A 144,179-nucleotide genomic window follows, 5' to 3' on the forward strand; every position below is an offset into this window, starting at 1 on the left:
CTGCTGCTGCGCGGAGCCCGACGTTCGCGCTGCAGGCGGGCGCCGACTCGGTGGGCCACGCCGCGTGTGTTCCCTCCACCCCACGCAGGAGGCCTCGCAGCCCCACGCCCGGGGGCCGCAGCGGCCCGGCCGGCCCCAGGTCCGCTCCCCGGCCCCTCGGAGCGCCCGGACTTACCGCGAGTGGCCGGAGCGGCCGGCCCAGCCGCGCGCGCGCGCGGCCCCGGGACTCCTCCCGGCGGCTCCCGCGGGATGGAAGCGGCGGCCGAGCGCGAGGAACTGGCGCTTCTGCGCTCGGTCTTCGCCGCGTGCGATGCCAACGGCTCGGGCCGGCTGGAGCGCGACGAGTTCGGCGCGCTGTGCGCGGAGCTGCGCGTGCGGCCGGCCGACGCGGACGCCGTGTTCCAGCGGCTGGACGCCGACCGCGACGGTGCCATCACCTTCCAGGAGTTCGCGCGCGGCTTCCGCGGCTCGCGGCGCGGGGGGCTGCGGCTCCGGACCGAGGGCGAGCGGGCCGCAGCGACCCCCGACGGCGCGGACGGCGAGGACGGCGCGGACGGCGAGGGCGGGTCGCAGGGGCTGCTGGCTCCGGAGGGCATCGCGAACCCCGGCCGCGCGTGGCAGGACTTCCAGAGCCGCCTCGGGGACGAGGCCCAGTTCATTCCCAGGTGGGTGCGTGCGTGTGGGCGTGCGGGCGTGCAGGGGGCTTCCCTGGGGGCGCACCCGATCCGCTGCGTGCCTCTGGCCCCTAGAGCGGCGTTTCTCCGCCGGACCATATGGCACCCACGGTCTAGTATAAGGGGCACAGGGGACAGTGGTATAAACGGGGTGGGGGTAGTCGGTAGGACAGGGGAGCCCAGGCCCGTCGGGGAAAGGTTGAGAAGTGGCTGCAGTGACAGCACGGCTGGCACCTGCTTTTTGTTGTTGTTGTTTGTGTTTTTTTTTAAATTTTTTTATTAGTGAAACACCATGAGATACAGTTATAGACTTATAAATTTTTGTGCTTGGGTTTCAGTTATACAATGATCAAGTACCCATCCCTCCACCAGGCACCTGCTTTTTTTGCGCGCGGGTTCCATCCCAGGCGTTTCATACAGTACTGGAGTCCCGCGGCAAGTGAGCCCGGAGCCCCGCACAGCTGAGAAACTCTTAGCGGCTAAGGAAAGGGAGCGAGGCACGCTCGGAGAGGGGCAAGTACCATCCAGGCTCCCCGAAATGCGTCTAGCCACATCCTCGGGATCCCGGTGAAGCTGCGCGCATCATGATGAGGGTAGGGCCACTGTGGGCTCCGGCTGTGCCGGGAGGGGAGGACCGTTTGCCAGTTTGGTGACCTGTGTTGGCACAGGCCTTAGATTTCTCTTGTTTTCTTGGGATAATGGTGAAACAGTTAGATCGCCCCGTACTAATAATATCAGATGTTCACTGCTTTCTGCTCCATGCCAGGCATTTTGCAGATTCGCCTGTTTATGTTCAGAACAACCCCTGGGAGGTAGATTTTTATGTCTCTGATGGATGGAGAAAGTTAGACTCACAAAGTTAGACCAAATGAGATTTAGAAACTTGCTCGCTTAAAAACAAGGGTCCCCGGGGGGGTAGATTTGAGCCCATATATTGTGAACTGAAAAAAAAAATCTCCCACTTCCATGAAACAGTAAAATGACAAATTCATACAAATTCTCTACTCCCATGCGCACACAGAGATGATGTCAGAGCATGTTCTTAGTTCCCAGGGGCAGCAGGAATGCAGGGTAAGGGGAAGGAGGGAACACTCTAAGCTCCATTCTGTTGGGATTCATTTGCGTCTGTCTTTGATGTTTTAGTAATGTCTCCGTATTCCCACATTTTCCTCTGAGTGCTGAAAAGTGTGTTTATACGTTTTATTTGGATTTTAGCTGACAATTGATGACAGTCTGGCACATTATTAAATTCGCGATGAAAGGCATCATTTTGGCTGGCAGTTCAACTACCAGAGACATAGGACTCAGACAGCTCTAGGGGTTGTAGGTGGTCTTTCAGGGTGGTTCACAGCTGAGGCTGCAGGGCTGTGTCCCCTCTTCCTTCTTCTCCACCCGATGTCTCCTTCCAGTTTGGATCTGGGCATGAAGTGACTCATTGCAGTGTAGGAGGGATTGTGTGTAGAGAAAGTAGGCGTGATACCCATATGTATAGACTTTATTTACTAGTGAGTTATCATGCAGTGGCTCCGCCAAGGGAGTAGGAACATTTAAACATCGCTTCCACTATATTCTTTGGATCATCTTTCTTCTCTACCTGTTTTTTATTCCAGTCGGTTAAAAAGGTACGACTCTGAGGAATAAAGGAAAAGAGGAGTCAGGATAGGCACAAACATACAAATAAACACTCTCCTCTTATTGACTCATAGCAGCAAATATTTTGACACTTGACCTTAAGGTGACTCAAATGACCTTACTAGGATTAGTAGGCAAGTCAGCACTTCATATTATTGATGACCTTGTTATCACACCACCTTCCCTAAAGCTCCAGAAGTTATTAAGTTTAAGGCTCACCAGTGTGACCTACTAGGTTTGTATTCTAAGCCCCACCCTGCTCTGATGCTAGATTAACAAGTACAATATTTGCCATCCTGTACTAACCCCAATGGAAAAGAACTAGACTGAACTGTTTCATCTGATTATCACCATGGCAGCCACTAACTATTTTGGTAAATTGGATGACTTCCATTCCACTTTTTCATACAGCTGTTGACCTTCCCTCCTCTCCAAATGTGGTTACAATCTTTTGTTACTGATAATACCAATGCCATCATTTCTGCCAACTTAATTCTGCAAACATCATTGAGAGCTAGTTTCATCTTAGAAATTTAGCTTGTCCTAAGTAAGTCCCTTCTAAGCAAAGACAAGGATGGAATGGGATTCCTGCCTTTAATGAAGTCCATAGTATGGCTGAAACAATTCTCAAAAGAGACTCAGATAGCATTCAAAGCATGAGAGTTATTTGCAGGAAACTCCACATAGCAACAGAGAACTGCAATGAGAAGCTTTCTTTGAAGTCTCAATTATTTATTTATTTTTTGTTCACACGTTGCAGCATCCAGGGATGAGTGTGTGCACAGGGATCACTCCTGGTGGAGCTTGGGGCACCTTATGGGGTGCTGGAGGTCGATCCTAGGTCAGCCGTGAGCACAGCAAATGTCCCATCTTCTGCACTATCCCTCTGGCCCTTGAAATTTTATCTTTTAAAAATCATGTGTTTTTTTCCCATTTTATTCTAGTCATATTTGGGATCATTTGAAATACAATGAACTAAAGGAAAGGAAAATAAAATTTGACTGTGACCAAGTTAGTGGTAACCAGAAACTAAGGAGGTGGAGCAATAGGGCAAAAGGGATCAATTTTATGAGACAGTGTGGATTTAAACTTTTAGTGGTGAACTTGATCCAGTATATGCATTATACTACATTTAGTATTACATCATATTACTTTTACAGTGACATATAGCTGAAATTTATGTGAGATGCTATGGTCTAGTTTTACTTCAATAAGTATTTTCCTGAAAAATAGAATAATACCTGGGAGATTACAATGATTAATGTTCTTATTGAGTAATTAGATCTATATCATTATCTGATGTCTTTTTCCCTGGGGAAAGGTATGTCTCTGGACTCACGTGATGTTTCATCTGGTATTCTTGCTTGTTTCCTGGCATTCCATATTCCTTCTGTGGCATCTTTTACCTTGCTTCTTTCCAGAAAGTATTATTGTTTAGTTTGATAACAGAGATCAGAGTAAACTTGTTTGGTTCCTGTAGAGGCAAAAATTGTGGAGTTTTTTTTTTCTTTTGGGCAACACTCTGCAGTCTTTAGGGCTGATTCCTAGCTCTGTGCTCAGGGATCACTCCTGTCAGGGCTCAAAGAACCATATAGGGTGCTGGGAATCGAACCTAGTTGGCTGCACGCATGGCAAGTACTCTACGCACTGTATAGCTCCAGCCCCCCGAATGTGGAGTGTTACAGAATTTCCATTTCATAGGTCACCTAAGTTCTTAGAAGAAAGCATTAGGCAGTTTTGGGTTAAACTTCCCAGTCATCAGTAGCACTGTAGCACTCTCTACCCATTGTTCATCAGTTTTGCTCGAGCGGGCACCAGTAACATCTCACAACAAATTGTGAGACTTGTTACTGTTTTTGTTATATCAAATACGTCACGGGTAGCTTGCCAGCCTTTGCCGTGTGGGTGAGATACTCTTGGTAGCTTGCCAGGCTCTCCGAGAGAAGTGGAGGAATCGAACCTGGATCGGCTGCGTGCAAGGCAAACGCCCTACCCACTGTGCTATTGCTCCAGCCCCCAGTCATCAGTAATTCTGGTATTTGAAAGTATTATTGTATTGTGAAAGATGCCAACACTTTAAAGTTTTTGTTCTTTTTTTTTCCTTAGAAAATTGAGGGCTCCTTCCCATGAAAGGCTGGGGAGGAGAGTGTTCTGGGCGGCCTAGTGACCTGTTAATCTGAACTGGACAGGTGGCTATAGACGCCCTGTGAGGTCAGAATTGGCTCTTACCACTTCCTGGTAAGCTGGGACTCAGCCAGCAGGTGAAACCAGAAAGGGCAGGGCAACATGGTTATGTAAGATGATTCAGAAGGAAAGTTGGACTAGACCAAGAAGATCCCAAGAAAGGCATTTGGTTTCTCAGGAGAGAGAGAACAGAACTGGAATAATAACAAATGGTGCAAAGGGCATATTTTGATGAAGGGGCGGGGGTTATACACACAGGGCACTCAAAAATGTACTAAAGAATAATTGACGACTGAACCAAGTAAGCCCATTTTTTGGTGACTTGGTTCACATACTGATAAGGCAGTTCATTCTCTGTGTGTGTGTGTGTGTGTGTGTGTGTGTGTGTGTGTGTGTGTGTGTGTGTGATTCATTTATTTTGTCAGTTTCCTCAGGTTTTACAAGTGTCTGAATTTCTCTGGTGTTCAGAGATGAGCAAGGAAAGAAGGAAAGTGCATGTGTGAATGCACACACTGCATTTGATAGAGAACTCTCTTGCATCTCCTCTGCTTAGAGTTGGAGCTTCTCCATTTTCCTCACAATAGTTTTGAGTGTTATTTGTGAATTGATTTATTTTGATAAATTCATTTAGAACCCCACATTCTCACAAATAGAAGCATGGGGCTTGGGGCCAGAACTATAACAGGTAAGGCGCTTGCCTTGCATGCAACTGAGCCTGGTTTGATCCCAGCACCCCATATGGTCCACCTGAGCTCACCAGGAGTAATCCCTGAGTGCACAGCCAGGAGTAAACCATGAGTACAGCTGGGTGTGACCCAAAAACAAAAATAAAAATGGGAGAAAGAAACATAGGGTTGTCCTGCACCATACTTAAGGCTTTGTGAGTCAGCACAGTTACCCCACAATGATCAGATCTGAGAAAGAGACACTGTGTGCTTGTGATTTTGCTAACCTCCTAGGCAGGATGAGGGGGAATTTGCTCAAATACCAAGTCTTCTTAATCCTTTATGACTTTCTACATGAGTAGCATCAACCCTAGGATTGTGTAAACCAAGTCTGGCAGTCCACACAGTTCAGTTAGGCCTGTCAATAAGGATGGTGACAAAAATTGAGGGGAACAGACTCAATAGATGAGCACCAGTTCCATGTAACTAGGAGAAAATTTAGAACCAAGAAACTACCACCCTGTAGTAGTAGGTACAGGGTGGGAGAAATCATTAAGGCTTTTGCCTTGGAAGCAGTCAGCCCAGGCTGAGCCTGGTTTAATCCCAGCACCCTGTATGGTTTCCTGAGCCCTGCCAGAAGTGACTCTTGAGTCAGGAATAAGGCATAGGCACTGCCGGCTGTGGCGCCCGCAATCCCCAAAGTAAAAAAGAACCCCCAAAACAAATAGACAGAAAAACAGTTTCAAAACATATCAAGACAATTTTTTTTCTTATTGCTAATGTTTATGGCTGGCTGGAGCGATAGCACAGTGGGTAGGGCGTTTGCTTTGTGTGCAGCCAGCCTGGCCAAGCCAGGTTTGATTCCTCCGCTCCTCTCAGAGAGCCCAGCAAGCTCCCGAGAGTATCTCGCCCACACGGCAAAGCCTGGCAAGCTACCCGTGACGTGTTCAATATGCCAAACACAGTAACAACAAGTCTCAAAATGGAGAAGTTACTGGGCCCGCTCAAGCAAATCGATGAACAACGGGAGGACAGTGACAGTGACAACGTTTATGGGTTTGGTATATAGTTACTACACTTCACTATCATCAGCTGCCCCAAGACGTTACATCAATGTTCTATGTTACTTCTACTTATCCTCCCTGTTTTCACCCCCCCAAACCCCCAATTTAGTAATCTAAGTTTTATAATCCAAGGACAAAGGTTTGTCATAAACAAGGACTTGTGATAGTGTCTATTCTCTAGTTGTATGCCACAGATGAATGAGTGTATGCAATATTTATACTTTTCCCTCTGACTTTGTATAATAGGACACCCTCCAGTTCTATTTAAGTTGCAGCAAATTATAAGATTTTATTTTTACTTAGACCTGCACAGTATTCTGTTGCACTTAGATATCACAGCTTCTTTATCCATTCATCTATTGGATGTTTTGGTTGCCTTCATATCTTGGCTGTTTACTAAGGGCTGCTGTGAGCATAATTATGTATGTTTTTCAAGCTAATGTTTTTATGTTTGGGGGCTAGATGCCATGAGGTGGAATTGTTGGGTCATCTAGGAGCTCTGTTCTTATTTTTCATGCTGAATGTCTTCCTCTGTAATAATGCAGTGCTTCCCTAAGTCCACTTATATGATTTGGTGCTGGTAAGATGGGTGAAATAGAGGCAGTGAAGCAGATAACTCTTAGAGAAGGTCTAGAGCGAAGGGGATGAGAAACAGGGGCCTGCAGATATGAGGAAAATCATTGGTTAATTAGATAATGCCTGAATTTTCACTCTTCACAGTAATAAGTAATAAATCTGATCCACCTTTGGATGGAGAGACAAATTAGCTCTTCATTCAGATTCAGCTCTAAGTATCTTCAGAATGTTAGTATGTTGGTGCTTTGAAGGGAGTTAACAGTGTTTATAGTTAAAAATATTTACTCATTTGGCTAATAACATCCTTATCCAAAGAGATAAATTTTTGTTGCAGCTTTCAGGCATGATATTCAGTTGAAGTCCACTCTTAGAAGAAGGTCAAGGTTGTTCTTGGCTCTGTATACTTTTCTGGTATTCTTAAAGTTCTGTGATTCAGAACTGGGAGTCTCTCTCACACCCCTAAAATATTTCTCCTTCATTGTTGCTGATTTATCACTTTTAAATTTTGTCTCTTTATAGCCCCCTTTTATAGTTAATCCAAGTCATCACCTTGCTTTGAGTGGGAGGAAGCTAAAACTGCCTAGAACCTTCCTGACTAGACTTTGGTTCCTTCCATGGCTTCCACTTGAAGCCACTTCTTCTTGCTAGTGGTGGTTCTTTCTGTTTCTGATCTCTGAACTTCATCTCAAGGTAGTACTTTTCATTGGTCCTCTTGACCCTAGAAGAAAAGTATTTTGGGTCTCTGGTTTTCATGGAACTTTCAGTTAGACAGTATGTTACTGGCCTGGTCCTCAGGTTTGCGTTTCCCAAAATAGAAGACAATGGCCCTCACTCTGCCTTCTTCCCCCCAACCCCCTGTTCTGTCCTGTCCCTTTCCTCACAGAGGTTCTGGAATGGTAGGGAGAGGGCTATAGTAGTCTTGAATGCTGTTGGGAAATATTTTCTGTTTGTTTGGTGAAGGGAGGTTTCCAGAAGTGCTTAGTATTTTTTCTTGAGGAAAGGGAGTCAGTTGGCAAAATAAGCTTGGGGGTCTTTGCTTAGGATGATGTTAGATTACAATGAATTTTGTAATGTCTATATTTTTTATTGTATGATAAACAATATACATTCTTGCTTCATGCATAACATGTTAAAGCTTGGGTAGCACTTGACTATTACATGTAGTTGGAAGGGACAAATTGGAAGAAATGATCAGATATTCAAGCTGTTTTTATTTGAGTATATTAATCTTATATCGTGTGATAAAATCAGCATGCAGAATTTCAGGACATTTCTATATGTTAACAAATACATGTGAGAAAAATTGAAAATTAAATCCCATTCAAAGTTACATCTCAAAGAAATAAGGTCCCTGCAGATCATCTTAACAAAAGAAGTAAAAGGCTTACTCAAATAAAACTTTCCGTCATTATTAGAATAAATAAAAGACACAAAGAAATGGAATATAGAGTAATACCACCACTGCCCCCAATAACCAAATCAATCCTAGGAAAAAGAAAATGGGAGACTTTTCAACCCCAACATTAAAATATCACTGTATCACTGTGTCACTGTCATTCCATTGTTCATTGATTTCCTTTAGTGGGCACCAGTAATGTTTCCATTCATCCTAGTCCTGAGATTTTAACAGCCCCTCTTTACTCATCCTTCCCAACAGTGCAGCATTGGAGGCTCTTTGAGGATAAGGGGAATGAGACCCATTATTGTTACTTTTTTTTGGCAGATCAGATATGCCATGGGAGCTTGCCAGGCTCTGCCGTGGAGGCAAGATACTCTTAGTAGCTTGTCAGGTTCTCCGAGGAAGAACTAGATTATAAGAGGTCGTGCGGCCACAAATGCCGGCTGCGTGCTTCAGGGAGCTTTGTTTTATAGTCTCTGGATCTTGGCTGTTGATGGGATTACATGGCGTGGAGATGGGGGGGGCTGTTTTTGGGTGTGACTATCTAGCTACTGGAAAATTGGGGATCTGGGTGGAGAAGGCCCAGTCCCGATCTGCACAGGCTTGGAGATATCAGTCCTGGGTCCCACACATCTGGGTTCCTCTGCCGGTTCCTTCTTGTGTGAGGCTCATTTGAGTATGTGGAGAGTGGCCTTGAGCATGGCTGTGGCTGGGTTCTGGAGGTCTTTGGCTGCTGGGGTTCTGCTTGGGGCGGGGAGGGAAACTCCACCAGCCCCCCTCCGAGGGGCCCTGGTGAAGACAGCCAGGTGCATGAGAATATAGCACTGGAATAAATAGACTGTCAGGGCAGTGTAATAGAATTGAGAGCCCAGAGACAGACCCTCAGCTAATCTTGACAAAAGAGCTAGTTGTATGAATTGGAGAAAGGAAAACCTCTCAAACAAATAGTGGTGGGAAAATCGATCAGTCACATGTGAAATAGAAGGAACTCAGACCCTGTCTCACATCTTACATAAAAGTCACAATGGATGAAAGAACTTAATATTAGATCTGAATTCATAAAGTATATCAAGGAAAACATAAGCATATTCGTTCATGACATGCACCTTCGAGGCATCATCAGTGACTCATTGTGCAAAGAAAGTAAAGATAAATTTGCATTTGTTTAAATGGAACTGCATCAAATCAAGCTTCTGTACCATAGAAACTGGGAGGAAATATTATCTTATCTCTCATCTCACAAAGGATTAATATTCAATAGATATTATATACCTGATACTTGTATATACACATATACACTGTAAGCCTTTATAATAACAACATAAACACAAGCAACCCTATCAAAAACTGGGGAAAATAGAAGACGCTTCCTTAAAGATGTAAAGATGGCCAATACAGATATGAAAAATACACTTCATCATTTATTATCAGGGAGCTGTGAATAAGAGCAACAATGAGAATCACTCCACACCAGTGAGATTGGTACATGTAAAGAAAAAGAAAAATTAGCAGTGCTGGCACAGATGTGGGGTTAAAGGAAGCCATATCCACTCTCGGAATATGTCCATTGGTTCAGCCTCTTTAGAAAACATTACGAACATGTGCATGAAAACTAAGAATCCAGCTTCCATATGACCCAGTCATTCCACATCTGGACATCAAACCCAAGAGTCTAAAAGAACTATTTTGTAAAGACTTTTATGGTTTTATGTTCATTGTAGCATTATTCACAATAGTGAAGGTCTGGGAACAACTTCTGTGCCCAAGACCAGATCACTAAATAATTTATGATTTATATACTATTCAGCTCAGAGCGATAGCACAGCGGTAGGGCATTTGCCTTGCACACAGCCAACATGGCCGACCTGAGTTCGATTCCTCCACCCCTCTCGGAGAGCCCGGCAAGCTACCGAGAGTATCTCGCCCACACGGCAGAGCCTGGCAAGCTCCCCATGACATATTCGATATGCCAAACACAGTAACAACAAAGTCTCCAATGGAGACGTTACTGGGCCTGCTCAAGCAAATTGATGATCAACGGGAGGGCCTTTACCTTATACTATTCAGCTATAAGCAATGATGAAATGATGCAGTTTGCCATGACATGGATGGAATTCACTCTGAGGGAAGTGAGATAGGAGAATGATAGATGCAGATCGTTCGCTACATTAAGGAGGAAGCTGAGTACGGAAACTTATTAAGATAATAACCAATAGCCAAATGTAATAGGACATGAGACATGGTCTGTAATGCTGAACTTCCTGAGAGAGGGTGTTGATGGCAGGAGAATTTTGGATATTGGTGGAGGAAAGCAGGCGCTGTGTTGGTGGGTGTAGTGTTGTAATAGTTTATGCATGGAATTCTGTCTTTGACAGTATTTTAAATCATGGTGCCTCTATAGGAATTTATAAAATTTGTATTAAGGTTTATGTGGAATCATAGAAAACTCTTTAATAGATGTGACACTCCTGAGGAAGGAAATAAAATCAGAGGTATCAGGAATAAAGCAACACCTTTATAAATATTTAATTTATGACAAGCGTTCTACTTTATAACTTTGTGCATACAATCAACAATAAAGTACACTTGAAATTTGTTGGTTTGCGTGTTACGTATCTCCTGGAGCGATAGCACAGCGGTAGGGCGTTTGCCTTGCACGTAGCCAGCCGACTGAGCCGGGTTCGATTCCTCCAGCCCTCTCGTAGAGCCCGGCAAGCTACTGATAGTATCTCGCCCACGCAGAAAAGCCTGGCAAGCTATCCGCGATGTATTCAATTTGCCAAACACAGTAACAACAAGTCTCAAAAAAATGGAGACGTTAGTGGGCCCGCTCGAGCAAATCGGTGAACAATGGGAGGACAGACAGACAGACAGAGACGTTACGTGACTTTTTTACCACGAGTAAAGCAAATAATAAGGAAATATGAAAAGTTTTTTTTAAGGAAGTAGTATTTTTGAATACTGCAGAAGCTCTTTGTCTTTGTTTCATTTAGCACAGTTCAAATAAAATAGAGGTTGTCAGCCTTTCCCCCATAGGTACACTGCTCCTTACTTGTCATGTTCCAGCTTTATTTTGAGATGACCAGGTAGAAGCACTCAAGTTAATGTAACACTGTGAGCACTTCTTCCTACAATGTTCATACAAAAGGTGGTCATTTTTCATCAATTTAAGGCTTTTTAAATTTAGAGGTAATAATTTGGTCATGATAATCTTTTGCGGTCATTTGCAACTATAAAATAATAGAGTGGTCATTTTGTTATAATGGTATCTTTAACCTGGAATATCTTTAAATGTCTGTTATTAACAGTCACTGCCTTTACTGCCTTTGTGTTAGTGAAGTGCATCACATGGCAGTTGTTTAGGAAGCACAGAGTAACAACAAGCTGGTAAATGCTACATCTGCCTCAGTAGCTTTCTCTCTCTCTCTCTCTCTCTCTCTCTCTCTCTCTCTCTCTGTGTGTGTGTGTGTGTGTGTGTGTGTGTGTGTGTCTGTCTGTCTCTCTAAATCAAAGCATTGTGAGATACACAGTTACAAAGTTGTTCGAGGTTAGGTTTCAGTTACACAGTGTTCCAACACCCATCCCTTCACCTGGGTACATTTCCCACCACCAGTATCCCAGGTTTCCCTCCTGCCCCAAACCCCCATCCCAGCCTTTCTTAGTTCTTATTCAGAGTGTTCATTTCTGACTTTCCTTGTCGTAGTGGCTCCTTCTGTATCCTAACTGCCCCCACCCCTACCACCACCACTTGTAGCAAGCTTCTAGAAGTAGATCAGTCCTCATGGCCCTTTTTTGTACTGACCTTGGGTATTAGTTATATATATCACTTGATCACTTGATACCCCGTTACTCATCGATTTGCTCGAGCAGGCACCACTAATGTCTCCATTCATCTCTGTTGCGTGCTAGCGTAGCCCAATGGCATCTGCTCGTTCGAGGAATATGAAGAGCTTCAAACCGATCATTCAGGGTCTTGACGAAGAAGTCTGACCATCTCATTGGTGGGCGTCCATGCAATCTTTTGACGTCCCGTGGAATCCAGTCTGTAATGGCTCTAGTCCAGCGGTCGTCTCTAAATCTTATTACGTGTCCAGCCCAACTGATTTTCGATGCCTTGACAAATGAGACAGCGTCCCTGATTCTTAAGCGTTGATGGAGGAGGAGCGTTGAGCGTTATTATATATATATATATAATATATATATATTTATTCCTACAACTGAGTGCCATCATTCTATTTCTGTCCCTGTCCTTCTGATTCATTTCACTCAGCATTGTATTCTCCATGTTCATCCATTTATAAGTGAATTTCATGACTTTATATTTCCTGGTGGCTGCGTAGTATTCCATTGTGTCAATATACCAGTTTCTTTATCTAGTTGTCTGTTCTTGGGCACTGGGGTGGTTTCCCGATTCTGGTTATTGTGAATAGTGCTGAACATAGAAGTGCAGATGGCATTTCGACTGTGTGTTTTTGGGGCTTTGGGATAGATTTCCAGAAGTGCTACTCTCTTTTTGACCCAGTGACAAGCTAACTGATGCTTTAGCAACATGTACTTTGTTACAGAGCAGCTGTCATCTTAAGGACAAATTCAAATTCATGGGTGACAGCAACAAGGTACAAAGTCAGATATGAGTATTAGGTTGATTCTATATACAGAGATCTATAGATTACCTGTTGACCTGGAAGTATTTTGACTTCATTTCTCTCCTATTTATACTGAATGAACTTTCAGTCTAATACAAATCTGTCAGTTAACAGAAGTCTTTAGATCGGTTGTTACGGTTTTGATATACTGTGACTAGAATGAAAATATCGTGATAGAGCTGAGAATATGGTACCTGGAATGTGACCTGCTCTTATAAATAGTAAAACTTTAAGATCTTATTCACCAAGTGAATAAGCTTTGAGTGATTGGGTCAAAGAGGTTAAGTGCTTCCTTGCATGTTCCTGACCCAGGTTCAGTCCCAGCACTGGGCTCATTCCTCATCTTAGAGCGTGGCATTTTCCCTCAGACTGTTGCTTATTCCCAGAGGAATCAACAGTGTCAGCTTCCTGCCTGTCTTCAAGGACCTACTGTAGAGCTTGTCTGGTTAAAACTTGCCTCCAGAGTGGGCTTCTTGTGTTTCCTTTTGATTTGGGTGTCACACCTGGCTTACTCCTCTCTTTGTGATCAGGGATTACTCCAGGTGGTGTGCTGGGAATTGAAGCCAGGTTGGCCACATGCAAGGCAAGTGCCTTAACCACTGTACTAATTCTCCAGCTCCAAATTAAGGTTTTAAGAATAGAATTTTAGGCATGGGGGTCACACCTCACTTTGCCGGGGTAAGATTCTGTGCCTTAGCAATTTCTACTATCTTTCTCCCCCATCTGGTGGTGCTAGACTTCTTAGCTTTAAAGTCTGGTTGCTGTTCTTCCACAGCAAAGATGATGGGACTTTTAAGCAAATATCCTGAGTGAGACACCACACAGGATTTTGGTTAGTTCTGTTTTTTGTTTGTTTGTTTATTTTGTCTTGAGGCCATACCTAGAGGAGCTCAGGACCTATTCCTGGCTCTGTGCACAGGGATCACTCCTGACAGGGCTTGGGAAACTATATGGAATGCCTGGGATAGAACCCAGGTTGAACATGTGTAAGGCAAGCATCCCACCCACCATTCTGTTGCTCTGGCCCGTGTTCAGGTTCTGTTGCAGATTTTGTTGTGATCCTGTGGGAATACCCTTTGACCTTGGATTGCTCCGAATTCCACTATCTTCTAGAAATTAATTGAAGGACTGACTCTTAGAGCTGTGGAGACCCGGAGGTCTACAGCCCCTGTGAAGTACTGGGGAAAGGAGAGGAAGTGCTGGGGTAGTTGAAGTTGAGAAGAATCTGCTGGCTAAATCCCCACTCCCTTGGGAAGGTCAGTCTTAAAGTGTGTTTTTTTTTTCTTTTTGGGTCACAGTTTGCAAAGCACAGGGGTTAATTCCTGGCTCTGCACTCAGGAATTACTCCTGGCAGTGCTTGGGGGACCATATGAGATGCTGGGAATTGAACCCAGGTCAGCCGTGTGAAAGGCAAAGGCCCTACCCGCATGCAAGGACAAATGCTTTCACTCCAGCCCTGGGGAGGTTAGTCTTTACTGAAAGATCCTTGAAGGATTTAATGGGGCTGCTCACATTATGGAAGCTAATCGGATTGATCTAATATCTACTGATTTAAGATTACTCTCATGTAAAGGATAGCTTTACAATAGAATTAAGACATGCATGGCCAAAACTTTGAGTTCTACAGCCCTGCCTAGTGAAGCTGACACATAAAAAGATAGTGAGAGAGTCTTTGATAAATTCTTAATCTGCTATTCCCAGCTACCAATTTTTGTTCTTTTCTTGGTATGTTCCTCACAGGTGTGAAGTCTGACAAACCCAGAAATGCTCTTCCAAATGTAGGTCTCAAAACAGAGCTAGAAGGAAGTCACCTGCATTATGCTCTTAATCCCACGATAAAGCGTTTTTTATTTTCCAAATGTTCAACAGACACAGGGTTTAAATTATGTCACTTTTGAGGCTTTATTGCCCAGCTCTCTGAGACTGTCAGCATTGGCAGTCTCTAGGGACTGTTGTAGAAACAGTCTCTCAGGCTCTGCCACAGACCTACTGAAGCATCTGTATTTTAGCAAAAGCCCCTGGTGAGTTTTGTACATATTAACTCTGTTGAAGCAAGGAGGAAAGAGGGATGAGATAGAAGGCTTAACTCCTGATTACCTGCTTTTATAGTTTTATAGCGTTTCCCTAAGACTTTTAAAAGAATATTAAACATAATTTCAATGGCTAACTATTAGCCCAGAGTCCCAAGACCTAGGTATAAGCTTTATCTGGCTGGGTTTTTCTCCTTGTCAGTCAAACTCCCACATTTGATTGGGAGTTACTTTCAAACATAATAAAAGCCTCCAGGAAGATAATATCAAAATGAGGCAGGAAGGATAACCTTGAGAATTTTGCCTCTGGTTGTTTGAAATAGAATTTTTCAAAGTGTATTCATGATTCAATTTGCCATCAAGATGAATTATATGGACTTCACTAAGTGTATTGTGTGTTTTTTAATGCATTCAGCAAACACAGACCTATACAGAAAAGTATGTAAAGTGTACAGCTTTAAGAACCTCCACTAACATACCTGTACTCAACAGAAAGAAGCCACACATTTTATACCCCATTGCAGAAGCCCACCTGACCCGACTCCTTTCCATTTACTATGGGGCCCTGTAACCTTTGCCCATTTTTGTTTTATTTTGGGTCCACACCTTGTAGTGCTCAGATCCTATTTCTAGCTTTGCACTCAAGGATCACTCTTGATGGTACTTGGGACTATATAGGGTGCCAGAGATTAAACCTGATCAGATGTGTTCAAGGCAAGTGCCTTACTTGTTGTACTATCTCTCCACATATGTGGACTTTATTTTTAAGTACATACATGAGATCAAAACGTGTACTTGGAGCTACATGAGAAACCATTATTAACACTATCGTAAACTAGAGAATCACAATTAAAATTAAATAAGCAAATAAATAAAAGTGTAAAAATGTTTACTTTTTTTTCTGTTTCCAGGGTTTATTTTCTTTGCAAACATAGTTTACAAAGTTGTTCATCATACAGTTGTATAAGCATTCAGTATTTCAACACCAGTTCAACCACTAGTGTGACCTTCCCTCCACCATTGTCCCCTGTCTCCTACCCACCCCCTAATCCTGCTCCTTCGCAGATGCTAAATAATTTATTTTATATTGCTTGTTGGGCTGGAGCGATAGCACAGTGATGAGCATTTGCCTTGCATGTGGCTGACCCTGCCAACCCAGGTTCGATTCCTCCGCCCCTCTCAGAGAGCCCGGCTAGCTACTGAGAGTATCTCACCCGCATGGCAGAGCCTGGCAAGCTACCCGTGACGTATTTGATATGCCAAACACAATAACTACAAGTCTCACAATGGAGACATTACTGGGCCCGCTCGAGCAAATCAATGAACAACGGGAGGACAGTGCAGTGCTTTAGTGCTTGTTACAACAACATGGTAAGTGGAATAATCAAAAAATAGTTCAGTAAAAGAAAATTAGTGACGATTGTTACATCTCACAGTGGGGTTGTTAGAGTCATTGAGGATTTGCTGTATTATTTGTTGCTAGCTGAGCCTTCTGTGCTATTTTTGCTTATTGAGCTTAGTGGGCTTCTATGCCACCTTCCCATCTCATTTGCTTCACTCCTGCTAGGTTGTTAGTACTGTGGGATTTGGAGGTGTCAGGCTGCTACATATGTGGTCACATGCTGCAGAGCTGTAGAACTGGGACCACTTGACTTGGTGTCTCTTCCAAGATTAATCATGAAGCTGTGAAGCTGGTCCATTTACATGGCGGCCACTTTGGAATGTGGAAGTGTAAATGGTTTTATAATTGAAAGAAAGTGTGCTTGACTTCTTATCCTAAATGTGTGTGAGGTAGTACGTGGAGATCTGTTGCTTCTGTTGCAGTAGTCTCTTTACTTTGTGAAGATACCACAAAATGAAGATCGATTTTACCATCAAGAGTCACTGTCTACTTTCTATTTTGTGACTGTTACTTAGAGAACGATAGTACTGCCACATATCTTTTGGTAAATGTACACACTCATGAAATCTATTTTTTTAAGTAGTTGTTTGTGTGATATACTAATTTCCTTGCTAACTCAGGGTCATCTTTGTAAAGTGTTGTTTTATCTTGGTCGGTTGTGTAGTTAAGATTCCCGTGTTTGTGGGAATGATAAGTGTAATCAGGCCTCAAGGGTATATTTTACTCTAGTAACTACTTTCATTTTTCTTAAGCACATTCATCTGCTGAAGATTCAGAAAGTAGAGGGTCAGAGTATTACAATTGTGTTTTAAGATCCGTATGAATGCCTGTTACTCCTCTGCTAAGCAGGAGGCTCTCAGATGCCTTTTACTTTTTTTGTTTTCCAACTTTCTTTTGGATGTTGTGTGTGGCACAGGATGAATTTCAGATCACTAGAGCCCTTTATTGTGAAATCATTATTATAGTTTTACAGTTTTCTTTTCCACATTGATTTCTTTTTTGTTCATATTAAAAGTCCCTAAAGGTAGACACTGTCTAAATAATCTCTGTAAAATTAGCCATTTAGTAAGACAAAGTCATAAAACATAATTTTTTTTACCTGCACACCTGGTGATGCTCAGGGGTTACCTCCTGGTTCTGCACTCAGGAATCACTCCTGGTGGTGCTTGGGGGACCATATGGGATGCTATGAATTGAACCCGGGTCGGCTGCATGTAAGGCAGATGGCCTACCCACTGTACTATCACTCCAGCTTCAACAATAAATTTTTTAAAAAATGAATACATGTAAGAAGTTGACAGAAACTTTTGACAAGATGCACTAAGGAATCTATAGCCTGCATCTGTGTCTTTGACCCCAGCCTAATAGTTGATCACCAAAATTATTTTTATATATATTGTTCACTTTTTTTTGATATGGGGAAGAATTACAAAAACTATACATGCAGGCAAACAAATACAACTACTTTGTGAATTCTCACTGAAGTGAGTTGTTTTCACAATTTTATCATCACTCCTTCTTTAGTACTTGATTTAAACCAACCACTAAGCATTCATTTCTGTTTTATTTTCTAGCTGGTAGAGCCAGCTGTACTGTTGCTCAGAAGGAATGTTACCCATCCCATTTTCCTGCAGTAAGAGCTAGAGAGAGGTTACCACTCTTACTGCAGAGAAGTGAAATTAGGAACCATGGAAAAGTAAATGGATTTTTTTTTACTTAGTAAAAGTAAATATTTGGATAAAAATATTAAATGAGATTCATTTAAATACAGAACACACCGGACTTGCTTTCTTTTTATCTGATGGACCGGTTTGGTGAGATGATGACTCAGTTAAGAAAAGACTAGGCTTTCTCTTCTTTCTTTTTGGCTTTTCTGAGGGATTGAGGTCTGATTCCTTCAGGAGATTATGTTTGCAAATCATAAACTGATTTGGTCTTTTAGTGGACTAAGTTCTGGAAGCTTGTGGCTGGGGGGAAAAGCAGACTAGTTTTTAGGATAATTGAACCTGGTATAATGTGAGAAAGTCAGAGTTTAATAGAATTTCTAGCACCTTTTATTTTTAATCACATACTGAAAACACCATCAGGTTCCCAGGAAATCAAATGGAAAAAGTAATTAAGCTTTGTAGCAGGATGTTAGGAAATCAGTAAGGTGGACAGCTGAGGAGCAGTGCACCATGTCTCAGGAAGCTTCCACAGTGTGGAACATCTCAGGCACTAGGGAAGGGGACCCTCGTTCCTTCTCGAAGGGTCTTCACTCATGAAATGTTGAACGAAAATGTCAGCATCTTATTTAAAAGGGGCAATGTAATCAAATTTGTAAGAAAATACAACTAATTTTGCTTTACTTTGATATTTTGGGCCTATGGCCAAGTAGAAAATCATTATTGATTTTATTTTCAATGTTGGTTAGGCAGTAAGGTAGGAAAGTCAAAAATCAATAATTCAAAACTCAAAGTATCTTTGGGGTTGGAGCAATAGCACAGCTGGTAGGGCGTTTTCCTTGCACATGGCCGACCCAGGTTCTATTCCCAGCATCCCATGTGGTTCCCCGAGCACCACCAGAAATGATTCCTGAGTGCAAGAACTAGAGTAACTCCTGTGCATCGCTGGGTGTGACCCAAAAAAGCAAAACAAAAAAAAACAAAAACAAAGTATCTTTAAAAATTCTTGCAGTAATGTGTTTTTGTATAGTGACTAAACAAATACTGCCTTGTATATAAGTAGTTTCGACTTAAGGTAGTTTAGATGTATTATCCTAGAAAATAAATTCCTGTTGAATTACAAAAAATCCTTGTGAATGTTGAGAGAGACCTTTTTTTTAAATGTAGGAGTACTGCTATTTATTCAGCCACTGATTAGCTGATTGAATTGTGCATGAACTCCACCTTATTTTTTTTCATTTTTTATAATTTTATTTATTGAATCACCATGAGAGCAGTTACAAAGCTTTCAGGTCTAAGTCTCAGTCAGTCATACAATGAAACACCCATACCTTCACTAGTGCCCATTATCCACCACCAAAAACCCCAGTATACCCCCATCCCACACCCTCCCGCTACCTGTGGAACAGATGGTTTCCACATTACTCTCTCTCTACTTTGATCACATTCAACATTTCGACATCAGACCCATCATTATCATTTGAGATTTTACCCCAACACTCAGATCTGCTGAAAAGACAACAGTAGACAATTTGTGTTCTATTGCTGGTTGTGAATAACATATGATGTTGCATGGCTGCAGTAGGGCCATGTGATTTTGAAATTCTGAAATTTTAACACTAAAATCTGGAGGGATTTCTGCCAAAAGCCACTGGGTTTCGAGATTTGCTCCTGAGTCTCTGGGATCATGGCCATTGAGCAGCTTGATCAGGAGTCAGAGAGGCCATTTGTGTGCGATGACTTGGGGTCTCGTTGGGGCAGGGAGACCAGGAATGGCTTCACCCCCATCCTGTGAGGCCCAACAAGTTTCATCACTGTGGGCCCAGACCTGACTGTCCAGTGGCCTCTGGAGGATGACGGCCACTGAGCCGCCAAGGGCGAGCAGGTAGAGGGACAGCACCCTTGCCCCAGTGGGGTGGCCCAGTGACAGTAATCTACTGCTTGGTCCGGATGCATTTCTGCCAAAGGCCACTGGGTTTCGAGATCTGTTTCTGAGTCTCTGGGATCATGGTCCTAAAGCAGCATGATCAGGAGCCAGAGAGGCCATTTGTGGGCAATGACTTGGGGTCTCGTTGGGGTGGGGAGGACAGGACCGGCTCCCTCCCATCCCATGAGGCCCTGCGTGTCTCATCACTGGGGGCCCAAACCTGACTGTCCAGTGGCCTCTGAAGGATGGCAGCCACTGGGCCGCCAGGAGGAACAGGCCAAGGAATGAAACCTATTCCCACCTGGGTTGGCCCAGCACCAGTAACCTACTGCAGGGACCGGATGCATTTCTGCCAAAAGCCGCTGGGTTTCGAGATTTGTTTTTGAGTCTCTGGGATCATGGCCATTAAGCAGTTCAATCAGGAACCAGAGAGGCCATGCCTCCAATTATATAGCTGAGCTGGAGGTGGTTTGTGGGTGTGTTTCCCACATACCTAACTTTTGGCCGTTTACTTTCTTGGTGGGCTGGAGCCATAGCACAGTGGGTTGGGCATTTGCCTTGTACGCAGCCAACATGGCTGACCCAAGTTCAATTCCTCCGCCCCTCTTGGAGAGCCTGGCAAGCTACTGAGAGTATCTTGCCCGCACGGCAAAGCCTGTCAAGCTGCCCGTGATTTATTTGATATGCCAAACACAGTAACAAGTCTCACAATGTTTCTGGGCCCGCTCGAGCAAATCTGTGAGCAACGGGAGGACAGTGACAGTGATACAGTGATACTTTCTTGGTAAACTTTGCCCCAAGTTTTTGGGGTCTGGCCAAAGGCACAGCGGCACTTTTGGGGTATCTGGAAGTTTGAAGGTGCCATGAGGCTGCTGATGCACTCGCCTCACAGGTACAGATTGACCTGCTGGCAGCACCTTACCCCCTGAGAGAGACTTTTAAGGACAGAGCGGCTGCATACAATCTCTTAAAAATTTTCTTGTCAGCATCACGTACACTGAAATATGGGGTTTATATTAACCATTGAAGAAAATGAGACTATAGCACGGGCACCATTTATCCTTCCTTATTGATAATAATTTAGAGCTAAAGTTTCTACATTCAGATAATTATTAAACATATATTAGATTTCTAATCACTGCAGAAATATGCTGTTGAGTGAACAAGTAGAATGCATCAGTTTTCCAGAGTATTTTATTATCATTATTATAATTATTTCAAACAGCAGAACCTGGCAAGCTACCCGTGGCATATTCATTGTGACAAAAACAGTAACAATAATGGGTCTCATTCGCCTGACCCTGAAAGAGCCTCTAACATGGCAGAGTTGGGAAGGACAAGAGGAGAGGCTGTTAATATCTCATGACTGGGACGGATGGAGACGTTACTGGTGCCCGCTCAAGCAAAGCGATGAACAATGTGATCACAGTGCAGTGCTATTATTATTATTTGGTTTGAGGGTCACACTTGGCAGTGTTCAGGCTTACTCCAGGCTCTGTGATTAGGAATTACTCTCAGGGGACCATATAGGGTGCTCGGGAGCAAACCTGCATCAGCCACATGCAAGGCAAGTGACTTACCTGATTTTCTGTCTCTCTGGCCTGAGAATATATGTTCCTTATTGGTGCTTATGTTTCTGTAGTTTAAGTTATTTTGAGATAGATACATCCTTATTTTTTATGGGTACTGGTGACAGGTTTTAAATGTATATTGTTCTACATCAAATTATGATTTAATTTGTGACTTTGGAATCATAGTGTTTAAAGATAAATATTCTTTTATTAAAAATGCATCCTTCTTATTACAGAAATATGTTTGCAATTTTTAACATTGTTTGAATTTTTTGTCTGAAGTTCAAATTTCAACAACCCAACCCGCAAAAACACAATTCTGAAGTAGAAGAGAAGTGACAAATTTTCTAAGACAGTTTCTTGCATTCGCAATTTTTGACTCTTTCCAGCTTACTCAAGTGTAGAATATGAGAAACATGGGACCCTTCCCCTATGGGAAACAGAGGGAAAGGTGAAGAGGTAAAAATGAAGGAAGAAGAAGGCAGCCAGTTGGTGGGATGCTTTCACCTGTAGAGCTCACATCCCAGTTGGCATGCTTCCTTGAACCTTATTTTCACTGTGCTCAGAAGAGGACGGGGCCTTCCTAGCTTGGAGGTTGGGTTTCCTGGCAAAGTTTATGTTTCCTCTCTGTCTTCTTTTTTTCTGTCCCTTCAGTTCTTAACCTGACTCAGACCCAGCACAGAACTTCCCTGTCTTGCTGCCAGCTTCCTCCCTCAGTCCTTTGCTGGCAGCCCAGCTCAGTCCTCAATGCAGGATCTGTTGGGGGTCAAATCTCTAGTGCTGCAAAGCATACAAGTGCCTTAGGGAAACCAGAAAGAGTAACAGCCATGGGAAATACACAGAATTGATCAGGTATGGCAATGGATGGCCATGAAGGGGAGGGATTTCTTAGGACCAGAGCAGAGTAAGCTTCCTGAAGAAAATAATTCTCAGGAGAGCCTTGACCGATGTGCAGAAGGGGACTGCTATTCTGGAAATCCAGGCATTTTTATTCTGACCAGAGACCAATATTAAAATATTAATACTAATATTAAAATTAATATTACCTCCATGAGAGAGGGATAAAACTGTTTCCCAGCCTTATTCTTTCTCCAAAATTAAAAATAAAACATTCAGGTAGCCGGAGTGATGCTACAGTGGGCACTTGTCTTACATGAGACTGACCTGGGTTTGATCTTTCGGACCTCAGATGGGCCCTGCAGCCTCGCTAGGAGTGATTTCTGAGCTCAGAGCCAGGAGTAAGCCCTGAGAACCACTAGGTTTGTTCCAAAAGTCAAACATGCAAAAAAGTAATTCAGGCAGGGAGTAATGGAATAATGTAAGATTCACCAAGACAATGTGTTTGATCTAAACATTGTTTATTGAAAAAATAAGTCTGCTACCAGCAAGGCCTGGCAAGCTACCCGTGATGTATTCGATATGCCAAAAACAGTAACAAGTCTCACGATGGAGACATTACTGGTGCCCGCTTGAGCAACTCCACGAACAACGGGAGAACAGTGTGACAGTGCAGTAATGAGCACTAGAAAGTATTTGAGGATAGTGAATGCCATCAAATTAGATTAAAGAAATAAGATAGGTTAGCATAGAATTAATTCTCCATACCAGATTTGTGTGTGTGTGAGAAAGAGATTCAAATGAGCAGAACTAATATACTTAAAAGTATATTGTTTTATAAAAATAATTGACTAATTTTTATTTCATATGTGAACCTATATAATATAATTATAATATTATATAGGACCTATATAATAAAATTATAAAATAATTTTATTCAAAAGGTAATTTTAAAAGATAAAGATCTTTAAAAAGATTAAAAATCTTTAAAAAGTAAAGGAAACTTCTTTATCAATTGAGTGATAAAAATGACATAAGCAGAATAATTTTAGAAAATATTCAAGTATATTAATCAGTAACTCATTCTACCTCAAATGTCATTAATCACAGTTATTCTTCTCTAGAATATCATCTTGCTCTTTTTCCCATAAAATGTATTTTTTTGGGAGGGGTTTCTATCACCAGCTCATAAAATTTCTTAAAACCTTTTTTGGAGTCATGATTTATGATAATTAAATTTAAATTTTTTTTAATGTCAACAATTAGTGTTTTTTTAGTTAAGAAAACTTTTTCATGTAAGTGCTGAGGTTTAAGTTTTGAGCAAGTTCTTTGATAAGCTTGAGCAAATTCTCGTAAGTGGAGGCTATTTTAAGTTCTTTTTTATATTGATATACATAAATATTGCGAATATAAATATTTCAACCCGTGATTTCCACTTCATTTAAAGTATTTTATTTTTTCTTAAACTCTGTTATCCATTATTTCAAAATATCACAAATATCTAGTAGAATGCATTTGAATGGTTTTATATTTTAATGTATCTACTTAAAATGCAAATTATATAAAATTTAACAGTAAAGATACACGAACATGGAAAAAAAGTATTTGACAAATACTTTGGTGAATTCCTTTACTTTCATAAGGAGGCTCCTTAGATAACCTCTCTGTGGAAATACTTCTTTTGAATGTTTTCGCATACTTTGATGCTTCAAAATTGTAGGGACTTTAAATTATATTCTTTGATGCTTCAAAATTGTAGGGACTTTAAATTATATTCTAGAGCAAAATGTAACTTCATCAAGTGAAAGTAGAAGGTGTAGCAAAAATTTCTCACAAATTGAGATATTCCAGTTCAAAATTATGGAATTTTGGAGCCCAGTATGTGCATCTTCTGAACTCATGTCATGAAACCTAGTTTGTTCATCAGTGAATCCTATATTTAGGCTTAGTTTTTAACTAATCCTATTTGCTAACAGCTGCAAAAGTCAAAGGTAGTTTTTATGGCAACCATTATTAAGCAATTTGATGAAAGTGTTTGAGTAGTTTGGAAAAATAAAATAATGGAAATGTAGATGACTAGTGTACCAAGAAAAAAAAAATCAAAGGACATTTGGACTAATCTGCCAAGTACTTCTTTGGACTGTCTGACAGTTTAAAAACCTGACTGAGGTCAGGTTACAGAGAGGGAGAGCAGGGCTTCAGGATATGGCCTGGTGAGAGGAGTGAGTGAGGCTGCATGTGAGGCTTCTGGTGCAGTTCCCATCCTGGTAACCATGATCCCTTACTCTTCTGACTTCTGGAGCAACATCATCATACACATAACCAGTGTATGCCAGTGTCTGATCCCTTTGATCACCAGAGCCAAGTGTGCAAGGACCACAGCTCTGCTATCCTGGATGTTACACCAACATAAAAGAGAGCAATCACTGTATCACTGTCATCCTGTTGTTCATCAATTGCCTCAAGTAGGCCCCAGTAACGTCTCCTTCGTCCTAGCCCTGAGATTTTGAAAAGTGCCACATTCGAGGCTCTTTCAGGGTCAGGAGAATGAGACCCATCATTGTTACTTGTTTTTGGCATATTGAGTATGCCACGGGCAGTTTGCCAGACTCTGCTGTGTGGGCAGGATACTTTTGTAGCCTGCCAGGTTCTCCAGAGTAAGAACTAAATAATAAGATGTCAGCAAATGAGGCCGCGCGCTTCCGGGAGCAGGGTTTTTATAGTCTCTGGGTCTTGGCCGTTGATGGGATTACACGGCACTGGGGTCAGTTGGTGGGTGTAACGCCTACATACTGGAAGATGGGGGATCTGGATGGAGGAAGCCCCGGTCTCAATCCGAACAGTCTTGGAGATCTATGCCCCGTGTCCTGTATACCTGGGTTCCTCTACTGGTTCCTTCATATGTGAGGCTCGTCCAAACGTGTGGAGAGTGATCTTAAGCATGGCTGTGGCTGGATCCAGAGGTCTTCAGCTGCCGAGGCTCTGCTCAGGGTGGGGAGGGAAACTTAACCCACCCTCCTGCAAGGGGCCCCAGTGAGGACAGCCAGGCGTGGAGGCAGGAGATTCTGTGCTGTTCTCTTCCAGGAGCAGGGTTTTATTGAAGAGAGCAAAGGAAGGGGAAAAAAGAGATAGGAACTATCACAAAAATGCTCAGGTACTGCTACTTGTGTTTTAAGTATTTCCCACTGTATTAACACTTGGAATTGCAGCTAAATGAAAATATACTGTTAATGTTAATACTAAAATTGGTCCAATTTTCAGATTTTCTCAATCTCAACCAATATCCATATTTTCTTGTTGTTGTTGGAGAATCCCTCTAGGATGTGTTGCATTCAGTTGCTGTTTATCTTTAAGTTCCTTGACTGTGTCAGTCAGCACATTTGGAGAAATTTGTTTGTTGCCATCTTTCTCTTGGAAAGTTAATCTTTAAGTTCCTTGACTGTGTCAGTCAACACATTTGGAGAAATTTGTTTGTTGCCATCTTTCTCTTGGAAAGTTAATTTTGTATTTAATACTTTATTAAACACACATCTTTCTGAGGTCATTGCTGTTAAAGAGTATTGCAAAATATGAAAGCATCACCAGTTATATTTGAACCATGCTCTATAGGGCTGTCACAGTAGGAAGAGAATTCAGTGTTCTGTGGTGCAGAGGCAATCTGCTCATCTGCTTCCCATAGCTGCTCTCTGTATCCTGTGTGCTAAAGAATGTTCAGTTTCCCACTGATTTGGTCAAACAGCTACACAGCTTTCTGGTTTGCTAGGTCAGTACTTACTAAACATTTTTCACACAGGACCTCTTTTCATCTGAGAAATGTTTTGTTGAGCACTGCCAAAAGCACCTCAGATTCATTCCACAGTTGATTTTGAATGGATTATTCATCTTTGTGCATTCAAAAAATCTTTTACTGTTGCCAAATTTTCTGTGACACCCATATTCAGTTACTAGTTACCCACATGGTGTCATGCCCCACAGTTTCCAAAGTTAGGCTCTAGATAGATACCCACTGGACTGCTGCCCTAGCCTCTCCCATCCACTACCCGAAGACCTGAAGGTGTGATCTGTATCAGCTTATTTTGTCCCAGCTTAATTTGCTTTATTAGTATTCTCTTTCCTCTCAGTGTCGGGGAGAATCAGGACAGGAGAGTTGGGCTTCTCACAGGCTGTTTTCTAATTTAGTAGGATATTGATGGAAAGTCTTTTCATTGCATAGGTCTCTCTAATAACTGGGTAGAAGGTAGAGGTGAACAGTAATGCTCTTCCATACTCATCTTGTAATTCCATGATACATAAGGATTTTAATGTAGATTTACCACATAGCTTATTGACAACTGTTAAATATAAATGCAACTTTTTGTTTAAAAGATGGAGAATTCTGGGAACCAGAGAGATAGTACAGTGGCTAAGTTACTTGTCTTGCATGGGACCAACCCTGGTTTGATTTCTGGTACAGAATATGGCCCCCTGAGCACAAAACCAGGAGAAATCCCTGAGCAACATTGGTGTGGCTCAGAAACCAAATGTCAAATCAAACCAACCCGCCAATCAACCAATCAAGCAAAAATAAATAAATAAAAATAAGTAAAGGGAAAGGGAAGTTCAGGATAAATACCACAGCAGGCAAGATTAAGAAGAACACATAAGCTTAATCTGGGATGGGCCCTGGAAAACCTGAGAAGGTGGCCTATGGCTCTACATTTTAGAGCCATTTTGCATGAAAACTGATATGATGTTAATTTTACCCCAGCTCCTGTATTTCTTGATGAAATAGAAGTTTTCAGTGAAAAATTACTAGATTGCACTCACTCATGCAAGAATTACTAGCTAATATCTGTGTTTAACTTGGTTCAAGGTAAGATGATAGAGAAATATTGGGTGAATGAATGTGCATGGTAAGTATTTAGACAATATTACATATTATCATACATACAGATGTAGAACACTCATCATGTGGTATTCAAAAAATTTTTTAAAAAGTATTGCTACGGAAGGGTAATTTTTTTAAAAATAAAAGTACTAATATGGACTTAGAGCAAAGTGTGCACAAAGGCTTGTTTTACAGGTCCTAGGTCCTAGAAGTCCTAGGTCTGCATCTCCCCAGCCCTATTCCTGTACTTAGGCCCTGTTGTTCGTGGACTTTAACAGGGATTGAGGTGAGGCCCATTTGACCCTCAACTGTTGTGGTAATAAAGTTTAACTGGTGCATGGCCAGGCACAGTCTTTTATGTATTGTCCAAAGTTGCTTTTATGTTACAGTGACAAAATTGAGTAGTTGTAACAGAGCACTGTAGCACTGTCCTCCCATTGCTCATCGATTTGGTCGAGCAGGCCCAGTAATGTCTCCATTGTGAGACTTGTTGTTACTGTGTTTGGCATATCGAATACAGCATCGGGAGCTTGCCAGGCTTTGTTGTGCGGGCGAGATACTCTCAGTAGAGTGCCGGGCTCTCCGAGAGGGGTGGAGAAATCGAACCTGGGTCAGCCACGCTGGCCGCATGCAAGGCAAACGCCCTACCGCTGTGCTATAGCAGAGATAGTAAATATTTTGTATTGAGTGCTTTTTTAGAAAAGATATGCAGATGCTGGCCTGTAAGCTTGAACATTGATATCAGGTAACACCAAATTCTCTTTTTTTGGTCATTTCTCTGCACCAAAGTCTGTAAGATCATGTATCCACCTGGGGAGTCTTTTACAGGGCACTGTATCCTTCTGTATATATGTGATCCACTTCTCAAAACTCAACATACACGGAAGCAGACAGGGGAAAACTGCCCACTTCTTTCTAAATCATTTTGGTAACTACAAGAATGAAAGATCATACCAATGGCTACTTTTCTTCTATTTCTTTCACTGTGCAATGTGATGGTCTGTGTTTTTTCAGTGGGGAGTATTCCGTACACATTTCATGGTAAGGCCCATAGCTATGCATCTGTGACTAATCAGCAGCTCAAGAGTTTACGTATTTTGCTTTAGATTTGAAGATGAGGAAGCATTTGCTTAGAATTTATCCTTGTCCTGGGTGTTGCTCATCATGATTGAGAAGCCCTGTCTGTTTGAGTGTGCATCCCTTCAGCATCAGCACCAGCAACCCCTTAACAGTGTATCTGGCAGTGTCTACCTTCCCCACCTCCTTTGGCAAACACCTGGTAACTAAATGTCAGTGACTTCAAATAGAAGAAATTGTCATTTGAAATGTTTCTGGACTTTGAGTAAACACAGTTTCCATTGCTATCTTCCAGGAAATTTCCATTTGAAAAAATGTTTGGGACAGGTGAAGAAATAGCACAGGAGGTAAAACTGCTTTCCTGTTTGCAGCTGACCTGCTTTTATCCCCAATACCATATAGATTCCCCTGAGCCCTGCCAGGAGTGAGTCCTGAGTCCTGAGCCAGGAGTGAGCTCTATGTAGAGCTGGGTGTAGGTCCCCCAAACAAAAAGAAAACAGAGGCTGGGACAGGGGTGCAGGGAGTCGTTACTGAAATAAGTACTAAGGTAAGTTTTTTTATTTTCAGAGTAAAGTGGAAAGAATTTTCTCTGAAGGAGATAACTTGAGCAGTGACCCTGAAGAGGCCTCGGTGGTTGAAAACTCGGATCACTAGATCGTGTTAAAGGGACTAGGTTAGAGAGATTATTGTTTCTCTTCTCTAAAAGGGAGTGCCAAGTAACCTCTTTGTGACTGGGTTCATGAAGAGAGACACCTGTTGTGAGGACCCCAGCTCTAATCCCTGGCATCATAGGAGTCTGGCTCAAGGCTCCTCCTGGCTAGAGGCATATTCTTGCTGAAAAGAGAGACACACATTTTAGAAATGAACTCAGGCTTCCCTGTTTGTCGTTTTAACTTCTGTCATTGTAATTCATTTCCCAGTTAGAGTTTATTCTGGAAGCATTTATTTAAGTAATGAAAGTAATTATTGATGTCAGTAACTGTTAACTTGTGTGGATGGGGCAAAAGGTTAAGTCTTGCTACTAACAAAGTAGGTTCTTTGGTTTTGGAGCCACACCTGGCAATACTAAGGGAACCATAGGGGTGCCAGCGATTGAACCTGGGTGGGCCATATGCAGGGCAAGTGCCCTACCCACTGTCCTATCTCTCTGGCCTCTGTTCTTTATTCAGACAACTAGAAAGAGCAACTGGTATGACTTTAGCATGAATATACTCATTATTTTTACTGCCAAAGAAATAACTGAATTATTAGATGTTGAGAAGGATGTGGAAGGAGAGGCTGATAAAATCTCAAGGCTGAACAAGGCCGCCAAAATGAAGAGAGACAAAAATGACTGTCTGTACTTTCAAATGCGCATACGCTGGCATCAGATACATCCATCAAGGACCTGATGGTACAAGCGCGAAAGATCAAGTACGACATCATTGGTCTGACCAAGAGGAGAAGCCATCAATCATATCACGCCATTTTCAACACTGGAGAAGAACTGTTCCTCGGAACATGTGACAAAAGAGGCGTTGGTGGTGTCGGTGTCCTTGTGAACACGAACTTGGCCATGAGCATTGATTCATTCGAATGCCGAGCAACCCGAATCGGACGATTACACTTGAATAGATGTGGCTCACTGCCAGCAGTTTCTATCTTTGTTGTCAATGCACCAACATCCAATTATGGTGAAAGAAATTGAGAAGTTCTATATGGAGCTGGAGAAGTTCTATAAAGAAGACCACACCTTCTACAAGATCATTGTCAGTATTTTAATGCCAAGATAGGACCAAGAAGATCAGCCGATGAACTCCACATCGGGAGCCTTGGCCTAGAATGGAACAAACAGGGTGACAGACTGTCTGAGTTCATCATGTCAACCAAGACCATCCATGGTAACTCACAGTTCTGGAAGGCCGATTCTAAACGTTGGACATGGGAATCTTCCATGGACGGTTCCACAACAAAATTGACCACATCATATTCAGTCGACGGTTTTGCCTGACTGATGTCACTGTTGTCCCAAAATTCCAAACAGGATTGAACCACCATCTCCTTCGTGCAAAATTCTACTTGACAGAGTGGGGAGAATGGGCTGAAAAGTTTAGAACTCCCAGAATGACCACCAATTGGGAGCTCTTTCGCACTATTGCTGCAACATAGGAAGATGTCGTCATTGACAACATTGACGAGGAATACAATTGACTGTTCAGCACCTCCATGATTGTGCGAGGAAGGCCAAGAGAAAGCCACAAAAAAAAAAGCCTGTCATGTAGTCCAGAAAGTCTCAAATGGGCTTAATTCAGTGCATAGAAATTTATTTCAGAGGTATGTTTTCAGCATAGCCAGGTTTGTATTTCTCTTTGCCTTTCCTATGTCTGCATTTCAGTGTTTCTATAAACAGGTTGTTACTTTTGTAATAGATAATTGAATGTGCTTTATCTCAGATGTCACACACTACCAATATTCAGGAGCATTACGGTATCAATACTAGTGCTGGATAATATTTCTTTGCCTGTGTGTAACACAGTTTATTCATTTTCCACCAGAAGAAACTGTTGTCTGCTTCCCGGTTTTGGGTTTTGGCCATTAGGAATAAAGCTTCTGTAAAATTCATTGTAGATTTTGTGTGCATATACATTTTAGACTTGTTTGAGTAATTAGCGAGGAGCATGCTCTCTATATTGTCTAATAAAAGGATGTTGAATTTTTCAAGAGACTACCAAACTGTCCTCCAAAGTGACAGTTCCATTTTTCAATCTCATCTGCAATTATTGATAATTCTTTTCCACTTCCTCATTGGTAGATGGTGCTATGTGTGTTCCAGATGTTGGCCATTCTAACGTGTTTGTAGTGTTGTGCAATTTCCCACCAAAAGCCAGCAAAAAACCAACCAGTACACTACTGAGAAATGGGAGGTTTGGTTTATTTCACTGGAGACCCAGCAGAACTCCTGCTTGGAAAGAACTGGAACTGATGGGGGTTGGGGCATTCATAGGTAGCTGTCAGGAGGATCCAGAAGCAGAAATTACCCAGCATGTTCTTTTGCAAAGCAAGGTTTGTTCCACTTCAAAGCCAGGAACACATTTGGAGATGATTCCTGGGTTACTAAGTTTGCAAAACAAGACTCTCACCATCTGAACGATGTCCTGAATGCATTCTATGGTTATGTTAGGTTGCCCTGTCTCAGCTGCCCCACGATAACTCCTATTCTCTGTGTTGCCTGTTTGAAATATGAGCAAGGGTCTCTTCCTAAGCAGTAGTGGCGTCTAGTTTCAGTTTTTGATTCCCAATGACCCATCATGTAGAACATCTTTTCATACGCTTATTTTTCATGTCTGTGCTATCTTTGGTGAAAAATTAGTTGCGGTTTTTAGTCCATATTTTAATTGCTTTGCTTTCTTATTGTTGAGTTTTAAGAGTTCTATATCTGTTTTGGATAATCTTTGCCAGAGGTGTTTTTTGCAAGTATTTTCTCTCAGTCTGTGGCTTGATTTCTCATTCTTTGGGCTTTATCTTTCATAACACAGATTTGAAGAAAGAACAGCTATCCAACTATTTCATTTATCAATAATGCCTTTCCATATTGTTTCTAAGAATTCCTTGTCATACCTTGAGTAATCTAGGTTTTCTCTTATGTTATCATCTAGAAATCCTTTATATTTTACACTTAGGCCTATGATTTCTATTGAGTACATTTTGGTGCAGGGTATAAGGTCTGCTTCTATATTCGTTTTTTTTTAATGTAGGAGTTACTGCTATTTATTCAGCCAATTAATTAATGATTGAATTGGGCATGAACGCCACATTACTTTTTTCAAAAAAAATTTTTAATTGAATATTCATGAGATAGATCATTGCAAAGCTGCTCATAATTAGTTTTCAGACATACAATGATCCAGCACCTATCTCTCCACCAGTGTACATTTTCCACCACCAATATCCCCTGTTTCCCTACCACCATCCCTCAGCAACCCCACCACCACCACTCCTAACCTCCCTCTATGGGAGGTACTTCCTGCTCGCTCTCTCATTTTCCTTTTGTGTATTATGGTTTGCAATATATGTGCTAAGAGGTCATGGTGTTTCTTCAGGGTTTTTGGTATTTTTATTGGAACGGTAAGGCTAGAGTAGCTTTTCAATTGGTTGGCCACTTTGGGGTGTGGATGTGACTGCTGAGGCTTCTGGAAGTACAGAGGGTGGGGAAAAGAGCCCGTCCGAATCCTGAGAAAGCCTGGAGATTTCAGTCACAAAACCCACATACCCGAATTTTCTGCAGGGAATTTTCAGCAGAAAATAGCCACAAAGCTTTCCAGTTTAAGTCTCAGCCATACAGTGATCAAACACAATGATCAAACTTCATCAGTCCATGAACCCCAGTATACTCCCTCCCACTCTTCCCCCTGCCTGTGTGGCAGAAGATTTCCACTTTCTCTCTACTTTGATCACCTTCAATATTATGACAAAAGACCCACCATTATTACTTGGAATTTTCCCCAACAATCAGACCTGCCAAAAAGACATCATTAGATAATTTGTTTTCTATTGCTGATTATGAAGATGCCATGCGGCTGCAATAGCAGCTGTGCGATTTTGGATTTCTGATATTTTAGTAATAAAACTGGCGGGATTTCTGCCAAAAGCTGCTGGGTTCTGAGATTGATTTGTGTGCCTCCGGGATCATGGCCGTTCAGGAGCCGGAGGAGGCATTTGTGGGCAGCCACTCGGGGCCTTGTCAGGGTGGGGAACAGGGCCGGTTCCATCCCCCATCCCATAAGGCCTCATCACTACAGTCTCATTCCTTACTGTCCATTAGGCTCTGAAAGATGGCAACCACCATGCCGTGGCCATTTAATTTCTTGGTAAACTTGGCCTCATGTTGTTGGGGTTCAGCCAAAGGCACAGCAGCAGTTTGGGGGTATCAGGAAGTTTGAAGGCACCATCAGGCTGATGGTGCACTCACCTATAGGTACAGGTTGACCTGCTAGTGGCACCATATCTCCTATACTCAGTTTTTTACAAGTATATTTACTTGTTTTTGCATCATTTGTTGAAAAGTATATTACACGTATCTTCCTAGACTCTATTTGTTTTCTTGATCTATTTACCCATTTTCTTTTAATGTCTGTTTTCAAATTTAAATTGCCTACAACTTTGCATGTTCTATAGCAAGGAAAAGGAAAAGCTAGTGAAAATTCTAAAGTCCCATTTTCCTGGATTAAATAATTTAGAATTTCTGCAAGCTTGTTTCAAAGTATTTTGCTTAGTTCTCAGCTTTAGCTAAAACTGAAGAAGGGACTAGATAAGATGCAAACTTGCACATAACATCTCTTCCCTTACTGTTCCAGCTTTCCAGCAGGGTTCGATTCTCAGCATCCCATATAGTCCCCTTTTGTTTTTTTCTCTTTTGGGCCACACCCAAGAGTGCTTAGGGCTAACTCCTTGTTCTCTTCTCAAGGATCACTCGTGGTGGGGCTCAGGGCACATATATGGGATGCCAGAAATTGTATTTGGGTTGGCCATGTGCAAGGCAAAGTCCTTAACTGCTGTCTCTCCATCCCTCACCAGGGTTTGTAATGTCTTTTCAATGACCCTACGCCATTGTCACCAGCATCCTCTGATTTTTCCCCCATCCTTTGCCAACACTTTGAGCTTTTAGCCTTATCAGCTTATGGTAACTGTTCACTTCTCCTTTGGGAAGTCACTGCCTCCGCCATGCTGTTGCATCTTAGAACAGTCCCTCTCCCCTTTTTCCTCTCCTCTTAGTTAGTTGATGCTAACTTACCTTCATGTTCCAAAACTAATGCATCATGGTCTAACAAAGTAACCACTGAGCTCAAGCCAGTTGAAACCCTATCTTGTTCATCTCTTCTGTATTGTCTGAGCATTTTATACTTAATCTTTATGATGAGCCTTGGAAGGGAAAGGACCCCCCTCAACCCCCACTCTAGCATTTTATTTCTTCAGTATAGTGTGGTATTCCTTGCATGGCACAGGTGTATTCTTTTCCTGTGCTGAAAAGTTGGGAGCTTGGAACTGGAGCAATAGCACAGCAGGTAGGGAGTTTGCTTTGCATGCAGCCGAGCCGGGTTCGATTCCCAGCATCCCATATGGTCCCCTTAGCACCGCCAGGAGTAAATCCTGAGTGCATGAGCCAGGAGTAACCCCTTTGCAATGCCAGGTGTTACCCAAAAAGCAAAAATAAATAAATTAATAAAAGAAAAGAAAAGTTTGGAGCAGTTTTTTTTAACAGTCCTTGTGTGGAATGATTCACTTTTCTGTCTCTCATAGAAACCATGAACATTTTAGATATATTATAGTATGAGTTGAAATAGGTAGATTAACTCCCTAATTCAAAGCTTGAAAGAGCAAGACTTTGGAATCTCAGGACTTTGGAATATCATAGTCTCTGACAGTTTTCCCAGGTCGCTATGTTTCTTAGCATTGATAGGTGTTGTCTGTATGAACTATTTCCCAGAGATGTTGCTGCATTTTTTTTCTTTTGTATCTCTTTATGGTAACAATCGTGCCTCACCTGTCATTAATAACACTTTAAAAGAAATTCTGTGTTAATACAGTTTGGAGTTTACATGGAATAGGTAAGGCCTGTCACTGTCACTATCCCTGTCATTGTCCTCCCGTTGTTCATCGATTTCCTCAAGTGGGCCCAGTAACGTCTCCATTGTGAGACTTGTTACTGTGTTTGGCATATCCAGTACGTCATGGGTAGCATGCCAGGCTTTGCTTTGCGGGTGAGATACTCTTGGTAGCTTGCCAAGCTCTCTGAAAGGGGCAGAGGAATTGAACCCGGGTTGGTCGGGTTGGCCGTGTGCAAGGCAAACTCCCTACTGCTGTGCTATTGCTCCAGCCCTACATATGTAAAATTTTCCCTTATACTTTATATAAACACTGTGGTTTATAAAGTTGTTCATGATGATTTGTTACAGGCACTCAATATTCCAACACTAATTCCACTATCATTATACCTTTTCTCCACCAGTGTCTCCAATTTTCCCAACCACCCCTTAAGCCTGCCCCCATAGCAGGCCCTCAACGATTTATTTTATGTTGCTTGTTATCAGTAATTTTTCTAACATAATGATCAAGAAACATTTCCTTAAAAGAAATTTAGTGAAAATCATCTATCTCATCATGAATACATTAAGTCCTTGTGTAAGAGATTATGAAGATGTTACAGGTTAAGCTTTCTGTGTTTATGTTTTGTTATTTGTGATTGGTTACTTTCCACATTACAGCCCATCCAAAGTCTCCAAGGGAGACATTACTGGGCCCGCTCGAGCAAATTGATGAACAACGGGAGGGCCTTTACCTTTAGCACAGCGGTAGGGCGTTTGCCTTGCACGCAGCCAACATGGCTGACCCGAGTTCGATTCCTCTGCCCCTGTCGGAGAGCCCGGCAAGCTACCGAGAGTATCTCGCCCGCCCGGCAGAGCCTGGCAAGCTCCCTGTGACGTATTTGATATGCCAGACACAGTAACAACAAAGTCTCCAATGGAGACGTTACTGGACCTGCTCGAGCAAATCGATGATCAACGGGAGGGCCAGTATATCAGTGTCATAGAGTTTGAGATATCTCTCCAGGAAGTTCAGAATTTTTAACGAGGTCATATAGCTAGGGTTATTTTTTTTATGGGTTTTTTTTTTAACCTTTCTGTTGAATTACTGTGAGATAGAACATTACAAAGATGTTCATGATTGGATTTCAGTCATACAGTTTTCCAACACCCATCCTTCCAGCAGGATGGAATTTACCATGTTCCTGCATTAAATATTGGCCATATTACATTGCAGACACCCAAACATAGGCATATATGTAGTCTTCTAAGTAAAGAGTCAAACTTATGAAAAGGTGTAATCTTTAAAGTTGTTTACCGTTATCAAAACGATACCAAAATTTTTCCATCTGAGTTGATTTAGTATCGCTCTCAACTTCAGTTGGAACATTTATCTTTTAAAATGCTTAGTTTAAGAGGTCATATTAAAAAATAAATTTTGAATCATCATCAGTAATTAGTCATTACTCTTGTCTTTCATACAAATCATCTTATAATTTATTGAACCAGAAGATGAATGGGCTCAGATTTTAAGGATCTAAATATGGCAAGTTATTCGGAGTAAAATTTTCTCTGATTGCATTTCATTTGATCTTTTGTCTTCGGACATAAATTCACTTATTTTTAGTGTTACTGACTCAGCACAGAAATAGAGGTGTTCTGTGGATTTTTTCAGGCTTAGCTGATTAAAGCATATGACTTGACATAATCTTTACCTGGGATTCATCAGGTGCCTATATAAATACTCTGCTTGGGATCTGTGAATGCAGGCATCATTGTGAATCCAGGCCTTACAGGAGATCCTGGGCTCAATGGGCTAAAAGTGATTCAAGTTTCGTTACTACGGGGCTCCCTTCCCAGGCCTGTCATGCTCAGAAGACAGAGGCTCATCTGCAACACGTTGTAACCTGTTGAACTTCGAAGAGCAAGGGCAACAGGGGCCTGAGAATTAGTGTGTCTCAGGGACTGAACAAAGATGGGCTTGGCACCAAGTCAGTTATAAAAGCTGAAGGATCTGCAGGTGTTGTGCTGCCTATACAGATCACAACCGTCAAATCTGACAGGGAGAGAGCAGGTATTACCTCTTGTGTGTGAGAGTATTTATTTTTTTCCTTTCAAGTGTGAAAACTGCCAAATGCATTATGCTTTAGCCATAATCCACATGGTTCTCTCGTTACACAGACAATAGTCCAAAGAAGCACAGGCAGATGTGGGGAGGGGAAAGAGGGAGTGTGTCTTTCTATGTACAATAGTGCTTATGCTGAGTGGCTCAGGGAAGTCATAATGTATATCTTCCTCCAAAGCAAAAAAAAAATTGTAATCTCCTCCTCCTCCTTTTCCTCTTTTCCTCCTCCTCTTCCTCCTCCTCCCTCTCCTCCTCCTGGGAAGTCGTAAAATATAGCCTCATCCAGAGTAAAAAACAAAACCAATTTTATAACCTCCTCCAGCTCCACCACCTCCTCCTCCTCTGCATTCTTCCTGCTCTTGGGCTATGGCCAGTTGTATCGGGACTTAATTATGGCTCTGTGCTCAGTAATCGGTCCTGGAAAGCTGGGGACCATGTAGGATACCAGGAGTTGAACCTGGGTTGGCTGCATGCAAGATCAGTGCCCTATCCACTGTACTTTAGCTCTGGTTCTACATCAATTTTCTGAAATGAAGCCTTGTGCTTGAGATCCTGATACCCAGTTCCTCTTGCCCTGAAGAAGATCCTTAGAGAGATGGACTTGGGGGCCTGCTGAACTCAGTTACAATTTGCCTCTAGTATGATCCTTAACTTCATTCTCCCTCAGTCTCCTGGGGCCAATAGTCAATTCTTGGTGATAAGGCTTCATAGGATTGTTGAGAGTATTGAGTAAATATTATATGTAAATGCCAAATTATTGCCTGGATTGCACATATGACTACTTAATAAATACCTGCCATGGTACAGAATAGAATAGTCTTTTGTTTCCTGAAAGAGTGTGTGGCAGTGACAGTAAAGACTTATCCTGGTTGGAGAAGCTTTATTGATTAACATGAAACTATCAGGGAGGAGACAGGAGAAAGTAATTTAATCTGGAATACGGTAAAAAATCAGAGTAGGAAACCTACTCCAACCTCTAAAATGGAAATTGAAATATATTTAAAGTCCAGTCTTTAAAGAAGAGGTTGGGGTGGGTGTGCCCAGCTACCAGACCTAGGGAACCTGAAGACCCTTTCTCGGCCAAGGTACCCTCTGAACACCTAGGCTAAAGAGGACCCCTGCAAGTCTTAGTAGTGCATCAGAAGTGAAGTGCTAGCCTGGCACAGGCACCGAAGCTGCCCTTCCCCAAAAGGTACATTGGTGCAGGGGACATGGCCACCGGAACAGTGACCTCTCACACCGCCACAGTTATTTTCCCCTTTCCCAGAACTTTGGATTCACATTTCAACTTCCATTATCTAATTCTCATAGCCTGGCTATCCCAAACATAATAGGCAACTTTCCAATAGTCTATTCCAATCAAAATACTTGCAAAATCCACCAAAATAATGGTGAACACAAGAATCTGAATAAGCCTAATGTAAAAAAAAACACATTCCCTGAAGCTGCACTAGAGGCCTCACCTAAGTCACAGAGGAATACCAAAGACCCCATCTAGAATCCTCCCTGGCAGTGAGAGGGGGTCACTGATAATAACTGCAGGTATCCATCTCCATACTACCACAGCAACATGACAAAACATCCACAGCAACATCCACAGGGAGTGGGTGAAGAAAAGAGCCATGAAATCTTAACAGGGAATTCCCAAAAATACAATCTGTCATTCAGAAATGAAAGGTTGAGGATGTTCAGTGAGTTCAAAGAAACAATAGAACAGAATCCAGTATTTAAAGGAGGATATTAAATAAACAGTGAAATGGAGAGCTGATAAAATAAAGGGGAAAATGAGAGCAGAAATAAGAAAGCTACAAACAGGAGTGTCACTAATAAAGGATTTGGTAGATGAAATTAAAAACTCACTGGAGGCCCTCAATAGTAGAATGACAATAGCCAAAGACAGAATCAGTGAGCTTGAAGATGAACTGCAGAAAACATACAGGCAACAACGTATAGTGGAAAAAGACCTCAAAATATTGCTAGGTGAATAAGAGACCTCAGGGATGAATTCAAGAGGAACAACATAAGAATCATTGGAGTACCAGAAGGACAGAAAGGCAACCCCAGTGAAGTAGCAACAGTTAAAGATATTATTCCTGAGAAGTTCCCAGAGCTGGAGAATGCAGATATCCAGTTCCAAGAAGCCCTAAGGGTACCACCTAAAGAGACCCTAATAAAGAGACTCAAAGACATATCATAATCAGAATGATGAATACCACAGATAGAGATACAGTACTGAAAACAGCAAGGCAAAGAAGGAAATCATGTACAAAGGAACATCCCTTAGATTTACAGCAATTTTCAGAGGAAAGTGTCTGAACCTGAAGACAGTAGTGGGATATAGCGGAAAAAAACTCAATGAAATGAATGACTCAACAAGAATACTTTATCCAGCTAGACTCTCACTCAGACTCGAAGGAACAATACACTATTTCATGGATAAACAACAGCTCAGAAACTTCATAGACTCAAAACGAACCTTAAAAGAAGAACTAAAGGGACAAAACAGGACAAATCCCTACAGGCACAATAAACCTCACAAAAAGATGACACAAAACCCCATGACAGTAGTCTCTCCCACTGTCAGTGGACTAAATGCACCAATTGAGAGACACAGAGTGGCAAAATGGATTAAAAAGAAACTGAACCCAACATTCTGCTGGGTAAAGAAACTCTGAACTTACAGTAGCCAGAAACTGGAAGAAACCTGAGTGCCCAAGAACAGATGACTGGTTAAAGAAACTTTGGTACATCTACACAGTGGAATACTATGGAGCTCTTAGAAAAGATGAAGTCATGAAATTTACATACAAGTGGTACAATATGGAAAGTATCATGCTAAGCGAAATGAGTCAGAAAGAGAGGGATAGACATAGAAAGATTGAATTCATCTGGGGGATATAAAATAACAAAATATGACATTAATACCCAAGAATAGCTGAGATCAACACCAGGAGGTTGATACTCCATAGTTTAGAGGCCAGCCGGGTATTCTAGGGGAAAGGACAGTTCAGATAGAGAAGGGAGCACCAAATGGAGTGTATTTGGAGGATCCTCCCAGGAGGGGAGATGCAGGTTGAAAGTAGACTGGACTGAACATGTTTGCCACTCAATGCCTCTTTTGCTGAACACAACACCCAAAAGGAGAGAGAGAACAAAAGGGAATGCCCTGCCTCAGTGGCAGGGGGGGATGGGGGGGATGGGGGGGAGGGATATTATCCATGGTGGTGGAAAATGGGCACTGGTGGAGGGATGGGTATTTGATCATGGTATGACCGAAATCCAAGCACAAAAATTTGTAAATCTACAACTGTACCTCATGGTGTTTCACTAATAAAAAGGTAAAGGCCCTCCCGTTGATCGTCGATTTGCTCAAGTGGGCCCAGTAATGTCTCCATTGGAGACTTTGTTGTTACTGTGTTTGGCATATCGAATACTCTCGGTAGCTTGCCGGGCTCTCAGAGAGGGGCGGGGGAATCGAACTCGGGTCGGCCATGTTGGCCGCTTGTAAGGCGAACGCCCTACGGCAAAAAAAAAAAAAAAAAAAAAAGAAACTCTGAACAGTCAGAGCAAACACAGACTCAAGTTAAAGGTTGGAAAACAATCCTTCAGGCAAACTAATCCCGGCAAACTAATCCCTCAAAAAGCCACAGTGGCCATACATACTGGTATCCAGCAACATAGATTTCAGGCTGAAAAAGAAGGGACAGTGAAGGTGATTTTTTAATAATCAAAGGATATGTACTCAGGAAGAAATCTCACTCCAAAGCACACTTGCACCCAATGAGCTGCCAGCTCAGGGGTTTGGCAGGGTGATACCATTTCACCGAAACTCTTCAGTGCCACCCTCGAGAACATCATGCGACAACTGGAATGGGAAGGAATGGGAGTGAAGATAGATGGTCGGCAACTACACCACCTCCGCTTTGCTGATGACATTGTTTTAATAACACCAAACATCAGCCAAACAGCACAAATGCTGGCCGACTTTGACCGTGAGTGTGGAAAGGTAGGACTACAGCTGAATCTTACGAAGACAATGTTTATGAGAAACAGCCTCGTTCCTGATGCCCCATTTGCTCTCAACGGAACGACCATCTCCGAATGCAACAGCTATGTGTACCTAGGTCGAGAAGTCAACATGACAAATGACCTGGCACCCGAGCTGTGCAGGAGGAAGAGAGCGGCTTGGAATGCCTTCAAGAGTGTCGAAGAAATAGCTAAGAGAACGAAGAACCTCCGGCTCCAGGCACATCTCTTTGATTCCACTGTTCTTCCTGCATTAACATATGCCTCAGAGACCTGGGCCCTACGCAAACAGGACAAGAACGTTATTCAGGTCTCCCAAAGAGTAATTGAAAGAGCTATGCTTTCACTCAAATGAGAGAAAGAATCTGGAGTTCTGACATCCGTCGACGATCAAGAATCAGGGATGCTGTCTTGTTTGCCAAGGTGTCAATAATCAGATGGACTGGTCACATAATGAGATTTAAAGATGACCACTGGACTAGAGCTGTTACCGACTGGATTCCATGGGATGTCAAAAGACCATGTGGCCGCCCACCTACCACATGGTCAGACTTCTTCATCAAGATCATGAATGATCGGTTGGAGGCTCTTCATGTTCCTAGAGTGAACAGACGCCATTGGGCTACACTAGCACGTGACAGGGACAAATGGAGACGTTACTGGCGCCTGCTCGAGCAAATCGATGATTAACGGGAAGTCAAGTGATCAAGTGATCAAGTGAGCTGCCAGCATAATACTTAAAACAACTGCTAATAGACTTGAAGGAGGACATTGGTTAAAACAACTGCTAATAGACTTGAAGGAGGACATTGGTCAAAACAACTGCTAATAGACTTGAAGGAGGACATTGGTAGCAATACAATAGTAGTCAGAGACTTCAACACTGCCTTATCACTCTAAGACTAAAACTCAACAAGAAAGTAATGGTTCTGGAGAAGAAATGGAAGAGAAAGGGCTAATAGATATATACAGGGTTTTTCATTCCCCCAAAACCAAATACACATTCTTTCCCAGAGCATATGGAACATTTTCCAATATAGACCATATGCTGGGATACAAAACATACCTCAGTAGAGTCAATAAGATAGAATTTGTATCAACTCTCTTTTCATACCATGGTGCACTAAAGATAGAAGTTAATCACACACAGAAATAGAGAATCAAATCAAATACTTGGAAATTAAATAGCTCAGTGTTGGATAAGAGGGCAAATAAAAGAAGAAATCAAGAGTCCTAGAAGAAAATAAAAATGAATACATGAGCTATCAGCACTTGTGGGGCACAGCTAAAGCAGTGCTATGGTGAAAATTTATAGCTCTGCAAGTGTTTCACAGGAAGGAAGAAAGGGCCCACATAAGTAATTTGCCTTCATAGTGTAAGATCTTAGAAAATGCTCAACAAAAGGAGCCCATACCACAGAAAGAAATAGTAAAGCTTAGAGCAAAATCAGCAAGCTGGATTCCCAGAAAATCCAAAAGATCAATGAAATCAAGAGCTGGTTCTTTGAAAAAATAAGATTGATGAACCACTAGCAAGACTCAAAAAGTAAGAGATAGAGAACCCTAGTAAACCGAATCAGAACTGAAAAGGGTACATCACAGCAGAAACTAAAGAAATTCAAAAGATCATCAGAGATTACTTTGAAAGTCTATATGCCATGAAATGAGAGAATCTAGAAGAAATGGATAAATTCTTGGACTCCTATAAACTCCAAGGCTGAACTGAGATTTGGAATATCTGAATAGATCTATTACTATCAAGGAAATGGAAACAGTAATTGAAAGTCTTCCCCAAAATAAAAGCCCAGGTCCAGATGAATTCACTAGTGAATTCTTCTTAACCTTTAAAGAGGACCTATTGCCAGTCCTTTACAAGCTTTTCCAGGAAATTGAAGAAACAGAAACACTCCCAAACAGTTTTTATGAGGCACATATCACCCTAATACCAAAAGCAGACAGAGACCACAAAAAAAAGATTACAGGCCGATATCCCCCATAAACAGTAATGCAAAGATCCTCAACAAAATATTAGCAAATAGAATCCAATGACTCATCAAGAAGATCATACACCGTGACCAAGTGGAGTTCATCATGGGCATGCAAGGATGGTTTAACATTTGCAAGTCAATCCACATGATCTGTCATATCACTGTCACTGTCCTCCTGTTGTTCATCGATTTGCTCGAGCAGGCCCAGTAACATCTCCATTGGAGACTTTGTTGTTACTGTGTTTGGCATATCGAATACATCACGGGTAGCTTGCCAGGCTCTGCTGTGCGGGCAAGATACTCTCAGTAGCTTGCCGGGCTCTCGGAGAGGGGCGGAGGAATCGAACTCAGGTTGGCCGTGTTGGCTGCATGCAAGGCAAACACCCTACCGCTGTGCTATCACTCCAGCCCGATCTATCATATCAATAAAAGAAAAACAAAAACCATGTGACCATATCAGTAAATTCAGAGAAAGCATTTGACAAGATACAGCATCCGTTTATGATGAAAACTCTCAGCAAAATGGGAATTGAAGGAACTTTTCTCAATAGTGGAAAGGTAATATCCATGGCCAGGATGAACATGGGTTAGGAGAACTGGTAAATGGTTGGAACTAACCACAAGCGTCTATGGGGCTGAGCGTAGGTAAGAGAGAAGAGACCAGTATGATGATAAAAGCTGAGAATGATCATGCTTGAGAAGACCTGAGGGTTAAAATTAGGTAAGTCATATTCTTGATAATCTTTAAGTATCAATATTGCAAACTATAATAACCAAAAGGGGGGAGAGAGAGAGAGAGAGAGAGAGAGAGAGAGAGAGAGAGAGAGAGAGAGAGAGAGAGAGAGAGAGGAGCGTCTTCCAAAGAGGCAGGCAAGGGGTGAAGGGTGATGGGAAGGAACCTGGGGATACTGGTGCTGGGAAATGTACACTGGTGGAGGGATGCATGTTGAAATATGACTGAAATTCAATCATGGATGGCTTTATAATGCTCTAAAAATAATAATAACAAATAAAGGGCTGTCCACATTATCCAAAAACTCCTTAATGTCCAGCCTTACTTCTTTCAGATTGATTATGTCACGTAGACTGAAATGGTCAGCAGTCCTTTTTGAGGAGTGATTCAGAGATTCAAGCATCTGGTTTTTTCCATACTAGAATTCCTGACCTTAGCTGTGAGGATAGAAGGAGAGAAGAGAAATAGGGCAGAGAGAGAGAATGAGAGAATGCATGAATGAGAATGAATATAAGCTCAGGGTCTCACAAAGAATTTTAGGGGCAAGCATGAAAGTTGTAAACTAACATTTCTGTACCCATTCTATGACCAGAGCTAGTCGGATTGCTATTATCTCCCCTCTAATGGTTCTAGAATCTGTTTGCACCATTGCAAGAAATTGTTTAGATGAAGGTCCTGACAGAACAGTGAAACTTAAATTTAGCCGCCAGTTGAGGGCATTTTTTAAAAAGTTGGTCTAGTTCACTCCACAGCTGTTCCTGGAGTTCTCTATTTTGCTAGAACCAACACATCACCCAAAAGAATGTTCTCATCATGATGTTTCTTTCTTATTTTAGAGATTTGAAAAAAAATCTCCTCATCTACAGAATCAGTAGATTCTGTACTTTGGGGAATCTACTGAAATACCTATTTCTGAAGATTTGTTCCTGTGAAGTTGTTTGTATATGACTTTCCTTCTGTGGTGTCAGTATCATTTTCTCCTCTTCTAAGACTCATCACAGTGGATTTAGGTCTCTTCTAAAATTACCTTATTGAACTTCATTATCTCATCTTTAAAAAATAAGAACAGCCTATCTCCAAATAAAGCCACATTCTGAGATTCTTGGATTTAGAACTCCAGTCTGTGAATTTGAATGACAAACTCTTTAGACCATACTAGGCACAAAGCCCTGCTGGTCTATAAAATGGTTACATTTCTAGGTTTCTTTTTTGGGGGGGGTTGTGGTGAGATGGAGGGAGGCACACTGAATATGCTCACGACTTAGTTCTGGCTTTGTGCTTAGGGATCACTACTGGTTTGGGATCATATGTGGTGCTGGAATCAAACAAGGATTAGCAGCGTGCAAGTGGGGCTCCTTTATCCCTATTCCGTCTTTCTAACTTTCGATTTTGTTGTAAGCATCCAAGGTATAATGTGTACAGACTATTTAGCATGGTAATTGATATTTACTTGTTATTTACATAATTGCTATCTAGCTAAATGAGAAGTTAGCTAGAAATAACTTTTTATGATAGCCACAAAGCCTATTATATCTAGGTCTGTCATCCATCCTTGTTGGAGTTGGGTATGTGTATAACTGTCCAGTTACTCCAGGCCTACGATGATTGTAATCTTTCTTGTGTGTTCGTGACATTGTAGCAGGCTGCCTTCAACACAAAAATGGAGGGTTGATCCTATGGACAGGAGTTAATTTTATGTTTGAGGGTTTCTGAGTAGTCTCCAACGGCAGTAAACTTTGGGGTTATTAAGCACCATAGATAACTGTGAAATGGTCTTTGTCATCCAGGTTCCTGTCGTGGCCCCTGCACCCCTTGCTGAGTGTGGCCCCCAAAACAAAGAAACACTAAGATGGTTCTTATTAATGTGAATTTTTATCACTACCTTTGTTTTTTTTGGTTCATACCTAGCTCTACTCCAGGGCTTGTTCCTGGCTCTGTGCTCGGAGATCACCCCAGTGATGCTTAAGGGATCAGAAGGTGTGACCCTGAGTCAGCTGCATGCAAGGCAAGCTCCCTACCCACTGTACTAATTCACCAGCCCCAATAATGTATCTCTCCAGATACTGTAACATATCTTTTGAAAGTCATTAGTTTTTCTGTGACTGTTAGCCATTCCAGAAATTCTAGACTTGATAATATTGGTAGACTTGGTTGGTGTAATGTTGGTTTTATGGTAAGTTATCATTTGAGGCCCAAATAGATTCTGCCCATTATCTAAATTCCCAGAATCTCTTCTGTCAACTGGCATAAATGTTGCTTCCAAAAAGTACTGCTGTAGTCACCAGAAAGTCTGTTCATGTTAACTGCCAGCAAGCATTGCTCTTCTGTTACAGTTACAAGAAGGATGATTGGATTGTAGAGGTTCTGATGGTGTAAGAGGCTAAGGAAAACAATTGGTGGCCCCCTGATCAACAGAATCTTTAGATGTTGTAGGGAAGTTGCATGATTTTTTTTGTTTTGTTTTGCTTGTTGGACCACACTTGTCGTGCTCAGAAGCTGCCTTCAGTTGTGCTCAGAGGTTTATCCTGGTGAGGTTGAACCTGTATGTAAAGCATGTACTCAACCCTCTGAGCCACCTCACTGATCTTCATGGTTATTCATTATACCAGTACCCATCCCTGATGGCATTTGGATTCTCCAGCTGCATTCTGCATGGCTCAGGATAGCTTCATTTGCACATCACGACTCCTAAGCTTGAGTCAAGGCCATAGCTGCTTCTCTCCTTCTACCCTCTGGATGAGTTTCACCAATTTCTCTTTTGAAGTGTCTCTGTAGTGTCTGTGCTTTTTAGTAGAAGTCATTTGATAACCAGTATGAATACGATGCTGTAAAAATATATATATGAATTTCTAGAAATAGTTTTCAACCTACTGTAAAAGAATGAATGTAATCCTTTGTACATGGGCATCCAGGTTTGATCCCAACACTGTGGACTGCTTGGACCACTGAGCTCTACCTAGTTAGGACTCTGTGGGCTGAAATGTGTGATTAGTTATGTTGAAACAAGTTTCTTTACTGTTTCCCTATAAATATATTTTCATTCTTGTGAAAGGAAAAAAACAGCAGTGACATAAACAGCCTTCCTTATAAATTCCTCCTTCGATGCATTTCCACTATCTAAAATTCTCTGTCTTCTCATACAAGGGCTGGAGCGATAGCACAGTAGTAGGGTATTTGCCTTGCGTGCAGCCAGCCTGGCCGAGCCGGGTTTGATTCCTCTGCCCCTCTCGAAGAGCCCGGTAAGCTACCGAGAGTATCTAGCCCTCACGGCAAAGCCTGGCAAGCTACCTGTGACATATTCAATATACCAAACACAGTAACAACAAGTCTCAAAATGGAGATGTTACTGGGCCCACTCGAGCAAATTGACGAAGAACAGGAGGACAGTGTTTGTGTTTGTTTTCTCATATAAAATGACCAAAGGTACCTTTAAATATCACATTGTAAAACCTTAAAGGACAAAATATTGTCAGTCATATCTCAATAAAGCTGGAAAAAAATAGGTTGCTGTTTGCCTTAGCATATTATGGACAATAATACAGCCTCAGACAGAACCTTCCTACTCATCTACCACCTATGTAGGTTGTTCCTACCTTTGATGCCTTTTCCTCTTCTGGTGTTTTTTCATTTTGTCTTTACTTATGTAACTTGTGTTTTTATTTATGTCTGAACATTTGTCTTTTCATGTTTTACTTGGTTTTATTAATTAAAAAGAAAACCCAATCCTTTTTAATTTTTTTTCCAGAAAAGAGCAAGTCTGTACCTTGTATCAAAATATCAACCTTGTGGAACCAAGACTAATCCAGCCATATGAACATATTATCAAGAACTTTATTCGGGAAATCAGACTTCAGAGCACAGAGATGGAGAACCTGGCCATTGCAGTGAAGAGGTATTGAAGATTCCTTTGAGGTGGAGGGGAGGTGGGGGAGGGTGGCACCTAGGGCCCTTTTGCTGGCTCTCTGGCCTGAATGTGCAGGATAGGACTGCATTATCACCCTCTGGTCTGGAAACACCTCCTGAGCCTGAGCAGTTTGGAGTTTCATGTAGTAAGGGAGGTTGAACTGGGCACTGCTTTATAGACTTGACCAGCAGCCCATCAGTATAGTTCACTATGATCCACAGTATGTCTTCACCGGATCCTAGCATCAAGAGCAGTGATGCCATACAGAGCAGTTTGGAGAATACAGGAATCTTTTCTTCCAGTGATGTGGGCAGTCTCTCTTTGAATCTGACTGTGTTGCCTGCATGTTCCTTAATCTCCTGAGTCTCAGCTTCAGCTGAGATGATGTCAGTAGATGATGTCAGGAACCCTGCATGGTGAGATCCCGCAGTAATCCCCCCTTCTAGCTGGCCTTCCTCACCCTGTCTGAGTGGAAGTCCCCTATATATGATTTATAGCTACTTATGTGTAAGAGACCTCACAGGTTTTAACAGCAGCTTAAGTGCTGAAGCTTTTCTCTGTGCTGCAGACTACATACCAGCATCTTTGCTCCTAGCATGAATTATAATCTTCTGACATGTATCTATAAGAGCTTTTTGATACATGCCACTTGGAGGAGCAACCTAGAGGTTTTGAGGGGGCCACAGGCCACTCTTGGCAGTATTTAGAGTTCACCCGGGCTAAACCAATGGCACCTAAGGAGCGGTGTGCTGCTGGGGATCAAACTCTGGGCTTTGTGCATGTCAAGTATATATGTGCTCTACCAGTGTGAGCCATATCCTTGATCCGGGCTTGACCATTTTGTATGACCCATTTGTGGTGTCCTGCTCCATGCTGGCTTCTGGCCAGAACTTGTAAAAGTCCTTTGAGTAGAATGCGCTCTGTTTGCATAGGGACAGAGAGACTGACCTCAGTTTCCTGCAGGATGATGAAAACCATCTAATTGATCCTTTGAAGTAACTTGGGAGAATTCAAATGCAGAAAAGAGGATGTTTTTAAAATTGATGTTAAAAAGATTTTGAACTTCCTGAAGTCATGCAGGAATGGAACATTTCACAGGGGGTTTGTTTATTTGTTTGTTTATTTTTAGGGAACACCCAGTGGTGCTTAGGAGTTACTCCTGAATCTGTTCAAGAATCATTCCTAGAGAACTCAGGGGATCATACAGGGTGCTAGGGATGGAACTTGAGCCATCCCCATGCCAGACAAGTGTCCTACCTTCTGTACAATTGCTTTGATCCCTCACCAGGGGTTTCTTATGACTATTTCAGTTCTTGATTCTGAACTTTCCTCTCAATTTTGCTTAGTTGGGACTTTAGGCAGGCTGCCAGGTGCTCCTGAGATCACGGGGTTCTGTATAGCACTGTGGAGTGTGGGTCAGAAACCCAGAGTTAGGGTCCTTTGAGGGCTAGCCAGAGACTTGTTGAGGCTTTGGAGTGTCCAGTGAAAATAGACCAACATGCAGTCCCATGCAGGACCTTCCAGAGCTAGGTGGGAAGCACACACATGCACGCTGACATCTGAAAACACAGCTATGCAAACCCGCAGAGAGGAGGAGAGGGGCTTTCCCTTGTTCTTGTGGCCATTTGGGCTGCTGCTTCCTGTGGAGTCAGCCTGTCACTGCTTTGCCTTGTGGATTAAATCTGAAGTCCAGGACCTCCCAAAGATTCTCTCTTAGCCCTAGTAAAGTGTGTAAGTTTTACTTGCTAACATGCTCTTATATTCTTAGCTAAGAACCATCCATCTCAATTCTTATTTTTGATTGGAGGAGCGTCTCAAGTCTTTTCTCTCTGCATTTGATCCTGAAGGGGAGGTTCTCAGAATCCTGGTAGAAGCCCTATAGTAGGTTATGGTGGGCGTTGCCAACACGCTAGAAATTGGACTAGGAATTAGGATTTATTGGGCAAGACACCGTGCTGTTATAGACTACCCTGGAGCGATAGCACAGCGGTAGGGCGTTCGCCTTACAAGCGGCCAACATGGCCGACCCGAGTTCGATTCCTCCGCCCCTCTCGGAGAGCCGGGCAAGCTACTGAGAGTATTCGATATGCCAGACACAGTAACAATAAAGTCTCTAATGGAGACGTTACTTTCTTTTATACCTAGGAGAAAAGATAGTTGCTAGAAGTGAGAAAAGCAGATGTAGCATATTCAGAAGCAGTCCTAGATTCCAAGATGTTGTGGACCAGAGGTCTAGAAGGGATGCTGGGGAAATGTGTTTTAACAAGATAGGAAGGACATGTTTCTTAGCTAAAAAGTTACTGTCAAGAAAAGTCCCTAGACTTTAGCAGTATTTATGCATATGTTTGAACTGGCTGATTTTCCAAAACTCAGTTACCGTAACCTTGGGCAGGTTATAGAAAAAGAGGAAGTAAACAGGAGCAAAAACCAGTGCTGAGTTACTCAATATTTAGGCACTATGCGCTCTGTGCCTTATTAGACCTTACTCAGAAGCCTGTACTATCATAAAGTCACCCACATTCTTATTAGACAGTTGTTAAATAAAAATATCTTGGAACTCTTTGCAGTGAAATTGTTCTACTTTTGATTTTCAGCAGCTCAGCGAACCCTGTTTCTATAAGATGCAACTTACTGATTGTGCCACTGAAAGGATCAATATCAATAAAACAAAAAAGGAAAACTAGAACATTACATAACCATTAGAAAGAGTTACTGAGACCCTTTTTCTTTTTTTCTTGTGATGCCTCTCGTATATCACATTTTATGTTTTGTTTAAAAATTTTCAGATTACAATATCTGGAGTCAAAGATTATCAGAATTTATTGAGAACCTCCCAGTGATGTATTTTCCTCTTCTTTGGCATAATCTAGGTTAATACCATTGATTCCATTTATTTAAGATCTCATTTAAGTGTCATTTGTTATCATGTTATACCCAGTAATAAAATTGTGAACCTCATTTTAGAGTAAGGACCAGCAATCGCATTTTAAATGGTGTGTTTCTCCTCATCCATGAAATAGATGAGGTACAAATTTGTCTTCACAGGTTAGGTCCAAGAGTATAATGAACAGTGAATTTCATTGAATTTCAGAGCCCAGGACAAAGCAGCCATACAGCTGAGTGAGCTGGAAGAGGAAATGGATCAGAGGATTCAGGCTGCAGAGAACCAGACACGGAAAGATGTGAGTTTGCAGGACCGGGACCCTCCTCCACAAGCGCCAAAGGACCATTGTTCTTCTGCCAAAGCCTGTGCTCCCAGAGATTCCTTCCACAGCAGCATTTAGAGTGGTTGTGGCTTTTGCTGTGTAGAACAAGGAGTGAGAACAGCTATCATATGAGGAAAGGATTAGTTTCAGTGAGCAGTAAGTACTGTCCAGGAGCAGCCTGTGTGGAACAGAGTGGCTGGGAGTTGAGGCTGTGTTGGGATGGAGGTGCGGGGTGCCTCAGTGGAGGGCAGAACAGCGGAGGTTGCCAGAGCCAGCCTCACGGAGAAGGTGCTGTGTTGTGCTGACTTGTCTTTTACAGGCCGCTGTCTCACTGCCTCTGACCCCTGCCAATCTTAAGTCTGGATTTCAGGGAAATTAAAATTCCTCTGCCAATTTTGATGTCTTATGATAGAATATACCTCTGTTCTTCAGTATAGGAATGCAGAATTGACACTTGGATGCTGCCTTCAAAGATTTGCATTCAAAAAATATATTCACCCCCCCCCCATAAAATTCATTTGGGTAAATAATGTATACTAAAAGCCAAATATTAGCATATTTCTTTCAGCAACTAACATCAGATTGAAAATTTTTTTTTTGGCTTTATTCATTGGCTCACACCCAGCGATGCTCAGGGATTACTGTTAAATATACTTACGTCCCATTGCTCACATTAATATAATTCAGTTTTCTTGCAGTATAAATAGCACACAATAAATGGTACATATTGAAATTATCTAATCTGGTAAGATTAGATACAGGCATTCAGTATGGAACTATCCCCACAGTCAAGATAATGGGTATATACATCTGCCATATGTTTCCTGATAGCCCTGTCATGCCTCTCTCCCTAGTGTCACCTTACCAGTCATCCACTGTGTATCTCCTTTAGTCACTGCATTTTAAAATGTTTTAATTCTAAAATCTAAAAATTGGGGCAGGGGGAGGGCAGTGGTCGTCTTTGAGCTTTGAGAGTTCTTTATATATTCTGATCCACAAATATTTCTTTGTGGTTGTGACTTACCATTTCCATTTCATTACCATATCTTTTGTTACTCTTTTCTCTAGTTTTTTTTTTTTTTGCCACACCAGGCAGTGCTCATGGGCTACTCCTAGCTCTGTGCTTGGGGAGGGATGTCTCCAAGGAGTAGTGAGGGGACCAGGTGATACCTAGCACTGAACCCGGGATTTCCGCATGGCAAGCATGTACTCAGCCTGTTGAGCTACCTCTTAGGCCCTAACAGGGTCTACTGAAGAATAGAATTATTTTACTTTTTTTCTTTTAAAGTTTTTTCTTTTAAGTTTTAGAAAAAAAAAATGGCACCATGATTTATACAAATAACGGAGTTCCAATCATTCAGTGTTCCAACTCCAATCCCACCGCCAGTGGCAGTGCCCCACCCCCTCACCCTGGTCAGCCCTGGTTCCCTCCCTCTCCCCACCCCACCTCTTTAGCAAACTCATGTTTTTAAAATTTAATTATAATAGTGGCCGAAGTTATAGCATAGAGGATCGGGCACCTGCTTTGCGTATGCCCAACCCCTGTTCAATCCCTGATGACACTTACTGTGTAAACTCAAAAAAGACAGCAGTGGCGGCTCTATCTCTCCTGCTGCCTGCGTTCAGTAGTCCCATGCAGGTTCCCCCACCCCGGGGAGGTCGATGGTGATGGGCAGGTGAAGGAAGGAACAAGGGCCAGGCTGGTTGGTCTTAGTTGCAGTTTATTCCATTCCCATCTCCATTCTCTTCTGATTCTCCTCCTGCTTCTCCCCACCACCCGCCATGCTACTTCATTCTCCTCCTTGATCCCCCTTCATTCTCCTTGCTCTGGAATCTGGATCCCCTTTCTCCTTCTCCTTCTGGAGTCTGACTCCTGATCTCCTAGCCCACTCTTACCATCTAGTTACATCCCAAAGCATGAGGGGTCGGGGTAACAATTACACATAGGTGTGGTCACAATCAATAGGGGTTAAGTTCTTTCCCTTGGGGAAAGCTGCTTCTAGGACAGATACTCTCTCAGCAGGATGACCCACCCTAGAACGGAATCCCCTGGGTGTGTTTCTCCTCTCCTTGTCCAACAAACATATAAGCATACATAATATAAATCATTTTGTATGGGTGCAGTAAGAAATATTTAAGCTTATAGAATTGCTCTTCTAGGGCCATCTCGATCTCAGACTACAGTGCTCAGGCCAGATAGTCTTTCCTATCCCTAGCAGGGTCCTAGTTTTGCCGTTACTTTTGGATCATGACAGCATTTGTCTATGATCAAGCTTTTAACTTATAGTTAAGAATCGTGGCACTTTGGCCTGGCCCATTTCGATGCCAGGGTAGCTCACTGCTTGCCCTGGGTCCATTCAGTCCCTCGTCGGGACCCTGATTTTGGGGTGCTAGGAAATAAGGGCAACTGAGGCTTAAGAAAGCAGATGCCCGGGAGTGAATAATATTCAAAGCCAATTAAATCCTAAGTAACAAAGCATAATCTTAACAGTCTTCTTGTATTTATTTTTTTAACAAAAATAGTTAAAGTAAACTATTCAAAAGACATAAGGAGAGGAGAAAGGCAATATTAACTCGCAGTACAATTTCAGTGTCCTAGAAGGATCTAACCTTACAAATGAACAGATGCTGATTAGGGGAAAAGCTGATTAACTGGTTGGGGAAGAGAGCAGAGAGAAGTGGTTACAGATAAACAAAGCAATGGGAGTGACTCTGGAGCACTGTAATGGGTGTAGCATGATAAACCTGAGCTCCTTGTGCCAAGGGAGAAAGGACAAAGCAATGTTATCCTACAACTTACGGTTTCCCGAGCCCTGCCAAGAGTGATCCCTGAGCATAGTGGGTGTGCTTTGATCCTCGTTCCCTCCACTTTACTCTAGCTTGGGCCGCGTGGCTACACTTGAGTTGGTTCTTATGTTTTTAATTGTTTCTGGGCCTCATCCAGCGGTGCTCAGGGCTTATTCCTGGGTCTGTGCTCAGGAATCATTCCTGATGGGACTAGGGGGACTGTATGGGGCGCAGGGAAGTGAACTTGCGTTAGATGCATGCACCTCCCCTCTGCACTATCTTTTTGGCCTCTCTATTATTTTGATATACTGAGTTACCATCCCTCTTGATAGCTGAAATTTCTGTGACCTTGACCCTTGTCCTTCTACTGCCAGCCCACCTTCCCAGGTCCTCAGTTTTCTTTGTCTTTGACATGCTTTTAACATCATTTGATTCCTCTTGTTACTCTGTTTTTCTGAGTGAGAACATCTGTATTTTCCCTTCTCCACTTTGCTTAATATGATATCCTTCAGTTACTTCTTGGTTGCAAAGAACTGCATGGTTTCATCTTTGCTGTGTGTGTGTGTGTGTGTGTGTGTGTGTGTGTGTGTGTGTGTGTAAGAGAGAGGGGGGGGAGTGTTGAGTGTCTCTTTATTCACTTGTCTGTTATTGGACTTCTTTTTTTTCTCGTATTTTAGCCATTATACCAAGTGCTCCAATGAACATAGGTGTGCATATATATCTTTCCAAGTAATGCTTCTGTTTTAGGGGTAGATGCCTAGAAGTAGAATTGCTGGGTCATATGCAGGCACTTTTCTTACTTTTTTTGAGAAATGAACATACTCTTTTCCATAGAGGCTGCAACAGATGGTATTTCCCACCAGCTGTAAATGACAGTTCTTTTTTTAATCACATTCCCAACATTGGTTGTTTCCTGTGCTCTTGATATATGCCACTCTTACTGGTGTGAGATGATGCCACATTGTTGTTTTATTTTTTATTTTCCTGATAATATTGATGATGAGCACGTTTTCATATACCTAACCATATATATATTTTCTTCATGGAAGTGTCTGTTCGTCTCCTTTCCCCTTTCTTGTGGGGTGATTGGTTTATTTGATACTGAGTTTTGCTTGTGCTTAATATATCCTGGATATATATCCTTTATATATTCATTCTGTGCAAATATCTTCTCCCATTTAGTAGGGTGTCTTTTTTGTTTTGGCTTCAGTTTGTTTTGGTCTGTAGAAACTTTTTTCTTTTGATGTCTCCTTTGCTTATTTTCATTTCTATTATCTCTGCAAATAGAATCACTTCACTGAGAAGAGGTCTAGATCTTAGAGCATTCTGCCTAACTTTTCTTTAACATATTTTACGAATTCAGGTCTAACCTTAATTTTTTTATAAATTTATTTATTGAATCACCATGAGAGCAGTTACAAAGCTTTTGAGTTTAAGTCTAGGTCAAACAATGATGAAACACCCATCCCTTTATCAGTGCACATTTTCCACCACCAAAAACCCCAGTACACCCCCATCCCACACTTTACCCCTACCTGTGGGGCAAATGATTTCCACATTTCTCTCTCTCTACTTTAATTAAATTCAATATTTTAACTCTCGGCAGAGCCTGGCAAGGTCCCTGTGACGTATTCGATATGCCAGACACAGTAACAACAAAGTCTCTAATGGAGACGTTACTGGGCCCGCTTGAGCAAATTTTAACTCCAGACCCACCATTATTATTTGGGATTTTACCCCAACACTCAGATCTGCTGAAATTAGATAGTTTGTTTTCTATTGCTTATTATGAATAGCATATGATGTCACGTGGCCGTGTGATTTTGGAATTCTGAAATTTTAATAATTAAATCTGGAAGGATATCTGCCAGAAGGTGCTGGGTTCCAAGATTTGTTTCTGAGTCTCTGGGATCATGGCCATTAAGCAACTTTGATCACCAGAGGGGTCATTTGTGGGTGGTAACTCGGGGTCTCATTTGGGCAGGGGAGGAAAGGGCCCGCTCCACCCCCATCCCGTGAGGCCCTGTGTGCCTCGTCACTGCCTAGCCCCTACTGTCTGGATCCTACCTGACTGTACATTGGCCTCTGAAAGATGGCGGCCACCAAGCCACCAGGGGGAATAGGCCCAGTGACGGCACCTTTTCCCATCTGGGGTGGGCCAGTGCTGGAAACTTAATGCGAAGTCCAGACGCATTTCTGCCAAAAGCTGCTGGGTTTCAAGATTTGTTTCTGAGAGTCTCTGGGATCATGGCTATTAAGCAGCTTGATCACTAGCCAGAGGGGTCGTTCGTGGGCACCAACTCAGGGTCTCAGGGCGGGGGAGCTAATCTTAAATTTTTTTAAACCGCTTTGAATAGGTTTGTCTGTGGTATAAGGTATGATGAAGTCCTTCCCTCCACTTTTTTGAAGGTGGTTATCCAGTTTTCTTAGAAATATTTGTTGGAGATTTTTCTTGCTCCACTTCATGCACACCAGTAACTCCTCTGTCATAGAATGATTGACCATAGATCTGAAAATTTATATCTGGGCTCTCTGCTCTATCCTTATTTGAGTACCATGCTGTTTTGAATACTATTGCTTCATAGTATAATTTAAAGTCAAGAAATTCTATGGCTCCCAACTTCTTTTGTCTCATAATGTTTTGGTTATTCAGGAAGTTTTTTATTTTCATCCATACTATTACAACACAATTATTAGTGTTCATTTTCAGTTCTTTAATGATGTGACTGGATTTTGATGGAGATTGCATTGAATCTGTATAATACTTGGTTAGGATGTCTGTTTTGACCATCTTAATTCTTACAAAACATGAACAGGGAATAATTTTCCATTTCCTGGTGTCCTCTCCTAGTTTTTTCATAAATGACTTAAAGTTTTCAAGTTATAGGTTGTTCACATCTTTTGTTAAATTGACACTTAGGTACTTGATTTTTTTAACTATGTTAGGTAGAATAGTCTTTTTTAAAATCTCATTCTCTAGTTCATTGTATGCATATATAAATAGAACAGATTTTTGTGTGTTGAGCTTTTAGCCTGCTACTTTGATGTGTGGGCTTATTGTTTCTAATAGGGTTTAGTGAAATATTTAGGAACTCCCATGTATATTGTTATTCATCTACAAATAGTGATAGTCAAGAACCATACCAGTTTTAATCCCTTTGACTTCCTTACCAATTTGGTTCACTTTGCTTTCATTTTATTGCCTGATTGCAGGAACAAGGGCTTCCAAGACTAAACTGACTAAACTGGAGAAAAGGGACATCTTTGCCTTTTGCCCAATTTCAGAGGGAAGACTTTTTTTTAAAATTTTTTTTGCTATTAGGTATGATGTTGGCTGTAGGTTTGTGGTAGATGTTCGTTAGTAGCTTGAGGAAACTTCCTTTTAAATCTTTTAGGGGTGTTTATCATTAATGGATGGTGAATTTTTGTCAAGAACTTTCTCTGCATCAGTTGATATAATTGAATGATTTTGAAACATTTCTTGAAATGTTTTACTTCAATGAAGCCTCATTTCCTTTTAGATATCATGATTTGAGTAGTAAAGAGCTTTTTCCTGGGGACACAGAGAGAGCACAGGGGTTAAGACACTTGCTGTGCCTGTGACTGACTCCTGTAGACCCCCAGCACCACTTGTCCTTCAACATCACCAGGTACAGTCCTGGAGGCCGCTGAACACCTCCTGGGCGTCCCAGGCAATTCCTACACCATCACATTCCTGGTCCCTCATAGTAAATTACCAGCCAGGTTTGGCTGAGGGTCACAGGCTGTAATGCGTACTTACCACAAACCAGTTTGAGATGTGAACCTCCTGAGATCTTTTTCTAATTCAAGGTCAAAAATATCTGTTTTTCTATTTTTCTCTAAAACAATTGTTCTTGAAGTTTTATTACGTTATGACATCATATGTTCATTTATGCATTGGAAATCAACACATTAAGCGTCTTGTAAATCTGTTACTAAAAGTTTTAGTTTCACATTTAGACTATTTTGCAATATATTGATCAGAGTTATTTGGTTTCTTTTTGCTTCTGGGTAGCCAATTTTTTCCCCTCAATTTTTATTGAAAAACCTGTTTTCCGCTGAATTGCTTTTGTGTTTTGTCCAAAATTAGCTTAATTGGTTTTACTTCTGGACTCTTTCTTTTTCTTTTCTTTCTCTTTGTGCCAGTATTACATTATATTGATGACGCTTGGTTTTGAAAATAAAGTAGTGTTGGTTATTCAGTTTTTCTTCATAAAGTTGTCTTGATTATGTTAGTTAATTAAAGAATTTACATAAAATTATCTAGTTAATTTCTAAAACACACATATGCATACATACAGGTGTACACAGTGATGCTGGTGGTTTGAATTGAATTTCGTACTTAAATCAGTGATTTATAAACCTGATAAATTCTCTAAATTTTTCATTTCACTTGGCAGTATGTAAGTTTATATATCTTAATAAATTTTTCCTCAGATTTATTCCTACATACTGCAATACTGCTCTAAACAGTGTGTTAAATTTCAATTTATTATTTTTGTATAAATACAATTTCATTTTTGTATATTGATCTTATATTGCATTGTTTGCATTTTATAATCAGTAGTTCTTTTTTGCATATTACATTAGATTTTCTGGGTAGGTGACTGTAATCTTTGAACTAAAATAGTTTTACTTCTTGCTGATATGAATGATCATTTTATTTTTCATTCTTACTGCACTAGTTAAAATAAAAATGATGAGAGCAAGCACTCATTCAACACAAAATATGGTCCCGATGGTATGCTTTTCATGGATACCCAGCGATAGCACAGTAGTAGGGCGTTTGCCATGCGTGCAGCCAGCCCGGCCGAGCCCGGTTTGATTCCTCCACCCCTCTCGGAGAGCCTGGCAAGTTACCGAGAGTATATATTCAATGTGCCAAACACAGTAACAGCAAGTCTCAAAATGGAGATGTTACTGGGCCCGCTCAAGCAAATCGATGAACAACTGGAGGACAGTGTTTATTTTTATTTATTATATTTTTTAATGTAGGAGTACTGCTTATTTATTCAGCCACTGATTAGGCTGATTGAATTGTGCATGAACTCCCCTCATGTATTCCCTTTATTAAATTGAAGTGTTCTTCTCCCAGTCATTAAAAGTTTTATCAAAATGTTAAATTTGTTAAATAATTAAATTTGTTAAATATTTTCCTGTGTATCAATATGTTAATATTTTTTCTTTAATAAAATATTAATAGTGGGAGATACATTCAATCTTGAATCTTACACCAAACCTAGACCTGAGAATAAATTTGACTTTGTTATAATATATGTTCTGTTTTTTATATATGGTATAATACCTTTTGCTAAACTTCGCGTATTGTATTTTCATCCATGCTCATAAAAATGTTCCATTTAAAATCTCAGGAACTTTTAGTCAGGATATTCTATTAGAATGACTTAGGAGGTGTTCCCTACATTTAACTTTTCCCGAAGTTTATAATGAGTTGATCTTAACTACCAGCTCTTTATAACTGATGTTCAATGGTCTCCTATCTCATTTCTTGGCCTCCACCTGTGATAGGTTAGGATTGAAAAAGCCTAGTGATTGTTTTAATTGGCCACTGTCTAAAACATAAACATTCTAGTATTTAGGACCATGTCATGGATTTAGTGCAGAATGGCATTCTGAATGCATGGGTATATATGGTGTGCATCGTCACATAGGAAAATCACTACCATCCACTCTAAATTTTCTCCTGCTCCATTGTTGTGTTTGCCTTCTTTAACCATCTTGGACAGGTAGGCACTTTAAATATTTTTTTCTTTTTAATGAAATGTGCATTAAAGTATTTTAAGTGTATGTTGCATAGAAAACCATATATTCACAGTGGCACCTGGTGGCAACTGTGTCCATTTTGGTGCCCAGGATACAAGCGCCTCTGGTACCCTGAAGTGGACACTTGTGTCTGTTTTAATGCTGGGTAATTACTTAAGAAGAATTTGCTCTTATTAAAAGTATAGAGCATTTCATTTATGTGGGCTGTTGAATTTGTATGGATTATCTAAGTTGCTTGGGCAATAAAATGTAAGCATGAGTCATCCATTAAGACAGAAAGTGAAGGTGTCGGGGGTTTCTGTATGTTGTCCTGTTAGACTGCTAATAAATTAGGTAGCTGTTCAGACTTGGAACTGTGTTGTCTCTGCCTCTCTGCAGGGAGATCTGTTCCCTCAGTTGTTAAATTTCTATCACACACCTGTCTCATTTGCTCTTCCTTCTACTGTCACTTCCTGAGGTCTTCTTTTCTTTCCACCCTCCTCTAGGATGCACCGGAGCATCCATTTAAACTGATCCCACTCTGGTTCCTTGTGCTTAGTACACAGTCCTCAGTACATAGTTGATTATTCATAAGTATTTATAGACTCAGTTCCCTCCATTGTTAGCAGAAGCATATATTTGATTACCAAATGTAGGGCACAACATTTTATGATTTGTTAAACTGAAAGAGAAAGCTGAAAGATGCTTGGGCTAATGGGAGCATCAGTCCTGACCCACTGGGGTGTCCTTTTGCCATTCTGTTCCAGGGGAGGCACATTTAAGGACTAGTGAATGGGGAAGGAACAACTAATAGGAATTTTGCAGATGATGTGATTTGTATTCAGCAAACGTTTTATTTTTTTTTAATTTTTATTTTTTTCATTGAGTCACTGTGAGATACACAGTTACAAAGCTGTTCTTGATCAGGTTTCAGTCATACAATGATCCAACACCCATCCCTCCACCAGTGTCCATTTCCTGCCACCAGTGACCCCAGTTTCCCTCCTGTCAATCCCTCTACCCCAGCTGCCTCTATAGCTCTATGGCAGCCACTTCTCTCTCTCTCTCTCTCTCTCTCTCTCTCTCTCTCTCTCTCTCTCTCTCTCTCTACTATGGTCTGCAACACAGATACTGAGAGGTTATCATGTTTGTTCCTTTACCTACTTTTCAGCATGCATTTCCTATCCAGAGTGATCGTTTCTAACTATCTTTGTTATAATGGTCCTTCTCTATCCATTGTCTTCTGCCCCAAAACTTAAGGCAGATTGTCAACCATAGACGAATCCTCTTTTCAGCAAAGGTTTTAGCTCTTGCTTGGTAACAATAAACCCACCTGCCTTCCCTAAGTCCTGGTGTCGTGATTGATAGGATTCAGGCAAACTGGAGGTCCTTTGGCTATGCCATGCCATTTAATTAATTAGAGCAATAATGAGTTAGTTAAATGATGGATTACAGCCCTCTCCCACAATGTATAACCTTAGAGGTTGTCACTCCGGATGATATTTGTGGGAAGATGACATTCTGCATTTTTTTGCCATTGGGAGGTATCAGTTTGAGACGTGCTTTAACTTGAGTCACTTGATGAGGTCTCATTCTCCCTGTTTAGATCACCTGGAATCAGCCTTAGTGGGTCACAGAATGTGTCTTCTATCTGCTATTTTGAAGAACCTATTTGGATCACCAAAATTTTATTTATTTTTTTTTTCAGGAGAAACGCAAGGCTGAGGAAGCCCTCACTGACCTTCGACGTCAGTATGAAACAGAAATGGGAGACCTACAAGTGACAATAAAGAAACTCAAAAAGGTACTTAAAACTCAAAAAGGTCAGCCTCATTTAGTAATCACTCCAATATAGCAAGATATCTAACTTACTAGCCTCTAAAACCACTTGGAATCATATTGAAATTACAGGCGAAATAGGATTTCAGAGCCAATTAGGATTCCTTGGAAACATTATTATTGTTGTTATTATTGTTGTTGTTGTTGTTATTGTTGTTGTTATTTTGGGCACAGGCAGTGATGCTCAGGGCTTACTCATGGCTCTGTACACAGCTATCACTCCTGGCAGTGCTCAGAGGACTGTATGTGATGCTGGGTTTCGATGGAGCCACTATCCGCTGTACTATCTGCTGATTGATTCCTTAAACCGTTACTGGTTAAATCCCAATTTTCTTTCTTTAGCCATCAGTGGGGAAGAGCCTTCAAGTTCCATGTGTCCAGTAATAGCAGAGGACCTATCTTTCCTGATCAGTGCCTTTATATCCTGCCCCTTCAATGGCAGATTCTGTAAATATTTGTTAAATGAAAGAAATCTTCCTCTTCTGTATAGAAAATTGCATATCTAGAGGTTCTCTACTAAGCACGGGACGGACATGGAGAATGAGCAGAGCTATGGTTAGGTTTTAGCCTTTGCACTATTTGGGATCTAATGAGTAGTGTCTGTATTGGTAGTTGCTGAACTGCGAGTGGGTTTCATTGCATTTGCTGATTTCTGTGGTGTAAGTACTGTCATTTCAGCTTCAACTCCTGGTGCAAGTTGACTCCCATACGATATGGATTCACTTCTATGTAGATTGTCATCATAACCACTGGAAATCTCTCAGCTGAAATGAAAACAGATCATTCCTAACTACAGTACTGTGAATTTGGGCATGACACTTTCTTCCCTGTTTGTTCAAATGATAACCTTCAGTGTTTCTTCCAGTGTATATATTCAGGAAGATTAAAGGACCATTCAAATGTATTTTGAAGGCTATTGTAATTTAAATTTTTGGAATTACTAAGAACTCTCCCAGTATCCTTGGGAAATAATTTTCTTTTTTTTTTATGTTTTTTTTCCCATTTATTTTATTTTATTTTTTTTTAAAGTTGTAGATTTACAATTTTTTGTGCTTTGGTTTCAATTATACAATGATCAGATACCCATCCCTCCACCAGTGCCCATTTTCCACCACCATGGATAATATCCCTCCCACCCCCATCCCCCCATCCCCCCTGTCTCTGTGGCAGGGCAATCCCCTGTGTTCTCTCTCTCCTTTTGGGTGTTGTGGTCTGCAAAAGAGGCATTGAGTGGCAAACATGTGGGAAATAATTTTCAATGTCAACCATATATTTAATTTCCAAGGTTCATTAGATCATACATACTTATCTATATTACAGAATTTAAATGAACCAATCCCTGTCTATGTTAAAGTCACAGATACTCGTAGTCACTGACCTCATTTAGTTCCGAAAGAAAGATGTATCTAGCAAGATGTATTATTTTGGCCACGATTTAGAGTAAGACGAAGTCTAAATAAACCCCGAGCGATGAGAGTTGAGAATAGTAAGTCTTTACCCCTTATTGAGCCTTGTACATCTTAGAAGATTTGCCTCACATTTAGGATTTTTTGTTTCTTAAGTGTAAAGTGCTATTAATAATAAACTTTCCTGCATGACCATAAAAACAAACACTTTTTTAGCTTTATATCTCGCTAGGCCCTTTTTCATAATCAAAGCTTCTAATCCTGACGCTTTGAAGGAGGTGTGAATATTCTACATTTAGGACATGGAGTTCCAGAATGGCTAACTGACTTGTTCAAAGACCACAACTAATGCACCATAGTCATTTTACCACACAGCAATGCTCTCTCACTTATGCCGGCCTTTCTGCTTGTCTGCAGGGTTTTTCTACAAGACATGGGAAATGGGTTATTTGAGAGTAAGTTAGATTTTCTAGAACTATAGAAAGCCATACAAATTTGTTATAATTGCCTTTATTTTCAGAAACATTTTTTCCTAGTTTTCTTTCTGTGAAATTGTCATAAATTTGAAATTCACTGACTACTTTCAGCTGAGTCAGACATGTGACAGTTGTGATACAGCAATGTGAAAACTTTCCCCTTGATCCCACCTGAGAGAAGTACAGTGTCTATGTTAAGGACAGCATCACAGTCCTTAGATTTTGATGAGAATTAGTGAAATAAGGCATAGTTTCTATTAGGACATAAAGTATTCTGTTTGCTTATTTGTGAGTACAAATCCCCATTAACTCCAGGGACATAAGCTCTCTGTAGAAAAGACATTTGTGTAGTCCATGTTATAGATGGTCCAGTTTATTCTGGAAGTGCAAATGAGTCATTTAGCCACCACGACTCATGTCTGTGTTTATGCAACTTTCTGTCTCTAGCTTAATGATACATTAAATGATTTTATAGACACTCATTGAAATTTCTATGAACAAAGGATATTGGCAAATATGATATCTACTTTGTCCTTAAAAATTTAGACTCTGGTTGGAGAGAGAGGACATTAGTAAATAAGTGTAATATGGGATAGAAAGTGTTAGGTGCTTATAAAGTTTCAGGAGAACATAAATGTCTGGATTCATATCAACATAACTGGAAAAGTGAGGATTGGATTACTTAGTGATTGAAAGGTTTTCTGAAAAGGGCTTTAAATATTTTTAAAGAAAATGTTTTATTTTTTTTTCTGCTTTTTTGAATCATACCTAGCAATGCTTGGGGTTACTTCTGGCTTTGCACTCTGGAATTATTCCTGGTGGTGCTTGGGGGACCATATGAGATGCCAGGGATTGAATCCGGGTCGGCTGCGTGCAAGGCAAATGCCCTACCTGCTGTACTATCGCTCTGGCCCCAAGAAAAAAATTTAAATGATACAACTTATTTTCAGTTGCTTAAATTATTAATGCAGTTTTTCAAATTCTTTAGATTTTACCTTAATGATATATAAAATTTAGTGTTGAAAATTCAGGATTTCTTGATTTTCGATAGCTATCTACTAGCATATTTCTGAATGTTGCAGAATTCCTTCCAGGTGAATTTGTAAATGCATGACTTTTATTTATTTTTCAGCTAGAGGAACAGTCTAAACATATAAGTCAAAAAAAAGAAGATGTGGCTGCATTAAAAAAACAAATTTATGACCTATCTATGGTAAGAATCACATTTCATTTGGATAAATATAAATCCTGTTAGGCTACTATTTCAAAAGCATAATCATGCTGTTATTTATGTTTAAGGAATAGTAGCTTAATGAGAAGTTGAAACTGTAATTAGAGAAAGACTGAGATATTGTCTTTCAAAGGTATTATTTGTGAAGGCTGTCCTCCTCAACAATGCTCCCAGTTAATGTGAATGATTTTTACTTATTTTTTTAAAGCAATAATGACAAGACCGTGAAGCTTTAAGGAGTTAACCCTGCTTCCCTTTCCGACAAGATGAGGGACTTTTGTCTTGTCTCTCCTCACACTTTCTTCTTTCTGTTCTTTGCCCCTGGTCTCCCAACTCTGTCTTTGGTCTTTGATCAGTCAAAATTGATTGCATTGACATATTTTCTGTTTTAATTGTTTGATTTTTGCTTGACTCCAAGATAAAGTAGTCAGTAATGAGCATTTTCTTTATTATGACTCTAGTCTGACTCAGAACCAAGGGAGCCAGCGTGAATCAAAATTGCTTTCCTCTCTCTCCTTTCATTTTCCTTGTGCCTCTTTCCAAGTTTCATGGTCAAATGAATTCTCTTTATGTGCCACTAGATCTTTGTTTTGCTCCATCTAAATAGGATTTTTAGTATAATCATGACTTTCTTGTGGAATTGTTTGTTTTTTGGGTTTCTGGTTCAGTTTGTGGTTTCTTATTATAAAAAGAACTGCTACTTTTCTGATACCAACAATACCTTACCACCTACTTGTTCTTTATACACTGTCCTCTCATTGTTCATCAATTTGCTTGAGCGGGTCCAGTAACGTCTCCATTTTGAGATTTGTTGTTACTGTGTTTGGCATATTGAATACATCACGGGTAGCTTACCAGGCTTTGCTGTGCGGAGAGATACTCTCGGTAGCTTGCCGGGCTCTCTGAGAAGGGCGGAAAAATCGAACCCGGCTCGGCCGGGTTGGCTGTGCACAAGGCAAGTGCCCTACCGCTGTGCTATTGCTCCAGTTTTTTCCTTCTTAAAAATCTGAATATTGGAATCTGTGAGATTTAATTTTTATCATGTGGATTGTTTTTTAAAGTTGCCATCTGTCATTTTGGTATTTGATCATTTTGGAAGCTATGGGAAGTTATGGAATTCCTGGATAGCTTAGCAAATAGATCTGTTTACTGAGGGGCCCCCCCGTCTCCAGAAAGTCTCTTCAGAGGAACTTCTTTTGTGAGGCCTATGAAAAGAGTCGCCTGGATGAGTGGCCATGGGTATTCAAAGACACTTTTATTTTCCTTGTAGGATTCACTCAGTTCTTCTATTTACTTTTGTGAAGTGCTGGGGAGTCTTTAGCAATGCTTTGAATCTGGGGACTCTCCTGTGGTACTTGCCCTGCTGGAATCCAGTGCCTGGAAGTTTGGTCCTGTTCAGGCACAGCATTCTGTGGGGGTTGACCTCACAGCACTTGGGGTGCCACAAGTCTGGACACTGGCAATGCTTACCGAGGCCAGGCTTTGCCCTGAACTGAACTTGGGGCATTGAGTGTGCAACGCATGAACTCAACTCTCTGAAATTATTTCCAGGACATATATTTTTTTCCCCAAAAGGCAAGATCTGCCATTTTAGCTTTGGAATAAAGTATTCTTTGTTAGTAATAGATAGGATCTGAGGCGGAAGTTTCCCCTAGACAATTTTCATGCTTGTTAATGTCAGTCAGATGGACAAAGACAACCTATGATTTTATTCATAAATCATCTATGAACTGAAGACAGCACAAATGAACTCATAGACTTTAAACTACTTAGTGGTTACCAAAAGGAAAGGGAAAAGAAAAATGGGTAAACTGGGACAAAGCTGATGATACCTTTTTTGACTATTGGATATTTAGCACCAAATATCTAGTGTTTTGAAAAAGGGACAACAGTTTTGAGAATTTAACTTTGGATAACTTATAGTTTCAAATCATGTTGAACAGATGGGCCTTTAAACAACAAGATTTGCAGATTTGTGGAGCGGTGGAAGTCTGGGTAGGAAGGTTACATGATGTTACTTCATTTTCCCAGGTAGAAGACACTCAAATCTTTTTTTTTTTTTTTTTTTTTGAACAAAGGGCAGCTCCCTGGTCCAGAGTTGCCTTGGCCTTTGGCTGTAACATCTGGAGCTGATGCACAGGGCTGGGTCTGCGATCTGCACATCCCCTGCTGCATGGAGCTTGCCGGCCATGGGCCCGCTGAGCCTCTCTTTTTTTTTTTTTTTTAGGTTTTTTTTTTTTTAATTAGTGAAACACCATGAGGTACAGTTGTAGATTTACAATTTTTTTTGCTTGGGTTTCGATTATACAATGATCAGATACCCATCCCTCCACCAGTGCCCATTTTCCACCACCATGGATAATATCCCCCCACCTCCATCCCCCCATCCCCCCATCCCCCCCTGCCTCTGTGGCAGGGCAATCCCCTGTGTTCTCTCTCTCCTTTTGGGTGTTGTGGTCTGCAAAAGAGGCATTGACACTCAAATCTTATGACCTGCTTCTTCCCTTTAGGAAAATCAGAAAGTTAAGAAAGATCTTTTAGAAGCACAGACAAACATTGCCTTTCTTCAGAGTGAATTAGATGCTTTGAAAAGTGATTATGCTGATCAAAGTCTGAATTCTGAGAGGTATGAAACTTCCTGTTTTATATCTTGGATTGAGTGGAATGCTGTGATGTGAATTAAGCTCAGTTAAATAATGATAGACTATTTACTACTTTACTGATATGTTCGTCACTTTTCAAACTTGTACTTTTTTTTTTCTTTTTGGGTCACACCCGGCGGTGCACAAGGTTTACTCCTGGCTCATGCACTCAGGAATTACTCCTGGCGGTGCTCGGGGGACCATATGGGATGCTGGGAATAGAACCCGGGTTGGCCGCGTGCAAGGCAAACACCCTACCTGCTGTGCTATCACTCCAGCCCCCAAACTTGTACTTTCAGTGTCAGGTTTTCTAGCTCTGAAAATTTTCTTAAATAAAATAATTAGTTGAAATAGTTTGTATTGGACAATGCATGACTTAATAAATGTTTGGATTATCTGGGAGAAGATGCCAAAAATGTCAAAAGTTAATGCAAATTAGAGTGCTTGAATATAGGAATCCTAACCTATACTATAAGAAAGGGGAAAAGTAGCCATTTAAGGCACCTGATTTTATTTTGCTATATTTATCAGTTTGGGGTGAATAATGTAAGACCCAACATATGCGTGCCATGCATGTGGAGGCACATGTTATCTGTATCTGCCTCTCTCTCGCCATGTGCATGGATGGTTACATAGTGCCATGCAAATATAAAATGCATCCATGTTCACATGCATATTTGCCTATCAATTGCATATATGTGTTCAAAATGCTCATTCCATTTGTACATACACCTGCTTGCACACTTGGGGAAATCATCTTGTTATTTTGTCTGCAAACTTAATCAGAATTAAGATCCAATGAATTAAGTGTCTGTGAAGTGCTTACTATTAATGGCCCCTGAGCTAAAGAAGCAGTTAGTGTGGAAAATATTTTTAAAAGTCTCTACTCTGTGAGTCCCTCAGGTTTGTTTGGTTTTGTTTTTTGTGCCACATCTGGCAGTGCTCAGGGCTTACAACAGGCTCTGTGCTCAGGGATCACTCCTGGAGGGGGTCGGGGAACCATATGTGATGTTGGGGATCAAACCTAGCTTGGCTTGTGCAAGACAAGTGCCCTACCTGCTGTCCTATTACCTCAGCTCCGAATCTCTCAAATTTAATTCAGAAAACTAAAGAACTAAAAGGTTATGGATTTTAAAAACACAGTGACAGAAATTCTGCTTCTAGCAGCCTGTGGATTACGGGATTTGCCATTGGATGTGGACAGGGTGTTCTTTCAGTGCAACAGATGCAAAGAACTTTATGGAAAGGGATTTTGGGCAAAGGGCAGGGGGAGCTGAGGCATATGGGGTTTGTTCCATCCGCCAGACACGGGGGGTCAGCACTGCCCTGCAGCTGACCCAACCCATTCTGCAAGATGGGGGCTTCCAAGTTGGGAAAAGAAAGTGTGAGATGCTGTAAAGGAGGGAATAAGCAATTCACAGAAAGAACACAGGGCAAGACAATCCTGGTTTGGGGAATAGTGATCAGTGTACTGAATGGGCGGGTCGGGGGGAGCTACTTTGAACACAAATAAAATAGTCTTTAAAATATTAAACAGTATGAAAGCTAGTTAAAAATCCAGCATTTTTGGCTAGGAAACTTAAATTTCTGATTGTAATTGGGGAAATTTTAACCGTTATCAAAAGAGTGGAAAAGCACGTTAATGTGGATAAAATTCAACAACCTGGGTTTGGGGAAGATAGAAGTGGGGTTTTGTCTGTTTAGAAATGGAGCTGCAGATGAGCTTGGACTAGAATGGCTGGTAAATGTTCTGAGTTGACTTTCTGAGGAGGTCAGAGCTGCACAATTAAGCAATGAAGAAAGACTCAGCCGAGGTTTCTAGGGACCTGACAGAGTCTGGGCTGGTGGATTCTTCTGTGGTTCAGGGGTTGGAAGGGGAAGGAGAGGAGAAATCATCACAAGAATGGAGAAAGTAAGTGGAGTTTCGAACAAGTCTGAAAATGAGCAGAGAAAGGTCAGAAGTGAGAGTGTCAGTGGAGCCTTGGGGGCTGACAGTGGGGCTCTAGGGAAGGCCCTGTAGCTCCGCGTTTCAGACCCAATGAGGAAGAGAGCTGGGACTGACAAAGTGGGTGCCCCGGGGGCTCACAGGCTGAAGCAGAAGAACTGAGCAGGAACCCGAGCAGATCAGAAACCATGGCCAAGGACACACAGCTTCAAAAAGGGGGTGGAAATGGTGTTAGCTAAGGAGTGGCCAGACAGAGCACTTAATTCTCATTTTAATGCAAAATGTATTTTTACAGGGATCTGGAAATAATTCGAGAGTACACAGAAGACCGAAATAGTCTTGAGAGGCAAATTGAAATACTCCAGTAAGTTCTACTATTAAACGCTCCTTTTACCTGCTTAATTTCTGGTCACTCAGTTTGCACCTGGGCTGCTTTTGTCTGTGAGTTTTTTCTCACTGTTGGATTTAGATTTTTCATGCTTCTGATTCCCAATAAACTGCTTCAAATTTAGGAATCTGAGCCCAGTTCTCCAAAAGTTCTCCCAAGTCAGATGCTCTGTTCACTGTGTCTCTGTAGGAAGGAGGAAGGAGCTCGCTGATTTTTTCTGCAGGTCAGTGTCTTGGTATAGCACCAGGCATGCTTGATCATTCTTTGGCAATTTACTGGGCTCAGTTAGAGGCATATTTTTCTTAGTTTATTTTTCCTCTAAACTAAAATGGTGTTTTTTAATTCTAGTTATAATTTTAATTATAAAATATTGTAGGGGCTGGAGAGATACCACAGCGGGTAGGGCGTTTGCCTTGCACGCGGCCAACCTGGGTTCGATTCCCAGCATCCCATATGGTCCCCTGAGCACTTCCAGGAGTAACTCCTTAGTGCAGAGTGAGGAGTAACCCCTGTGCATCGCCAGGTGTGACCCAAAAAAGCAAAAAAATATATTGTAGTTCTGTTACCTTTATCCTCAAGAGCCTTCTCTGTGAAACCTCCCTCCGATATCCCTTTTTCTCTTCTACAGTGTTTTGGGGGCATTCACCCTTACACACACACACACACACACACACACACACACACACACACACCAAATTAAATAAGAGCAGGCTTACTCCATTTATTGTCATATATTTTTGGATTTTCGTTAGGTCTCCCCTGCATCTGTACAGAGTTGTATCCTTTTAGGAAGCTTCACTCAGCACTTTTGATAGGTGAGGTGCTCAAGGTACTGAGAAAAAGTCTTTCCTTCATGGGAGGAGAATATGAATTGGTCAGTCATTATAGAAATCAGTGAAAAATGCCAAGTGAAGTTAGACAAAGAGTTTGGACTGCTTTCCGAAGGATGTATCGTGGAGAGTTCATCCTGCCCATTAAGATCCAGGAAGCCTTCCTGGAGAAAGTGAGGATCACCTGAGACCTGACAAATGAATAGACCCTAAAGGGACAATCTTGTCATTGAGCTCATTCCCATAGAGGAGGTTGTTGGGGGCCTGACAGATTCAGTGACTTCCAGATGTCGCCTGGACAATACCTGAGCTGAAATTTAAGCCCAGAATCAACATCAGAGCACACAAGTGTCTGGTGGAATGGCATTAGGCTATGAATGAGGCTTATGAGAAATTTGTATAAAAAAGTGATTGAGTCTCCTGCGTCCACTGCTGCTGGTGTATGTGCAGTGGCATGGAGGCCAACTGGACACCACCAGGTTCATGCTTCAGGGTCAGAGACCAGCATGAAGCCTGTTCAAACAGTGGGACTAGAGGAGGGAAGAGTAGGTTTCTCAGTAGAGCTCATTTCCGCCTGAAAGGCCTTGAGGCCTCTAAAGAGAGAGGATGCACCACTTAAGTTGCACTTGTAGAAATGAAGTATGATCTCATTGTATGAGATTGGAAGAAAAGTGGTGGAGAGTTGCACAGGCTGGTAAGTAGTTCCCCATTCCGAACCTCTCAGTCTAAAAGCACCTCTCATTGTGAACCTCTCAGAGCCTATCTTACAAGTTCTGTCCTTCAGTTACCTCTTTTATTAATTTCCTCCATAGAACAGCCAACCGGAAGCTGCATGACACTAATGATGGTCTACGGAGTGCCCTGGAAAGTAGTTACAGCAAGTTCAACAGGCCCTCGGTATGTGCCACAACTCTCATACATTTTTTTTCTGTCTTGGAGTAGATTATTTTCATGTATTTTCTTCAAAAGGAACTTCATAGATGGCGTTTACAATAATAAGATGCTTTCCTATGTCATTAAAGGAGGCATTTTTCCAGATTCAAAATGCAATCATTCTTTAAGGAAATAAGTGCCTAACATCTTAAGCATGTTTTGTTAGAAGAAAGCCAAAGAAGGATGTGTAAGGTATGGCTTGTGCTCTAAAAGAATTCAGATCCTGCAGGGAGTTAATATGTGCACAGCTAGCAATGTTAAAAAAAAGAAGGTTCCATTGAGGACTAAATTAGATCCTGTGCAGTACTGAGGAGGGAGTGTGAACTTCTGACATTAGTTCAAATTGAAGCTTCACTTGTCCCATAGGAACAAGCTAAGTCCAACTGAAGATTTTGAGAACATGTACAAGAACGCTTCCTCTGTTTTTTTGTTTTGTTTTGTTTTGTTTTGTTTTGAGGGGGGAGGTCATCTTTAAGTGTAGAATTCTAGCACTATAACACCGAACATGTCAGTCACTATGTCAGCATAGTGTTTGAAAGGAGACAGGTATCAAAAAGCTGATATTGTGCAGTTCTGGAAAATGTGGGGGAACTCCTTTATGGCTTATGCCATAGGTTTTGTGTATAAGAATACAGAGAGAATTGTGGACTGTCACTTTATCGTTAAAAATTTGTTTTTATTATGACAACATGATTTACAGAGTTCTTCATAGTTGATTTTTAGATGTACAGTGTTCCAGCCCCAATCCCACCACCATTGTCCACGTCCCTCCATCTCTTCCTTCCAGGTTCCTGCCCACTTTCCTACTCACAGCCTGCATCCTTGACAGGCCCACTTATAAGTATAGTTTGTTGTGGTTTCTATCTCCTTTGTTGCAATTTTCTCTTCATTTTCATGCTCAAATTTGCTCCAGAAGGATTGCAACTTGTAACTAGTGTGCTGTAGTTTAAAAAGTAGTCTGTCTTGTTTGACTACCTACTGTTTATGTATGTGCAGTAGGGGAATACAGATGTTTATTTGGAGTAACAAATATTACTTATGTGTTACAGCGCATAAATAATATATCACCAGGGAATACAATTTCTAGAAACAGTCCCAAATTTAATGGTCATTCTCCGCAACCGCTGGGCTATGACAGGTATGTTAATACCTACTTACATTTTGTTTGAATTCTGTATCAAAGTAAAAAGGAAAATAGATTTTATTTATAGTGACTTATAGGTTAGACCCTAAGGGACAAAGCCATTGCATAGGTCCTCTGAAGAACAGAATATAGCAGTTTTGTGCTCGTCATCTTGAACCTTAACTATAGACTACTGTGGACTGGGCAGGTGCTTCTTTTAGGGCTGTGATCACTTTTATTAAATAAATTAACATTTACTTTTCTGTTTGACACTAATATAAAACCTAGCTAAAATGTTGGAAATGAAATCTTCTTTTTTTTTGTCCTCATTGTATTTTAACTTGTATATGTATTTTAGTTATATTTTTTCTTAAGAACTCTAATAAAAATATAAGTTGTTTTATATTTTTACGTATTTATTGTAAATAAAATGTTCTTTGGACAGGTTAGAGTAGTTTACTTTTATAAGGTGTGTTTTTAAGTTGAGTTTGAGAAAGTCTATGTTAAATTTAGAGTCTGCATATTTAGGTAGATGATTTATCAGTTCAGGATTTAACTTCTTCCTTATTAAAAACACAAATAGGTTTGAAAAATGCTTCTGACCATTCAATAGTAACATGGACCTGAAGTATTCTGTATTAAATTATAATATGAATGATCTCCTTGGAATCATTATAGAATGACCTAAAATCAGTCTTAGAAGATAAGTTTCATAAATGACAAGGCAACAAATGTGTACACACACATACATATTCTTTTCTAGTGGGGTTTATTATTTAATGTCTACTTAGGACCAAGACTTCATCATTGAACAACATATTTAGGTGAAGTATGGTGTTAAATCATCTTCTCAGTTAATTTTAAACATTTTCTGATGAGGTAAAAGTATTTTTGACCTCACAGATTTGTGTGACTTGAAGTGAGATCATCCTTGATTTTTCTATGCGTGTTCATCTCCTATCATTTCTCATGTCAGAAGTTTTGTGTACCCTATCAATTCCCCTTGATTAGACCTTGATTAGAAATAGGCTTCCAGAAAAGTTTATCTGTTGGCCCTTATTTCTTCTCCTCCAATTAAGGAAAATTCATTTTCATGTACCACCTCTTCCAGTACTTGAAGAAAGTAATTTTTAAGAATCCAGCTGAATCAACTGAAACTCTTTCCATGTGTCTCCTCATTCTGTGTTGCCTTTCCCATCTGAGTTCTCAGAATCCCTTCATAGTAGAAATGCAAAAGCAGACATCATCTGATCATAGTAGGAGCAAAATCAGTTCTATGTTCTACACACATTTTTATTAACAAATCTTGGCACTATAATTCATTTTTGTATCCGGAAATATGGTAATTAAAAATTAGTTTCACTTGTCAAATATTTAGTTTGAAGTCTTTATCCGAGGGCTTATTGCATAGAATGAACTGATACTACTTCACTGATTTTATCTCCCCCTTTGCTCAGCCATGGATTGCATTACAATTCTTGACAAAGGTGAGAATGTTGGTCTTCTTTTTTTTTTTTTTTGAATGTTGGTCTTCTTGATCCCACCCACTGTCCTGTGTGGTCTAGGCAGCATGAGCCTCCAGTAAACCCCCTTCTCTTATGCCCCTCAGGTCATCCCACTCTTCCTATGTGGATGAGGACTGTGACTCATTGGCCCTCTGTGACCCCATGCAGAGGATTAATTGTGAAGTTGATAGCCTGCCTGAGAGTTGCTTTGACAGTGGTTTGTCTACCTTGAGGGATTACAATGAATACGACTCAGAGGTGGAAGACAAGCACCAGAGACGATTTCAGAGGTCACGTGGCACCCAGGAGAACTTTGGGGGTGATGCTTCGGACACAGATGTAAGCCCCACAAATAGTCACTGCTCTTTGCCTCATCTTTGATAAAAGTCTGTTGCCCTGTTGGGCTGTAATTTGTCCTGGAAATCCATCTGAAAGGTTTACAGTCAATAGAATGTTTTTATTCTACAAAATTGGGAAGAAACTTTTATAGGCTGACATTTGGGCCCTTGCGTCTTACTGGCATTGCCTGTGTATATTCAGCAGCATATTTTTCTTCTCTTTATTCCATGCTACAGTTAGAAACATCTTTTTTAACTGATTTTAACATTTTTTTAAAAATGCAGGTTCCTGATATAAGGGATGACGAAACATACATTTCAGATGGGGTGGCGTCTGTCTTAGGCTGGAAATCTCCAGGTCCTGTTCATGAAGGCAGCGTTGCTAGTTCCAGAAAGACCATCTCAGCACTTTCACCACAGGTAGGTAGTTTGGGGAGCTTCTCTTCAGGATTATTGTTGTCTGTGTCATAGAACTCCTAAGTGAGAAAACTGGCCCTTCCTTTGTCACCCACTGTGGCTTTTCCCTTTAGACAAGTATGGACGATGACAGCCCTAAGTCTGCTGGCTCGAAGAAGGCTTACAAAATCGTACTGGCCGGGGACGCTGCAGTGGGCAAGTCAAGTTTCCTCATGAGACTTTGCAAGAATGAATTTCGAGGAAATACATTTGCTACCTTGGGTATGCTTCCTTTTCCAGTTAATGGGTAATGGCCTTCTTTCATGTGATTTTATTTTCTTTAGTGATTAAATACACAGATAGAGCTCTCTTCTCTTTCCCCACCTTCCCCATGTGCCTATGGGAAAGAAAGGGTTAGAAAGGGATCTGTGGGTATGTATCTGTGAGGAATATATGTCTGTGTCCTTGTCCAGGGAATCGTACTCCTTTGTTTTGACTAAGGCCCAGCTTTTGGACAGGAGGACTGAGAAAGGTCAAAGGTATCTCTTTAGCCAGTCAGATCAACCAAGCTAAGTTTTGAGCCCACCGTGCTATTCACATATTCAGCAAAACATTTCCTAAGACTTAACTTGAACCAGACACTGTTGAAGTTACTAAAGGTAAAGTGAAAAATGTTGCTGAGTTCTAGCTGGCCAAGGAATTATATCCCAAAGGAGAGAAATGGGTGAAAAGTGCATTTTAAGAATACTCTTTCGGGGCCTGGAGCGATAGCACAGCGGGTAGGGTGTCTTGTCTTGCATGCGGCCGACCCGGGTTTGATTCAAAGTATATGGTCCCCAGAGTACTGCCAGGAGTAATTCCTGAGTGCATAAGCCAAGAATAACCCCTGTGCATCAAAGGGTGTCACTCAAAAAGCCAAAACTAACAATAATAATAAAAAAGAAGACTCTTTTGTCTGTGGTCTCAGGAGGAGCCTGCAAGAGGAGCTTCATACACAGCATTTTACCATCTTTCAGCCTGAAAGAGGAGGTACTGAAAGATGAAAGTGCTGTGTATGAAGCCTTATCAGTAACAGGACTAACGATCAAAGTATGTGTGTGTGTGTGTGTGTGTGTGTGTGTGTGTGTGTGTGTGTGTGTGTGCGCGCGCGCGTGCATGTTTGTGTGTATGTGTGTTTAAAGTACCCCTTGTGAGGGACTGGAGCGGTAGTACAGTGGCGGGGAATTGGGGGAGTGATTGCCTTGCATATAGCTGATCCAGGTTTGATCCTGACATCCCATATGGTCCCCGAGAACTGCCAGGAGTAATTCCTAAGTGCAGAGCCAGGAGTAACCTCTGAAAGTCCATCACTGGATGTGACTCCTTCCCCAAAAAAGCCAAAATAAATAAATACATAAATAAATTGCCTCTTGCACATGCAGACTGGCGGTGGGAAACAAATGAGTGGGTGGGCACTGAGAAAGGGATTGGTGTTGAAATATTGTATATCTGAAACCCAATCATGAATAAGTTTGTAATTTCATAGTAACTAAATAAAAAAAAAACGGCTTTTCTTCTATAGATGTCTAATTTTAGCAGAACAGTCAACAGGTGTCATTTGAAATTGATAAAGTGACATATTTTTGCTGGTTTGTTACTACAATGAAATGTATATCTTTACACATGCTCCCTCCTCTCCTCCATAAGGAAATTTGAAAAATACCTCTCCTCTTGGAACAAGGAAAGTAGGTGTTTCCTGATACATGAAATTTGCATAATAGCAAAAAAGTTGAGGATTTGCAAAATGCAAATTGTCTTTTTTCTTCATCTAATTTTGATAGCCAGAAAAGCAGGAACCATATGAGTATCCCCGTATGAATATTCTTATAAATTTATGATCCTATTATACTCTTCAAGATAACAAAATTGAAAGTTCACTATAATTTTGTTAAAGACTACAGTATTGGATTTGATTTCTCGGGAAGCAGAGGATATATGCCTATACGTCTCCATACACATACACATATTTCAGTGTATATCTATACATGTAACTATAATATTTTCTTTTGTAGATGAAATCTCTCCCCAAGTTAGCCAACCTTTAGATGAAGCTGTCTATTCCCCTGAGTTCCAGGGACAGCTGTGTTCTCACATGTGGTCTGATTTATAACCAGTATCTGAAAGCCATGTTCATTCTTTTGTTGTTTTCTTTTGATTCGGGGACATACCTGGCAGGGCTTACTCCTGAGTCTGTGCTCAGGGATCACTTCTGGTGGGCTCAGGAGACCACATGGGATGCCGAGGATTGAACCTGGGTCAGCCACGTGCAAGGCAAATGTCCTCTCCACTCTACTGTGGCTCTTGCTCAGTCATATTCTTTCTTCACTGAGCTGACTTTTGCCTGAATGACTTTTTTTTTTTAATTAGTGAAACACCATGAGGTACAGTTATAGACTTACAAACTTTCGTGCTTGGGTTTCAGTTATACAATGATCGAGTGCCCATCCCTCCACCAGTACCCATTCTCCAACACCAATGATCCCAGTAGCCCTCCCACCCCCACACCCCCCAACCCATCCCCACACCTCACCCTGCCTTTGTGGCAGGGCATTCCCTTTTGCTCTCTCTTTCCTTTAGGGTGTTGTAGTTTTTTGCAGTAGAGGTATTGAGTGGCCATAGTGTTCGGTCTATAATCTACTTTCAGCACGCATCTCGCATCCTGAATGAATCCTCCGAACATCCTTTACTTGGTGTTCCCTTCTCTATCTGAGCTTGCTTTCCCCCCCAGCATGTGCTGCCAGCTTCCAAGCCGTGGAGCAGACCTCCTGGTACTTTTTTATCTCAACTATTCTTGGGTGTTAGCCTCCCATTCTGTTACTTTATATTCCCCAGATGAGTGCAGTCTTTCTATGTCTGTCCCTCTCTTTCGTTACCTGAATAACTTTTGTCTCATCTGAAATGGATTCAAAGTAAAACTAATATTGGAAGTAAACATTGACAATGAAAAGCCTTTAAGCAATGTAGATATTAACATTGTGTTCTCTTTTTCCCCTTTTCAGGAGTTGATTTCCAAATGAAAACTCTCTTTGTAGATGGAGAACAAACAGTGCTCCAACTCTGGGACACAGCTGGTCAGGAGAGGTACATGCCTTTCCTAAGCTTGAGGGCCTGCCTGGGTCTGCTGCACAAGCCTTATAGACAGCTGGGGTATTGAATACTTATAATACTGCAAGTGTAACATACTATAAGGTTTTAGCAAATGGTACATAGTTTACATATAACAAAATCTCAGGTGTGCTTATCATTTCCCTCTTTTTCCTTTTTATCAGATACATAATAAGATCTTTTAGCTTCCTTTTTGGTACAGTTCAGTCAGGAGAAAGTGGATGCTCTTTTCAAACAAGAGGGTTTAGGTAAGGTCATAATTCTGAGTGCATTAACAGTATGAGGAGCTACTGAGCTGTGAAAAGAATTAAAGATGAAGAAAAGAATCTGTCTGTGCCCTTGAGTTTAAAGGCAGAGGCAAAAACTAAGTAGCAGACTCAAGTCTGGTGGGAGTGTTTTGTCTAATACTTATTGCTGATGATCAGACGCACGAAACATAAGACTGAGTCTTATCTGGAATAGAATCTGTCCAGTTGTTCCATACATTTGTTTGGGGTATCTGGCCCTTTCTGAACCAGGTACCTTTCAGGCCACTGAGCTGTTCAAGAGTGAGTAAGAATTCTCTGCCCTTGTAGAGCTTTAGTTGTCTAGCAGATCTGGAATACCAACATTTAAAAAATATTTGGGGTTGACACTCTTTTTAAGATATTGTAACATATTTGCACTGGCATCCAGTTGGGACATGTGTGTTGAGTATGTTTCCCAAGTAAGACCCCTGCAGATATATATGTAAATATAAATCTATTGGCTCATTCTTTTCTACCCCTATATAGTAGTTCTACCATCCATACCTATCATTGCTGTTTTATACCTCCATCCCAAGTATTTCTTCTCTACTGTCCATTTCCTTTAGTCCTTCTCTTTGTACTGAGTGTGGGTTCAGGCAGCTTATGACTGAAGCTGACATTGATAGGAATTCTGCTCTCAGCCTTTGGGGTTTGTAGATATTCTCGGGAGTGTTTTCAGAGGAATTGAATGGCTTTTCACTGCTGCTAGCCTAGGCTCTTTCCTCCATACCTTTTCCTGAGTCATGCTGGACTAGAGAGATGACTATATTACAGTAACATATAGATAAGAGGTTCTCAGCAGGGCTTCCTTCAGAAGATGAGAAGAAGAGAGCTTCCGCAGAGATGAAGGATGACGTGGCAGCTGGCTGACTAGCTTGTTGCTCATATGCATTTCCCTTCTCCAGATTCAGAAGCATTGCCAAGTCTTACTTCAGAAGAGCAGACGGTGTCTTGCTGCTGTATGATGTTACATGTGAGAAAAGCTTCCTTAATGTCCGCGAATGGATAGATATGATTGAGGTAAGAAATCAGCCTGGAGAAGCAAAACACTATGCCGAGGGCTTTCTAAGTGCCACGGAGAATGCTCTTTCTCTTCTTCAAAGTGAACTAGAAACCTTTGATCCGAGCTCTCAGGAAGGCTGGATGTCAGGGTCAACGTTTCCATGAATAACAGACAATGTTGGTCTCTTTCTCAACTTCTGTAAGTTCCCACCAAGCCAAAAGCAGCACCAAAGGGAGCTTCTGGGAACAAAGCTTCTGGGTTTTCTTGTAGATAAAATTAACCCCATTGGAAGCAAGTGAAAGTACATGGAACCCAGGATGCAGGAGCTCAGATAAGTGGGTGGTGTGGGTGAGCTTGTAAAGTTGCTGGATGTCTGTAGCAGCTTTCACATGAGCAAGAACAGTTAAAGCACTAATCAGACAGGAGCACACCCCAAGTTCACTAGTTCCCAACCTTAGTCCATTAGTGGTTTGCATCTTTACACATCCCAAGAGGCCTTGACAGAGCAATCGATATTTCAACATGTATGCTAACACCCAGGTTTTCTTTCAGTCAAATGGAATGAACAGGTCTTCCCCTCCCCCCCCCCCGTCTTGGTTTCTCGGAAAATAATTTTTCAAGTAGGAAATTGTTTTGGTCATTGTATACTGACAGTATTAATTAATGACTTTCAAGCTACAGTTGATGCGCTGGTTCAGCTTACATTCTTGGAAAATCAAAAAAAGCTTTGACCAGTACAAGTCTTCGTGGAAGTCTGTTACCTATGACTTTCAACCAACGTGAAATGCAGTTGTGGTTTCAGAGAACTGACTGCTATCTGATCTCAAGTTAGGTCCTTGCTCAATTAGGCCTGCTTTAGACCTTGTTAAAAATAAATCCAAACAAATAGTGTTCTGTTTTTCAATAGCGGTATGGTGAGAGAAGTGAATAATCAGCATTAAGACATACATGATAATAAGTAAATATACATTTTGTTCAGCAGATACACATGATTTAAAATTACAGAAACACATATTTGGGGGGCGGAGTAGAGCCACACTGAGTGGTGCTCAGGAATCACTCCTGGCAGGCCTTGGGGGACCATTTGTAGTGATGAGAATCGAGCCTGGATTGGCTGCTTATAAGGCACACGCCCTGCCCACTGTACTCTCTCTCTAGCCCTTTTCCCCATATTTTTTATTTCACAAAATTTTCATATTGTATTAACCTCTCTAATATAGCTGAAAAAGAAAGATACTATTATTTTTCCATTCTATGAGAAACCTGTAGCATAGTATGTTGATGGCCCAGGCTTATAATTATTTGGAGGTTAGGTTTCTTGTGATGGTTTGGGAGTAATTTTATTTGGAAGATGCTAGTCAGGTCTCCAGTTCAACATTTGTTGATTGTTTGGAAAAACGAGCACCACCCTGAGCAAAACATTAAGAAAATACACTTTTTTCGAAGGGTGGAGGTGGCAGAGTGATCCTGGGCAGGTGCTTGCTTTGCATTAGGTTGACCTGGGTTTGACTCCTGGAACCCCATATGGTCCCTACCCCCCACCCCCCAGCACAGGAGTGATCCTGGAGCTCAGAGCAGTGTCAACCCTGAGCACTGCTGGGTGTGGCACAAAAAGCCAAAAACAATACATTTTTAATATCAAGAAAGGAATTCTCAGTAGCACACTGAGAGCCACAAGAGGCCTTGTGGGATAGAGCAGGGAGTCCAGAAGAGAATTGCTGATGTCCAGAGTAATTTGCAACATAAATATTATACATCTATGGCAGACCTTCGGGAGGTAGCTCAGATGGATAGTTGGAGTGCTTTGCATGTGTGAGGCCGGGGCTTGATCCCCAGCACCACACGGCTCTGAGCACCAGTGGAATTAGTCCAAGAAGTGCCCTGGAGCTGCCCCTGAACTCTGCTCCAGGTGGCACTACCCCCTGCTCCTTCAAGAAAATCTGTATAAAAATGACCATTCATTGAAACTCTGGGATTTAAGTTTTAAATTTAAGTCTTTGGATTATGCAAAATAACAAAGATACAAAAGATCAGGTCAGCTGCAATAAGTGATGGCTTCACTTTTAACATCACCTTCTTCAGAGTCTTGAAAAGGAAGAAAACATGATTGAGGAAGGATCCTTGAATTTATTTTTAAAAAATTAGACACTTCATGGGATTTGATTTTGATATATAATAGAATGGGTGTGTGGTTCACTGTTTCATCACTCATTCCTTTCAGTTAGAGAAAATTCTGTTGCGAGTTTATGTGGCCACTATAAACAGATATAGAAACGAATGTTGTGGTCATTGGGGCAAGCAAGGAAATGGAGAAACAATAGCGTATGTGGTCACCCGGTAACATGAATTAGTAATAAGAACATTTCAATTGAGAACTCTTGGATTCTAAAATCTTATAAATAAACTTTGCTTAAGATTATGCCATCTACTTTCCAGGCATGAGTCATTTATTGACTTGAGAATGTAGCTAAAATTTGAATGGATTCACTTAAAATTTCTTTCCAATTTTTACTCATTCAAAAAAAAAGTAATTTTGGCTACCTGTTAGTCTGTGATGAGATAAAAGATAAAATAAAACAGAGAGCCCTGATTTATGAAAATCGTACTCTTAGCTTACCAATACAGCAGCGTGGGGAAAGACAAATAAGGAGAGGCTGCTAAAATCTCAGGACTGGGACGCATGGAGACGTTACTGGTGCCCGTTCGAGTGAATCGATGAACAGGGGAGTGATACAGTGACACAGTACTTTTAGCTGTAGTAGTCAGTAGTGAAGTGTTGGGGAGAGGAGAGCAGCAGCAGGAGCCTTACAAACTCTCCAGAGTGTGCTCAGGGCGGGGCCCCACCCAGTAGAGGAGATTTGCATTTCAGGCCTGAAGGAGTTGTTTATTGTAAGCTCCCAGAGTTGACTTTTCTTTGTTGTAATACAAGTGCCTGACTTGAACTTTAATCACATTCTCAGCCACATCAAAGGGACCCACTTCAAAGCAACTCAAACACTTGACCAGCCACAGGCTAGATTAGAACCAGGCTGCCCCTCCACCCCCAGGGCTCTTGGTTTATGGATTTTTGTTGATTTATTTCATAACTAGTTAGTTGAGACTAACTTGTTTCCACCCCCCTCCCCCCCCCCCACCTTGACCTTTTTTGGGCGAGGAGGAATCTCTCTTGTCTGCTCATAATTCCTCCTCTTACAAATTTACCAACAGGGTAGAAATTTACCCACACAGATAAAATCCATGAAATTCTAGGAAGTCTTAGTTCCCGTGAAAGCAGAGCTTATATATTCTCTCTACCTTGTGTGGTCGGGTGTGTTGTGTCGTTTCCAGATTTCAGAGTAATCATTTATTTTCCCAAGTTTTTTTTTTAAATATAATTATTGAAACTCCCGAAAGGAAAAGAAGTCTCAGGAAATGTTTGGAGAGAGCTGACCCAAGAAGAGGGTCACCTCACTGCACGAGCCCTGTGGGTTTTCACCAGATGGGCCGTTTGCTTTTGTTTCCAATTTTGGGCTCTTCCATAATTTTCCCTCTGCTTAATCACATCCTGGACAGGGAAGTGCTCATGTTTGGTGGACTTATCTCCTCAACATGGAAGACCTCCACAATAAGACTCACACTTTGCCCCGGAAGCTCTGTTTGTCAAGATGTCTGTTGTGGGGGCATCACCAGATGCTGAGATCCAACAGCCAGAGTACTTCGGATCTGGGCAGTTTCCCCTTTTATGTCCACATTTCTGAGGGCCCTGCGTGTTCCCCTCTGATTGCATAACCACCCCTGCCACCCACACCCACACACGCACATTCACACACACACACACACACACACACACACACACACACACACACACACTTGTAGGCACCATTGCATGCCTGACCACCTACCTTATCTAGCAGATACTGGGAAATGGCAGTGCTTGCTAGTTTACTCTTACTCATTATGCATGCTTTTTCTCTATGGTAGGACGCTACTCAGGAGAGAATCCCACTCATGTTGGTAGGAAACAAGGCTGACCTTCGGGACACTACTGAAGTAGAAGGACAAAAATGTGTCCCAGGAAACCTTGGAGAAAAACTGGCAATGGTAAGAGTGAGGGTGGGTGTATATTTGAAGAAGTCCTTCACTTTTATCTCTTACTACCTAAGAGGTTCTTTGATTCACTTATACAGTGTGTGACGGTGCTTCTGGATTTAGACAAGCACAACTCTCAGCAACACCCCCTCCCAAAGACTCCAAGAATATGAGCAATTACCCCAGGGATTCAGCCCCTTAAGTGCCAGATTGCTGGTAATAGTTTGTCCTTGTTTTTACCCATTATGTGTCACTGGTCCGTCTCTAGCACAGTGGTAGGGTGTTTGCCTTGCACACAGCCAACATGGCCGACCCGAGTTCGATTCCTCCGCACCGCTTGGAGAGCCCGGCAAGCTACCGAGAGTATCTCGCCTGCACGGCAGAGCCTGGCAAGCTCCCTGTGATGTATTCGATATGCCAAACACAGTAACAACAAAGTCTCCAGTGGAGACGTTACTGGGCCCGCTGGAGCAAATCCATGAACAACGGGAGGACAGTATACAGTACAGTATGTGCCACTGATGAACTGGATCCAAAATTATTTTGTTTTCTTCCTCTTTATGTTCTTCCTTGACTCCTCTAGTTTCTAGTCAGGGTAAAGAAAGAGGATGGATGTTTCATTTTGAAAATGTCATTTTGGTTTCAGAAGTTTACCATGCTGGGGGCATAAAGAATCGTAGAGTGATCACATGGGTGGAAAAGAACTGGAAGACGTTTCATTCATTCATTCATTCATTCATTCATCATCCTGTTATTCGTCGATTGCCTCGAGCAGGCCCCAGTAACGTCTCTTTCATCCTAGCCCTGAGATTATATTCAAGGCTCTTTAGGAGAATGAGACCCATCATTGTTACCGGTATTTGGCATATTTGGTACGCCACAGGGAGTTTGCCAGACTCTGCCCTGTGGGCAGGCTACATTCGATAGCCTGCAAGTTTGTCCAAAGTAGGAATGAGATAATAAGATGTCATAAAAAGATGTCCTGATAAGATGTAGCGTGGCCGCAAATGCGGCCGCGCGGTTCCAGGAGCTGGATTTTATAGTCTCTGAGTCTTGGCCGTTGATGGGATTACACGGCGCCAGGGGGCCAGGTGGTGCATGTGACCCCCGCCTACTGGAATTTGGAGGATCTGGGTGGAGGATGCTCGACTCTAATCTGAGTAGGCTTGGAGATCTTGGCCCCGGAACCTGCGTGGCTTTGTCCCTCTGCCAGTACCTTCATGTGTGCGGAGAGTGGTCTCAGCATGGTGGTGGCTGGTCCTGGAGGTCTTCAGCTGCTGAAGCCCTGGTCGGGAAGACGTTTATCTCTCATATATGTGCATCCCTGGCTAGAATAGTCAGAAATTGTTGGGAGTTATGTATCTGTGTAGGAGATGAACTCACTTCTACCCGATCACTATTGTAGGCACAGTTGCTCTCTTCTGAGGACCCCACCCTCCTGCACCCCAGAGGTGATCTGTCTCCTGACTCCCCAGATCCCCATAATCTCGTGGCTGTCGAGCTCAACAGCAGTATCGCCCTCTCTGCTGGAAAAGCATTATTCTGTTGCATTTTATAGATAGTCTGTGGAATTGAGGACTCACAAACAAAGCTCCCGCTATGGAGTTGGTCCCATCATTTTCTTCTGTTCTTTCTCCCCACCCAGAGTGGACATCACATCCTGTCTTTGCCCCACTGACCCTCATGTAAGGCATGCCCAGTCTTCCTAAGGACATTGTCTCCTCCAACTTTGCAGACAAAGAAAGAAAAAGAACTTTTTCCTTTTTTTGTTTTTGTTTTTGTTTGTTTTCCCGACCATGCTCAGGGGTTAAAACTCGCCCTGCACCCCTGGCGGGCTTGGAGGACCATATGGGATACAGGAGATTGAACTTCGGTTGGCCATATGCAAGGCAAATGCCCCACTCACTGTACTGTGTTTCTTGCCTCCATAAAAGAACTTTTTCAAGTAGAATTATGATAAGAGCTGTACAGGAAACGTATCAAAGGCTTTGAGGTTTCATAACAAAAGGACCTAACAGAATTTTTAGGTTTATTAAACAGTTAATTTTAGCTTTAGAGGAAGATCCTCTAGTAATCCAAAAGGAAGACATGTAGGAGTTGCCATGGTGAAGGAGGTAGATGAAGATAGGGGATGACCTGATGACCTTGGTAATTAAATCACGGGCCCTGTGGCCTTGAGGAGGGCTGAAATTTGGAACATTGGAGAAGTATAGGGAAGGTCAGGGCTATGGAGAGGAGTGGGAGGGAATAAAACTGAGAAGCTGACCATGAGCAACCTAAACCTTGTGAGTGAGAGTCAAACATTTGTGTATTGTTCTAGAACAGGAAATATCTAAAGGTTTAAAGCAAGAGAGATGATCGGTGGTTGAATCATGACCACTCTAAGCAGAACTAGGAAAGAACCACTAGCTTTGGCAACACTGAAGCCAATGAACTGAGAGGAAAGATGTTAGTTTAATGCATAGTTATGTCTGATACGTGTTGGCAAAAATGAGGAATTTTGGGAATGACATTTAATTCCTTTAAACTGGCATTTTTCTCTCAGATGGTAGAAAATATTTGATATGTGACTGTTGGAAATAAAAACCTTAAAACATGTCATTTTGGGTTCTATGTGTGATTTTATTTTGGGGAAAAATACTCTCCAGCAGTGCTCCTGGGACATGGGAATGGATCCTGGAGCCAGTGGATATTGTGCTACTTGGGCCAGGGATCATCCTGGCACCAGGATCCACCGAAGAATCACCTCAGTGGCCTGTGGAGCTGCATCAGGAGCCCATGCAGTGCCGGGGTTCAGACCAGGGCACTTCATCCCTGTGCTGCTTCTGTGCTGAGTGCACGAGTGCATGCGTGTGTGTTGAACACAAAATAAATACCATCTTGCTGAAAAATTTCAGACAACTTTTCCTGAAATGACTGGCCTCAAACTCCATTTATTTCTTAGTATCAAAACATGGAATTCAAGGTCTTGGCTGTTAAGTACTCATTGCAATAGAGAGAAAAGCATTTTGTTTTTATTTTACTGGTTTTACAAACTAAAACTTTTGGAAACTCAATTAACCCTTTCATTTTGTTGTATGTATTTCTCTCTACAGACTTACGGGGCCTTATTCTGTGAAACAAGTGCCAAAGATGGTTCAAATGTATTGGAAGCTGTTCTGCATCTCGCTCGGTAATGTTCTGTCCTACAGTTGGAACACTAGGTGTAGAATTGGATTTTCACATTGCTGATGCATATGTCATTTTTTTTTGACCATGAATATATGTTGGGAAACTCTTGTCATTCTGTGGTAGTTGGGTAAACGGTTAAATCATGGATTACATAAACCTGGTAACCCTGTGTATTCACTCTGTGCACGTTGGCAGCATAGCTCTACTGTATAAACACGCAGGTACCGCTGAGGTGTTGCTGACGTTCATGTGAAACAACACCATGGAGCTAATAGTTGACTTGAATGCATCACTTCCAGGAATCATGTAAACACAAGAGACCATTATGAGTGTAATTCTGTCATTTTCCTGGGCAAAATACAAAATTTTTTATTTGTACAATACTCTACAAAAAAAAGTACTGTACCAGTTGGAAGCATTTTGTAAACTTATTGCCCCATAATTATTAAGCTAATGCAGCTGACTCAATAATTTTTTAAAATTTAGGATATAGATTGATATAAACATCATACCATTTAAGCACTTGGTGATAAATATATTTTAATTCTTAAAGTATTCTTAGGAAATAACATCCATTAGATTTATTTCTTCCACTGAGTTTTCTGCCATGAATGGAAAGGTGAGCTGGATGGTGTCTAGCCGTAGGCGCTGTCATGCTGCTGCTAGGCAGCTGAGGGGCCTCAGGAGGGGGAAGGATGCTGCTACTCTCCCACATCCTAGTGGGTCACAGGAGCAAGAGACTCAGAGTCCAGCCTTCAGCCTGTCCTTGAAAAGCTGTGGACAAGTCTCTAAGTCTCTGTCTCATCTGCAAATATGTAGGGGGGGGGAGCGGGGTGGAGGGGTGGGGGGGCGGAGGGAGATGCTAAGGAAGATCATCTCCAGGGTCCTTTTTAGTTGACAGATCATGATTTTACAGAGTTGCTGTATTCCATGAACTAGCATAATCATTGTACAATGTTCAAGTGTCTCAAGGACTCACCTTCAAGTTAAATGACTCCCAGTGGATGCATCCCACCCTGAGTGCAGAATCGATTCTCTCCACCTGTGTCATAAATACAGGAGAGGTCATCAGCCTCTTTTGCCTTTCCCGCAGCTGCTCCCTGTGGCTCTGGGGTGTGTTCAGGGGCGGCCCTATGTACCCAGGTGTGTCTGTTTACCTGAAACACCTGTAAGACTAGCAGTTTGACAATGAGTCACTTCAGCCAGCTCCTAAGCACATTATAGTTTGTTATTAATACTTGAGCAAAGTGACCAGAAAAAAACATGTGCCTCAGTTATCAGGAGTTTTCTTATTATGATTTCATTACAGACTGGCTTGGGGGCCACTAGTGAATATCAGTAATATGTCAAATGTGAAAATTATAAATAAGCAAATATCTAGGTAGAGTTGAATTTGCATTATACTCTGCCTTCAGATATGGCTGGATGTAAGAGCACTTTCAGTCACATATGGGAAAAGTGTGTCCTCCCCAAGGGAAATGATCATTTACCAAAGTTTTGAAGCCTTTAGATAGTTTTATATATATATATATATTTTAAATTATATAATATATTATATAATATAGGGCTGGAGTGATAGCACAGTGGTAGGGCATTTGCCTTGTGCACAGCCAGCCCGGCTGAGCAGGGTTCAATTCCTCTGCTTCTCTCGGAGAGCCCGGCAAGCTACCGAGAGTATCTCGCCTGCACGGCAAAGCTTGGCAAGCTACCCGTTATGTATTCGATATATCAAACACTAGTAACAAGTCTTAAAAAAAATGAAGATGTTTCTGGGCCTGCTCGAACAAATCAATAAACAACGGGAGGACAGTGACAGTGACAATTATATAATATATAATCACATATATAATATGTACTTATATGGTATATTCATATCATGACATAAAACTTTGAAGCGCTTTGAGGTTTACTCTATATAGAACAATATTTGGTTTGGTTTTGGAATGAGAACACAGCTGTTTGGGTAACAATGTGAACTGTTCAGTGTTTTCTTGGAAATAGCTCTCAAATCCCAGGTAAAGTTTGTCTTCGAAGTACAGTTGCCCTTAGCTGATTGGAGAGCTGTCACAACCACTATAAATCAGCAAATAAATTTTCCTTCACCAGAACCATGGGCTTTAAGTGAATGATAATCCACAGGCGAGCAAATGTCATTTCCACTGGCGGCCTAGCTTTGAGCTGCTCCTCTGCCTGGATGCCTTTGGTTCTGTGCATCTAAACTTCCCTTTCCTTGACAACTGAAGAGGACTTTCTAGTTTCTCCAAATGTTCCTTTGGTGTCAGAATTTTCAGGAATCTCCAAGAATCCTTTCTTCCTTGAGCCCCAGGGTTGTGTTCCTGTAGCATATGGTGCGCGTGTATCAGCTCCTCTCCTGGGACCTTGCAGTGAGTTACTTAGAATCAATCTTTCAGAGTCTCTCCGGTGCCCCAAAAGGGTCCCAGAGTTTTGCGGAAATTGGTCATTTGTCCGATGACTAAATAGCCTGGATTTTTGCATTTGAAAGTTGCATTCATTTTCTATTGCTGCTATAATAAATTTCTACAAATGTCCTGGCTACAGTGAAAAATGTATCATCTTACAGGGGTCAAATGTCTTAAAGAAACAGGTCTTGCAGAATGTGATGGGCTAGCTTGTGTTCTACTCATCCTTTCCCTGAGCCTTCATTTCCTAGTCTGTGCCTTAGGATAATTAGTCTCACATTCCCTAACAGGCAGGGTTGTGTGGATGTGTGTTCAATAACAGAAATTTAACAACATGTGGCTATACGTTAACTTTCCTTAAACAAGAACTGTTTTTTTTTTTTTGTTTTTGTTTTTTTTTTTTTGTGACTGCTTTATTTTTCTTCTTTCTAACTCTTAATACATTGGTGCTCTCTGCCTTTCTCTCCTCCAGGGAAGTCAAGAAAAGAACTGATGAGGATGACAGCAAATCCATTACCAATTTGACATCTTCCAAAAAGTCAGCCCAGATGAAAAACTGTTGCAATGGTTAAACCCAAAACGTTCTTGGCCTATGAAGTCTTTGCTTCCAGAGTAATGAATTTGTAGGGCATTTGCTCCCTGCCGAGTGATGCATTTGTTCTATGCACACTATAGAAGGAGAGCTGCACTCAGGAAAGCTGAACTACGCTTTCAGATTCTTCCAGAACCTCAGCTGTTGTTTTTGCTTTTCCTTTTTTCTTTTTTTTTTGCTCTTTCAATGAACCATTTGGGCCCACTGCTTAAATAAAGACTCATCCTTACAGATTCTTCCCAGAGAACATATAAATGTTTGTAAAGTGGGGGAAATCAGATGTCTGTATAGAAACTGTGCCAGAAGCAGACATGGATAGGCTCATGTGGTAGAAAGCTTTCAATATTTACTTAAAATTTTTAGTGCTTGAGTTGTAGAAAGGGGTTGGGGGGAGGCGGTATTATTCTGATGTTGTTTTTCACTCTCTGTTTCCTTTCACCATGTTCTGTTTGGTTCCTCTCTGTGAAACAGCCTCCCTGACCTGGAAGGCCTTGCTTGACCTCTTATGTCCTATAACATTTGAAGTACTGAGAAAAGAGAACCCAATGGCCCACAGTTAATAAGGATCCTGATTATTGGTACTCTTTGTTTTTTAATATTGAAGTATTGATTTTTCTCACTTCTGAAACAATTTAATTGAGAAAAAAATGATAACATTATAGCCTCTATGGATGACAGAAAAATCTATGTCTCCAATATAAAGAAAGAAAACAGTTTTATGACAAAAATAGCTAAAAGGAGGGTATTTTATAATTTTAGAATATTCGTGAAGGCTCTGGCCTACATTTAATATTAAAAATTTCAATGCAAACTTATTAAACCACAAACAACTGAAAAGTAAGTATAACACCCAGGCAAACTGACTCTTTTAACTTAAAACAAAACAAAACAAAACAAAAAACAATTGTACTAGTAAATCCAGGACTGGCCAGAGCTAGGAACTAGGAGTAACTCCCAATGAGTATATAGTTTTTTGGGGGGAATGTTGAGCATTTTCTGGAATTAGATACAGAATAAACTTCACAACTTTGTGAAAATACTAAAACCACTGAATTTAACATTTTAAAAGGGTGAATTTGATGGTATGTGAATTATATCTGATAAAAGGCATTTACAGATTAACAACAGTTTACCACATGAAAATATACATGTTGAAATAAACATTTCCCACAGTATAAAATCATGTCTGGCATATCGAATACTCTCGGTAGCTTGCCGGGCTCTCCGAGAGGGGCAGAGGAATCGAACTCGGGTCGGCCATGTTGATATGCCAGACACAGTAACAACAAAGTCTCCAATGGAGATGTTACTGGGCCCGCTCGAGCAAATCGACGATCAACGGGAGGGCCTTTACCTTTTATAAAATCATGAACTGGGGCCCCAGAAGATGGCTCAGTGGCCTTAGGAAGTGCCCAGGGCAGTGAAACTTGAAGCTTCTTGCTGCTGCATGAGCCCAGGAAATCCCAATAGAGCATGGCCTGGGACCTTATTGAGGGGAAACAAAGAAATGAAATTAAATGATCAACTCCAATATAATTCAAGCCCCTAACTTTATTTTTGTTAGTATTATTTCTTTAAATGGTGTATACGGCCACGTGACATCTTATTATGACATCTCATTCCTACTTTGGACAAACTTGCAGGCTATCAAATGTAGCCTGCCCACAGGGCAGAGTCTGGAAAACTCCCCGTGGCGTACCCAATATGCCAAATACCAGTAACAATGATGGGTCTCATTCTCCTAAAGAGCCTTGAATATAATCTCAGGGCTAGGATGAAAGAGACGTTACTGGGGCCTGCTCGAGGCAATCGACGAATAACAGGATGATTTGTGATTGTGATTGTGACTGACAGAAAGAGTATTTGAAAGAGCTATGGTGAAATCGTGGGAAGGAAGAATCAGACTCCCCTCCTTTGTTTAATGAGAACAGGAAACTCAGCCTGACTGAGCGCCTAGTTGCTCTTGCTCTTCTGTTGGATCTTGCGATGCCCCAAACCTCCCCACTGGAATATAAGCACCAGTGATGCCAGCAGAGCCTGAATTTGGTTTTCAGTAACCTGGACCGTTTATGTGATTCCCACCCAGACATTGGAGCTTAATTTAGTTCAGAACTTTTTTTGGTTCAAGTGTAGCTCCCAGTCCCATGGTGGAAAAACTCTAAATGATAACTATTATATCTTGCATTATATATGAGACAAATCCTCCTGTTGGTTTAAGAGAATTCACTACAGAATTTCTCCTTCTGTTCATGACTTTTATGATTTCAAGCCTCAAATTCCCCAAACTTAATTGTCAACATAAATTTGACCAGATCCATTATATTTAAATTATAGGAGCCAATATCTTTAAAGTACCTGTCTTCTCTTTATAGATGATGTCTAGTTTTTTTACTGAAAGTTGCACTTAAGAACTCAATTACAGATTTTTGTTTCCTGCAGATTGTTAGTTCTAGAAAAAATGAAAGTTTACATTTTGACAAAACCCAAAAAGAACCCTGCCATGCTTGCAAGGAATTTCCCACCTGGGCAGAGGAGGAAATGGTGCTTATTTTAGTGCCAGAGTTAGGCAGATGCTCTGCCGCTGATGTTGCCTGGGTGACCTCTGAGGAGACTGTTTGAACGAACCTGGTGTATGTGTTGACATGTTCAACACATGCTGAGCTATTTGTATGGTACAATTGCACAAAACTGTTTGAGTACATGTTATCATGTTACCTTTATTTATTTTCCCCCAAAGTGTCTCTCTGTGTTCTGTGTGTTTTTTTTTTCTGACAATTTGTATATAGAGTTACTTTGATAAAAACAAAAAAATAGTACTATCTTGGTCTTTGCCTCTGAACTATATAGCTAGTACACTCAAATTCATTAGAAGTTTACATAGCACCTTATATAGATATTTTTTCACCTCTGGGGAAAAAATTCTTTTAACTGAAACTTGATAAACATTGTGGCAACAAGATGCAGATCAAGAGACTCATGTGGTTAGCAGTCTTATTTAAAGAAAATCTACTTCAGCTACACTCTAGCAGGTCACATTTAATTACCAAATTTTTATTTCATGAAGAGGCTCTCAAATTTAAAGTATATTTTCAGAAAGGAACAAAAGTATTCTGTTTTTAACTTAGACTTAATTTAAAACATTTGTCTTACACAGTAACCTGACGCAGTTTTTCCTATTAAAGTTTTAAAAATCAAGGTTACTACACTCCTTTTTAAAATATTTCTTGAAACTTTGGATAACATTTTAATTTTATCATGGAAAAAATATTAGGTGACATATTTCCTTTTAGCTTCATGTATTGTGATAATTTATTTTTTATTTGCTGCTTTATATGACATGTGACATTTGATTATTTAATACTAATGTGATTTGCATAAACTCACATTGTACAACTCTCTTGCTGAAGATAAAATTGAGGTTAAAGATAAAGATTTATTTTCATATTTGTACAGCAATCAACTTCACAGTGATTTTTTAGGCTTCTGTTGTTTATGTATATAAGAAATTTTATATGTATATATTAAGTAGACCTCTGAGTATTGAATAATTGGTTTATGATTTTGATTTACATGGTTTACATTTTCATAGTATTGGTCATATTTCGTTTATGCTGTTTATTTCTCTTCAAACCATTAATAATTGTACTATAAAGTGTAATTTTATAGCAGTGCAAATGTCTAAGGAACCACAAATATTTTCTCTCTTATAAATTCAATGAAACCTATTTCCTTTGGACTTCTGGGTGTTTCTTTCAGCTTTCCTGGAGGCATCCCCATAGTGTTTTTAATTCTAGGTTACATGAAACTCTTTCTCAATCACTTGTATTTCCTGGCCTGGGCAGCTAGCTGGAGGGAGAAAAGGAAGAATGCATAGTGTGTTCAGCTCTGGTGATATGGCATAACAGACCATCTCTGTCAGTAGGACAGTGGAAAAATAGGTTAACAGGATTGGGGCATGATGACCTGGAATAGGGAGGCTGTTAAAGATTTAAAGACATGCTCCAATCATCCTGAGCATCACTCAGAAGTTCATCCCTTTTGCTGCCTGTCACGCACTCTTCTCTCTTATGCATTAGACTGCATAGCTAAGTCCTATTCATTGCCTGTGTTTGAGCTTGAACATCGTTCCTACATGAAAGTATTTTCTTTCCCATCTCTCAGACTCATAAGAGGCTGCCCACTCCCTCTTCAGTAGATCAGCATTCTTACTGCCCTGGTACAGATCTTCCTTGACTTCTCATGATGGTTATGTCCCAGTAAAATCATTGTGGGGCCAGCCAGGTTGCTCAGCCATCTGGTACGTTGGTTTTACATGCTGGAGACCTGGAATCAGATTCCCAACTTTGCTATGTCCTTTAATTAAACCTTCTGGTTTAATCAGCTCTACATAAAAACAAAAACCTGAAACCTATTCAATGATAAAATCATCATGTTGTGAAAATATCCTGCTGAAATGGCATTTCTTACACTAAAGTGGCTAAGCATCGTGGCTCCGCCCACCCAGCCTAGTTTACCCTCACGATTGATTACGTGGTTATGCAACATCACACAAAGGGATCGCACCACCTGATCACACTCCCAGGAAAGCATCAGTGTTGGAAACTCAGGGCATGATTTTGCCGGATGTAAGGCACTCTTGTACCAGTCACAAAATGGTAGCTTGGAACAAGGATAATGCCTGCTTCTTGGCAAGCCCAAGGCTCCTGGGGCAATTCTAGATGCCACCCATAAGCACCGGTGTAATCCAGAAAGTTAGCTCTTCAGGTTCTTCGCCACTGCACTGCCCCTGGGATGTGAGACCCACGGAGATGTGGAAGCAGCGCAGCACCCCCGGCGGGCACTGCAGCTGGAGCAGCACCAAGTGAGTGCTGCTGCAAGTGTGTTGGCCCCACGACCAAGAGGGGTTCAATCTCCGACCCTCATAGCAGCAGCAGCAGCAAAGCAGAAGGGGGAAAAGTATTTTTTAAACTTGTGAGTTGAACCATTCTAAATTGGGCATTGACCATATTTTTTAACTAGAGACATGTTTAAGTAAGCTGTTACATATATTGTCTGCTGTCATTTTCTCTAACTGTATGTGGTGCTTGATTGATTGATCTAGGGATTAACTTGAATAACTGCAGGCTTTGAAGAGTTTTTGTATTCATTCATAAATAGTCGTGGGTATTCTAAGGAAAAGCCAGCATATTTTCCTGGCCATTAGTCTGATCTCTGCAGCCTATGTGCTTGATTGAACCTGAGCTGATATATGCCTTTTATCTTTTTAGCTGGTAACTGTGAACAGGCTTAACCTCTGTGTTCCCTATCTTGACTGGTACAGCAGGGATGTTAACAGAAACTGTTCTGGGTTAGCCAAAACGTATAAAGGATTTGGAATAGCCCCTGCAACTTTGGTTAATCTTCATTAAAAAAGGTTAATGGAGAATATTGATTATATTAGTCTCATTTAGGTCCTGAATACTGCCATGGGTGGGACATATAACCCCTGAAACTTACCAGATTCTTAAACTGTGGGTTTGTCTTTTTTTAAAAGGTTGTTTTACCAATGAGAAGTTCAGTTATGCAGGTTCAGTTCCCCTTTGCCTCCCCTCATGGCACCTTGGAGGTCATACCCACACTGCCTCCAGCTGCTACTTAAGCTCCTCAATGGCCTTGATCCAGAGACACACAAAAGTATCTCTGAACGAAGCAGTTCACTGCAGAGATGTCTCCAGACTTTAAGCCAGGCCGACCTTATGGGGTGCCTCAGACTCTTATAATCTAAAGTTTTAGAATTCTAGGAATACACAGCCGCACGACAGCTTATGCTATTCATAACAAGTGATACAAAAGAGAATATGGGGGAGATTGTCTGCCATAGAGGCAGGGGGATGGTTGGGATGGGGGAGGGATACTGGGCATTGGTGGTGGAAGATGTGCACTGGTAGAGGATTGGGTGTTTGATCATTGTAATGACTCAAACAGGAAAGTTTTGTAACTATCTCACAGAGATTCAATTAAAAAAAAGTTTGTTTTAAAATAAATTTGTGACATCAGTGTTTGATTTGTATACCCATTTTATGCACCTGCATACTTGTAGTTGGGCAGAAAGGGATCATGAGTAGAAACAATCTAAGAAATCTTGATATTGTGTAGGATAAATTACCAAAAAAATAAAAATTTCATAAATTGCCACAAATGGAATGGAGCAATTTGAGCAAACAGGATTGATAGTATAGCAGGTAGGGCACTTGCCTAGCATACAGCAGATCTGTGTTCAATCTGGCTCACATATGGTTCCCTGAGCATTGATATGTCTACCCCCACTAAAAACTGCATACTTGAAAACTTTCCGGTGATCAGAGAATGGATGCAGTGACAGGGGGTGTCTTTGCTGGGAAAGGCCACACCTGGTGGTGCTCAGGAATCCTGGCTCTGTGCTCAAGATTTATTCCTGGCTGGGCTTAGGGGATCATACGCAGTGCTGGGCATCAAACCTGGGTTGGCTGTGAGCAAGGCAATAGCCTTAGTCCCTGCACTGTGTCTGTGGCCACAAGGAACAATGTCTTCATTGTCCTCTGGACTGTGGGCCACAATCTTGGCTCTTCTCCCAGAAACTGGCTTCTCTCAGTTTCTACGTGTCATTGATAATCTACACCGACTCCTTGAATTTTTTTTCCGGATTCTGTGCTTTACAGGGCCTAGACCATTCTGGGTGAAAATTTTTAGGGATTAAATTGATTTATGAGATGTGAATAGGTGAAGGGAAATGGCAGGACCCCAAAAGGCAAGTTACCTTGTCTCATGCTGTTTTTGCTCAAATCTGTGAGGCAGCCCTGAGTGCTTGAGGGCAGATTGATGCAGATGAAAACTTTAAGGCAAGTTTTACAGAGATTGTCCAAGAGAACCACACAAACTTATACAGATTTCCTAGGGAGGTTAATAGAAGCCATTGAAAGGCAGGTTAAGGGTAAAGAAACTCAGGAGAATTTGTCAAAACAATTGGCTTTTGAAAATGCTAATGAGGACTGCCAGGCCATTCTTCACCCCATTAAGGAAGGAGAAGGAGGACAGGACTTAATGGGGTACTTGAAAGCGTGTCATAATGTTGGTTCTGTTAAACATAAGGTGCAGATGAAGGCTGTTGGGGCCTATGCAGTACAGAGGCAAGGTCAGGGCCACTCGGCAATTGCCTATTGACCCAGGAGGCACAGAGACACCTTCTTACTGGGTGCGCACCCACTCATCCATTACAGATGCTGAATCTGGTGAGGGACAGAAGGCACTGTCACTAGGATATTTCTGCTGGTGTGTATGTATGGTTATGAAGCTGATTATTTCTGATATCAGGAAAGAGCTTCCAATGAAGGTTGTAACTTGCCACATTAGTTTCTTCGCTCACCTATGTGCCAGGGCCTGCTGATGTCATCTCAGACTCAGTTTATGTGGTTAGCCTCTTCCCTGGTATCTTGATGCCCCCAATCCTATATAGTCCAATATTTACTTCAGCAGCTACAAGTTCTTTCACAATAGCGCTCTGAACCTGTTTTTATTACTCATATCAGATTTCATTACATTGTTTACTTTAAATTTTTAAATTGACCTCAAAGAGAACTCTATACAGCAGCTGAGAGGCATTTTCAGGAAGGTGCACAGACTCAGGAAACTATTAATTCTCCTATTTGGATTAAAATCAACAAAGAATGGGGAGCAGGGAAACTCCTCATTCAAGGTAAAGGCTATGCTTTTGTTTAAACAGATGATAACCCCACTGAGAAACTTTGGCTCCCATTGCATCTCATCAGGAGTCGAATTCATCCACCTGATATGGCTCTCAAACCATTGGAGTCTCACAACTCTCCAAATTCCAGCCCCAAGCCATCGCCAAACTGATTTCAGCTGGAAATCACAAGGAAATCGGAGGTGCTAGCGTCAGACACCCTGCAGCAAAGGACTCTTGCTCCTTTAACATATCATGAGGTCACATTAAGTACATTCCTTATACCCCTCTTTTACAGGTTGTGGATTGAGCAAAACCAGGACCCCGTATTTTGGATTAACAATCCCTTACTGTTACCCTTCCTTGGAATTCACAGGTGCCTCAGTTCCTGAAGGAGAGGGAATAACTTTTAACAGGAACACCTTTTCAGTTCTCTTAAGGATATCCATTTATACCGAAACTTCTTCTGTCTCTTTCTCTACCCGCAGGCATGGAAACCAAACACCGATTGTCAAAGCCTCGGATGATTTTTAAAAAGTGTTTTTTCTCAAATACATGCCAGGTTGCACATCTATGACTGCCAGTGAACCTCCCCAAGATTCCCCTGCGTAAGATCTGCCAGAAGTTGTGATGCTCCTTCTCCAATGCTCCCTGACTGATCCAGTGCTCCCTGAAGTTTTTCGGACTCCTAATAGCTGCTTCCCTTGGACTCATCGCTGTGACCACTACTGCTGCTGTTGCAGAAACAACTCTTCAAATTTGATCCAAACACTTCATTTCTTCAAAACATGACTAAATGACTCTCATCACTTCTGGACCGTGCAGGACAATTGGACACTTTACAACAAGCATGGCTCTGGGTTCAGGGGCAGATTGAGGTTTCAGTACAACAAATGAGGCTATTTTGTCTCATTTGTACTATTTCAAATGTTTGTGCTTTTGTAAGAAGAAAAGGGAGAGATGTAGCATAACATTGGTTTGTCCTTTCTGCCTTGACACAGGAAGCTTAAGTTTATTGGGTTACTCCAATCACAGTGCTCCCATTCTTTTATGTTTATTTGTAACCTCTTTCTTTGTGCTCTGTTTCCCCAACTGGTCAATCACATTTATGCTCTAATCAGACTCTGTTAACTTGTAAATACTGCTTTTCTCGGCTCCTTATGTTCTTTGCATAGTTAATTCAGAGCAATGTCCTTTTTGAATAGACACAGGAAGACAGTTAATGCTATGCTTTTGTAACTTGGAAGTTAATTGACTCAGAATAATATTCACTCTGGGGCATCTGTTTTCTTGATTTAAGCCTCAGTTGCCCTTACTTCCTAGCACCCCAAAAGCAGGGTCCCAACAAAGGACTGGATGGACCCGGGGCAAGCTGTGAGCTACCCTGGCATCGAAATGGGCCAGGTCAAAGCACAATAATACTTAACTATAAGTTAAGAGCATTGTCATGGACAAATTCTGTCATGATGCAAAAAGTCGCAACTGGATTAGGGCCCTGCTAGGGTTAGGAAAGACTAATCTGGCCTGAGCACTGTAGTCTCAGGTCTATAGGGAGATGTTCCCAGGAGAGCCACCCTACAAGCTTAATTTATCTCTTACTGTGTCCATACAAAATCACTAATAATAAGTAGAATCAAGATATCAATCAAGATGTTAATTAAGTTCTTGGACTAAGGAAAGGAGAAAAACCCCTAAATGGCATTTTGCCCTTGAGCCTGATCCACAGGAAGGACTTTGATTATTGATTGTTGCTACCCCCAGTGGGGGAGTTGGTGAGAGACAAGGGAGAGACCAAGGCTGCGAGATGGAGCACAGAGAGACTAACAAGTGGGACAGGAGGAGACAGGAATGAGGGGCAGCAGGAGACTGGAGTGGGGAGCTTAATGAGACTGGAACAGGCAAGTGGGGAGAATGGAATAAAGGGCAACTGATCACCAACCAGCTTGGCCATCATTTCTCCTTCGTCTGACCGTGGCGTGGCATCGGCTGATTGGCTGTCCTGGGTGGGGGAGTAGCACGAGACCACTGAACGCAGGCAGTGAGAGAGTGTGCCTTGGGGCTTGCCAATTGCTTTGTGAGTACACAGTCCTCCAGACTGTGGGCCATGATCTTGGTTCTCCTCCTGGGATCTGGCTTCTCTCAGTGTCATTGATAATCTACACTGACTCCTTGAATCTTCTTCCAGATTCTGTGCATTACTAATGCCTATAGATATAATTATTTTCAGCTTAAAGGAATGTAAACTGTAAAGAATCATTCATCTTTCCAGTTTGTTTGCAAGCAACATCTCAGTTTTGATATCAAACCTTAAAAAGGATTGCTATTTCCTATTTTTTTTTTTAGAAAATTGACTATCCATATATATGGGGTTTTGTCATAGGGTATTCTATTCTGACCCATTGATTGGATATTTTCTATTGTTATGTCTTTTTTCTACATATTTTTCAAATTACCACCAATTTTAAGACTATAACCAGCAGGAATATATTGCCTTGTAGTTATGGAGCCCCAAAATACAAAGATGGATTGTATGGGTAAAAATCAGGCTATGAGTCATGAGACAGCTTTGCTCTTGGGCTCCTGGGTCTTCCTTGTGGGCCTTCACTTCTTCAAGGCTGCCTGTGACCCTTGGCTCATGACCCCACTTAGCCATGGCCTTATTCCAGCTTCTGTCTTCAAATTTCCTCTCTGGCTTGAATCCTTCTTCCTCGTTTCCTTTTAAAGAACCATTGATCACATAGAAGTTCTCCAAATAAGCCAGAAAACCCTCTTCATTTCCAAATCTTTAATCACATATGCCAAGTTCCCTGTTTTGGTTTTGGTTTGTTTTTGGTTTGTTTTGAGTCACACCTGGAGGGGCTGGGGGTTGCTAGCAGCAGTACAGAAAGAAGGAACCAGGAAGTTCTGGGGCTCCAGCAGGTGAAGTGTGACCTCTAGTCCTTTGAATCATCTTCTTGGCCCTATGCAAAGTTCCTTTAGCCAGTAATGTACCATTCACAAGTTTGAAAAATTAATACTTTCATAAACCACATTAACATTACTTTAATACTATTAACTTTTTCTTTTGTGATTATCAAGTTATTCAACTTTTTGAAAATCAAAATGCTCTACTCCTAATAGTTTGCTTTTTAATCTTCTAACTTGGAGAACCTAAGTAAGCACACAGTCAAAACATTCACTTATCTCCCACCTATGAGGTCTGTTTGGTGATTTAGAAAAAAAATTCCTAAGTGCATTTTGAAAGCAAGAAATGAATCATTTCACATATTGTTTACCTAAATTACATTGAGTTGGCCACCTAAGCCTTTCCATAGCACTCATCGGGGATAGTATTGTCTGAAAGGCTGGAAAGGAAGAAAAATGACAACAAAAAAGATATGCTTATTTCCAGGATACGTATCATTCTTCTGACAAGATTCTAAGTGCAGTCATCTCCTCTGCAACTGGGGAAAATGGAGTCACGATAAATTCCAGCTGTTTAGTCACTGGGAGAGTTTACATTCCCACAGGCTTTGTCCCCAGACACCAGGGTAATGTGTACTTTTGTGCTTCTTATCACTTCAGAGCTTCTTCGAATGGCTGTAAACAGATATGGTCCTTGGAGGGTTTTAAAACTTCTGAGATTGTAGGCTTTATGGAATTCCAGTGGGAGCACAGAGCAAGCATGTGCATAGCTCAATTACCAAATGTACCTAGAGGTATGTAGAACCGACCGGTGTGGTTATGGTGCATAAAGCAAAGATAGCTAGACACCTAACTGGAAAAACCCACACAACATCCATAAGTGGCAGTTAGTTCAGAGTCAAACAAGGCAGAGGGTATAACTTTTCTTTTACTTAAAAAAAGTAGGAGCCACCTCCAGTGCGCAGGGACCCAGAGGGCACACTCTGTGACAGCCCTGAGGTTCAGGCATGTAGTTTGCGTCTCCTTTGGCTCTCATGTTTGGAGGGACACCAGGGCAGGGGTGCTGGAGTTGGGGACAATGCTGGGAGTCAGTTATACCAGTACTGTAAAGTAATACTGTTATGAAGCAACAACAATCTAATAAACGCCAAGGGCTCACCTCAGACATGCCAGGCCTGTGCTTTATCATTTTGAGTCAGATCCCTGGTCCCTGTATATTTCTTACTGTACACAGGAAAGCAAATAATTCCTAAGTGTTTTCCTAATCCTACAAGCTTTCTACTGTTTGCTCATGTTTACCTTGCAATAACTTCTGTTTTACCAGATGAGGAAACAGACAACCAAGCCGAGTGGCTTTGCTAAATTGAATAAGGACCTAAATAGTTGAACTTAAAGTCAAACCCAAGTCTATTTGTGTCTCTATTACATCACACTGCCTTAACATCTTAAAAGATTACCCAATTTACTGATTATGTCCTTGGGGAAGAAAACATCCTACAGCTTATTGATTATATGTTTTACCTAAAAATAATCACAAAGAACTTCCTTCCTTCCTTCCTCCCTCCCTCCCTCCCTCCCTCCCTCCCTCCCTCCCTCCCTCCCTCCCTCTCTTCCTTCCTTCCTTCCTTCCTTCCTTCCTTCCTTCCTTCCTTTCTTCCTTCCTTCCTTCCTTTCTTATTCATTCTTTCATTATTTTTTTCTTTCTCACAGAACAAAACCACATGGAAGGAGCATTGTATATTATAATGTGGCTACAGTTCTGTGTTAAATTCAAGCTGGTAATCTCATCTTTGCCCTGTGGAAGAACAAGACTCTTGCCATTACCATTTTTGGATGAACCTGATTTCTGTAGAGCTGCTTGCCCTCTTCCTTGAGTATTGAAAGCCCTCGTGTATTTCTAAAGATTAGTCCTTGATTTTGCAACTGAACAGTGCACAGAAGAAACTCTCCACTGTATGTCCAGTCCATTAAGTGGGGATCCAGGAGAGTTTAGACTCAGGCTAAGAGGGATTTTAGTAATCAATGATTCTATGCCCCTTTTTTTAAAAAAAAATCTCTATGAAACTGGTGTTCTGGAATCACCAAAACAAAAATCCTAAATTTTGGATTTAGGAATGTGGCCTGATGAATGTGGCCTCATTTTAAAAATAGAATCTGTGCAGGTGTGTTTGTATTAAGATGAGACGGATCTAACTAGGGTGGGCTCTAATCCAATTCTGGGATAGTCTGTGGTTTACAGCTGGATCCAGAGTCTCATGTTATCTCAGCAGATCAAGCCTCGCTCTATAATAATTGGACATGAGAATATTCCTCACTCTCTCTCATGCATGGTCTTTCGTCTTTCTCTCCTCTCCTCTCCTCTCCTTCCTTTCTTCCTTGCTTCCTTCCTTTCTTCTTTTCTTCCTTCCATATGGATGTAAGAGGATGAAGTGTTTCCTTTATAGCAGAGAAAAAAAGGACAGGAATAAGGCATGTCCGTCATTGACTATTCAGCATAGAAATAAAGTTGTTTTCCTCCAAAGCAAAGATGTATATGAGACCTAGCAGAGTAAAAGAAAATAGCTACTTAGTAGGAAAAGAATCATTCATATATATATGTATGTATATATACATATATATATATCACACACACACACATGAATGCAAAGTGACTCATTAAACATAAATTCAAGGAAACCTAATTAAGATGACGTTTTTCTCCTGATTTGATACTTGAAGTCTTATGGAAAATTCATTTCAGTCTTTCCTTCTTTAAGTATGTGATTAACTTATCATTTTTTCCCCTTAAAGTTGCTATTATGATTAGTTGCATCTTCCTACAAACTGAGGTGAAATCCTAAATTTTGGAACTGATGAATGTGACCTCATTTTTGAAATAGGGTCTGTGCAGGTTGTTCATACTAAGATGAGACCAAAACTATCAAGGGTGACCTCTAATCCAATATGACTTTTCTTTAGAGACACACAGAGGAAGAACTCCAGGGGATGATAGAGGCCTTGTTAAAGGGACATAGCCTGTGGCCTACAAGCCAAAGATTTCCAACACCGGAACTAAAAGGAAAGCTTGAAGCCTACCCACATTTAGTCTGTGGCGAGAATGTGGCTTTATCAGTATCTCAATTTTGAACTTCAGGCTCTAAAATTGTGAAAAATACATTTTCCTGATTTTAAGCCTGGTTTATGGTAATTTGGTAGAGTAACTTAGGAAATTATTAGTAAACATATGTTTTTGTTTTTCTGCCTCAGCCAGGATCTTGAGCTCCATGTCTGGTGGTGGAAACGATGGATGGATCAGGTGAATCCAACACAGACTAGTCAGTAAATTAGGAGCTTTAGTTCTCTCTCACATAGGAAAAGACTTTTTAGAACAGCCACCAGGGACAGCGCTGTTACCCTTTTAATGTAGGAATGATTATAGAAAGTCACTGTGAAGAGAGGCAATGGCAATATGTCTTCAGAATGAAGCAATAATTGCAATTAACCTCAGACCAGGGAAGGCCAAGACTTTAAATAAGAGAACTGTGGTAATATTGGGGGTTTTGAGGTACTTAGTTAAAATGAAGAGAAATGAATAAATTGAGTAAAAGAAGGTCAGAAAGTTCTGAGTGAGCAGCACTTCTTGCTAGGATTCAGATTAAATTCCAATCTACCCAGAATCTGGCTGGAGCGATAGCACAGCAGTAGGGCGTTTGCCTTGCACGCAGCCAACATGGCAAACCCGAGTTCGATTCCTCCACCCCTCTCAGAGAGCCTGGCAAGCTACCGAGTGTATCTCGCCCGCACGGCAGAGCCTGGCAAGCTCCCCGTGACTTATTTGATATGCCAAACACAGTAACAACAAAGTCTCCAATGGAGACGTTATTGGGCCCGCTCGAGCAAATTGATGATCAACGGGAGGGCCTTTACTTTACTTTACCCAGAATCTACATAGCTTCCCATTCTTTGGTATTTCCCTCCGAGATGCTTTCATATACATAGAAAATCCATATTGGATTGGCTCTGATTAAATGGTGATGATTTCCCTAGCTTTTATTTATAGGCTGATTTTTAAGAGGGAGGAAAACCATAGAGGCCCCATTTCTCGTACCAGTGCACTTATTCAACCTGGCCTTGTCCCTGAAAACTGGTTCAGACACTTTCCTCTCTGTATTTCGGAGAAGATAATAAGAGAAGAAAATGGAAGGAAAGAGAGTGGAAAGTTAGATAAAAGGAGGGTCAAGCCATAAGGAGCAGGAAGAGCAGGACAATAGTCAGACCAGTTGAATGGAGGGACTGGTCATTGTGGCTCAACTCAGGGCTGCTCGAACCTAAGGCACTTGCACCTTCACAGAGCCTGACTTGAATGCTATGCAGTATAAACTGTGAAAAATAATCCTGCTATTTTCCTTTAGAAGTCAGTTTCCCATTGGTTGATAATACCAGATTTAGCAGTCCTGAATGTTGAAGAGTTTTATCTTTTAAAGGAAACTGCTAGAGAAGTGGAATAGGAGACAGCAAATACAGAAGTCAGCAAAAGACTCACGTTGGGGCTTTGTCTGGAGTGGTTTACCCCACTGTCATTCCATAAGGAATCACTTCATTATTCTTATTCACTTATATTTTTTGGCAGTACCTGTGTTGCAGAGTCTACTCCCAGCTGGGATTCTTGGGGGCTTGTCTTGATGGTGCTTGTGGGCCCCTGAAGTATCAGGGGCAAATTCTGGGTCTCCTGCATACAAAGCATATACTCAGTCCATTAAGTATCGCCCATGCCAAGGAATCATTTTTAGACATATTTTCCTAATTGTTTCCTATACGAAACCAATACTGTTGATAATTTAAACATCTGATTTTGTACTACATGAATATCCACGATTTTCTTTTTTTTTTTTTTTTGCTTTTATGGGTCATACCTGACAATGCACAGGGGTTACTCCTGGCTCTGTACTCAGGAATTATCCCTGGCTGTGCTCAGGGACCATATGGGATGCTGGGAATCAAACCCGGGTCGGTAGGCAAACACCCTATCTGTTGGCTGTGCTATTGCTCCAGACCCATAACCATGCTTTTCACATTAAAAAAAAAATCGTTTCCCCCTTAAGAAGCAATTCCTCTCACCTGGAGGAAAAGCTAGAGGAAAATTTTATTGCCAAACTGAAGAATCCCAAAGATTGAGCATAGGTCACCAAGAACAACCCTGAAGAGCACAACTGCACTCAGAAATCTAACCTAGCTGGCCTTGAAACTGAATTCTGCCACTGTGGTAACCAAATTGCTGGATTAATCACACCAAGACTATCTCAGGCAAAGAAAACAAGATTTCATTACTTCTGGGTAAGATGGACTACTACTAGATAGTAAACTTAACTTCCGACCCTAAGCAGAGGTGCAGAGCACTTTTAAGGTAGGAAGATTCCTAGCAGCATGCCACGCTTGGGGACAAAGGGGGGAACGGGCTAAATAATGGGGTTTCTTGACTGGTAATTTGCTGAGGTAGACTGAGGCGCATTGAGGCAAGAGATGCACCTCATGGTACTCAAAGGGGGATTTGCTGCTAGGGATCTGCATGGTGGACACATTCTGTTTTATGCCTCATAGGCATTTATTTGTCTACTGAATTGTTTTGGCAGCTCCATTTGCCTTCCTGCCTAGGTAACAGGTGGGTCTGGGGACTTCTGTTCTTTCCTGGTTAGCTTTAGGATTTATGACTTATCCATCTCTGCCCAATTTCCAACATGGGCTACTCAGAACTCTGCCTTTGGCTGTCCCCATGGTTACTTGTGCTGAGCTTCCGGCTTCAATTTCTCACTTCTTCATCATGACAACAATACATCAAAACAAAGCATTTCTTAAATCAAAGGGTATGACGAGAGCAAAGCAAAGCCTGCAACTTAAAACCTTTATCTGTCACAAAGATTGCTGCCTGTAACTTTGGGAAAATCATGTAACTTACCTTGAGATTTTAAGTAAGGACCATTTAGAGAAAAAGCTAAAGGAAATTCATTACTCTGCGTATGGTTTGATTTCTAGTCATTGATAGGAACAGTTGCTTTTCTTTGCTAGGTATTTTTGAGTCAATGGGATATTCCACGCCTCACTGCAAATCCCATCAAATGGAATGGAAAATATAACACTGAAGCAGTTACACAAATATGGGCCATTCATTTTCAGAGGTTTTTTTTTCACCCTTGAGATTTTTGCTTTTTTTAGTTGTTTGTTTGCTTGTTTAAATAACAGTGTGACTTTCTTCCCTAAGATGATTTTCTGGATCTGGGAAGGCCTACTTCTTTTCTTTATCTCACTTGTCTGTTCTTACCATGAAGAGAGAGCTGAAGCTGTTGTTCCTTTCCTGGATAATCAGAGAAGATAGAAGCAAAATATAATTCCTTTCAAGAATTTTAAAAAACAAGAATACACGGGGAAGTTGGGGGTGGGGGAGAGGAGTCCTGATGGCTTAGTGACTTTGAAAGCAATCTCTTCACAGTACAAAGCTCTGAGTCCAGAACCTGGTGCACTGACCACACTCAACAAGGCAACACTGACAGTCCAGAGAAGGGTCAGAGGCAGTTTTGCTGCAGTGTCTCAGCCACACAGCACATGCCTCCCATGTCTCATGAGGCCTTGGGTTCAGTCCCTCATAGGCACTACCAAAAAGAAGACATATGGGAGGGAAAACATTGTAAAAAGTGAGGCATTTGAGAATAAGGAAAGTCATCTCTCAACTTTTTAATGTTTTTCACTTTGGGATCACAACCATTAGTACACAAGGCTTACTTTTGGCTCTCAGGGATCACTCCTGGTGCTGTCAGGGGACCACATGGGGTGCTGGGAACTGAACCAAGACTGGATGCCGACAAGGCAAGCACCCTCCCCAGTGTACTCTCTCTCTCCCTCAATGCTTATTTTATTTAATTTTTAAAATATGCATTTTTTATTGAATCACCATGAGCTAGAGTTACAAAGCTTTCTCGTTTGAGATTCAGTCATATAACAATCAAACACCCATCCCTCCACCAGTGTTACATTTTTCACCACCAATGTCCCCAGTATCCCTATCCCACCCCCATTCCATCCCTCCCCCTGTCTCTATGGTAGACAATTTCCCTCTTACTCTCTCTCTCTCTCTCTCTCTACTTATGAGCATTATCTCATTATACAGATAATTAAAAGTCATCATGTTTGGTCCTTTATCCACTTTCAGCACACATCTCCCATCCCGAGCTATCCCTCCAATTCTGCCTTCTCTATTCCAGCTTCCTTCTACCCCAGCTTATAAGGCAGGCTTCCAACAATGGAGCAACTTCCTAGCCCTTTTGTCTATTGTCCTTGGGTGTTAGTCTCATATTATGATATTTTGTATTCCACAGATAAGTGCAGTCATTCTATGTCTGTCCCTCTCTTTCTGACTCATTTCACTTAACATGATATTCTCCATGTCCATCCACTTATATGCAAATTTCATGACTTTATCTCTCCTAACAGCTGCATAGTATTCCATTGTGTAGATGTACCAAAGTTTCCTTAACCAGTTGTCTATTCTCGGGCAGTTGGGCTTTTTCCATATTCTGGCTATCATGAACAGTGCTGCAATAAACATACAAGTGCAGATGTCATTTCTACTGTGTTTTTTTTTTGCATCTTTGGAATATATTTCCAGAATAGCAGAGTCATATGGGAGCTCATTTTCTAGTTTTTGGAGGAATGTCCATATTGTTTTCCAAAAAGGCTCAGACCAGTTGGCACCAACAATGAATGAGAGTCCCTTTTCCCCGGCATCTTTGCCAGCACTGGTTGTTTTCTTTTTGATGTGTACCAGTTTCTGTGCACATGAGATGATATCCTCATTGCTGTTTTGATTTGCTTAACGTTTATTTAAAACCCACCCTCCCCCCGTTGTTGTGGATGAGGTTGTTGCAGTGATGAATGTTGCAGTGATGCACGGTTTCACACACATTCCTGGCTATAGTGCTTACCTGGTTCAGTTGTGGAGCGCTCCAGTTTCCCTTGTTGGGTTTTGGTGCAAACACAGTTAGCTGTGGGGCTAACTGAGGGGTGAGCCACTTGCTCCACTGCTCAGTGTCACTGTCTCAGACATGCACTTGTACCTCATCCTACCTGCTGTGTTTAGATATCTTATTGGATTGTGTGCACACAAAACACACACCTTCCTGTGTGTGTGGAAAGCACATAGGGATCACAGACAGTGTATTCCTGACCCAGACAGGAGAGGTTGGCTTATATAGGACCTGGGGATTGAACTCTTGACCATAAGCTTGCAAGGCAGTCATTTTATACTTGTAAGCTACTGCAAGCCAGTGAGCTATTTCTTCAGGTCCTGTCCAGCTCTCAACTCTAGGAGCTGATGTTGATGATGAATTTGAATAAGCCAAGACTTCTGCTTTGTTAAAATTGGCTCTAGATAGTTCTTCAATAAGTTCTTTGCCTCAAGCATTTTTACTGCACAACTTATTTGCCTTAAGGTGAAGTTGCCTTTTAAAAAAATCACAAAAGGTGGAAGAGGGCATTTATTTTAAAGAATAGACTAAAACATAACTTCTTGGGTTTTTGCTAAAATGTAATTTTTTTCTTTTCTTTTCTTTTTCTTTTTTGCTTTTTGGTTCACACCTGGTGATGCTCAGGGGTTACTCTTGACTCGTGCACTCAGGAATTACTCCTGGCAGTGCTCAGGGAACCTTATGAAATGCTGGAAATGGAACCCAGGTCGTCCGTGTGCAAGGCAAACACCCTACACACTGCTATTGCTCCAGCCCCCATTTTTCTTTAAGAGAAGATTCTCTGGCAAATACCAGGATGCATTGTTTATAACTAAGCTTTTATTGCATTGTGAAAGCTGTCTAAATTAACAGACAAGGGATCCTGCTCTGATATGTAATGGGCACACTTGTGGTACATAACCGGAGCGATAGCGCAGCGGTAGGGCGTTTGCCTTGCACGCAGCCAACATGGCCGACCAGAGTTCGATTCCTCTGCCCCTCTCGGAGAGCCCGGCAAGCTACTGAGAGTATCTTGCCCGCACGGCAGAGCCTGGCAAGCTACCCATGACGTATTCGATATGCCAGACACAGTAACAACAAAGTCTCCAATGGAGACATTACTGGGACCACTCGAGCATATCGATGATCAACGGGAGGGCCTTTACTTTACTTTACTTTTAGATAGGAACATCTATCTAATGTAGTTTTTCCCAAATTGTTATCAAATTCTAGAACAAGTTGTTATATTTAAACTAGCTAAATAATTGGTAGTAAATGCTCTAAAAGATTAATATGAATTATTAGCTGGCTTTTGTATTTGTTATAGCTTGATAAATTCCTAGTTTTGATTAATAGGAGTAATGGTAGTGGTCATTGAAGGATTTGCGCTATTTTATGATATAGAATGCAAATGATTTATGCTTTTTTAATTTTGCATTTTCAGTAAGATTTTAATTTGTTTTGGGGCCAGGGACTGGAGCAATAGCACAGCGAGTAGGGCGTTTGCCTTGCATGTAGCTGACCTGGGTTCAATTCCTCCACCCTTCTCGCAGAGCCCGTCAAGCTATCAAGAGTATCCTGCCCACATGGTAGAGCCTGGCAAGCTTCCCTTGGCCTGTTAGATATGCCAAAAATAGTAACAACAAGTCTCACAATGGAGACATTACTGGCACCGGCTTGAGCAAATTGATGAATTTGCAACAACAAATGAATTTGTAGCAACAGTGCTGCAGTGCTACAGTGCTTGTTTTGGGGCCATACCAGCTAGTGCTCAGGGCTTAATCCTGACTTTTCACTCATGAATCACTTCTGGTGCACTCACGGGACCATATGGGGTGTAAGGGATTAAACAGTGTCCTACTGGACACTCCAGCCCCATTCAGTCCTTTGAGGGGTCTCCTATGCTGCTCTCTGATGACCAGAACCCACTCTCAACAATTCCAGGTAGAAATGGTCAAGGCTTAGGCTGGGGACTTTGAGGTGACGTTCAGATTAGTTTGTTGGAGGCCTCCAGGACAGTCCCTGTGTTCAAAGAACCCCAAGATGAATCCCTTTGTGGTCCAGAGATCATCTGGGGGTCTCCTGCACACAAGGCGCACACTCCAACTCTTTTGTGCTTGGGAGACCAAGACCTACTACCACATTATTTTATAATCTAAAATAAGGAATTGCATCAGTTGAAATCATTCTGCATCAATTGAAATCAAACTTGAAGCCAAACTGTCAACAAGTGATTTTCTCTTGTATGGAGAAATTTCCTTGCAGTCAAATAACTGTTTGGTAGAAAGGCTTCTGGCAAAGAACTCAGTGAGTCTATCTGCCATGCCTTTTACTTATATGATGTCTGAATTATAGTCTGTCATACTGCTTAGCACTGAGGTCTGGCGTCAGGGTCAGGAAGGACTTGGAGGTTCCATCTCCATTTTTTGATATATATACTGAGCGGTAAAACCCCAAACATCTTCCACTTACAGAAAAGAAACACTGGACTCAAGAGAAAGTTAAATCATTTACTCAAGGTCACAGAGCTGATTAGAGCAGAGCGGCCAGTCAGGTTTTCTCATCTGAAATTCACTGGTCTTGCTCCATGTTAGCAGTTAGTGAAGTCACGACTCTTAAACAGTTAGCAGTGAAGCATCCAATTGTATTAGACAGGAACCAAGAGTTCTTTTTTGATCAACTATGAACCTTTCAAAACATTCTTTAACTGTTTTCTTCCATAAGTGATTGCATCATGAAGAGCAAAATTCTGTTTGTTATGAGGAGCAGAGATACTTGCAGTAAACTGGGTCTTTCTTGATGGAATGTGACCTTCAACCCCAAAGACAGATCATTTGGCTTCAGTATAATCCCATATTTCACCAAAATCATATCCAGATAACAAAAAAGCCTAAAGTCTTAGGCAAGTTTTATCTTAAGAGATCTTTTTAGCCTCTCTCAGTATTACCAAAGTGCATGTTAAAGCCTTCAGGGTCAGGGGAATGAGACCCATTGTAATTACTGGTTTTGGCATATTGAATACACAACGGATAGCTTGCAAGGCTCTGCTGTGCGGGCGGGATACTCTCGGTAGCTTGCCAGGCTCTCAGAGAGGGATAGAGGCTTTTGGCGCATCAAAAATCAGATGGGCTGGTCACGTAAAGAGATTTAAAGACGACCGCTGGACTACAGCTGTTACCGACTGGATTCCATGGGATGTCAAAAGACCGCGTGGCCACCCACCTACCAGATGGTCAGACTTCTTCAAGATCATGAACGATCGGTTTGAGGCTCTTCGTGTTCCCAGAATGAACAGACGCTATTGGGCTACACTAGCATGCGACAGGGACAAATGGAGACGTTACTGGCGCCCACTCGAGCAAATCGACGATTAAGGGGAAGTCAAGTGATCAAGTGATCAAGTGCATGTTAAAGCAATACTCACATTTTCTGCTAATTAACTAGGAAAGCTTAAAAAAGATTTAGGGTAAATTGTGTTGGCTAGTTCTTGAGGAAGTGGGTAGTCTGAATATTAATTTGTCTCACCTTTTGAGGGAATAATACATGCCTAACATAATTGAAGATGTACACAGTTTAAAAAAATCAACTTTATTTGCTGTCCTTAAAATGTGGTTAGAGGGTGGGAGAGTTAACTCAATGCACTGGAGCACATACTTTGCATGCAGGGGCATTGGGTTTAATCCTTGGCCCCCTGTGCACTGCTAGAAGTGACCCCTGAACACTGAGTTGGGTGAATCTTTTGAACATTGTCCTAAAATAAAACAAACAAAATCAGGAATATGACGAGGATTGAGGTATATATAAACAGATCAAATCTCTATCACAATCAAGATAAATAATATTTATGTTACCCTAAAATGAATTTTATGGCACTTGGAGTTTATGCTACTTTCTTCCCAGGTCAAGATTAGCCATGGCTCATATCTATATCTATATCTATATCTATATCTATATCTATATCTATATCTATATATTTCTATAACTGTGTGGTAGTAGCCAGTGAAGATGTATATATTCTTTGACCCAGCAGTTTCACTTTTACAGATATTTTTACACAATCAAAATGCCAATTATCACAGCATATCTTTGTAGCAAATTTTTTACAGGAACTAAGTGCAAAATCAATTTGAGTAAAGCATAGTGTTACTCTACTTTAGAACACTATGTAGTCATCAAAAAGAATCAGTCAGCTTTACACATACATACTGGTATGAAACCAAGTCTAAAATATATTTTTAAAAATAAATATAGACTTAAAAGAATAATAATAATAAACTATATAAATAAATATTCATATATATACACACAACTACTGGAGATAGAATACAGTAGAAATACAGGAATGGAAAATTGGGAAGCTAGAGACAAGCAAGAAAATAATATTACACCACTCTACATGCAATTTGGAATGTAATGAGAATTGTCCGTGAGACTGTACCACCCATTACAAAACTAACACTATGCAAAGAGAAAGCCTGTTGAAGCCAAGTACTTGTGTCAGAGCTGGCACACACTGGCCTACTGCCATCTAATCAAATCCACATGGCTCATGTTGTCTGGCGTTCTGGTCTGTTGGATACTCACCTTGGCTCTCTGGATTTCTGATACCCAACCACCACTATTGTACTTTGTTTTGACAAGTGTATTTGCCACAGTCCCTTTAAGACAGGTCCTCTGGGCTTGAAGCTCTTGGCTTTTTTTCTTGCTCTTGGATGTGATGCCATGAACACTTTCTAGCTTTCTAGCTCTGTGGAGCTCAGGTTGCCAGAATCTGTCAAATCTGAGCCAGGCAAGCTGGGTCAGTGAAAGGCAGCCCCTGGCTAAGGACAAAGTACAAGCAGAACACCCTGTTTAATTGTCCATTGTCTTGATACATAGGTGAGGCTTTCCAGTGATGGTGTTTTAATTTTGATGAGTCCAGGAAATGTTGGTTCCTTAATTCACTTATTCCTTTATTAATATTTGTTAATTCTTTTATTCTTTCAATATTCCGGAATCAGATAAACAGAAGCTTTGATTCAATTGGGATTAATATTAAGGGTATGTCTGGGGATTTTATATCTCCCTGCTTTTGTTTTCTAACGCATAGATAATTTAGGTTTTATTATAACTCAAGAGCAAGGAACTTAATAATTAAACCAACTGGCATGCAGCTTTGTGAGTTATCAGTTGATGACTCCCTTTCACCCTTTCCAGAAAGGATCTATAAAGTACAAAAACACGTTTAGCTTAATGGCATTTGCAAATGAGCTTTACTTCCCTCAGCTAGTTTTTCTGAACCAGCCCTGTCCAGTTCTTCCCAAGGGCATCTTGAGAGGGGACAATGAGTGCCTGTAGCAAATCGACCACTTTGTATCTTCCAGTATCTTCTGTCACCAGGGATCTTGGATAGGGTTAGAAGGACTGTCAGGAACCACATCAATATTGAAAATGCCTCTGGCTTGATTAAGCTTCGGAAACAACACCACCATTGATCCCATTCAAATGTTTATTGAACATCTACCTCATACCAGGGAGGGTCAGAAGGAAAATCCAGTGGAAAAAGGAAATTCCTGGGCGGTGGGGGGAGGGGGGAGGAGGGATTTATTTAGCCCCAATCAGAATAGGAGGAACAGCAATTAGAACACTGATAAAGCCCCACTTCCCTGTTATCAGCTAGGTGGCTCTGAGCCTTTTCCCTTCTACAGACCCACATCAGCACCCCTTGGTCTGGTCCACAGCAGCTGTGCCCTAAGGGGTGTCCACATATCACAAGAAGGCACTTGGGCCCAGAAGAGGATTGGCCCTGTGTAAGGCAGAACTCTTGTTATTTGGAGATTCTATCTTGAAAATCTGCTCAAAAAGAGTAATAGGGTTTTGTTGATCATCTTGTGGCTTTAATGAGACCATTTGATTTTATTACAACTAAGAGCACAATCTTGGTAACCATACTCTGTGGGTTTGGAACCATCCTCTAAGTTTGCTTAACCTCCTGAAGCAATTCCTATGTAAAGCTGAAAATGGGAGAAAGTGGATATCCCATGTAATTTGTGAATGAAGTCAATAAGGTATCAACTAGTTGAAATCACCATAAATACTAAAAAAATGGAAAACTGTTTTACCTGTCAAGTTTTGTCTTTGTGAAAGTGATTCTATCTTCCAAGAGTGGTTCCTTTAATTTGCCTCGTCTTGAATTTTGTTCTGTATTATTACTATGCTAATAATATTAGTAATAATATTACTGTGCTGCAAAATTTATCTTTCTCAACTGTTGTCTTTATATATACACATATATTTAATCTCAAAGAATTGATAGAAATGAAAACTAGCTGCATGATCTCCACTAACAGTGGGTGGTTGGAACACGTGTATTCCTTAAATTCAAAGGAATCTGTCTTTATTGTTTTAAAGTATTGCATGAGGTTACAGCTGAAAATCCTGAAGTTCTTGAATGATTAATTTCTTCCGTTAGTTCAAGTATTCTTAATAATGTTGGCTACGTCATTAATTTTCCCCAAACCTGCCTAAATTAGTTTCTCCTGAACTTGTAGAAACTCATCTTAATTATTTGGTCATAGCTCCTCCAGAAATACAAGTTTCTTATATCTTTGTAAAATGGTGTGCTTTCATGTAAAAATTGGCATTGCCTGAGGAGAGTCCAAGACCCCTTTGTCAACAATAGCAGCAGATGGGCGCATAGAGAGCACAGCAGGTAGGGTGCTAATCTAAGACTCCGCAGACCGGGTTCAATCCCTGGCATCCCATATGGCCCCCCCAAGAGGTGCCAGAAGTCATTCCTGAGTTCAGAGTTAGGAGTAACCCCCAGCCCTGCTAGATGTGGCCCTAAAGCAAAAACAAACAACAACCACAACCGAAACCTAATAACGGCCGACTTCACAATAATCCTCACAATTGTGACAATTAGGATTTGTCACAATTCTTAAAAATTCTTCCAACAAACTGACATTATAGACTTTCCATCCCCACAGTCCTTCCTGATTTCTCGATTAAGGCTAAATAAATTTTGAATAAGATTTCCAAGCGACCCTCAAAACTAATTCTTAAAGGGCCTATCTCGCTTTTTAAGCCCAATAATAACTTTAAAACATGAAAAAACCCAAGATATGTATAATCATGAAATGTTTAAGTCAAACCGAGAAAATAATTTCAGAATTTGTTTTGTTTTATTTTACCAGTCCCCTCTCAAAAGTCGGCTTTTAGCTCAGAAGGGGCCTTGCTTTCTGGAGCAATATGTCAGTTCCTCAGTGGTACCTCTAGGTGGCAGTGCAGCCCAAGGCAACGTCCTCAGTTCCCCTCTGTCCCTTCCCCCTCGTTGGCAGCTCAGGTTGGATTGGCATGCAGGGAAAATAATCATTAAAAATAAATGCAATCAAAAGAAGTAGGTTATTATAGTGGCACAGTGGAACTGTTTCAGTTAGAAGTCTGTCAGCCTCCCATTAGAAATGTTGTTTGGGAGGAGTTTGCCACTCAGCTGTGAAAATTTGCTAGAGGTTAAAAGTGACACTTTCTAGGTTTCAGCCTTGTAGCCTATTTATTCCTAAGACGTTTGATTTTAGATGGTTGGGTGGCTTTGAATAGCACACAAAGAATGACACGCAGATGGATTTGTTTTGCTTAAGGCAATTCATAACTGCTTCTGTAACGCTGAAATGCACTATGACCCAATGACATATTACGGTTTCAAAAATTGGCCGTAGGAAAGAACTGGTCCTTAGTGGGATTTCAAAATTCAATTCTAAAAACTGTTGTTGTGTGAGCGGGAGACAGATGATTGGGAAATGGTGCTTAGTTAAAATACAACTCAGTTTACCAACAATCTCCAGCTTCCTTCAGTCCTTTTACTTTAAGATGAGGAGGCAGGCTCCACGGACAATAGAGTGTCCGCCTGGAGGGGTCAGGTAGTCCGGTCACATATTTTGTGATGACAACCACCCTGAACTAGAGTAATTCACAATCACCATGAGGTATTTTTCATTCATTCCTTCATTCAGCACGTCTAACTTGCAAGACTGATCAGAGGCTCTTCCATCTTGGAATTGCACCAAATGGAGTCAGCACTCTGGTCTATGACTTGTTCTGGAATGAATAAACATCACAGTTCTTTGTTCACTGCTAGTTCCCTGATGGCACCCAATGTCATGTGAATGGCAGCAGTATTTGGTGAGCAATCATTTCCCCCATCCTAAGTTACTCTTAACTCTGTATTTTGTGATTTCATGATTCCCTTGAGCAGGTCACCTCACTGTTTCTTTAATGCCTTCCATACCAAAACAAATGTATTTGTACCTTAAAAATTAAAGTGAATTGAATACTTCGATAAATATTCAGAGCCTATGTGCTTTTTTCCCCTAAACAACTGTGTTCTTATTTGGAGGAAAGGAGGGACATGTTTGAGGCAGTGCTCAGGAGCCTTGCGGCTTTTCTTGGTATTTCTTGTCCATCCAGTCCAGCAGTTCAATATGAAGGCCTGAAGGCACCATGCATCTCTGGCATTGCAGGTGCCAGGGATTACTTGGGCCACCCAGATGGCATCAAGGTACTGCAGAGCTGCACCTGAAGAACCATGTGGCACCAGGGATGAAACCAAGGCCAGCTGCCTGTAACTATTTTTCTAATTGCTTTGTTGCTCTTTTATTGAGGCAAAAAAAGAATGACTTGTTAATTACTTGGATGACTTGTGCCCACAGTTCTGCATTTGAAGCAATTCTGTTTAGCAGAAGTTCTCTTTTCACTGATCTGGTTATAGTCTTCTGATGACAGGTCACTGTCACTGTTCTCCCATTGTTCATCGATTTGCTTGAATGAGCGGGCCCAGTAATGTCTCCATTGTGACAATTGTTACTACTCTCGGTAGCTTGCCGGGCTCTCTGAGAGGGGTGGAAGAATTGAACTTGGGCGGCCATGTCGGCCACATACAAGACAAACGCCCTACCCGCTGTGCTATGGCTCCAGCACTGGTACTCATTTTTATTCATCATCCTTAAGAAAACCTTTTGGCTTTGAAGTAGCAGGCAGGCAGATAGGGAAAAGGACTCTTCTTGGGAAGAAATAAAGTCAACTATTCCTAAGGCTGCCAGGAACTAAGACCTGCTAAAAACCTTTACCTGGAACCAGGCAGGCCCAAAGAAGGCAGGACTCTCCAAGAGATAAGTTCCAGCAAGAACAACAGCCAGAAAAAAAATTTCAAAAAGGACCATCAACTTCTCCCAACTCTTCCCTCTGACAATCATCCTAGCAATGGACTCTAAGATAGAAAAGGGGCAGATTGAGAAAACCTTGTAAAACCAACTTAAATGAAGGAAGTGTGAGTGTGCGTTGCCAGCCATATGCACACACACACACACACACACACACACACACACACACACACACAGAGGTTGCCCTCATCTCCCTCTTGGATATGTATATTGGGGTTCTCCTTGGACTTTGGAGAATACCCCATTCTCTCCTGAGTGTACCTCTCTCTCTCTCTCTCTCTCTCTCTCTCTCTCTCATTCTTTCTTTCTCTCAAATCCCCCTTTCTCAGAAGTTTCAAATAAAACCTGTTTATTTGCTGGTCTCCTTCTGAAATTCTTCTCTGTGAGGGAAAGGAGAGGACCTGAAAGACCTAGGTAAGGTCTAGGACTGACTTTCCTTTCCTGCAAAGAGTTAGTGCCTCTTCCTAATTCTAGAATTCTCCAACTGTTCCCAGGGTGGCAGAGGTGGCCAGAGGGAAAGCTGCAGATTCCCTTATCTCCCTTTCTTACTGCCCATGAGTCACCTGGGAACCCTCACCAGTATCACTTTGGATGAAAAAATGGTTAGGTGGGAGCATTCAGTCTATGGATGATAATAAAAACAATATTTTGTGATCTATGAGCACAAAATAATAAATTATAGGCACAAACATTTTAAGTTGCTGCTTTGTATCTTTTAAGAATTGTATAGATTTATGATTGGTTATCATTGGTTGTAGATTTGTTTGTAGCCAATTTATCAGACTTACCAGATTTCCAGAGTTAGCTTCATACTCTGTATGTATCTGTCTTACAGAATCCACCACCAAGTCCTAATGCCACTTCCAATGTCAGATTGCCCTCCTCTGATCTTTTTAATTATTATAATAATTCTCTGGATCAATTTAATGAGGAAGTTTCATTTGTCAGCAGTTAAAGAGCTCTCCCAAATTGAGAAGGTAGAAAATGCTAGAATTGAGGTTTGAATCCAGAGTCTTCAATGGCAGAGTTCTCCTTCTAGGACACTGTGTTCAACAGAGCCTTATATCCTGATTGTTGATAACAAAAGAATCATTGTGATAGGTAGAGGAGTTTGCCTTGCAAAAGAGCATCAGCTTGGAGTAAGTAACAGACTAAATAACAGACCCGGATTGTTTCTCCTGTGCCAATTTTCCTGCTGATAGGTTGTACAATTTGGGGCAAAGTTGTCTTTTTTTCTCCCTTCACTGTATCTAGTATAGATAATAGGTTTGGTTTTTTTTATTTAAATTGACTCATTATGAGATGCAGTTACAAGGCTGTTCATGACTGGGTTTCAGACATACAGTGTTCCAACACCCATTCCTTTACCAGTCAGTGCACGTTTCCCACCACCAATGTCCCCAGTTCCTTTTCTGCCAACCCCCCACCCCAGCTTGTCTCCAAGGCAGACACTTTTCTTTGTCCTCTCACTTGCTCTTTCCTTTTGGGCATTATGGTTTGCAACACAGGTACTGAAAGGTTATCACGTTTCTCCCTTTACCTCCATTCAGCACTCAGTTCTAGTCCAAAATGATCATTTCCAATTATCATTGTCCTAATGGTTCCCTCTCTATCCAAACTTCCCTCCTCCTACCACTTGTGGCAAGTTTTCAACCATGGGCCAGTCCTCCTAGCTTTTGTTTTTTATAATAGGTATTGAGAGGTAAGTATAGGTAATCAACGTTCAACTTTACTGTGTATACGGGAGATCCTGTTAAAATGCAGATTCTGAATCTCTAGGTCAAAGGATCATGAGATTCTGCAATTCCAACATGTTTTCTGCTGCTGCTGCTGTTTTGGATCCACGGAGCACATTTTGTGTAGCAGAGATGGAGGCCCATTGCTCAGACATCCTAGAATAGGGAGTCCCTGCTTTTCAAAGGGTTGCTTAATTCCACTTTTATTCTATTTATTTTATTTACAGGCCGGAGCAATAGCACAGCAGGTAGGGTGTTTGCCTTGCACACAGCCAACATGGCCGAGCCGAGTTCGATTCCTCCGCCCCTCTTGGAGAGCCTGGCAAGCTACCGAGAGTATCTCGCCCGCATGGCAGAGCCTGGCAAGCTACTCGTGATATATTTGATATACCAAACACAGTAACAATAAAGTCTCACAATGGAGACGTTACTAGGCCCACTCAAGAAAATCGATGAAAAATGGGAGGATAGTGACAGTTTTATTTTATTTACATTATTATTATTATTATAATTATTTGGCTGGAGCAATAGCACAGTGGTAGGGCCTTTGCCTTGCACGCAACCAGCCCGGCCGAGCTGGGTTCGATTCCTCTGCCTCTCTTGGAGAGCCTGGAAAGCTATCGAGAATATCTCGCCCGCTCGGCAAGCTCCCCATGACATATTCAATATGCCAAACACAGTAACAACAAGTCTCACAATAGTGACATTACTGGGCCTGCTCGAGCAAATCAATGAGTAACAAGAGGACCATGACTGTGACCAATATTATTATTATTATTATTATTATTATTATTATTATTATTATTTTGTTTGGGGACACACCAGGCAGTACTCAGGGCTTACTCCTAGTTTTGTGATCAGGACAGGTCACTTATGAAGGAGGTTGGTGGACCATATGCAGTGCTGGAGGCCTAACCAGGTCAACCTTGTATAAGCAAGTGCCTTATCATGGTACTATCACGCTGGTCCCTCCACTTTTCCTTTATTAAAGATAGGAATTAGCAACCGAGTGATAGTACAGTGGATAGGGTACTTGCCTTGCATATTTGGATTTGGTTCAGTTCCAAGCACACCATATAATCTACACCTACCTAGAAGTGATTCCTGAGTGCAGAGTCAGAAGTAAACCCTAAACACCTCTGGATGTGGCCCCCAAACAAACAACAACTAAAAAGACACATGTTAGTTTCTGATTTAGTTAACCAAAAGAATTGCAATGAGATTTTTTGCTTTTATGACAAAAACAGTGACTGAAAATAGCATTGAGAGGGAGTACCCCAAATAATGAGAATTCATTACCAACCTGAATACAATCAGATAGCTTCTGCTTTTATTATGTATGAATGTTTTTTTAGATTTCATGCATTCTTTTGGTATTATATGACAGGTTACATTTGAGACCTGGGAATGCTCAAAATTTCCATAGAAATTAATGTTGATTGCTTTTTCATTTTTCACATCATTTCAACTATGAAAGATTTCTTAAGAGCACATTCAGATAGCAGGGGATTCCTGTATTTTATTATGTGACTTTTTAGAAACTCTTGATTGAACTGCTTTTTTATTTTAGTAATTGGTAAAAATCAGAAGCACTTTATCTGGTTAATTCAACCGTAGTTATTCAACCCAATATTTATTCTCCCTTCTTCCAGCAATAAATCTGTAGCTTCTCTTCAATGCTCTTTCTCTGTATTTCAAATGAATATAAAGTAGTCAAAATTTTTCTGGTCACAACAGTTGATTCAGGCAATGTATTGAGACAGATTTAGCCCCAGCAAATTACAGTGGAATGTGTTTCTGAGAACGCAGGGCTGGGCAAAGAAAATCCCCCTGCTAAACTTGAACTGGAAAGGAAGGGAGAGAGCTGCTGTAACTATCTTACCTGAAGGGTACAAGAGAGTGCAAGAAAGATGGTCAGAAATATGGAAGAAATGAGGCCAAATTCTGGTATAGTCTTTTGAGTTCAAATGCATTGCTTCATGACAAGATACCTACATGTGCCCTGGAACACATCCTCCCCGTGTGATTGACCAACTAAAGGTTGATCACTGGGCAGGTCCAATTGCTTTGGGTCCTGAAATCTGTGCTCAGCATTTGAAAATAGGCCTGAGGGAAAAATCCAAGATAATGAGAAAAGCTGAGGTAAAGCACAAAGTCCAACAAAACATGGATGAAATAGAGAGGTGGAGAATAGTAGGAAAGTCAGTGTTTCACAGAGTCACAGCTGAGAGACTAGAATGCAACCTGAAGACAGTTCCTGAGCCTCTGCTTCTTTTTCTTGTGTGATTATTCTGTAGTTCTCAGGGGCTATTCCCAGTTTTAATCTTATGAGAGACCCTTGGCAGCATTTGGGGAACAATATGAGATGCTGAGGATATGATCCAGGATCTGTGAGTACAAGGTAAGCGCCTTAATCCCTGTACTATCTCTGGCTTCATGCCTCTTGGGTTCTGACTGTGACCTGTTCTGCAATGGATGAGTAAGGAATCAGGAAGTGTGTCCAGCCTGGAGGACAAGGAAGGAGAGTTTTGGGTGCTCTGTGGCCTTAAAGAGGCAGAGACACAGAATATGAACTAACATTCATTTTGTTTAGGAAAATGCTCTGTGAAATCTCTCTCTCTCTCTATCTCTCTCTCTCTCTCTCTCTCTCTCTCTCTCTCTCTCTGTGTGTGTGTGTTTTGATAATTTGCTTTCCCACAGAAGCTGGAATCCCAAATAGTCTCTTGAGACTGGGCAGTTATTATGGATGTCACAGATGAACTCCTGTAGGATGGCTGACTTCACTTTGACCAGAGGCAAAATCCATTTAAATTTTATTAGGAAAACAGGCCAACCACCCTAGTGGACCTTTGGGTGATTAAAAGAAAATCATCCTATAAGATGTTCTATTATGTACACCTGCTAACTGGCCACGACGTCTTGATGAATTGAAAATGTCTAATAGGCAGATAGCATCAAGTTCTGGTTTTTCAAATGAGACCACATGCACACACTTTTGTAGACCCATCTGTGGGATCTCTATTCTTCGTATTTAAGGGCAATTCTCTTCCTTTTTCCCATCTTCCAAAACACAATTGCTTTTGCATATTCTGAAACCCATGTTCCTGTGATTGTTCTTTTCTTGCTTCAGTGACTCCAGAGCATTTATCCATGTAATAGCATGGTCTTCTGCTCCACTGCCTATATAGTCCTCATGCCTCACTGAATTTGCTTGATGGGACGCAGACAAAATGTTGCTGGGTGTATTTCATGTATCTAAATGAATATTTATAGCAAATAAAGAAGGCAGACGTTTAATGAAAGATATAATCATTTTGAGGCAAATAGCTAATTAAATTTTTGTCATATACAACAGCATGTTCTGTATGCCCCTCATTTGCATCACAGGACAGTATGTTGTGCCATACTTGACTAATGGGTAAATGCTGACATTGTTGGTTTATTAAAAACCTCAAAGACATCCTATAATGCTACTATAAGTTCCCATCTTGGGTGATTTATTCTGCAAATATACAAAGATATTACACATATGGAATTTCTGAATTAAAAAATGTTCATTTTTTTGGTTTGGGGGCCACATTCAGCTGTGTTAAGGGCTTATTCCTGCCTCGTCACTCAGAGATCACTGTTGGCAGTGATCTGGGGACATATGTGGCACTGGGTATCAAACCAGGATTGCCGTATGCAAGGCAAGTGCCTTCTTTATTTGCTGTACTATTCCAGCCAATGAAAATTTTTACTGGGGGAGGTTAGACAAATTTATCAGAAGGATGTTTATTTTATGACAGAAACTAAGAGACTCAATCAGGAATCTAATATAGACACTAAGAAAGATAGATCCATCCTTACCAGGAATAATTTTTAAAACCAAAAATTTGATAATATTTTTGTTCTTATAAAACTATATAGGAAAGGTCACTAAAGTGTCTTCTGGAATTCTGTATAATAATGGGTTATCTATTATTATCTATAATCTATTTCTAAAGACATTGCCATATAACATTTTTTGTGATATTTATGCTATAATGAGAAAAAAGAGAGGAAGCAAATTTTTGTTTGAAAGTTCCCAGTCTGGTCTATAGAGAAATAATTCTGGCAGACTAATAAACATATACTCCCTCAAAAGTGAGCTACAAGGTAAAATGAAGCTACTATGTAAAATAATGTTTACAGAAGAAATAAATAGACTGTTAATAATGGTAGAAATCTTTGAACTAACAGGAAACAAACTGACGATGACTCCAACATATCATTTGAATATGGGGAAAATAAAATATTGTCAATTTATACATCTTTGCTGAACCAGCACTGTAAGTGCATGATGAGGTAACACAGCCATGAGGTCCAAGACTCTCTGGATACCCCCTGAATGATTTCTCCATGAGAGAGTTCCTTCCAGTTTAGGAGTTAATAAAGTCAAGTTCAAAATACATTTGCTATTATATTTGCCACCGAAGTATAACTTAGACCATTCACTAAAGAGTCTTTAAATAGTGGTGACTTCCTGGCTTTTACTCTATTACTATGCTACACAATTATGGTCTGAATATGGGAAATGAGTTAGTTGTGAATTTTCCTTGAAGCTCTGGAAGGCACTGAGCCCTTATTACTATGCCTTCATTTTCCAAGTGAAGGAACACACCATCAAGAGGCTAAGTGTTGCTGCCCTGAGTTACATATTAGGTCCATGTCAAAGTTGTTCAAAGCAAACCTAGGCTAGGGAGTTTTCTCTCAGTTTTGTTTTATACTTCATTAAAAACAAATTTTGAATATTCAGACACTTCCTGCTAATTTAGAGATTCTGATGTCTTGGACTTTTTCTCAAAGATTTTAATTTTTTTAGTTAAAAATTAAAAGAAAAAATGATATAGAAATTGCTAACAGGCAGAGATACTAATAGGATAATTAACCCTTCATAATTGATGCTATATTTGCATATATGTGAAAAACATATTATTTATAAAATGTCTGTGTATAAATCATCTGTTTCCATACCTTGAGAAAGACACAGAGTCTCCTTTCAACTGCTTTGTTTCTGTAAAATTGTATACAACGTTCACAGATTTTCAGTTTACCTTCTCAGCTGTGGTGATAGAGCAGTGAGTTTGTTCTTACTTATTATTCTGTCCATAAGAATATATCAATTACATTTTTCAAAATATGAACTAAGTCCTCTATTAATTTTATAATAAAGACTTAGATAATGTGAACCAAATTATCCAAATTCTCAGACACAAAATGCTTGAAGACATTCACATTTTTTGATTCTTGGGACACTGAATTTATCAATTGCACTGGTAAGAGTCCACAAGATTTTTCCTCTCTAGTTATTTGAAGGGAAATTTCGTCTATACATGCAGCCTATTTTAACCATATACTTCCTTATGAAGCACAGTCGTAGTTAATGTTATTATGTGTTAGTGGAATGAGCAGAAGTTCCTTCATGCTTCAGAGACTTGGAGTGAACTTTGCTCCAGTCAGTATCTTAGTTATCCCCAGGAACTGATATGACATTTTGCCATGTGAAAACTCACCCAGGAAAGGAGCAAGTACACTTTTGGGGTAATAACATCAGGGGGAGTGATTTGCCTGGATTTGGGCTTTTAAATCCAGGACTATTTCCAAAGTTATCACTGCATCACTATATCACTGTTAACCCATTGTTCATTGATTTGCTTGAGCGGGCATCAGTAATGTCTCCATTTGTCCCAGTTGTAGGCTAGTGTAGCCTTATGGCATACTGGGGGCTCTTTCAGGGTCAGGGTAATGAGAACCATCATTGTTACTGTTTTTGGCATATCGAGTCATGGGTAGTTTGCCAGGCTCTGCTGTGCTGGTGAGATACTCAGTAGCTTGCAGGGCTCTCTGAGAGAAATGGAGGCTTTTGGGGCTTCCTCTAATCATCTTTACAGGTGGTTATATATATATATATATATATATATATATATATATATATATATATGGGCTCAGCGATAGCACAGCAGGTGGGGCGTTTGCCTTGCATGCAGCCAACATGGCCGACCTGAGTTCTATTCCTCCACCCCTCTCAGAGAGCCCAGCAAGCTACCGAGAGTATCTCACCCCCATAGCAAAGCCTGGCAAACTACCCGTGACATATTCGATATGCCAAACACAGTAACAACAAGTCTCATGATGGAGACGTTACTGGGCCCGTTCGAGCAAATCGATATATATATATATATATATGTATATATATATATATATATATATATACTTCCCTCTATGATTTGTTGCCTACTGTCTGAACCCTATCAAATATGGTATGGTAATTATGGAAAATGAGTAGGGAGTGTCTTATGATGTGTGAGGCTGCGCAGTCCAGGAATATGTTCACTCATATGTGAGGCTTGGCCCAAGCATTTGGAAAGCAGCCTGGAGCGTGATGGTAGTTGGGTTGTGGAGGTCGACTGCTGGGACTGGGTCCCTTGGGGCAGGGGAGGGCTCTCATCCACTCCCCTCTGGGGCTCCTTGAGTGAAAACAGCCTGGCGCAAAGTCCGGTGGCATGGTTATGGGATTTTATGCTCCCTTCTGGGAGAACCAGCTGTGAGTTCTGAAGGGTGGCCAATGAGGAGATTATCTGGCGCTGGCAGGAGGTGGCTTATGGATGTGACTCCTGGGTCGCTAGAGAAAATAAAGCTATGGGGAAAATAATTGTAATAATACTAGAACAGTAACCAATACTCTTCAAACCCTGACTGATATTTCTCTTGAAATTGTGTTAAGATGATTTTAACCAGAATCTTTTCCTTGGCAAACACTTCTCCTTTCTCTTTTACAAACATGGAAAGAAAATTAATTTTAAAAGTTTTTTCTTTTTTTCTTTGTTGTGTATGGGATGATGGGTCTCATCAGGATTGAACATTTACTTAGAGTCTTTTTTAAAATTTTTGTGCTTGGGTTTCAGTTATACAATGATCGAGTACCCATCCCTCCAACCAATGCCCGTTCTTCACCACCATTAATCCTAGTATCCCTCCCCCATTCCTCCCCCCCACCCATCTCACCCTGCCTCTGTGGCAGGGCATTCCCTTTTGTTCTCTCTCTCCTTTTGGGTGCTGTTGTTTGCAAAAGAGGAATTGAGTGGCAATCATGTTCGGTCTATAGTCTACTTTCAGCATGCATCTCTCATCCTGGGCAGATCTTCCCAACACCCTTTATTGGGTGCTCCCTTCTCTATCTGAGCTCCCTTTCCCCCTAGTATGTTTGGCTGGCTTCCAAGCCATGGAGTAAACCTCCTGGTACTTATCTTGGCTATTTTTTGGTGTTAGTCTCCTATTTTGTTACTTTAAAAACATTTACTTAGAGTCTTACTTACATTAATAAAGTTCTTACTTACATTAGTAATGTTCTAAACAAATACTGAAAGGGGAGATCTGAAGCATTATTTTCAATTTCAGGAGTCTGGCCATCTTTGTATTGTCACATGATAAAGCACCTATAAGAAATTAATAGGCACAGTTCTAAATTAGAAATATTTTAACATTTTGGGGATTAGGTACTTTTGAGTATTTTTTGCTTCATAAACATCACGGTACCATATTTCAGTTCAATTTCAATTACTGACTCATGTTTCTGTAGCATGAATTTCTTAAATTTACTGCCCACAAATTAGACTGAGTTTTAAGCACTTGCTAAATTTTGCTAAAGACTGGATTAACTGCCTACAGGTTTTATTTTTTCAGAAAGTCACAGGAAATAACATCACTGCTAAGAGACTGATCCTAGAAGTTTTTTGTTTGTTTTTGCTCTTGTTTTTTTTTTTTTCTTCAGATTTTCCTGTGTGCCCTTTGAAATAACAATGCCTCAATGATCGAGATTTGAACTCCTGGTGATTTGAGAGCTTTGAACTCTTAAATACGGACAGTATTCTATTGCTCCAGATTTTAGGGTACTTCTGAAATGCAGAGCTTCCCAAGTTCCTGAAGTATAGTTTGATTTGGCAGATTGAGAATCTTATCTCTGAATCTGCCCCCAACTTTGAATGTAAAATACTAAGTTTTTCTGACCAGCTCATTGAAATTGCCTTTCAGTATTTAATTAGTAGATGCTCTCTCTACCATTGACTACCTGGCACTCACATAAAGGAGAATTTTCTTCATCTACAGGTTCCCCTGTAGATGTGTGTGTGTGTGTGTGGGGGGGGGGTGGAGATTATCAATCACAGTGTGTTAGAAATGAAAGATTGTGGAAAATATTATTAAAGCCCCAGAGGCTGCCTTCACAAATGAACTTCAAGAAAAAGCATTTCAGTGTAAATGTGGCAAGTCCTTATATTGGAGCTTGATGAAATTAGAGGCAACGCCAGATGATATAAACCATTGTTGAATCTTTCTTTTATTAAAACTGGGCTAAAACAAGAAGAAGGAATTTGTCAGGTGCAGTAATTACTTTGGTACATGACTGATGAAAACTCTCTCAGGCAAAGCCTTCCTTTCATCTGTTTTCCATTTCCTCTTAGTTCTACTTTTAGCTGCTAGAGAAGAATGAGTGGAGGGGAGGGAGATTTTATAGCCTATCTATTTACGGAGTAAACATTTTTAGAGTACTGGTATTTTATCCATTCTTTTTTGCTTTGTTTTTGTTTTTTGAGTCACACCCAATAGCGTTCACGGCATATTCCTGGCTCTATGCTCCGGGTTCACTCCTGGCAGTGTTCAGGGTACCATATATAGTGCCAGGGATGAAACTAAGGTAGGGGATGTGTCAATACTACCGTACCCTGTGCTGTACTATCTCTTAGGCCTATTTCCTCCTCTGTAAGTTGCCGTGAATTACTACCTTGAGAAAATTTCTCCCTTATTTTGTCAAATACATCCAAAGAGAGCATAGAAATATACATGCTGAGGTTCATAGAAATAGGAAACAAAAACCTAAACTTGGTGAGATGACATTTGGCCTGCAACTGGGCCACGAGATTGGAGAAGACACGTGTTAAGAATGGGATGAAAGAGGCTGGAAAAGAAGGAAGGGAAATTCTATGAAATCCTTGATGTTGGTGGACTGCTCATTTACAGCCTGTATCTTAGCATTCTTTGCCTCAACTTCTTTTGCTGTAAAATGGTAAACCTCGAAGTGTTGTCTGAAAATAAACTAGTCCATGTTACTTGTTTTGAAGTATGTTTGACATGTTGTTAAGGCTTAATTATTATTATTAGTTATAAGGTCCTGAAATAAAAGTATTTTTCAGGTACTTAAAAAAGATAGTTAAAACAGGAGTATTTAATCAGTACTTGTGGATATTGTTAATATACAGAGGGGTCAATGTTATCAATCAGTTATATTATTGTTAGGGGTTCTAGAATTTAATTTGAGTAATAACATGAAAACTGGATAGGATTTTAAGTAGTAATAAATGAACTTCAATGTAGTTTTTCGATTGAAAATCACTTGCTGTTTATTTATTTTTGGGGCTACACTCAACTGTGCTCAGGGCATACTCTTGGCTTTGTGCTCAGGAATTTGGCAGGACTCAGGAGACAATATGTGGTGCCTAGGATTGAACCCAGGTCAACTACATTCAAGGCAAGTCCTTACTCACTTTACTCTCAGGCCTTAAAGCAGTTAATCAGATTACAAAAACCTGTGAAAATTGTTAGTATCCAGAGAGGTCAGTGTTATCAGTCAGTTATATTGATCAGGTATTTTAGTTCATCCTTCTAATTGGTCAATTGATCTGTTCTTCTCTGTTTGCAGCATCTCTGTCTACTACAAAGAGAATAATTTTTTTCATATTCTACCTCTGGAAGAAGATAATTTGAAGGGCCAGAGCAAGTTGTTTGTTTCTATGAGGCATTTTCCAATCGTATAGATCCTTTGAATTAGATCCTCCATGAAGATGATGCTGTATTTACCAAGACATGAAACAATGCATCATCTGTTAGGGGAATTCACTTCTTGTAGATTTTGCCATAATCATGTTTGTAGATCAGTTCATTTTCTCACTTCAAGACTGGGTGTCCCATGCAATATATGGTTACACCATTCTTAGTATGTTCCCTGAAGGCTATTGAGCTTGGTAAAGGTGCCACTTAAGATCTGGTACAGGCAGAACAAAACGCAGCATGAGGGGCTCATGCCGCTGATGAATCTAGATGACACATGCTGATTTGGGTTCTACAGGGGGTTAAGAGTTGCCAGCTTTTCTTGTTATTCTTGTCATTTGAATCTCTTCTGTACATATGCCTATAGTCCTTGTGATAAAGCTTAGACTTTTCCTAGATAAGCTTCCTCTTCACCTGTTAAAGCATCTTTTGGGCAAACTTTTTCTTTTCAGGTTCTTGAAAAGATAGTACCTGAAAAGAAAAAACTTCCTTAAGCTCTATGAGCTTCTTTTGCTTTTTTGTGATATTGTTTGGCACTTCAAGGAACCTTCTGTATCTTCTCTTCTGTATTCTTCATAATTACAGCCAGATAAAAAGAACCTAAATGCACTTTTACATAATTGAGAACCAAACTTTTTTGAAATGAAAATTTGTTACTTAACCTTGCTTTCAGAAATTTCACCCATATAGTTAGATTCATTTTATTCTCACTCTCTTTTAAGGCCAAAATTATATCAGTAGTTCTTAGATAAATAATGATAGTTGAAGTAGGGTAGCTAAATTTCATTCTTTAAAAATTGATTGAAAAATTGAAATTAATTTGTAGCTGCAAACACATTTGGGCCAAATGATAAGCATAATAGAATACAATTTAGATATAGTAGCATTGTGAAATATTTAGGTTCAGTTGGAATTCATAAGGAATGAGATGTCTGGAACCTGCGATGTGGCTTAATGGTAAAGCACATGTACGAAATCGGGGTTCAAGCTTTGGCATTCCAAATATTTATAAAAGAAAGAGTTGTATATTCTTAGTAACAGCTTTAATTAAAGTTTTAATTTTTTCCAACAGCTTTGCATTAGTTTTTCATGCACAATTTAAAGATCTGTCTTCTATTCTTCCCCTTCTTGACTCTTCATCTCTTTTCTTAAATGAGCTCTGTAAGGAAATGTCACACACAAAAAGCATCATTTGTCTTAGGTACTAGTAATCTTCAAAACAGTGTATTTGAATGGGTTTCCTTGAGAGGCATAACAGATATGTAAAATAACTTTGATGTAATATCTGAAATCTTCAGTGATTCTACTCTGACATTTGGTTTTAAACTAAATAATTTTTCTCTAGGTCTCACTTTCTTATGTATAAAATCTAGACTATAATATAATATCATAGACTATCAAATTAGTGATTATCAGAAGGGAATAGAATGCAGGAGTAGTGGGCAAATCAGGAAAAGGATAGAAGGGATTTTCAGGGTAAATTTGATGAAGCAGATACAAATGTTGATTTATTTCTTTATTGTAATTTAGGCAACACAATTACAGTAACACTAAGGTCTTTTTATTCTGATGTACAAAGTAATTGGATCGCCACCAAAGTATCCAACTTTGACTCCCCAACTTTTAAAAAGTCATTATCATTTGGGTTGTTTGATAAAGATGTTGAGTTTTAACAAAACATGTTTGAAACTTACATAGTGCAAATAAGAAAAAAGGAACAAAATAAAATTACATATCAAAAGAACTTACATTTCTAACCCTCTATGATGAGAACCAGACTCAAAGAAATCATGAGAAGCATTGCAAACAATGAGTTAATGTACACTTGCTTCAGGTGAAGGGGAGTCAGGAGTCAACATGACTCTGCCTTGGGTAGAGATAACGATCTTTTCCCGAATCAGGTATCTCTCTCCTTTCTAGAAGTCTTCCTTTTCATGCTTTGCTTTTTAAAAGATATGCATTTGTCAACATTTTACTAACCAAAAGAAATTTGAGGCGGACCTCTGCTTTTACAATAAAGGGGCAGAGTTAAACTGGAGTTAAGCAGAAAAAACTCCTGCTGCACCTAACCATACCCCAAGGAAGGAAAATCTACTTCATTGCCCAAATCTTTTCGCAGACAGGCTGTGCGTGTATTTTATCATTTTGGCTTTCATTCTGAAAGTCTGAATTTAGGTTTATATGCTATCGGTATGATTTAGTTGATTATTTGGGGGTTTGATAACACTAAATTGCCCCACATATATATGACCAGAAATAGTTCCTTCAGTTCCTTCACTTTTTGCCATTTTGGCTTATTGAGTTTCATGGAACATTCTGTTTTCAGATAGCATTAGAAACCAGCAAAAGACTTTACTTGGGCAAATGCAATTCCTGAAAATGATTTCTTTCCTTGGATTTCCTTTAGTTTAGAGTGATGTTGGTCAGCTGTGTTATAACATGGACTTGTATTTTCAAAAGTCACTTTCCTGCTTTATCTCTGTCATTGAAGAGGCTGTTGACAATCTATACAAAATAGGAGAAAGAGGAATTTGGAATGTTAATGCATTGGACTCATAATCACTTGATCCATGTGTCTTAGGCTTGGCAAGAAGGACATGGCAAAGATTCAGGAAAAGTTCTGAGCCAGCAGGGAATACTATTATTGAATTCCTGGGCAGCCCCTTGCTGCCCCCTTGGCTAGTCATACTTCTTTACTTCTTTATTTTTCCTTTCATTTATTTTTGGGTTCCATAAATAATCTGCAAAGTGGACAATTGGAAGCTAGAAAATAAATTGGCCCTTATTCACTGTCACTGTCACTGTTCTCCTGTTGTTCATTGATTTTCTGGAGCGGGCCCAGTAATGTCTTATCCTCTCTAATTAATTTCTCATTGTAAGGGGCTCACAAGGTAATTATAGGGAATAAAATAATTCGCTACCTGTTTCATTGTTTCTGATAGATGTGGATACAAAGAATCAGAGTGAAATTTTACCACTCACATTGTATCTGATATCCTCTTATTTTGACTTGTGTATTTATAGAGGGCATTGTTATTCTCAATAACAAGTTAATATAATTCACTTGCAATTATTTAGATTTGGAAATAATGTTTTCTTGCATCTGTGCTTTTCAATTACATTTGAGTGTTATACAAAAAAACATAGAGATAGAGAAAATATGGAGTAAAAACCATAAAACCTAATAACATTGCAAAGGCTCTAAAACATGTATACAAGTCATATCAATGTTTTCTCTTTTTTTTTTTTTTGCTTTTTGGGTCACACCTGGAGATGCACAGGGGTTACTCCTGGCTCTGCACTCAGGAGTTACTCCTGGCGGTGCTCAAGGGACCATATGGGATGCTGGGAATCGAACCTTGTCGGCCGCGTGCAAGGCAAACGCCCTACCCACTGTGCTATCTCCTCAGCCCCCGTATCAATGTTTAAGAAGCATTTCAAACACAGAATAAGCATTTCTAAACAATTATCATTTATATTGCCAGCTACCAGCAACTTAGGAGACAGCCTACTTGCCATACATTTGCTAATGCTGTTCAGTTCTTTTCCATTTTTTATATCAACATATTTTTATTAAGCCCTATGGAATCAAGTTTAAAAATTTTAAAAAAAAACAAGAAGCTGATAAGAATGTAGAGCAACTGGAACTCTCATTCATTGATGAAGGGACTTCAGAATTGTCCTGCAACTCTGAAAAACAATTTGACAGTTTTGTATCAGATTAAATACACACTTTTATAAGACTTTTTTTTAAATACACACTTTTATAAGAAGCACATCCCTAGGTCACTGTCACTATCCTCCCATTGTTCATCAATTTGCTCGAGTGGGCCCAGTAACATTATAAGACTTGTTGTTACTGTGTTTGGCATATCCAATATGCCACGGGGAGCTTGCCAGGCTCTGCCGTGCAGGTAAGATACTCTCGGTAGCTTTCTGGGCTCTCCGAGAGGGCCGGAGGAATCAAACTCAGGTCAGCCAGGTTGGCCGCATGCAAGGCAAACACCTTATCCGCTGTGCTATCTCTCCAGTCCACATCCCTAGGTATGTACTCTTAAATAAAATTTGGTTTTCATCCAAAAATCTATGCACAATTGTTTGTTGCAACTCTCTTCATAATCACTCCTATAAACTAGAAACCCAATGTGCTTCAAATAGATTTATGTACAAATAAAACAATACATTTAGATAGTAGATTGCTACCCAAGATTCAAATTATTTTTGCCTACAGCATCTTGGATAAATTTCAAAGCAATACTATATTGAAAACAAACCAACCTCAAAGGGTTACTACATATTGCATTACATTCTCAAGACCTAAACATGATAGTTTAGCTCTTTAGGTCAATGGTTCAGTTCTTTAGAACAATGGTTGCCAGAGTGAAGGTCTGGAGAGTATGACTGTAAAGTGAAAGTGAGGAGTAGTAGTTTGGGACAACCATGACTTTGTTCTGTATCTGAATTATGTGGGAGGTTACATGAATCTACACATATTTTATAATTCAAAACAGCACATTAAAAAACACATTGGATGGCATGATAATTCTTAAGTCATGAAATTTACATATAAATGGTACTGCATGGAAAGTATCATGCTAAGCAAAATGAGTCAGAAAGAGAGGGATAGACATAGAAAGATTGCATTCATCTGGGGAACATAAAGTAACAAAATAGGAGACTAACACCCAAGAATAGCCGAGATAAGTACCAGGAGGATTACTCCATGGCTTTGAGGACAGCCACACATGCTAGGGGAAAAGGCAGCTCAGATAGAGAGGGGAGCATCAAATAAAGGGTGTTGGGAGGTTCCTCTCAGGATGGGAAATGCGTGATGAGAGTAGACTATAGACCGAAGAAGATTGCCACTCAATGTCTCTTTTGCAAACCACAGCACTCAAAAGGAGAGAGATAACAAAAGGGAATGCCCTGCCACAGTGGTAGGGTGGGATGGGGGGAAGGGGGGTGGGAGGGATACTGGGACTGGTGGTGGTGGAGAATGGGCACTGGTGGAGGGATGGGTATTCAATCATTGTATAACTGAAACCCAAGCACAAAAAATTTGTAAGTCTACAAAAATAAGAAGACAAACTTCAAAGCTTCTTAATTAATCTGGTGTGTATATTCTTTCACAAGTCTCGCTGTAGCTGCAACAGGTGAGGAGACACAGGTAAGGACATCAACTTGGAAGCCACTCAGCCCATTCCCTTGCTCGGTATTTCTCTGTGATTTTGGGAAAGTCATTTAACCTCTCCATGTCTGTTTCCTTATTAAAGCAGTGCGAAGAGCAGGGTTGTGGGCATTTACATAGCAGCCCAGTGTGTTTGCAATTGCTTATCACTGATGCAATATTTCATTATTAAATTATATGAAGGTTAGGTATGTATCATTAAAGTACACTTACATATACTTAGAAACTACTATGTCTACTACTAAATGTACATTTCTATTCTCTCTTTTTTTATTCAGATTTCAGTTTGGTCTTGCTCATGTTTGCCATTTTTACTATGCAATGTTTCTGATGCACATGTCAAAATTTAAATTATATCATTTTGAAAATGACACTACTTTGTGTGTTTTGGGGGGGCCAAACATGGCAGAGTTTAGGACTGTTACTGGCTCTGTGTTGGGATAGCTACTACATTACACAGGAGATAATGTGGTTCCAGGGATCTAATCCAGGCCCCCCACATGAAAACCATGTGCTTAGTAGTTGAGTGTCTCTCTCAGCCTTGGCATTACACTATTAATGTTTTTCCATACCAGCAACTAAAGATCTTCCTTCTATGTACCTCAGTGGTGCATAGTAGAATTTATATTATAAATTACATATAAGATATATATTACATAAAACAGGATGAGAATGCTATTCAGGTCTCTCAAAGAGGAATCCAAAGAGCTATGCTTGGAGTATCATGCTTCACTCAAATGAGAGATAGAATCCGGAGTTCCGACCTCCGTCAACGCTCAAGAATCAGGGATGCTGTCTCGTTTGCCAAGGCATCAAAAATCAGATGGGCTGGACATGTAATGAGGTTTAGAGACGACTGCTGGACTAGAGCCATTACTGACTGGATTCTACGGGACGTCAAAAGATCGCGTAGACCTACAAGATGGTCAAACTTCTTCGTCAAGACCCTGAATGATCAGTTTGAGGCTCTCCATGTTCCTAGAATGAGCAGATGCCATTGGGCTTCGCTAGCACGCAACAGGGATGAATGGAGACATTACTGGCACCCTCTCAAGTAAATTAATGAATAACGGGGTATCAAGTGATCAAGTGATTAAATATAAAACCTGATATTGCATGATGCTGAAAAACAATATATTTAATAAAGTTTTTATTGATGAAGTCACAGTAAACTCAAATGGCTTTTAATTCTTGGAAATTATTTCTCAACAATTTAAATCCCAACACATTGTAAATATTCCAAAATATATTCTAATGTTGTGAATCAATTCTGTGCCTCTCTTTTTACATCTACATACTCTTTCTCCTTTTAAAATTTATTTCCATAAAGTCTGCAAACTATTTTTTTAATAATGTAGGAGTACTGCTATTTGTTCAGCCACTGATTAAGCTGATTGAATTGGGCATGAACTCCACATTACTTTTTATTTAAATTTTATTACTGTAAGATAGAGTTACAAAGCTTTTATGTTTGAGATTCAGTCATATAATGATGGAACACCCACCCCTCCACCAGTGCACATTTTCCACCACCAATATCCCCCTCTCCCCCAACATCTATGGCAGATAATTTCCCCAAATTTTCTTTCTAATTTTGGGCATTATGTTTTATTCGAAATTTCCTACCATCATTCAAGCCTACCTGCCAAGGGCAGACACTAGATAATTTATTTTCCATTGATTATTTTGAATATCCAACGCTTGGTGAATTCTGCTTCACAATGATAGGAAGAGCCGACATTGAAGGATCAGGGCTGGAAAGGTACCACAGCGATAGGGCGTTTGCCTTGCACACAGCCAACATGGCCAACCTGAGTTCGATTCCTCTGCCCCTTTCAGAGAGCCCAGCAAGCTATTGAGAGTATTTTGCCCGCAGAGCCTGGCAAGCTACCCGTGATGTATTCGATATGCCAAACACAGTAACAACAAAGTCTCCATTGGAGACGTTACTGGGCCCGCTCGAGCAAATTGATGAACAACGGGAGGACAGTGACAGTGACAATTTTGAATATCACGAGAGCTTACACGGCTGCGATTGTAAATGTAAATTTCTAGATTGTCAATTGTTGGGTTCCAGAGACATCTCTATAAGGCACTAATCCATTTTGGGATTCAATTGGGCGTCTCTGGGCCAGGTCTGTTGGTGTGTTAAAATGGCACCTGAAGCAAACTGGGGACATGACAGCCAGTCTGCTGGGTGGGCGGAGACTCGGGGAGGGACAGCCTGGCATCTCTGCTGCCATGTGGCCTGGAGATTTAGTTCTGGAACCCGCATACCTGGGCCTTGCTTGTGGAAGCTCTTGGTCATGGGGATTCCATCTGGAGCAGGAGAAAAACCTGCAAACTTTTGAGTCATTGTTATGTGTTATGTGATGGCTCAATCCACTATATTGATCCACTTTCTTGAACTAACTTCTCCTTTCTTAAATCGACTGGAGCAGAAGAAAGGGTTAGAGAAGACTACTGAGCTCAAACTGGGAAAGCAGCTGAGTGAACTTGACCCAGCCACCAAGTAGCTGGATGAAGCTGGGAATTGATATTCATGGATTCTCATTTTATTCATTATCAAATGGTAAATAAGTTAGGCAGGGTTACGTACATTTTGACATTACCTGAATTTACAAGGGCTCACCTAAATAAAATAACTTGTTTCAGTGTTCATCAGTACGATGTAGAACTCAAGTTGTGAATACTTTACAAATGGGGCTACCCCCAAGCACAGGACAACAAATCTGCCCTGGGATCTGAGACTAGAGGCAACCAGCCCTCCCATGGACCAGTTTTTACTTTGTGTGGCTGTGGGCCTGGGCATCCTCGGAGTCTGTTTCTAGTGGTTCCTGCCTCCTAGACATCACATTCTCCACCCCACGCTCAGAGCTGTATTGTCAAGGAAGACCTACTGCTCCTTCTGTCTCTCCCTGTGCAGGGCTGTGGGAGGGGACGGTTCTGGGTTTGGCCCAGCACCGAGAAGAAGCAGCCTGTGCAGATGGTGGTGCGGCTGGTGCACAGTGGTCGGGCGCGCAACTCAGGAGAGATCGGCTGTACTCATTCCCAAGTCGCGCTGACAACATTCCTCTCCTGGCAGCCATGTACTCTCTCCTCCAGTCTTGTGCAAGCAAATGGTTTTGCAGCAGCTTCCCTCCGTTGCCATGTAGGCTGAAATACAAGGATTAGTCCTGTGCAGTTGCATGTATTTCATTTACCTGAATCCTTCAATAGGGCTGTCTCCGAATGCTATTTCCTCCTTTTACTCACTGTGTGTGGGTTTCCTTTGGGAACATATGAACACCGGTCCTTATTTTTAGTCAATAGTAAGATTATTTAAAGCAAACGGCTACAAACAAATAAACATGACCCCCTCAAACACACATACTAATGAGCAGAAATTCAAACCAACAACATTCATGCATCCTACAAACTCATTAAACCTACTTTTTAGTTGCTCACATTAGTTTCTAAATAGGTGATCGTTTGCTTGTTTTTAGCATGGTTTTAAAATCAAGTATTTCTCTGTAGTCACATAGCCTTAACTCTTTAGGATACCAACTTCTGGGAAGCTGATTTATAACTTTATTCTTTTTGTCTAGCCGTTCCTGTCTCCCTTTCTTTCCTCTATCCGCTTATGACCCAAATCTAGCTCAGTTACAAATCTTGGGCAGTGTCTTTCTTATTCCAGAGTGCTTGTTATCAACTCTGGCTGCCCATTAGCATAACTTGGGGGTTTAATTTATTGGGAGATAGATCTGCAAAGATTTAAGAACTCTCAAAGAGAAATAACTTGTTGGTAAAATGAAATAAGAAATGGGAACTTTTTTGATTTGTTTGTTTTGGCAACACCTCTGGGCTTATTCCTTACTCTGTGCTCAGGGACCACACCTGGTCCATTTGGGGGCCCTTGTAGGAGGTCGATATGGAACCCAGGCCAGCTGTGTACCAGCAAGAGCCTTACCCGCTGTCCAAATAATAATTAATTAGGCAATTAGTTGCTATTAATAATTACTGATTTGTTAAAGTTATTTACTATATAAATTGCTCTAGAAACGGAAGCGTTTGTAAATGGCATCAATTCCTCCTTTTCTTTATCTAGCTAGACTCCTTTTCCTCTTTAGGACTATTCTCAGGGAGGAAATAGGATATTCTAAGTAGAAGACAGGTAACTTTTTAGTCTCTGACCTGACAGTGAATTAATCACTCTAACTAGGAGCACGGTAGCCTACAACTACAGACTTAGAGGCACATTAGAGGTCACAGAATGAACAAGAGGTACAGCATTTTTGTTTTCGTATTGCTTTTATGACCTCTACATCACTCTTTTATGAAAGTTTTGAAGAGAGTATTTCTGTGCATTTTCAGTTCCCTGAGTCTTACTTAGCAACTTTGGGAAAGTTGCTATTATTGTTCTCAAATACATACTCCAAAAATCAGGAAGACCATTTATGTCTTTTTTTATTACAATTTTGATGAGAGGAAATATCTTGTGTGGGTACCTTACAAAAAATTAGCTTCAGGTACTTCCATTTCTGTAAATGAGAGATATGAGACAGGGAGGAAATTGCTTGTTCAAGAAGTAAAGAGTTACAGAGTTCTGAAAGTAAGAAAATATTCGAAGTTTCTCATTAATTGAAAAAAATCATTCCACAATGTTACTTTGTAAAAATAGCTTAGAGTAATTGGGGCTATGGACAATTTAAACAATTATTATTATAATTATATACAATATGATATTATTATAATGTAATTAGTATAACTGTTTTTATTCTTGGAAGCAATCGTTCATTCATCTTATTTTCCTTATTTAAAATTTTATTGATTATCAATTCAAGATTTGAAAGTGAACAAACTAAATTAAGATTAGTCTGAGAATAAAGTTTATTCTTTATTAAAAACACCTCCCTGGAGTGTATTATTCTCCAATTTCTCCTTCTGTCCCCACAGAACTTTGTCAAGAGCCCTGCTGTGCTTAATAAAACAAAACAAAGCAAGGCAAAAATCAATTATAAACAGTGGTATCAATATGAATGAAATCTTGGTCCAGAAGACAAAAAACTAACAAAAAACACTATGTTAGATACTTAGTATATTAGATACTTAAGGAACAAATCAGAGATCTCTTTGTCACCTATCACTGAAGAAAGGGATATATGTAAACAATTTCAAATAGCAAATAGCAATTTCAAGAATCTAGTAAAAAAAGTACATTTTTGAAGAGCAATGAAAACTTGATATGTATTAATTCTTATAAGTATTATTTATTGTATATGTATAAATTTATTGTAAAGACCATGGAAGACAGAAATTTGTGTTTTCCAGAATCTTTCGACAGAATGAGTGATTTAACCCATGTTGCTATCTTAGTGAAGGACAGAAACACAACTCCAACTAGAATTTAAAACCCTTGTATACTCTTCAGAGAAGTTATGGGGATGAAGATAGTACAGGCAGGTGCTTGCCTGGCACGTGACTGACTCACACCGCATCCCTGGCACCCCTTATGATTCCCAGAGCCCTCCAGGAGTGTGCCTTGAGTTGAGTCAGGACTAGTAAAGCCTGAACACCATCGAGTCTCTCTCTCTCTCTCTCTCTCTCTCTCTTTCTCTCTCTCTCTCTGTCTCTCTCTCACACACACACATGCTCACACAAATACACACATTCACACAAATACACACTAAAAAAAAGAATAGCTGTAACCTGATTTTAACTTCAGACATAGTTGGAGCTGGCTTTTTAAAGAGCTCATAAGAATTTCTATCCATTCTGTAACTCTGGTTTTCTCTATATCAATTACATCCTCTTATGGAGAGATCTATAATGATCCTTTCATAGTGCATTAAAAAGATATACTGAGAAATATTCCACTTAATTAATAACTGACACAGTAAAAGAGCTTCTCTTCCTAATAATTTAGCAAAAGGTCATGAGATTCATTACTAATGTACTATTTTATGTTGTATCTTCATCACATGTCTCTGGGACCAGAAGAATGTAATACTTCTTTATTACAAGATTGTCCAGTCTGCAATGTCGTTCATTGGAACATGGTGGACTCAACATCCATGACTCCAAAAAATACCAAAATTTGGTTACTGTAGGGAAGGCAAATGTTTTCCAGGATAGACATATCGCAAAATGTCCTCAGCAAATGTTGTCAATTGATGTTGTAATCAGTAAGCTTGAGATAGATGAGATGATGTGTAGGTGATGAAATCACCAAAACAAATTGTTAAACAAGGCTCTACTGGAGAAGGGAACTCAGACTTATTTGTAAACAATCCTAAGAACTTCCTAATATAAATTCTGCCTCCTGTTATATGAAAAATGTGTCCAAGGTATCTATTTAACTTGGCATTTATTTAATTGTTTACAATTGCCGAAAAGAAAAGATGAAGAATCTCTGAAGAGCAGGTTGAAATAGATGCAATCATTTATAGATATACAACCACCACCATCATTAAGTTAGAGAATATTCTGTCACCCAAAATTGTTTCCTTCTGCTCCTCATATCACAAACTCTATTTACTAGTAGGTTTTTGTTCCCACAGTTTCACTTTACTCATATAGTCATATATATGTAATCAAAGAGTAGCCAGTTTTTGGACTGGGATTATTTCACTTTAGCACAAAGCATTTGGGATTGATTTGCATTATTGTGTATGTAATGCGATCCCTGCTGGAACTCTACTCGTGATTCCTGCCGGACATCGCCGGCTGTTTTGCAAGATTCAGATGAAATGGCATTGTCAGGGGGTGGAGAAACCATGGTGGCGGCGTCAAGCATGGAGCCATGACAGCAGTGCGCACAGTAGCTCATCCACTGCAAGGTACTGTCCACCACCACCAGGTGACTTGGGTCTTGGTGCAGATGTTCGACCTGGTACAGATCCTCCGCAATGGGATCCTGCTCTGCCAGCTGCTCAACAACCTCTGGGCGCACCCCAAGCCTCAAGGAGATCAACCTGAGGTCGCAGATGTCTCAGGTGCTGCACAGAGATGCAGGCACGTGCGTGTTTGTCAGCGTGCAAATCAATACAGCAAGCCACTCAACCAACAGCTTGCATCTGATAGGCTGGGAACACCTGTAAGAGTGATTAGAGGTAGCCCCCAAAGCCTCCAACCCTCTTGGAGAGCCTGGCAAGCTACTGAGTGTATCCCGCCATCACAGCAGAGCCTGGCAAGCTCCTGGTGGTGTATTCGATATGCCGAAAACAGAACAATAACGGTCTTATTCCCCTGACCCTCAAAGAGCCTCCAATATGGCAGCATTGTGAAAGATGAGTAAGGAGAGGCTGCAAAAATCTCAGGGTTGGGACGAATAACGACATTACTGGCACCCACTCAAGTAAATTGATGAACAACAGGATGACAGTGATACAGTGATACAGTGATTGTGTATGTCAGGTACTCAGCAAATGTAAATTGGGTTATTTCCTATAGACTCTATTTTCTTCCTTGCTTCCTCTTTTGTCCTTATATAGTCAATCTTATTTTTACGGTTGCAGTTTTAATTTTTATTGTAGTTTATTACAATTTTAAGTTGTTGTTTTGATTTTCTTATTTTCTAAAACCAAAGCCAAAATGTAAAGGCAACATCTCTACCCACGAGCAACCTTGTTCATGATAAAGAATAGATGCAGGGTCAGGGAGATTCTATAGCAGGTGAGGCACTAACCTGGCTTGTGGCCAACTCAAGTTTGATCCTTGGCATTATATATGGTCTCCCAAGCACTGCCAGAAGTTTTCTTTGAGCTCACGGCCAAGAGTAAGCCCTGAGCACAGCCAGGTGTGTCCCCCTCTCCCTGCTAAAGAATAGATGTAAATATGGCTGTTTGTTATTTGGTATGTCAGGGAGAGGATAAACACTGTCCAGAGATAATCATAGTCTTTAGTCATTACAGATAACAAATCATATGTTCATAGGATCCAAACTTTTGTTAGCCACATGAATAGGCAGTAAAGCTAATTAGAGGACACATAGCAGAGATTGGATGTGGTTTTTATTATTTTTTTATATATTGTGATAGTTACTGTTTTTGGCATATTGAATACATCATGGGGAGCTTGCCAGGCTTTGCCGTGCAGGCGAGAGACGTTACTGGGCCTGCTCAAGCAAATCGATGAACAAAGGGAGGACAATGCTACAGTGCTATAGTGATAGTAATGAAACATTTATAATTTCAAAGAGTGCTAGTTTTCTTATCTGATCCACCTTTTAAAAATAAAGTTGCTGTTGAGGCAAAGAAATTAAGAATATAGACCTCTCAACAGAAGTAAGAAATCATGAAAAGAAGTCTCTCTTTTCAAATTTCAGCTATTAAGGCACCAGCATCTTTTTTGTTTTACCTGCATACCATCCTGGTTATTATTTAAAAAATTTTATGCAGCTCACAGTTTTACTGAGATAAATTTAATTTTAATAGGAAACTGTTGCCACTGGTTTTCATGGAAGGCCTTTGCTATAATTAAAACTATAAAAAAATCTGAGAGTTAAAAAACTCTATAATATATATTATGAGTTTAAAAACTCTATAATATTTATTATAGTTATATTATATACACATATATAAAACTCTATGATATTATTGCATTATTGCTGATTACCAAAGGAGCACAGTACAGTCTGCATGCAGTTTCAGAAAACCTGCAACTTCAGTAGCTCTTTGGTGCTTTTAATGTTGGGATATTCTAACTGATGAGACATCCTAGGTACTCTCAAGGTAAAGAAACAACTCATAGGTCTAATAAAGCACCTAAGCCTATTTCAAATGGCAAGCTGCAGTGTGTCTTTCTACCTAACAGAGAGGTAAGTTTTCTGCCATCTACCAAAGAGATTACCAGGATTTATTTTTATTTCTATAGATATTTTAATAGACATCATATCATGAATATGGACATACGAACCAATATACTTTCTTACTCACTCTTCAAAGTGACACTTATGAACCAGGCCAAAACCAGTATGATCCAATACTACACTCCATCAGCTTACCATTAAACTGTGGTTTCCATTTCCTTATCCTAGACTAAAACAGACAAACCAACCATTGTCTACAAAAGACAAAAGAAATTTATTCACCAAAGTGCATAATCATATCTTCTTGGTAGAATGATCTTTCCATTATATGGAACTTTCTTTAGAACTCTATGTTGGTAAGTATTGTAAGGAAATACATTATTGAAGTCTCTTGTGACCCATGGTCACTATACCCTTTAACATACTAGTTGACCTTCATGAGGCTAGTCCTCTCATCTGTTTGAAAGAGACTAAAATGTTTGTCCCACTTTCTGTTCAATAAAGCTATCAAAAGGATTAATGAGAGAAAGCCTCTAGATTCTATTCCAAGCTCCCTCCAAAAAGGCAGCAGTAAAACAGCAGTTGCCTCTTGTGAACATACATTTGTCTTCTTCATATAAACTCATCCTGAAGGACATCAGGCTTCCAGCTTATATTTAATTGGCTGATTATGTTGTCATTCTTGAGCTCCTTGCCAAGTTGCAGGGAAGAGTTTTCTTGGAAACCGTAGTTTCCAAACTTTCTCCAGCTATGCAGTTTAATTACATCTAGCAAAATGACAACAGAGCTCATAATTAGCCTGGAGATTAATTACTGCTGAAACAGTCCAAACATCACAGCTACCAAATTCAACACAGGTGCTTAGGCAAAGAGAAAAGAGTTTTCTCAATACCTAACAGAAGGTGGACACAAAGGTATGTTTTATGACTCTCCTCCCCTGAGGTTAAACATACATCCTGTGCAAAATGACTTTTTCTTTATTGTTAGGATGCCCCTAAATATTTTTAAATAGCTGTATTTACAAACATTCCAAATGATGGTACCATATGTTCTAAAACATACAATGACTGAGACAAACCTTTTTCAAAACGAACTGTGAATGCAAAACCAGAGATCTCTTTATTTTGGATAATGCTTTCTTGTGTGGTAGGAAATAATGATGGTTTCAGTTTAGTAATTCATTTCTATGATTTCATTAGAAAAATCACATGTGTAATCACATACAATCACTAAGAGTAATTGCCAGAAATAGATCTTAGAATATCATGGCAACATGATTTAGCTAACACATAAATGATTTTTCTTCTTTTTTTGTTTTTCTTTTTGGGGCCACACCTGGAAGTACTCAGGGAATACTTCTACCTCAGTACTTGGCAGGGCATAGCTCCCAGTGGTGCTCAAGGGACCATGAGATGCTGGGTATCCTGCATGTATAGCGTGTACTCTAGTCCTTTTGCCATCTTCCTGGCCCATAATTTGCATTTTTCAGGTTGTTTTCTCATCTGTTGTTACTGGGTTGCTATCAGAGCTCATTTCTTCAATGTCTCTGAAGTCAAATCCCTGCCATGTCAGTGATTATCCTTGTTATGTCTGAGCTAAGCAAGGGGTCTCCAAAATTACATTTGGTGGTCCTCCAGGGATCACACGCTGCTGGGAATAAAACCAGGGTCAGGTGAATGCAAAGAATGTGTCTCAACCTTTATACTATAACTCTGCCCCTCTTATTAGTAACTTTGAAAGAGGAAAGAATAAGCACAATACATCCTAAAGTTCAAAGAACTTACAAC

The 144,179-nt window shown here is 40.8% G+C and overlaps 1 protein-coding gene across 1 annotated transcript; it reads left to right on the forward strand.

Moving 5' to 3' along the window:
- The first annotated feature begins 249 nt into the window (after window positions 1-249).
- On the forward strand, window positions 250-89,044 carry RASEF (RAS and EF-hand domain containing). Its single transcript, XM_056134771.1, has 17 exons — window positions 250-665; window positions 47,392-47,538; window positions 50,642-50,732; window positions 61,036-61,131; window positions 64,181-64,261; window positions 66,790-66,905; window positions 69,162-69,230; window positions 70,897-70,981; window positions 72,067-72,155; window positions 73,750-73,984; window positions 74,269-74,403; window positions 74,514-74,661; window positions 77,418-77,499; window positions 78,716-78,830; window positions 82,774-82,893; window positions 85,977-86,053; window positions 88,945-89,044. Exons 1-17 carry the CDS (start codon window positions 250-252, stop codon window positions 89,042-89,044), a joined length of 2,202 nt encoding a protein of 733 aa, XP_055990746.1.
- The last annotated feature ends 55,135 nt before the right edge of the window (window positions 89,045-144,179 follow it).

This window comes from Sorex fumeus, unplaced genomic scaffold (genome assembly GCF_029834395.1).
Source record: "Sorex fumeus unplaced genomic scaffold, SorFum_2.1 ptg000106l, whole genome shotgun sequence".
Lineage (NCBI taxonomy): Eukaryota > Metazoa > Chordata > Mammalia > Eulipotyphla > Soricidae > Sorex > Sorex fumeus.

Coding starts and splice junctions, on each gene's coding strand:
- RASEF (XM_056134771.1), top strand. CDS start 250: ATGGAAGCGGCGGCCGAGCGCGAGGAACTGGCGCTTCTGCGCTCGGTC. Junction 74,404..74,513: donor TCTCAGCACTTTCACCACAG/GTAGGTAGTTTG, acceptor TTTTCCCTTTAG/ACAAGTATGGACGATGACAG. Junction 77,500..78,715: donor GACACAGCTGGTCAGGAGAG/GTACATGCCTTT, acceptor TCCCTTCTCCAG/ATTCAGAAGCATTGCCAAGT.